This window comes from Schistocerca piceifrons, chromosome 7 (assembly GCF_021461385.2).
Source record: "Schistocerca piceifrons isolate TAMUIC-IGC-003096 chromosome 7, iqSchPice1.1, whole genome shotgun sequence".
Classification (NCBI taxonomy): Eukaryota; Metazoa; Arthropoda; class Insecta; order Orthoptera; family Acrididae; genus Schistocerca; species Schistocerca piceifrons.
Window position 1 is genome coordinate 593,542,477 of NC_060144.1, and position 144,179 is coordinate 593,686,655.

The 144,179-nt window shown below is 42.4% G+C and overlaps 2 protein-coding genes across 2 annotated transcripts; both read right to left on the bottom strand.

The window, feature by feature from the left end:
* Positions 1-3,286: 3,286 nt before the first annotated feature.
* Positions 3,287-56,751, bottom strand: LOC124709102 (myrosinase 1-like). Its single transcript, XM_047240751.1, has 11 exons — positions 56,589-56,751; positions 41,408-41,541; positions 33,343-33,477; positions 30,456-30,578; positions 24,643-24,823; positions 22,102-22,196; positions 21,847-21,994; positions 19,726-19,868; positions 15,931-16,068; positions 9,229-9,335; positions 3,287-3,437 (listed from the first exon to the last, which is right to left on the bottom strand). Exons 1-11 carry the CDS (start codon positions 56,749-56,751, stop codon positions 3,287-3,289), a joined length of 1,518 nt encoding a protein of 505 aa, XP_047096707.1.
* An 18,436-nt stretch (positions 56,752-75,187) lies between these two features.
* LOC124709103 (myrosinase 1-like) lies at positions 75,188-121,994 on the bottom strand. Its single transcript, XM_047240752.1, has 11 exons — positions 121,832-121,994; positions 113,021-113,154; positions 108,988-109,122; positions 106,122-106,244; positions 97,992-98,175; positions 91,571-91,665; positions 91,316-91,463; positions 89,353-89,495; positions 85,366-85,503; positions 77,562-77,668; positions 75,188-75,338 (listed from the first exon to the last, which is right to left on the bottom strand). Exons 1-11 carry the CDS (start codon positions 121,992-121,994, stop codon positions 75,188-75,190), a joined length of 1,521 nt encoding a protein of 506 aa, XP_047096708.1.
* Between the last annotated feature and the right edge of the window lie 22,185 nt (positions 121,995-144,179).

Sequence of the window (144,179 nt, forward strand, 5' to 3'; positions counted from 1 at the left end):
TGTTACTAGTGTTTCGAACGCACTGAGATTCATTTTCCATAGTTGCAGGCGGTTAGTGCCTAATTGACGTAATTTTGTATGTGGTCGCCAGGCTCGATGGTGGGTAGTAAGTGGCACGAACATGTAGTGACATCGGCATTTATTTTGTAATACTAAGGCTGTACACGTAGATGTTATTTCTGTTTTTTTTTTTTCGAACTATGTCTGCTATATTCTATATTGGCTGTACATACACGCAAGTTGATGCGTCCATGATCCCATCTGTTGGCCGTTTAGGTAGCTTCAACAACTTTCAATACATAAGTTCATGTTTCTGTAAATGGTCATCTTCAGATTTTGTTTTAAATGTATACGTGTAAAATTGTCATGGAAATGTAGCCAGCAATGGAAACGTTATAAATTATACGTTGTCGTGTTGTAAGTCAGATCTGGAAGCTGGAGAGATCTGTAAAGATTGATTAAGAGTCCCTAACCGTTCTTTTCACCAACCTGTCATCTTCTAAAGTTGTGTCCCCACCGCAGAAGACAGCTCGTCGGTCGTGGGATCTTATTCGGTGGAGGCTGTTACGCTATCATCTCGAAATTGAACCTGTGTTTGTGCTTTTTTTGTGGGATACCACCTGCCCAGGTTATTCTCTGTATCTACGGAGGGCAAGATCTGTAGTGCTGACAATGATGGTAGGTGACACCTCTCATTAATGTATTCTGTTTGTTTATATTTTAAAATATGACTTTTTACACTGTCTTCTACAACACTCGACATAGCTCTCTTAATAGTAGGGTAACTTTTCTGACAACTACCGACACAGAGTACGACATGTCCGCCCGAAACAGAGATACACGTCCGGCTCTGAAGAACTCCCGAAACAGACTGACTAGCGCAGCTCAAGTACTTTGTCTCCCAGGCGCGCCAAGGCGACCCGAAGGTGTCCGAAGCACTTCACTTGTAATATCATTACTTTTAAGTTTCTCAAAACTAGTGAAACTTAATAAACAAAAACGGTAGACTCGTAGGGTAATCATGAGACATTGTCATACTGAAAAATGGGTTAAATATAATGAAAAGTGTATTAATAATTAATAAGAGAAGTTAGGCGTTTTGGCGCCAATGTGCCGACCAATTAGAAGCAATTTCAGTACAATTGGTGGACTCTCGCTCGGGAGTGGTACGTGCTGTAGCATCTCCTGCTTGTACCTCACTCCACTTTTGTACTATATGCTACTTGTGTATCAAGCTGCATCAAGGCGAACTTCTAGTAAGATGAAATAGACGTTTACAATGGAAGATATCAGTAAACAACACATATTTTACAAATGATCAGTAGGGCACTGAATCACTTTGAAACAACTGTTTGCTCCGTGACGAACACACGAGAGCAGGAATGTGGTTAGCAAGGAATGTGAGCGGACACATGGCGGAGTGTAGAGGATTTGTAAATGGATAATATCAAGATTATGTGTGTGTGGAGAAGATGCCCATACCGGTAGTCGTGGACACGTATTATGATTAAACAAGTGTGAAATTTCTGTTTAATGAAGCCAAAGTTTCTGGTAAGCCGACGTTGCTGGTGACATTTTCCTACGTAACAACATCTGTGGCAGTGTGCCTCAGCCGAACCATTGTTGATTTTGTAATCAATAGCGTGACTATTTAGTCAAAAATCTATTTAAATAATTAATGGCTAAAAATTATACAAAAAGTAATGTTCCATTGTACCTAGCAACTTGCGCAGTGAAATAAGATATGGTTTCTGCCAATAAATTGCACTAACTTAGAGGGACTGCTATAATTTATTATAATCAGTGTTGGATAAATGGGAGCGTATGAATCCAGGGTGACTGTGCTGACACGAATGTAGAAGTGAATGTGTTTTTATTTTCTTTTTTCTGTCCTACAGCAGCAATGCATTTGGTGTTCAGTTACTGTGTTGAGAGTAATTTGGCGTTGTGAGTCGTCGTTTCAAAGAATTGTGCTCATTTAAATTGCATTTTTATGAAAAGTATTTTACAAAATTTGTTTGCTTCGTTTTTATAAATTTATGTGTTAAATATTTTGGAGGCTATACTTTTATATGATTTTTGTGCCTCGTAGTGTGATTACGGAATGTTGAAAGACAGGACCGCAACCGCTCCAAATATTAGCGTTTTATATTCCATATTTTACTTCTGGGTGAAAAACAGAAACAAATGTGTGTCGCTGCACGGCATCGATAGTCAGGTTCCATACGCAGGTGGTGGTAATAGAATGTGGTATTAAATTTTTGTGGTAGGGTGGTGATACTTTACCACAGTCATTCTTTGTTACGCTAACTGTCGTATCGAAGGAAATTTCAAAAATAATTTGTACGGTAGGCCCTGATTTCAACGTTGTTTGAGAATTGTTTCACTACAAACGCCAATCCTCCGTTCCATATATTTGCGTGTTCAACATCGGTTGCATACCAGGTGTGTAGTGAGGGAGAAATGATCACTCCACGTGCTACTCTCACTTTATGATTGAACATGTCAAACGCTGCATGGTTAGAAAATGTGCGAGAAGATTTATACTAGAAGATACTTGAAACTATCACGGTAAATCGAAGTGACAGACTGGCTTCTACAACTTGTAGTATAGACCCCTTCTACTATAGCTCCTTGTAGCGAAAGTCATGGTCGAATGGTGTAGCTGGACACTGAGAAACTTCTTCTCTTGAACTACAGCTCCTGCATTCCATCACAGACTTGTATATAGTATTTCGAAGAAAAATCCTGAAGCGCAAATCTGTGAGGACGAAGTAACGCAAACCCGTGATCTACTTGGAGGATAAGAATATTTCAGGAATACGTTTGTCACAACTTGAAACTGCCATCAAGAAGTATGCTGCTTAGCTGTTGCAAATGGAAAGTGTGAAGAATGTCGTGAGTACTCAGTTACGGGCTGGGAATCCAAATGCTACATTTCCAATCTTCTGAGTTCAGAAAGTGAAAAAAAAAATCCATCGTCAGGATTCGAAGTCAGTAATATATGACAGATACACTTGAACATGAATCAGGAAAATTTAAAGGGAAAGATGGCAGAATATTTAACTGCTTTAAGGCATTTTATCATTTTACTGCAGGCGGGAGTGTTGTATGTTGTAAAGTAGTTACAAGTAACCATGTAGAGGAAGTAGTGTTATTGCTTAGTACCTGTTGTTGTGCTGAATGTGGACGGGTTGTGGTGCATAAAACTACACAGCATGATGTCTGTCAGAATGCAAAATTTATTTGGCACTTGCGCTCCACTGATAACATATGCACATGGGAACTAAGATGGTGGCGTGGTGTCGGCATTCTGGAAGTCCTCCCACGGCACGGCCTTGTTCTTGTAGATGTCTGCGATGACTTTCGCCGAAGCCTTCTGCGTCCTGGGTCTCTCTGGATCGTCGTAGTCCACGGAGTGCAGTCCGAACTTCAGTCTGTGGAAAAGTGTTGCGCCTTATGCAGTGCTTATTGCGTACCTCAACTATAAACATGGTAGCGAATCACGGACCTTAAAAGTTGTAACCATCCAACAACAGCGGGATACACATGTTGGGAATTACTCACAGAACAGAAAATCAGTTTGGGAACAAACTGGAGGAGAAGATGTAATTACTGCCAGAATTAAAATTAAATTGAGCTAGATGGGAGAAGTAGCGAGGTGAAAGTGTGATAGGTGGACGACAGAAGTTCTGTGCGGGATTCTGTATCTACTTCATCTACATCTCCATTTACGTCTATACCGTCCACTGTAATTAGTCTGGTCGTATCTTCGTTGCCCCTACGCAAATGATATGTAGGCGTTTGTAGTATATTCCTAGATTCGTCACCTACGCCATTACTTGAAACTTTTTGGCTTTTTCAGGATAGCGGCTTCTATCTACAAGCGCCTTAGCTTCTTCAGCATCACTTTTTTGTATACGTTCAGCGCCCTCTGTTAGTCTTATATCGCACAAGTCCCATACACCTGATCAGTATTTTAGGATGGGTCGTACAAGTGTTAGAAACAAGCCACCTTAGTAGACTCATTGCGTTTTCCCGCTGCCCAGAGCGAACGAACTGAAGTTTACCCCCTGCTTTACCTACAACAGAGCCTATGCAAAAAAATGGTTCAAATGGCTCTGAGCACTATGGGACTTATCTTCTGAGGTCATCAGTCCACTATAACTTAGAACTACTTAAACCTAACTAACCTAAGGACATCACACACATCCATGCCCGAGGCAGGATTGGAACCTGCGACCGTAGCCGTCGCGCGGTTCCAGACTGTAGCGCCTAGAACCACTCGGCCACCCCGGCTGGCGAGCCTATGCAACCATTCTATTTCATGTCCCTACAAATTATTACACGCAAGTGTTTGTATAAGTTGACTGCTTCCAAATGAAGGTCAATAATATTTTTGTCAGAGGATACTACACGGTTTTGAATTTTGTGAAGTGCGAAATTTCACATTTCTGAACATTTAAAGACAGCTATAGATCTTCGCACCACTTTGAAATTTTATCAAAATCTATCTTATTATTTGTGCTGCCTCTTTTTTCAGATAGCGCTTAACTAAAGGTAACTGAAAACACGAGAAAATATAAAAACAAGTGGGGACCTGACAAGGAAAAATAACTACAAAGTTGATCCAGCAAGGAAGTACCGTTTCGAAATTTATAAATTTTATTACGAAACGATCTATACACCTTAAACTGCTTTTCGACATATTCACCATGCGAATTAAGGTGCGAGCGCTATCTTGGCAGCAATCGCTACCTACCCGCTTTGCAGAATTCGGGCGCCTAGGGCGTGAATCAGATTTGGACATTTACCTGGACATCATCATCACTTCCAAAGTGCTGGCTGGCAATAAATTTCTTGAGATGAGAAGACAAATGGAAGTCGGACAGAGCTGGGTCCCGACTGTAAAGAAGTCGACAGAATTGTTCCCAGCGAGAGGAATCAACCAGCGTCATCGTTACGAGGTGGGTATGCGGATTGTCCTTCACGAACACAATACCACAAATAGGTAAGTTGTCCATGTCCTCTGTTCCACCACGCGCCATAATTTTTTCAGTCCCTCACAGATAACTGCAGCGTTGATTGTTACGCTTCGTTCCATCCAGTCCACTAATGAAATTCCTTGACAGTCCCACAACATGGTGCACATGATTTTTCTTGAAGAAAAACTCGGCTTTGCTTCCTTGGGTTTCGGGGAACCGGTATACCGCCATTCCAGTGGCTCCAATTTCATTTCCGTTGTCTTGTGACAAATTCGTGTCTCATCAACTGTGACAATCCTTTTCAAAACATCATTTCCGTTTGTAGCGCAACGCTGCAAAAACTCCAAGGCTGCTCCGTTACCTTTTTGAACGTCAGTTTTCACTACCCATCGCAAAGACAAGATTTTGTAGTGCAAATGTTAAGTCACAGTGACGTGTAATAAAGCCAGTGAAATGTTTTGAAGATGCATTGACAAATCAGAAGTCTTAACCGTTATGTTGCAACGAACTTGCTTGTCGATGCAGCGAACCAATTCTTCTGTAATCAACGACGGGCATCCCACTACGTCACTCATCGTGGATATTCTTGGTTCTTTCGTTAAGCATCCTAACGAAAACTCGCACTATACTCGCTCTCAATTCACAGCTGGCGGGCCGATCTTTTCTTTCAAACATGATCACTGACAAATAATGATTTCAGGCGTTATTATAATAAAATAAAATACGAGAGTTGTCCAGAAAGTACCGAACGGTCGCTAAATGGAAACCACAGTCAAAATCAGAAACATTTTATTTGCAATAGTTAGCTACACTTGAAGAAATAAAAACTTTAATATTCGCCGATGACATTATAATTCTGTCAGAGACAGCAAAGGACTTGGAAGAGCAGCTGAACGGAATGGAAAGTGCCTTGAAAGGAGGATATAAGATGAACATCAACAAAAGCAAAACGAGGATAATTGAATGTAGTCAAATTAAGTCGGATGATGGTGAGGGAAATAGTTTAGGAAATGAGACACTTAAAGTAGTAAATGAGTTTTGCTATTTGGGGAGCAAAATAACTCACGATGGTCGAACTAGAGAGGATATAAAATGTAGACTAGCAATGGCAAGGGAAGCATTTCTGAAGAAGAGAAATTTGTTAACATCGAGTATAGATTTAAGTGCCAGGAAGTAGTTTCTGAAAGTATTTGTATCGAGTGTAGCCATGTATGGAAGTGAAACATGGACGATAGTTAGTTTGGACAAGAAGAGAATAGAAGCTTTCGAAATGTGGTGCTACAGAAGAATGCTGAAGATTAGATGGGTAGACCACATAACTAATGAGGAGGTATTGAACAGAATTGGAGAGAAGAAGCATCAAGGGATCACCAATTTAGTATTGGAGGGCAGCGTGGAGGGTAAAAATGGTAGAGGGAGACCAAGAAATGAATACACTAAGAAGATTCAGAAGGATGTAGGCAGCAGTACGTACTGGGAGATAAAGCAGCTTGCACAGGGTAGAGTAGCATGGAGAGCTGCATCAAACCAGTGTCAGGACTGAAGACCACAACAATAACAGCTACACTTTCCCTGTACTTCTCTACATAGTCGCCGCTCCGACTTAGACATTTCTCGGGCCGTTATACTAAATTTCCAACATCGTCGTAGAAGGCAGCTGTCTGTGCTTTCTGATAATTCTCTACACTTGTCTATAGCGCGCAGCCTGCTCCCAAGTATTGTCTTCGTATCCAGCGTTTCATGTGAACAGAGATAATACTCAGAACGAACCAATCAGGGCTGTGTTGTGGGTGATCGAACACTTCCCACCGGAAAGGCTGCAGAAGCGTCTTCACTGCCCCTGCAGAGTGCGGCTGAGAATCGCCATGAAGAAGGAAGTGCGTGGCAGTTGTGTTAGGCGGGCTGCATTCATTAAGGCGAAGCATCTCAGCAGACCCTCCTATACATAGTTGTTATAGGCACCTTTACTCGCTCACAGAGCGCTCACAACTGAAAAGAGCGTCTTGATGCGATCGACGGTCATACTAGAGACACTACCCAACACATCTGTGCAAAGCTTCGTCGGGTTTTCACTGTGGTGTCCATTTCGCGACGGATCGGAACTTATTTTCTGGACAACCCTCATTACTAAGCTACTTCGTTATCAAGTTCAAGGATGTAAATGCCCATTTGCGACAAACGTGAAGTCAGATGGGCGGGAGACATGCGCAAACACTATTTACTTTCTGGATCAGCTCTGTTATCTCGCAGGATCATAGTTGCGTATCGCCGCCAATCGTAATTCACAGAAATTTTCTAGCTGTGGGCGTTAAACGGCTCATGGTGTATGTAGGTAGTGCAACACAGAATAGTCATTGATTTCGGAGAAAAATTGCAGTAATACACACGACAGGGAAAAAAATCGCAACACCAAACAATAATTAATGTAGAGTAATGAAATTTAGGGAATACACTATTTAGGTAACATATGTAAGTGATTAATAGTGCAAGCTCACAGGTTAATGTAAGGGCGAGATATGACACAGCGAATGTAAAATGTTGGCACAGTAACAAGCTCTGTAGACGCCAGAATGTTGAATGTTAGCCAGCAAACGTGCATGCACTGTGTTGTACAGGTGCCGAATGTCAGTCAGTGCGATGTATTACCATGCATGTTGCATTCGGTCAGTCAATACAGGGACTGTTAATGCTGTTTGTGGATGATGCTGGAGTTCTTGTCCGTTGAAATCACATGTGTGCTCGATTTGAGACAGATCTAGTGATCGAGCAGCCAAGGAAACATGTTGACACTCTGTAGAGCATAATGGGTTACAACAGCGGTACGTGAACGAGCGTTATCCTGCTGGAAAACACCCCCGGTAATTCTATTCACGAATGGCAGCACAACAGGGCGAATCAGCAGACTGATCTACAGATTTGTTGTTAGAGTGTGTGGGATAGCCGGAGAGTGCTCCTGCTGCCATGCGAAATCGCACCCCAGACCATAACTCCAGGTGCAGGTCCGCTGTTTCTAGCATGCAGACAGGATGGTTCCAGGCACTCGACTGGCTCTCTCTAACCGACACACGGTCATCACTGTCATTGAGGCAGAGACAGCTTTCATCACAGAACACAACAGACTTTCCCCCTTCCCTCCAGTGGCCTTTCGCTTGACACCACTCATGTCGAAAATGACGGTGGTTTGGTGTCAGTGGTAAGCACGCTATAGGGCGTCTGGCTCGGAAATTTCCTTCAAATAATCGATTCACAATAGGTCGTTGTGTCACTGTGATACCAACTGCTAATCAAATTGCTGCTGCAGACGCAGTACGATGCGCCAGAACAATACGCCGAAAACGATTGTCTTCCCATTCGGTAGCGTCACTTGACCGTCCGGAGCCCAGTCTTCTTGCGACCGTACAGTTTCTTGACCACCGCTGCCAGCAATCGTGTACAGTGGCTACTTTCCTGCCAAGTCTCTCTATAGTATCGCAGAACGAACATGCATATTTTCGTAACCCTATTAAACGACATCGTCCAAAATCAGTACGGTATTAATAATGGCTTCTTTGTCGCCTTAAAGGCAACCTTGAATAACATGAACTCACTACATCCAATCTCAAAGGTAACTAACGCTCACGACCGTTACAGCAAACCTGATTTGCATTCTCAAGCTGGCGCTACTAACGCCACTCTTATGAGACTTTCGTGAAATCTGAACGAGACATCATCTTTCAGTTGAGGAAACACGCCTAGCAACGTTCGTTTATGTCGCTCAACTACTTCTTACTGCAGCGGTTTTCAACAGGTAATAATAGATTAAGAAATGAACATAATACCAATCCTGCCTTGGGCATGGATGTGTGCGATGTCCTTAGGTTAGACAGGTTTAAGTAGTTCTAAGTTCTAGGGGACTGATGACCTTAGAAGTTGAGTCCCATAGTGCTCAGAGCCATTTGAGCCAGTACGAGATCGAAGATTACACACATCAGTGCAAGAGCTTTTTGCAGAGATGCTCCTATAAGTTGCAAGTAGAAACAGGTATTGCAGTGGCAGTAACAGTGGAATTATGGTGAGGCAGTGCACTGGTATTAGTGTATCCATCACATCTGACAAGGGGAAAATAAAGGAGATAATGCCAGGAAAGTTTTACATGCACATTTCAGTGCTACGCAGAAATCTAAACAGACAAAGTGTTGCACTTATCTGCTATGAGGTTTCATCTAACTCTGCATTCTTCATCACTATTATCGACGATACTCACGAGTATCCACTCATCCACTCCAGGTTGTCGATCAGACTCCAGTGCGTGTAGCCAATCATTGGAACACCATCTTCGTTGATGGCGCGCAAGATAGCTGATATGTAGCCCTGCAACAAACAAGAGCGTCATTATGATGTCATAAAAACACTGTCTACATCACAAGTAAGTTATGGATGGATGTCATTCATTTTGTTCCAGCTGTCGTGCAGTATGGATATCCGAGCGACTGGCGTAACACTGGTAAAACATGTCTGGATATTGCCAGAAGTTACAACACTCCGAAAGTTTTTCATTCAAATGATCCCCATCAGCATTCGTCACTGTGTATTTAAGCGCTCAAACTATTTAATTTGGACACTGAGGGCATAGTTATGGAGAACTGGAACGTGATTGATTCCAGCCCTTAGGTATATTTGGTAGTTACCTGAAAACGAAATAGCTCCCCCTCATGAGTGATCTTACTGCTGAAGTACAAAATCAAATGCTCGATGGAGGATCAGTGGTTGGAAATGTGGGACAAGAACCGGCAATCAGTGAAGTCAATTATCCGGCCGAGGCATAGCTTCTCCTAGTCACTGACATGTGACAAATACTGTCTGTTTCGCTGCCCTTTGATAGTTGGGTACCATTCTTAATGCGAGACACAGATGATGTATAAACAGCAATAAGATCCATCTTGAAAGAGCGGTTGCATTGTTTGTGGTTGAGAGGGTAATTAATTTTTTGTCTGGCGACCCGCCCTCTGATTCTGTTAGACGATTATTTTCTACATTTTTCTTTGTCTAATCGACTGTGTTTTGTGATATTGGCAAAAAAATATTTAATATGTTTTTCAGTGTGGGATCAATTTTGAACATCATTTTGTGGAGCTTTCGTCTTGAAACATTTCTCTTGCTGTTCTCTTCCTTTTTCTTTTTCTTTTCGTCATTTGACAAATTCGTCATTTCGGACCAATTCATTTTCTTCTGGTTTTCATCCCTATCCGCCATTATTTCATTCTCATAGTTTGAAACTTTCTTCTCATTTGTGGCCATGTTGTTCCGGTTCTGTGTCTAATTGAGTTCTGAAAAATTAAGTCAATCTCGGTGTTTGATTTGAATGTCACCCTGTTGAAAAATTTCTGTTTCCTGTATTTCCCTTTTTTCCAAATACTTCTGAAAGCCTCGGATACAGAGTACTTTTATTCTCTCGTTCACAAGAAACTGTATTATCTGTTGTGTCAGTCTCCAGTGATCTGTTCTAAGGACGCATCCTTTTCCTGACAGTGTGCAAAACCCTCACTATCGTGCCACTCAGTCCTCGGTTTGCCTGTATTCTTTAGTTAACGTCCTCTGTTCTTCGAGGTCCCATCTTTCTCCTGAGAATCCTTCGTTCCACAAGATCTAGCTTCCTAAGGAGTCCTCTTCTTCCAAGGGTAAATCTTTCTCCTATGCACAAGCCTCAGGGTCATTCCCTCTCTGGTAACATCTTAATTTTGTGTTTATCGATATAGTCTTCTTCTTATGCTTAATTATCGCTCTTTTTAATAGTTTCAAGTTGTTACCAAACAATATTAACTAAATTTTTGTGTGTCTTAAGCCCAAAGAACCATTCAAATTGACAGACTATATTAACTGCCTCAAAAAAGAAGACGGCCCTACGTCTGTAATAAATAATGCCATACAGAGGAGCCTTAAACAATGGTTGGCTAGCAGGTTATTTCCTATAAACACGGCGCCACTATTGAGTTTACTGTAGTTTCTAGCACATCTTACCGATACCTGTACAGTCATTTAGAAAGTGGCAGACAGAAAAAAGTAACAGAATATGGCATAAAGTCACCCGAAATATTAACGTTTTCCGTTTTATTTCATAGCATATTAAACTATGTAGTCTCATCCGCTTCCATTTCTTATGGAAGCTGCTGATCATCCCAAAGATTCTCTGAGATCATACGTAACTTATATATTTCCTTGAAATACGTCAATTCAATGCAAATAATTTTCGTACTACACATTTGCTAGCTATATCTAATACTTTGCATTTGCAACTATCTCCTGCGTTCATTGTTTATCTATCACACGTACTTGCTGTACACAGCGTAGTCCTGCAGCGTCATATAAAATCCATGTTAAGTGCATTCGGTTCGCATATGGACTTTTTTTTTTTTGTCAGCAATCTTCTGACTGGTTTGATGCGGCTTGCAACGAATCCCTGGCCAGTTTCAACGATTCCATCTCAGAGTAGAAATTGCAACCAGCGTCCTCAGTTATTTGCTGGATGTATTCTAATATCTGTCTTCCTCTACAGTTTTTACCCATTGTATCCATTGACAAACACTTAAGAATTAAATTTTGGATTGAATTTACCGTTTTAAAAATATATCGTTGCAGAATCACGTTGTATGAACTTGAAATATCTTATTTATGAGATTTTATTCTACCTTTACTGCGGAACTTCTCAATAGAATCAATTTCTCGCTTACCATTGGTTACAACAGAAGTCTTCGTACTTTATCGTTTTCATTCTTTATCACATTTACATTTCAAAAGACCCCAACCTCTGGGATCTCTAGTTCCTCAGAAAATACGTAACTGAACAACGTAACAGAACACTACCTACAGAAAGTTGTATCAGTGATTTCCAAGCTCTACAATATCCCACTGTTGTCTGTAAATGACAGTTTTATCATTTATGGGTCTGTCTTTATATTTTCTGCGTGTCCATTCAATCTCTGTTCTTGTTGCTAGACATTTTTGGGCCTGAATATTCTGGTTTTTAACATTTTCAGCATTTATTCTCCTTCTGTATGCATAACTTTCGTTTCTCTTACACTATGTGTCTGTACACCCCCAAAAATATACGTTCTTCATATTAGGTTCATTGTGCTGCCACCTACTACCAGGTACTCCATGTCAGCGACCTCTGTAGTCATTAGACATCGTGAGAGAGCAAAATGGGACGCTCCGCGAAACTCACGGACTTCGAACGTGGTCAGGTGATTCGGTGTCACTTGTGTCATATGTCTGAACGCGAGATTTCCACACTCCTAGATATCCATAGGTCCACTGTTTCCAATGGGATAGTGAAGTGGAAAGTTTGAAGAGACACGTACAGCACAAAAGTATAGGCCAACCTCGTCTGTTGGCTGCCAGAGACCGCCGACAGTAGAAGAGGGTCGTAATGTGTAATAGGCAGACGTCTATACAAACCATCGCAAAGGAATTCCAAACTGCATCAGAGTTTACTCTAAGTAATATGACAGTCAGGCGAGAGGTGAGAAAACTTGGATTTCATAGTCTAGCGGTTGCTCATAAGCCACACATCGCGCCGGTAAATGCCAAACGTTGCCTGCTTTGCTGTAAAGAGCGTAAACATTGGACGATCGAACAGAGTAAAAACTTTGTGTGGAGTGACAACTCACGGTACACAGTTTGGCGATCCGCTGGCAGGATGTGGGTACGGCGAATGCCCGGTGAACGTCATCTGCCAGCTTGTGTAGTGCCAACAGTAAAATTCGGAGGCGGTGGTGTTATGGTGTGGTTGTGCTTTTCGTGGAGGGGCCTTGCGTCCCTTGTTGTTTTGCGTGACTCTATCACAGCACAGGCCTACACTGATGTTTAAGCACCTTCTTGCTTCCCACTGTTGAAGAGCAATTCGGAGATGGCGATTGCATCTTTCAACACGATCGAGCACCTCTTTATAATGCACGGCCTGTGGCGGAGTGGTTACACGGCAATAGCGTCCCTGCAATGGACTGGCCTGCACAGAGTCCTGACCTGAATCTTATAGAACACATGTAGAATATTTTGGAACATCGAACGTGTCAAGCTTCACCGACTGACATCGATATCTCTCCTCAGTGCAGCACTCCGTGAAAAATGGGCTGCCATTCCGCAAGCAACCTTCCAGCACGTGACTGAACGTATGCCTGAGAGAGTGGAAGCTGTCATCGAGGTGGACCAACGCCATATTGAATTCCAGCATTACCGATGGAGGGAGCGACGAACTTATAACTCATTTTCAGCCAGGTGTCCGGATACTTTTGATCACATAGTGTACATCGATTTTGATTCCATAAGCATCCCGGAATGCTGTATTTTTTCCATGATGGCTTCGAGCTTTTGTTCATTCTTCACTGAGGAGATTGTGGTGTCACCGCCAGACACCACACTTGCTAGGTGGTAGCCTTTAAATCGGCCGCGGTCCATTAGTATACGTCGGACCCGCGTGTCGCCACTGTCAGTGATTGCAGAACGAGCGCCACCACACGGCAGGTCTAGAGAGACTTCCTAGCACTCACCCCAGTTGTACAGCCGACTTAGCCAGAGATGGATCACTGACAACTACGCTCTCATTTGCCGAGACGATAGTTAGCATAGCCTTCAGTTACGTCATTTGCTACGACCTAGCAAGGCGCCGTAGCATTTGATATTGAGATTATAACATGTACCGTCAAGAGCGATGTACACCAATTGGGGATTAAAGTTAAGTATTATATCAACTACGTGCTTTATTTGCTACTATTAATTCCCTTAACTGTTCCAGACCTCGCGCCAGTCAGCGTGTAATTAAACGGGGTGCATTTCGGCCTCCTCTAGCAACACAATGTTGGCTCTTCTGCCAACACATCAGAGATCATGTTGTCTTCAAATATACAACATCAAACTAACTAACTTTCAGTTGTTATCCCTTTGTACATTATCATCAACTGCTTATCTTATATCATAAACACATTCTGAAAGGAGTAGGAAATAGGCTTCAGGTCTGTCTTACACCTTTTCCCAGTTCTACTAAACTGCTATCTTGCGCCTTCATTCTGACTACTGCCTTTTGTTCTAAGCACAGGGAACTACTCGTAATAAGTCTTCTGTCTTTCTAATCCACTCTAATATTTCTCATAATGTTTACAAGTTTCTCCCGTTCCATGTCTTCAAAATCAGTCAATAGCTTTATAAAACACAAAGAGAGCCTTCTCGTTCTCAGCAGGTACAGAGGGTGGCCACGAATGAGGAAACTCCACAAGCAAAACACATTATAATGCCTAATACGGTGTAGGAATCCCGTTTGAATTTAAAACACCTTCCAGTCGTCTCAGAATGGAGAATTATAGGTCATGTACTGTTTGCAAATGAAACCCTGCAAAATAGTGGCAAATTCAGATAACGATGATGGATCTGGATATATATTATGCACCATTGTCTCCGAACTAGACCATAAAAGCTCAATAATAGTGAGACCTGGTGACTGTTGTGGCCAGGGGAGATTTCTCATCATGCTTACAAAACCAGTCCTGGACGATGCGTACAGCGGCCCTTTCGCCTTGAAACACAGCAGCACAATCAGGGAACAATCGCTGTACTATGGAATGGACCTGATCAGCCAAATTGGTCACATTCCTTGGCAGTAATGCTACCTTGCAGAGTAACCACGGGGCCCATCGAATACCACATTAATCATCTCCGAACCTCTGCCATGTTTCTCTATTTGGGCCTAAATTCTTCCAGATTTTGAAAACAGTATGAAACAACACTCACCCGACTAAACGATTTTCTTGCCTTGTTCAACAGTCCAGTTTTAATGGCTTCGGCACGACGGTTTCCAATGGCAGGCATTTGCATCACTGATGACCGGTTTTAGAATTCCAACACGCTCTGCATTTCCCCGCCTGTGGAGCTGTCTTCGTGTTGTTTCGATGACGAGAGGCTTCGCGAAAGCAACATTTAGCTCTGCAGTGATTTTCGCAGCTGTCGTCCTCTTTATTTTTCGTCGCATCTCTTTTCAATGACCATCAGTCACTATCGTTTAACATACACTTTCTACCACGTTGTGATTGAGCGGACGACGTTGTTTCGTCCTATGATATTTACGATATTGCAGTGCCTGTGTTATTCCGAATTACAATGTAAAGTTTTCCCGCTTTCCCTATATAAATCTTCGATTCGGTGTGTCTTGAATCACCAAAGACATTGATCCCTTGGTTACTGAAGATCCCAGGATTCGTGCACAAACAATTTCCCCACGTTCGATTTCACTTAGCTACGACATAACGCACTAACAACTACACAGGACGCTGTTCTGACCACGACCGACTCTCTCGATGTATTGAGGACGCTGCACGTGTGACTCACGTGGCGGAATACAGCAGGGCAATCTGCAGGTCAGGCCAGCATCTCTGCTTACGTTCAGGCATGTCTTTTTCGCGGTGTTTCCATATTTTCTCCCATACTCGGTTTCTCATCTAGGTCTATGTCAATCCCATCGCATCTCTTGTCGCTCTCTTTCTCCTCACGAAAAGCCAGGGTAAGCTACATGGTTCAGAAACTATATTCTCCATTCTTCCTTTCCTTTGCCATAGGTGATATACTGTTATTTGTGCTATGGGTACCATATTTCCAAATCCTTTCTTTCATTTGAGTGTGATCATTACTGTTACCAAGAACTTCTCCTTGGGTCATTCAACTGCGCCAGATTTACTTTCATAGCATTATTACTTATTTTAGTAGTTATTCATATAGGGATTCAAGTGCTGCACACAACAAATAAATGTCAGTGGTCGGGACATGATTCTCCGTGGTACCGTGTCTGTCTTAGATGTTTCGCTGACAACTGTCCTTCTCACTTCTTACCTTCTTTTGTTTGTCAGAGCTGCCTAGTCTGAAACTGACGTCGAAAATAGGACGAGAATATTGATTGACTCCTGTGCTGAGCACCCTCACTCACCCTGAGGTAGTGGACGCGGGCAGTGTCGTTGAGTACGCCAGGAGGGTCCACCCAGCCGTTCTCCGTGACGAAGATGGGGTAACCAGGGTATGACTTATGCACCCAGTTAAGGAGCTTCCGGAGTCCCCATGGAACGTCCTGAAACAAAGGAGGCACCGCTCACTCACAGAGCCTTTATAGAGACGACAAACGAATTACTCCTGAAAGAAGTTTTTTTTTAATTTATTTAATTATTTACTTGCTTAGCCTGATCTGATTAGGGCCATCTGGCCCCCTCTGAAATAGGACCAGAGATTGACATATACAGTACCTATTTACATAATTGTTACCTAAGAATTAACTATTTTAACATGACAAATAGTATTAAAATCATTTGAGTGCCTGAAGTGGCAGAGTGAGTAAATTATACTATGAAATAATAAAGTTAATACCGACAGTATTTGCACTACTGCAGTTGCAGCCACTAACAGTGCTAATTATAGTAATAACAATAATATTAATAATAACAATAATGGTAGTGTTAGATATAAGAAGAATTTATGGGTGTGCAAAATAGACATTGACTGATATAGCAAGGTCTGGGAAAAGGAAATTTAAAAACAATTTTGGTAAACATTTTTGGAATACAGTGATCAATTAATTGTTATATTTAGATTAAAGTTCAGTCTTGATCACGTTATGTCTGTTTTCATGAGTTGTTTTTTTAATGGGTCTGATGATGGTTTTATAGAAAAAACCGAAACCGGTTAAAAAAAAACTCATTAAAACATACATAACGTGATCAAGACTGAACTTTAATCTAAATATAGAAATTTAAAAAGACTGCATCGGTTAGGAATACTGGGAAATGAGGAAGATCACGTTAGAAAGGTGGATGTATAAGAGTAATGCGTGCACACAGGGACAGTGGCAACCCTTATTGCCCCTTCAGTAGATATGTCATTCAGTGTCTTCTGAACCTGGAGACGTTATTTAGTTCTCTAATATAATGCCGGGAGTCATTCCTTCATCCTGCTGACAAGGAATTCAAGAAGGAGGCTGAACGATGGAGCGGCACAGAAAGGATTTTGCTCTGATCGGAACACGTGATTCTGTCGCGTTGTTCAGGCAAGAGCGTCAAGCTCGAGAAGATAGGCAAGGGAATGTATTCACTGGTAAGACAGTAAAGAAGACAGAGGATATGGAAATCTCCTCGACTGTCTGCACGTAGCCAGGAAAGCTGTGCAAATGTTGGTGTAAAATGAACAAATAGTGGAACATCACAGTTTAATGAACATAACCTATTCCAGGCGCCTTTGTCTTTACTAAGAAAGACATGGCAGGATAATATCAATAATGGGAAGTATAATTTTTTATACAAGTTTCTTCTTCAGGTCATGATGGAAGAGCTTTTTACATTTTTGTGGGGCATGGAGAGATGGTGATGCCTTCTAGCACGTTGCAGTTACGTGTTGAGTCCAATTTAGGTTTTCATCTATTATTATTTTTAGACTCTTGGCTGAAGGAAAGAAGATGATATTTTCCCCATTTAGTGTTAAAAATGGTAGGGATTCCAGATGCTTTGGGCTAATGAGCCTATAATTACCAACCAGTACCGATTGGTTTTTGCATGGGCTAAGTTTCAACTCTATAGGCGGCGCAAATTTTGATGGTTCACACAGGTTAGGATTGAGATTCTCGATATCTGTCTTCAGGTTTATTGGTTTTGCACTCAGAGGTCACCAATGTACAGGTCGTATTTGCAGTAGGACAAAACTGATGGCAAATTATTTAAGTACAATGAAAAGCGTGTAGGACCTAATACCGAGCCCTGGGGGACGCCTCATACTGCCTACTTCCATTGTGACTTTATAGGGCCGGACATGACGTATTTCTGGTGAGTCGTCAGGTGTGAACGAAACCATTACACCGCACTTAGCGAGAAATTCCGGCTGTTGAGTTTAGCAAGTAAAATATCCTAGTCTACAGCGTCAGGCTTTGCTGAAGACTAAGAAGCACATGATAGTTGCCTCCTCTGCATTCATGGCTACATTTACATCATCTGTTACCTTCATTAAGACATATGCTATGCTGCGATGTTTATGGAAATGTGATAGTTATTCGTCTAGTACTTTGTTTGTAGTTAGGTAGTTTCTTGGCTGGTCGTGGATTATACAAAGAGATCCAGCTACACCTACCTATGTCCTTTGTGCAACCTCTACAGAAAAAATGAAGAGGACTTTTTTGTAGGAAACCAATGAGGTCAAATTTTGTACTGGGATAAATTTTCGCTAGAGATCCGTATGTTCGAATTATTCAGGAAAATCGTTTTTCTTGAATAACTCGAAAACCGCGGATTCCAGCGAAAACGTACCTCATGACAAAATTTACCTACATTAAATTTCCTGCAGAATAGTCCTGTTAATTTTTCCTGTAGGACTAATTGTCTACTCATAGCGGAAGAGAGAATAAGAGAAGCTCGTGGGTGGGTGGTTTTTGAAGGCGCTGTGAGTTACATAAAACCCATACGCAGCTGAATCATCGTGGAAAGCCCATGTTCAGGACCTCGTTAGAAGATATAATGCTGCGTTTCACTATTAGAACAGTATCTGAAATACTTGACATTTCGATACGAAAAGTAGTGTACTTTGCTCATTTTCATTCTCTTATGACGTATGCTATTATGTTTTGGGGTAGCTCTTTCCATTCTGAAAAGGTATTTTTGACTCAGGAACGATCGGTTCGGGCAATAAGAGGTGTAAGTTCGCGAACCTCTTGTCGATCAATGTTCATTAGTCTCGGTATTCTGGCACTGACCTCTCACATATAATGTTGTTTCTTGTTAACAATATCAACCTATTCCTAAAAATTAGCTTCTTGATTGCACCTCCTTCATTCTTCTACAGAAAGACGATTTTTAATAAGTTACCACAAAAATTCAAAAATCTTAGCACGAATTTTCAAATCGAAAGTGAAAAGCGTACTCATGAGTCACTCCTGCTCTGATAAAGAGTTCCTAGAAAAATTAAGCTAATTCCTGTGTTACATTATTGACTGCGTTTATATAAACTTAAAGCTTGTTGTCTTTTTAAGATTCATAAATGTTTTATTTTATCTGTTGTTATATCTACATCTACAACTACTTCTCGTACGTAGATACTCCTCAAGTCATCGTTGTTATCACTTCTTCGAATGAAGCAATTGTATAACTATTGAATTCACGATACTCAGTGATTTATGGCGCTGTACGACAAGTTCGTTTATTTGTATAGATGCGTATGGGGTCTGCAGACGGCATAATGAATTGCTAAAGCTGGTAGCCCTACAATAAAATAAAACAATATTTTAAAGCATACGGCTGTTGGTGAATTTTACTGACACTGACAATTACATGACGTTCTCCGTTTATGTGGGAGAAAGTAATAGAAAACATCATTCAGTCTATTTCTTGCGCCTCAGTTGCAAGTTCAAATGAAATAATCCGTTTAAGGAACAGTATGTAGTGAGCTACAGTTTTTTTTCTGGAAAATTCTCGCGAGTTCGTCATGAAAATCATGTCATGGACGGACATCCCAGGTGCAAATATATGAGTAATGTGATTTACTTTGTTTGGGGATTTCTTTGCAGATATGTCTATGAGAGTGTGATTACTGTTCGTATGACGAGTAGGAACAAGATGAAGTAGCGACACATTTGAAGAAATTTCATACTGGATGGATTACTGTATAGAAAATTTACGTTTGTCACCAAGCATTATCTTTATAATGGAAACACCAACTTCTTGGGTTGCGAGAAACCCGGGGCTACGCTACTCACTGAGATCCAGTAGTTGGTATTGTAGCCTTCAATGGTGGAGGTGACGACACCGGCGTCATATGTCTTGGAAGGCACCACGCCGCTGCTTCCAGAAGTTATCAGAGATGTCGTGTAGTGGTTGAGTCCGAAGAAGTCGGATGTACCTGTGGAAAATAGAGGTATGCAGTTGATTATAGGTCTCCAGCAAGTAGGGAGGACCTAACTTTTCAGTGACATACCTTATAAGATCAGGCAGGCTGTCATAGAGTGAAACACGTGTCAGCGAGAATATTTTGTCCTGCTAGGACTAGGGATGGATGATATTCAAAACAACTAAACTGCCTGACAAAAATGGTGAAGCACTCAGAAGGGTAGGCGGAAATGGAATGGAAGTTCACGGGCTGAGAGGATGTATGATGGCCGGCCGCTATAGCCGAGCGGTTCTAGGCGCTTCAGCTACGGTCGCAGGTTCGAATCCTGCCTTGGGCATGGATGTGTGTGATGTCCTTAGGTTATTTAGCTTTAAGTAGTTCTAGGGGATTGATGACCTCAGATGTTAAGTCCCATAGTGCTCAGAGCCATTTGAACATTTGATATATGATGTTATTTCAGTGATTACAGACTCGAGTCAAATTTACTAAGCGCACTTATCAATCTCTGGCGCGAATGCATACGCTAAATGGGTTGGAAATGCTGCATACAACAGGTCTATCCTCATCTGAGGCAAACTGCCATGACTGCTGTAACCGGTCTTTGATATTCTGGACACTGACATTGGACAGGCATGACGTCCGAGCTGGTCTCACACTTGTTCCGTTGGGGAAAATTCTGATGGTCTTGCTGGCCACGTGATTATTTCAACTTCAAGCAGGGAGTTCACAGACACCTGACACATGTGGACGATTTCTGTGCTGTTGAGAAGTGGTACCGTGACATTGTCACCTGAATAGCACGATCTAAGGACGCAGGATGTCCTTGATGTACCGCTGCGACATCAGAGTGCCATCAGTCATGACCAGATGTGACCATGGTCATAGCTGATGGCTCCCCACACCGCGACTCTCCAAAATACTGGAAGAATGGGGCCTCTTCTGGGGTCACCACCATCCTCGCCAACGATAGTCAGCCGGAGTGATGCACAACCACATTTCATTGCTGATACAATGTGACACCATTCATCAGCAGCCCACGCTTCCTTGTCAAGGCTCCTCTCCATACGCAGCCGTTTGTGTTGGGGTGCTAACAGCAGCCTACACATGCGACGATAACTCCCTACTCCAGCTGCTCTTAATCTCCAACCAGTGGTGTGGCATGACAAAGGATGTTACAGGGCGGGGGAGTAGGGGCTACGATGTGTTTGGGGCACAACACGGTGACCCTACCTAGTGGTGGTCAGACGCGGTCGATTGGAACCTTGACGATGAGTAGTCCTGCTCTCATGCCCTCAGATATCCGGTCACTGTCACATCCGAATGCCCCACAGATCTGGATACTGCACTAGTCTACCAGCTGGCCAAACGTAGACTCAAAATGAAAACGCTACCAAACTCTGTCATGTGCTGATAAACGTGTCTCACACGAGTATGCGGCAGTTATGTATCCTTCACAGTCAACATCTGGCGCAGTTCACGTCCATTATATGCCCTACAAGACATGGTAACAACAGTAAAAGCGAACCACACTAAGGCACTCTGGTGGTCGTTTTACCTGTCACAGAGATTCTCAACTCCAATAATTTACAAACCACCGATGGTGTATACATATAGGAACCTCTACTGACATCGGATCATGTCCTCAGGCTACTTCACCTTTTTGTCAAGCAGTGCAATTAATAATCTTTGGCGACTTATTATATAGTTGGAGCAGGAACGTTGTAAACTAGTACTCAAAATTAATTGTTTAGATCATCCGTAGCTGCGACACTTTTTGTTTTATGCCATGTGATAGTTGTACTGCTAACATCTGCAATGATTCTTTCTAAGTTTCTTCTGCAATGCTGTTTCTCTTCTAGGTAACAATACCTATCACTCCCTTTCTGCAAGTGTCTTTTGGTAAGGTTGACATGTGAAGTACGCAAGTGTTCTGCTAGTGTAGACAGAAGCCTTGAGAAGTGTCCCGTGTCTCTGTGCGTCGCCTACTCACCCTTGATGAGGAGAATCTCGGCCAAGGAGAGCGAGGGCAGGCGAGACCTGGCTCTCCCCTCCTGCTTGCTGTTGGCTGCCACGCGCTGCCGCACCACCTTGGGGAAGTCGCCCAGCAGCGAGAAGATGGGATTCGCCCAGAGCCCGATCTGCGAGCAAGGCATTGCGTTATTGGAAAGTCTACAAAACTAGTGGCAGGACAACAAGAGACTGGACACGGAAGCAAACACAGACAGTTTATGGTGGCACTGCTGACCTCAAACTGCAGCTTACGTTCCGAAGCGTCGGCGTCCTCCGCGCTGTTGGTCAGCGGCTCGTACCAGCCTCCGTCCAGCGTGATCCCGACCTTGCCTGTAATGACAATCTACATCACTGGCTGCCACTACAGTGCTACCATTTTGTTATGTTGTGACTTTCCTGGCCACAAATAAGAGTCGTTGCTAGGCATTTAAACACACAATCTAATCTAATTGCATCGGGACTGTTTGCTTTAATTCCAGTACATTCCATTATCTTTCCGTTTTTTTTTTTTTGTGACTAGGACAGACTGCATAGCCACTCGCTTTATGTCCCAAGACCTCTTTATACCTTGTGCTGCGAAGAGGCACTTTTACGGATTCAGGAGGTGTAGGCCTGCAGTTTGAACACACTTCAGCACATTTGTTGGGTAGCTTGGATGTGCTTCAGTTGTCTTCGAATAAACGACAGTGTCTTCCAGACAGCAGAGCTACGTCGTACATTTGTTGTCCAAGCAGGTTGTCCATCAAATGTTAGAAAGTGGCTGAAGTGTTGGGCAGTCAAAGTGGCAAAGCTCTAAAGGCGTAGATGCATTCAGGAATTACGAAGGCAGTCTTTTCCCAGCCAACGTCAATTTGACAGTAACCTGTGCAAGTCAATAGCTGAAAAATACTTCGCCTTGAAACATCCCTTCAGAAAAATGAATGGTGACTGTGCTGATAAACCTCTTACGTTATTTGATTTTCAAACAGCTGAGCAGAACTGAACATACTCACACATTTCTCTCTTTACTTATTCTGATCAACACTAAACTGACACACAATATTTTTAGCGCAATCTGACTTTCAATCATCCCTACAAAAGAATGGCCCTGAGTAACAATAACCTGTACCTTTCACAAATCACCTCACAAAAATCTTCGTTACTCGAACTACTGCTATACAGCGAGCGCCACTGCTGCCAGCTACATAAAAGATTCAAACTACTGAACTCACTAACTACTGATAGGCATAGTTAGTAAGTGAAAGATTTTGATAGAGAAGAAACAATGTATTTACCGTAATAATGTTCAAAAGTCATCATATATATATATATATATGTTCATGATATCCAGTATTACAAATTTACTCTTTCTGATGGACACACGTCCAGATCGTCCGCTCTCAAAATTCTGCCATCTCTCTCCCCACATCCACCACTGCTGGCGGCTCACCTCCAACTGCGCAACGCTGCACGCTGTTCACATCCAACTGCCCAGCACTACAATAGCGAATATTCCAACAATGCCAATCAGCCACAGACTGCACACAGCACAGTCAGTGATTTTCATACAGAGCGCTACGTGGCGTTACCAACATAAAAACCTAAACAGCCTACTTACAGCCTCTTTCAAGTAGTCCAGGGTGGTCATCAATGTGTGGCAATAGATAGCCAACATCCTTGGTAACTTTGTTCGGTCTTCAGGAGCCGAACCACTAACGCCCTGTTCAGTCCTAGTCAAAGTATACTTTTGCGAAACTTATTATGTAATCCCATCTGTTGCGTTTGGCCACTCGATCGAATCCTTCCAGCCATTTTGTTGTATCCTGGCCAGCATCTCCAGAGACCATTGACAGACACCTGATGTGCAGCTGACTCACTGCTGGCTTGGAATCCATTGGTCTCTTGAATGTATGGACCATGAGATGATGTAATGCTTGTATTCCACTTGCTCTGTCGCCAACGGTTTATGACTTGCTAATTGAAACCACGGTGATGTAGATGTCTTGAAGTATGCAACGTCTCCACTACACAGTAGCAAGCTGTAACCAGAGTCAAGTCCAGATCGGAAAGCAGGATCGTCAACGATACATAACTCTTAGCACTGATGCATGTTTATTACTAATGCCAATTTACAGGTAGATCAGAGCTGAATTTATAAATGGAGTGTGCAGCTATTTATACAAACATTGAAAATTGTGTAATAGTGGTATTTATACGAAATATTGACTATTCTGTAACATACAAATATTAGAAACGTAAGATATTTCAAGAACTTTTCAGAAATGACGAATACTAAATATCAAATATTTGCTGATGGTCGGGTTCTAACACAGCACGCCATCGACTGATGCTGCCCAGTACGCCACTAAAGCTCTCTTGCTACCTCTGAGAGAATTACTCTGTCATCAGCTGACCTTAAAATTTTATATCTCTTCTTCATGAAGCCAGTCATTCAAATATCTAACTTCCTGAACTTACCTAATACATATCTTCCATAACATGGGACATACAACCTTGTCTTACTCCTGTCTCAATTAATTAATTTTCTAACAGGCTTGATTGTAATTATTTTTTCATGACCCAGTTGTTGAAGTTTATCTCTGAGCGCACTGAACGTATCTTTCATGTATAACACGGACCGAAGGATTTTCGTATTTACATTTATGTGGACATTTTCCTTTTTTATGACTGAGGAATCTCCACCCTCTCTTTCCACCTAAAAGTACTTCTCTAACTAATAAAGTTGAAAGATGTTATGTAAGAGAAGCCAGTAATAGTTAGTGGCTGTGGGGCTCACCCCTCTGCTTGAGGCGGAAGCTCAGGTCGTAGAGTCGGTAGACGCGCGCATGCGCCAGCAGGATCGTCTTGGCCATGAGGTAGTCTGCGATGCCCGAGGAGTTGGCAGCAGGAGCTGACGACGCTCCCGAGTAGCCCTTGGAGAACATGTTGGGCTCGTTGAAGGTCAGCCACAGCTTCACCTGTGGAAGAAAAGAACATCATTCCATCCAGTTCCGCACTATAGTTTGCCTAAAAAAACATATACGAACTTGCCACTGACGGACCGGACTGGATTCCAGACTTCCATGTAGATCTGTGGCTCCCAACCTTCCTCAGACGATGATCCCTGAGTGCAATCAGTTATTACCTATAACCCCCATCTCCGTCTTCTCCAGTATTAGCACCTAACTTTACTTAAGAATGAAAAAGAATTTTCTTTGAACACTTTCATTTTTAAAGTGATGAATCATAAACGGTATTTAGTTTTTTTAGGTGGTTTATCAATCTCAAACTAATGATTCAATGAGATAGAGCACCTAATTTCCAACAGCCTTCTTTTACAGAATAATGAAACAATTCTCAGTGGATTGTGAGTACTACCTACAACTACGCCTCAGGAAAGAAAGCTAATTATCTACATTGAGGGTAGACGCTTGTTACAAAACTTCCCTTCTCTACACCATTCCTGTTCCTAGCGACACTTTATTCACCCACACCCTTCATCCACATTTAAAAACAACCAAGTTAAAACGTGAGCACTATACCTCGCAAATCTCTTGGACTCCTTTCATCTGAAATGACAGAAATTGAAAGACTTCAGCATCCCAATCTTTTGTTAGATTTAATGACGCCCAATAATAATAATAATTATTATTATTATTAATACAATATTTTAGAAAGGGGATCGCAAAATTTGTTCAAAGTATCGAGGAATTTGTGTTACAAACACATTAATGAGAATTTTTGCGAAAGTAATGAAAAACAAATTGGAAAAAAATTTTAGAACTCAAGAAGAACAATGTGGATTCACGGCTGGGAGATCATGTGTAGACCATATTTTCACATTACGACAGATTTTGGAGAAACATGGGGAAAAATAAAAAAATATGGGATTAATTTTCATAGATCTAGAAAAAGAGTATGATACTGTTCCAAGAAAATTACTTTCGAGAGCACTACATATGGTAAACATAAACCATTTCTTGATTAAAATAATACAACAGATGTACAAAGATAACATTTGCCAAGTGAAAGTTGGTAATAAACTTTCACGGAAATTTAGAGCAAGCAAAGGCCTTTTACAGGGCTGTCCCATGTCACCGTCATTATTTAAAACCTATATAGATATTTGCCTTAGAACACAGTCTCGTAAATGTAATAGTATGTTATTAGAAATAAGAGATGGAGTTAACCTACATCATTTATTGTTTGTTGATGATCAAGTAGTCGTAGCGTGATATGGAGAAGATGCTAACTATATGTGCAATCAACTAGCAGTAGCATACAAAACTTGGGGTTTGAAGATGAATTACCAAAAAAGAGAATACTTAACTAATGACTCAGATGAGCTATACACTGAAGGAAAGAAAGTCAAAAAGATAAACACTTTATGTTATTTGAGATCCATTTTAGAAATCGAGGGAACAACAGAGTCAGAAATCAATAAAAGAATTAGTTTCGGACGGATGGTCATTGGGATGCTTAACTGAGTCTTACGGAGCAGGAATGTAATGAGCAGAACTAAAAAATTAATATAAAAATCCATATTAGAGAGAGTAGTTCTGTATGGAACGGAGACCTGGACAATTAACATGAAGCACATTAAAACATTACAAGTTCTAGAGATGGACTTCTGGAGAAGATGGGCAAGAATCTCCAGGAAAGAAAAGATAAGGAACACAGAAGTAATAAGGAGAATGGAAATAAAAGAAAGAATATATGACGTAATGGATAGGAAGAAATTACAGTGGTACGGGCATGTACGACGAATGGAGGAAGCCAGAATACCAAAATGGATACTGGAGTGGGAACCGAAGGGGAGAAGGAGAAGAGAACGACCTATGACAACCTGGCTCCAAAATGTAAAGCACATAATGAGGAGAATGTGCGCAGAGGAAGAGGACACACAATATCGAAACACCTGGAGAAATATTTTGAAAATATAGTTTAAGAACGTTTATTGTTTGTACTGTAATGTCCGAATAATTATTATGTTGGAGATAAGCCTCTGTAATGAGGAAAAGCTCAAAATAGTAATAAAATAATAATTATAATAATGTGTAGGTTCTACAGCAGTGTAATAGCCATAGTAGTGTAGTAGATACGCACTGATGTGTTGTACAGTCAATTTATTCGTTTATTATTGCGATGTGAATATTGAAGCAATTTCATATCTGTTTCAGGAACTACCTACAACTCCGAAAAGATATTTTCGAGAGACACTTAAGCATATGTGCTGTGCGAACGATGATGCTCATACATTCGTTTCATCTCATTGTGTCGTATGTTAATGCTAGTATTTGGAAAAAAGTAATTATTGGTAATTTATATGATCAGCTTTGCAGCCGTACAAAATAGTGATAATAGTAATGATCTTTTAAAAATAGGTTTGTTTTGCGACAAACACAACTAAACCCCTTTATTTCTATCCTTCAGAAAAATTACATTTAACCCCTCAGAGTGTAATTACCCCTATAGTGGGAACCACTAACATAGAGAGACCTCAACACAGAACAGAACGGATAGATACTAAAGAAACTTTAGAATTGTCCCAAGGCAGTTTTTCAGGGGTCAAAATATGTTCTCACTGTTTGTAGTTCAACAATTTCGAAACAAAATGACTTACTTACTCACCTCACGTGGCGTAACTACTGCATTCGTTGTGCAGCTCGAAACTCGCATCGTGCATGCGCTTGCGATAAAGTGGCACGGCGGACCAGTACCGTGGAAGACGATCGAGTAGGTATCATGGGCTCAGTAGGTTGTCATTAGTGAAATTCAAGGTTGTATTAAACTAGTACTGGAAGTAAGACATTCAGGAGCTATATTCGCGATAAGTCCGAAGCCAGTGGAACTACTAAAGATATGCAGAGGGCAAGATCTGCTCGACCACAAACCGCGACAACTCATGTGTCCATTGCTGTCATATTGTAAGGTTTCGTCCGATTACCGATCTGTGAACCAAGGATCATGTGAACGTGAGGTAAACCAGTCAAGTGTTAAGGCGCATTTTGAAGGGGGAAAAGTGGATGGTTACATTACACGCCTGCTAAAGGCGATAACAGAGGACGACTAAGAGTGAAGTACTGAATATCATGAGTGGCTTCAGGTCGAAGATCTATCCCATAGTTTGTAAGGTGCAACAAGGCGCGATTCACATTTTATGGTACTATGAATAGCAACAATTGTGTCCACTGGGTTCCTGGAAATCTTGACGCTGATATAGACAAGGCAGTGAATCTACTGCGCCACAATGTGCGGTGTGGTTTTGTCACTGCGTCATTTGATCAGACACTTCTTCTTCAAGTGTGATAAGTCGTCTGGTATATCTCGATATACTTCACACCAGGACTTTGCCTGCCACCCAAATCTAGTATGGTGATTAAATGTTTTACATGCAACGAGATGGATTCGATTAACCACCATCGAGATGTGAGGTTGTACTTGGGTGACACTACCCAAAATGTCGGTAGATGGAGGAGATCCTATTAATTGGGGCCTCACTCTCCTGATTTCACACCCACGGAAATCTAGCTGTGAGGGACCGTCAAAGATGACGACGAAAGCCACCTACAGTCAACGAGCTACGTGAACAAATTGTAGCGTCATGTGCTGCCATTGCGCCAAATATGCTGGCAGTCGTAGTTCGATCTGCTGTTTTTCGCTGTAGAAGTCGCTGGTGGCCATTTCGAATACGTAACTCTCTCACTGTCAAAAACCGTGACCGTAAGTCAAATTTTTAAGAGAATATATAAACTATCAAACAGTGAAAAATATTTCTGGTCCCCATGTGCGCAAATGATAAAACTCCAGAAACCCCGTGAGGTTGTTTGCTGATGACACTGTTGTCCCTAGGAAAGTTGCAACGCAAGAAAACTATAGCGAAGTGCAAAATCTATAAAATATCGAGGATTGCTACAAGGACCGCCAGTTGATCTTGAACGTAAATAAACTGGGAAAAGTAACAACGGTAAAACATCTAAGAGTGCGCGTCAGGGGCAATCTGTAGTGTAACTTCCTCATAAATATAGTTGTTGGAAAATCATATACTCGGCTGAGATTCGTTAGAAGGATCTAAAAAAAGTAGTTCATCGACATAGTAGGTAGCTTACAAACCTCTAAGCGGAGAAACGTATTTTAGAAGCTCGGCCTGACAACTGAATGTTAGGCAACACACATTGCATATGAAAGGTGCAGGGTGCCTATGCTCTGCCACCTCCAGGCGCAGAACTAATTATGTCTCTATGAAATGTTGTCCTCCAGAATGTGATTTTTCACGCTTAAACGTTTGATGCACTGACTTTGAAACATCCAGTACGTCGGCCATCTTCTCGTGGACTCCTCTCCTCCATCTAGCACAAACGTCGCACTCCAATCACATCTACATCTACGGTATACTCCGCAAGCCACCTAACGGTGTGTGACGGAGAGTATTTCTGGTACCACTAATTGATGCCCCCTTCCCTGTTCCACTCGCTAATGGAGCGTGGGAAGAATGATTCTCAGTAATCGTCTGTATTAGTTCTTATTTCTCTAATTTTCTCATATTGGTCATTTCGCGAGATGCATATTGGAGGAATAATATGTTGTCCGACCTTTTCCCCCAAAGTGCTCTGCCGAAATTTCAGTTGTAAACCTCTCCTTAATGTAAAACTCCTCTCTTGTTATGTCTGGCAACCGAGTTTGTTGAGAATGTCGGTATCGCCCTCGCGCCGACCAAACAATCCCCTGACGAAACGCGCCGCTCTTAGTTGGACCTTCTCTATCTCTTCTATACGTCCTATCTGGTAATAGTATTCATAAGAAACTGCTGAAAACAGTATCTACAGTAAAATATCTAGCAGTAACGGTCCAAAGTGACTTTTAGTGGACTGACCATATAATACTGTACAAACAGCTGAGAAGGCAGACACCAGACAGGTTCATAGGAAGACTCTTAAGGAAATATAACTCTTCCACGAAGGCAGTGGCTTATATGGCACCGGCTGTTGAGTGTTGTACGACAATAGGGGACTATTGACTTGTAATTACCTTTTGTTCAGTTAAGAATGAACGTGTTGAGTTCTGTCTGCGAGAAAGTCTTGTATCCAGTCACAAATCTGGTCCCATACTCTGCAAGCAGGTGTTTTTGTTTTTCAATAAACGGCAGTGGGGGACGGTGTCAATTGCCAGCTGAGGTCGAGGAATATGGCATAAACCTGGAGCGATGTTGCTACAGCGCAGTGGATCTCATGGAGGAACAGAGCGAGCTGAGTTTCGCAAAATTTCTCCGAAGACGACAATTCACAGACTCACGCTCGCCGTATGGCAAGAAAAAGTACACCGTTCGGGCTAAGCGTGAACTTACTTGGAACGTGTACGTGCTCATGGTATCAAGAAACCTGAATAAAACGTATTTTTTCAACACGAATTGCTGCCGAAATGAATAAGAATATGGTGACACAAAACGGAATAGGACACCAAAAATATTCAACATGGCAGTTCACCTGGTGCAAAGTGCATCTGTTAATGACATTCGTCAATTCTGTTCCACAGACTTACGCGGGAAATAGTAGTTTCTAAGATAACACTACTTCCGCGGTTGACGCAGGAAGGAGAGGGAAAGCAACTCACCCGATCTCCGAAGTTCTCGAAGGCGATGCGAGCGTACTCGACGAAGTAGTCTGCCAGTTCGATGTTGGGCCATCCGCCCAGTTTCTGCAGCTCCTGAGGCAGGTCCCAGTGGTATAGCGTGATCTGTGGACAGATGCGGCCACGTTTAATGTCCACTAATAAAGTTGGAGACCAAAAACACATGAGACTTGCGAGAACCACTGCCGCAGCTGGCCGAATGCGTGTCGTCAACTCAGAATATGAGATCAGAAAGATGTGCGACGCCAAATTCTGGCTAACATTTGTACAGTAGATGACCTAATTGATATAAGTGCCAAAAAAAATTTTTTTTTCAAGAGAGCGAAAAAACTGTGCAGCGGAAATAATTTAAGGAAATGCTTATTTATAACATTAACTGAATTTTCCGCCCTTTCCTGATGCAATATGATAATAATATTAAAAAGGAAAAGACTTCCTAATTTTCTCCAAATTATAATCCTCTGGTAGCGAACCTGGCCATCTTGCGGTGACAACTGAATGTCGCAAAAACAGATGATAAACATGATGTACTACTTACACTGACATTGTTTCTACAGAAGATAACAAACGACAAAGTGTTACATAGGAAAACATTATAATAATTATATTAACTCAAAAAGGTAGTAAACAAAGTTTTTCTGTGGAGATGATTAAAAATAAGGTGTATTTACAGTCTGAATCTAGTATTTGTAGCGAGTAAAATTGTTTTATTCGCTAAAAATTTCAAGTATAGACGAATGTCCTTTTCCCGTGATTCAGCCCATGGTAGTCCAGAAGGAAAGAACGGATAAATTCTGTTTATCTCCCGCTCTAGGCAGTCATCTCTCGTTTCGGAATAAACTGCTTCTCTCAGTCAAGGAGGTCACTACAGTAGCTTCTCTTCGGCTGCTGGATCTTTTTAATAACCGGCTGCTGGATTTTCTTTTGTGATCCGCAACGATGAAGCGTAGTTAAGAACAAGCCTTTGAATGTCCATGTTATTTTCTTGAGAAACTCTTAGCCTACGGTTTTGTTTCCGCCATTTTTCAAAATATGGTTGTAAGGGCAAATGGTGGTGCAGGTGGTGGGTCGTGTCACAGAACAAGCTTAGGCATTTGTAAACAGAACGCCATCAAAATATTGGTAGCTTTGTGATTGAATCATAAAGTTATTGTCGATTGACCATACGAGTTCAGTACTCGTCATTTTTAATTTTCTGCTTTATCATGAAGAAATCTGTGGCTGACACTCATAAAATGCAGGCTAAGACCGATGGTGAGGCACCTGCTTGTCAAAGAAAATGCAGAGAATGGTTTAAAAGCTTCAGTAACCGTGATTTTGACGTCGAATACTAGCATGGCAGTGGAAGAGAGAGGGTTTTCGAAGCTACTGCAACCGACCGAAAGAATCTCAGGAGATCATTGTGGAAAGCGTTTGAGCCGAACACTGAAAGACTAACGGCAGCAGTACAGCGATAGACATTAAAAGGTTATTCTTCAGCATGACAATGCTTGACATCATGTCGCAAAATCCGTCAAAATATACTTGGAAACATTGAAATGGAAGATCTACCCGCCCCCACCGTATTCTCCAGACTTTGCTTCCCCTATACCGCCTATTTCAGTCAATGGGACTTTGCCTGGCTGACCAGCACACTGTCATATGAACAAGTGCAAAATGTGATCTATTAATGGACCTCCTGAAAAAATGCCCAGTTCTTACGTAGCTGGATTCGTAAGCTGCCCGAAAGATGGTAGCAAGTAGTGCCCAGCGATGGCCCATACTTCAAATCGTTATTTCCTTTAATATTTTTTACAATAAAGCCTCGAACTTTGATAAAAAATGGCGGAAGTAAAGTTGTAGAAATAACATCAGAAACGAAAAAGCTTTGTCCTACCACATCTATAACCTTCTGAGATCAAGATGCCCTAAGAATAGTTAAGGTATTTTTGAACGTTCTGCACGTTTCTCGACCGAGGCGTAATCGCTGCCTGATGCAGAGAAGCTGTTTCCAGACAATAGAAACGTGTGCTACCGCTTAAAGGCACCATTAGCGACACGATAAACTCATAACAACCGGCTCACCCTATTCTTCATCTTGTCTGAACAGTTATGTGTCTATATACAAAGGTTACGTTTGTAAGTGGTGACTAGCTCCATACTGAGGAGCCCTTAAATCCGAGAAGCCATCTGGTTCCTACCTCTTGCAGATAGTAACAATTTTTTATCTAGTACACATCGTTAGTCGTATATTGTAAATATAAATAACAATTTTTTTATCTAGTAGACAACTCACGAAGTGTAGTAGACAAACAAAATACACAAATGTACAAAATATCACCCTGACGAAATGTATTAGATAAACAAAATTGTTATTTAGCACAAGGCATGCGCAGCACGCATACCGATACATAAGAAATTGCTGGTTGTTTTGTTTCTTTAATTTAATTAACAACTGCGGAGGTCTCCGACTACTAAAATGGATAAACTTATGGCAGTTCGTACGTCTCTCGTGCAGCTCCGAAACTTTTCAACTTTTCTTTCGAGCTTCGCTGACGGACAAAAGAATGTAGCAGTGATCTGACGCCAACCTCTTGAAACAGTGCACTGTTGATATCTGCTGATTAGAGTTTGTTGGGTGAGGAGGCGATAGATCGACACAGACGTCACGTGATCACCATTTGAGTTTGTAAAATAGTGGTCGCCGGCGTGTAGTACTCCCCATGGACTTTTCTTTCGGGATTCACTGAATGGAAAAGGTAGGTAATGCCTCCTGATTACGTGCTGTCAGCTGAATGGGTAAGAGTACGAGACATACTATAACTTACGTAAGTTACCATATCAGTTAGCTAACTAGTGTTCGCCGGTCTGTATCTGGTAGCCTACTCACCATAGGTTCGATTCCGTTGGCCAGCAGTTCGTTGATGAGGTTGTTGTAGTAGTCGATACCCGCCTGGTTGATGTTGTCCGTGTCCCCAGTGGGGAGGATGCGAGGCCAGCTCAGAGAGAACCGGTACACGTTCGCCTGCAGGTACAGAGAAATCACAGCTGCATAACCAATGAGTTAAATGCAGGCGAGCTTAAGTGAAGAAAAAGAGATAAAGGTGTGAAGCGGGAAATGATGAAAGTGCACTTATATGGTGTTTTGCATAATTACACTATCACTTGATAGGATTGAAAGGCGCCTTCCAAAATTTGGGGTGACTCGTTTCATTAGATGAAAGATTAATCCTCCAGCTGTTTCTTGAAGTTTGTACCAATAGAAGAAATGATCGATATCTATAAGCAGACGGCTTGTTTATTCCGTCCTTTTATGCCCATAATAAGCATCAGTTAATGGCCTTCAATTGCTGTCACTTTGCACTGGGCTTGAAACCGGAAGATCTTTGGTTCGGTGGGTAAGCATAGAGGTCGTAGTCCACAGAACTCCGTGGAGGTATTCCCGTAATACGGAGACGTGGAGCTACGGACTTACTCTGTACGTTGCTTTGAAACCGGCGCCGTCATATCAGTAGCCCATAAACATTAGGGACTACTGTTTACATTTGCTTATTATTCTCAATTTCTGTCGCGTTCACGTAACAGTTGTTTTAAATAGTAAATATTACATTGCCTTCGTGAATAATACAGAATAGGAGAGCATTTTCTGACATTTTTCTGGTCTTAAAGGGCATATTAGATACTGTTATATGACGCATTTCTCCTCGTTAATGTCAATTTCTTTTGTTGCATGTTTCAAATAAACAAGAAGCGAATTGTGTGAAATACAAAGGCTGCTTCCACAATCCAACATTTGCTTTAATACGGAATCACTAAACTAATGTTCCGTTTACGTCCTCTTCTGAAAGTGCTGAGAATGTATTTCGCTATGCCTGGACGGTTTGCTGAATTTCCTTCTGACAGCGTTCACTAAGAGCGCTCTTTTAGTTGTACTGACGAAAAATCTAATTTAGAATTACAGAAATGAAACCACTACAGTAAAACAAAAAAGCGGGCCAAAAATTCAAGTACATAAAAGAAAATATCACTTGAAAGAGTCCACTTATGAATGAAATGTGATTCCTATACACTTTATATTGTAAACAGAACGACTAGTTCATCTGAAAACGATGCAAGCTGGTATTTTTCAACATAACACTTCCACTATAAGCTGGGGCTATACCTTTATGGAGAAGTCGAAAGTTTTAAGTTGAGTAGGTTGTTGTTGTTGTTGTTGTGGTCTTCAGTCCTGAGACTGGTTTGATGCAGCTCTCCATGCTACTCTATCCTGTGCAAGCTTTTTCATCTCCCCGTACCTACTGCAACCTACATCCTTCTGAATCTGCATAGTGTATTCATCCCTTGGTCTCCCTCTACGATTTTTACCCTCCACGCTTCCCTCCAATACTAAATTGGTGATCCCTTGATGCCTCAGAACATGTCCTACCAATCGATCCCTTCTTCTGGTCAAGTTGTGCCACAAACTTCTCTTCTCCCCAATCCTATTCAATACTTCCTCATTAGTTATGTGATCTACCCATCTAATCTTCAGCATTCTTCTGCAGCACCACATTTCGAAAGCTTCTATTCTCTTCTTGTCCAAACTATTTATCGTCCATGTTTCACTTTCATACATGGCTACACTCCATACGAATACTTTCAGAAATGACTTCCTGACACTTAAATCAATACTGGATGTTAACAAATTTCTCTTCTTCAGAAACGCTTTCCTTGCCATTGCCAGCCTACATTTTATATCCTCTCTACTTCGACCATCATCAGTTATTTTGCTCCCCAAATAGCAAAACTCCTTTACTACTTTAAGTGCCTCATTTCCTAACCTAATTCCCTCAGCATCACCCGACTTAATTAGACTACATTCCATTATCCTTGTTTTTCTTTTGTTGATGTTCATCTTATATCCTTCTTTCAAGACACTGTCCATTCCATTCAACTGCTCTTCCAAGTCCTTTGCTGTCTCTGACAGAATTACAATGTCATTGGCGAACCTCAAAGTTTTTATTTCTTCTCCATGAATTTTAATACCTACTCCGAATTTTTCTTTTGTTTCCTTTACTGCTTGCTCAATATACAGATTGAACAACATCGGGGAGAGGCTACAACCCTGTCTTACTCCCTTCCCAACCACTGCTTCCCTTTCATGTCCCTCGACTCTTATAACTGCCATCTGGTTTCTGTACAAATTGTAAATAGCCTTTCGCTCCCTGTATTTTACCCCTGCCACCTTTAGAATTTGAAAGAGAGTATTCCAGTCAACATTGTCAAAAGCTTTCTCTAAGTCTACAAATGCTAGAAACGTAGGTTTGCCTTTCCTTAATCTTTCTTCTAAGATAAGTCGTAAGGTCAGTATTGCCTCACGTGTTCCAGTGTTTCTACGGAATCCAAACTGATCTTCCCCGAGGTTGGCTTCTACTAGTTTTTCCATTCGTCTGTAAAGAATTCGTGTTAGTATTTTGCAGCTGTGACTTATTAAGCTGATAGTTCGGTAATTTTCACATCTGTCAACACCTGCTTTCTTTGGGATTGGAATTATTATATTCTTCTTGAAGTCTGAGGGTATTTCGCCTGTCTCATACATCTTGCTCACCAGATGGTAGAGTTTTGTCAGGACTGGCTCTCCCACGGCTGTCAGTAGTTCCAATTATCATATCTCCCATTTCATCTTCATCTACATCCTCTTCCATTTCCACAATATTGTCCTCAAGTACATCGCCCTTGTATAGACCCTCTATATACTCCTTCCACCTTTCTGCTTTCCCTTCTTTGCTTAGAACTGGGTTTCCATCTGAGCTCTTGATATTCATACAAGTCGTTCTCTTATCTCCAAAGGTCTCTTTAATTTTCCTGTAGGCGGTATCTATCTTACCCCTAGTGAGATAGGCCTCTACATCCTTACATTTGTCCTCTAGCCATCCCTGCTTAGCCATTTTTAGGTATAGAGGTAAAATAAGAGGAACTGTAATGACATCCCAAACTTGAAGCCGACGTCCTCTGTGTTAGCTGCTGCAAATATTAGTCTCTCGCAGAAGTGTTTTTATCATAAATTCCTCATTGCACCTTTTACAGGTGTACTTATCATTCTAATTATAGGCTAAATTACAACGGAATCACATTTCATTCGTATGTGGGCTCGTTCAAGAGATATTTTCCTTTAGATAAAAGAATTTTGGTTGTGCTCTTCTGGTTTATTGTAGTGGTTTTATTTCTGCCATTTGACCTTATATTTCCATCAGACCAACTCGAAAAGTTCTCTGGGCGACCGCTGTGAGAAGCAAAGATTGGAAACTGCCCAAACAAACCAAAACATGTTCTAAGAGTTCTCAGGAAGAGGACATAGACGGAGTACCAGTTTCGTCCGTGCATGTTAATAAAAAAGCAGGTTTACAAAAGCAGTCTTTTCATATCACATAATTCTCTTGTTGGTTATTCGACACGTATAACAAAAAGAAAGTACTTTAATGGCACGAAATACGTCGTATTACTGATTAAGTGTGCATTTGGGACCAGAATGTTATTCACGAAAGCACTGTAACATTTGCTATTTAAAACAACTGTTGCATTCACACGACAGAACTTAAAGAAGCAGTCGTAATCAGTGGTCTGGTAACGTTTTGTGGTACCAACATGGCGGTGCTGGCTTCAAAGCATGGATGCTGGGAATTCAGGGTGTGAAGATGTGAGACTATGCATGTGCTGCTAAGGATTTCCTAGTCTGCCTCCAGTGAAGTTTGTCCAAAAAGTCTTATTAAGTTATTTTTGTCATCTTGCGATTTTTAACTTGTTGAATGGTACAATGAGTGATTTTGATTGCTGCCACATGTGCTTAGCTGATGTTTTTGTGATGTTTACAAATATCAGTCACGCTCGTACATTTTTTCCTTTCCGCTTAGTCGTTTGAATAACGTTTATATATTCTTTTCGATAATTCACGATCTTGAGTTTCGCATTTTAACCAATTTTTCTTTCGCGATTGTTTCCTTTAAATCAGTAATCTCCAAAGTGGGAATCTTGAACTCCTAGTAGCTCACAGTACTTTTTCGATAGATCCCGATAACGTTCAGCTTGGCTAACCTGGATCGCTCCATTTAGATCAGACCGCGCTAACGGCAACAGCTGCATGTTTCTCAGGCGCAGTTTCCATTGTCAGGAATACTGTATTATTGTCAGGAATACTATATTGTCAGCCTCACAGTTCAATGTACACGCTTGAGATTGCTTACATTGTATTTTCAAGTGAATATCAGATGTTTCTAACACGGATAGTTTGAATTACACATTCTAACGGCAGCATGTTCACACAAGACGCAAAAAACTGCTCATTGGAATTCGAAATGGGAAATCTATTCCTTCTTTACCCAGGTAAAGAACAGACGTGTGTGTGTGTGTGTGTTTAATGTAGTATGCAACTGTATCGGTTGCGATGAAAGGGAACGTCGAACGCACTTCAAATCAGTTGACTCAAGGATTTAAAAGGTTTTTTTGCTGGATTCTGCCCCAAGAAAGGAAGAGGTAAGGCAATCTTAATGCTCAACAGTCAAACTTTTCAAAACCATTGCACAAGAATAAAGCAGCAACTGAGACACTATTTCGAGTTTCAAAAATTATTGCCTAGAGTAAGAAACAATGCGAAGAAGGTGAATTAATCAATACTATAATCAACAGTCAAACTTTTCAAAACCATTGCACAAGAATAAAGCAGCAACTGAGGCACTATTTCAAGTTTCAAAAATTATTGCCTAGAGTAAGAAACAATGCGAAGATGGTGAATTAATCAATTCTCCATTTTTAGGAGCTGCAGTTCATTATTTGAAGGTTTCAAAAATAAGATTTAATTGTAACTCATTTCATATTTTACCAGAAAATGTAACGTTGTACACAATAAAAAAACGAATGATTTTATTGAAAAAGTTCTTATTTCTGTCCTACATTGTTTTGGTATCTCACTGGTACGATAGCTCAGAAGCTTTACAAATTTAGTGACTACTGTTTTAAACCAACCACCGTGTTTCCTCTTTCATTTCAGTTATTTAATGAAGTTCTTTAACGCTTCCAATGAGTTAGCGTGCGTAGTTTTTCATAATTACATTTTTTTTTTTTTTTTTTTTTTGAGACTGCAAACACGTAACAACAAACAGCGACACGTGTTGAACATGGTGCCTAGTATGCGCTCCATAGTGTTCTCTGATTGATTAAGAGGGGGTGGGACGTCAGACGGGTCGACTTAGAGCAGGAGAGGCACCATAGGACATTTTAATTTCCACTGTCTGTACTTTTACAAATAAATTCATAAAACTTCATCAGCATGACCAGAAAGGATTCGGGATTCACACTCATAGCAGTGGAAATTCAAAAACATAACAAAATAATTGTTTTTACATGTGTAGTTTCATCATTTTTTTCACTTACTATTGGCTGCATCTGTTGCTATAGGTATATTTTTCTTCGTAAGTAAGAGAGATTCTTCGATGAATTTGGCACAGCTACAAACCATACTTAAGGTGTATGAAACTCAAGAATTTTCCAAATCTATTAAAAACTGTAATAAAAATTGAGATAATTAACTATAAAATTTGAGTTTTTTTCTAAACATGAAGTTTAAAATGTAACAGTTCATTCATATTTTCATACATTAAATAAATTCAAAAGTTACATACACCTGTAAGTATGCTTTGTATGTTGTGCAAAATTAATCGAAGAATCTCTCTTACTTATGAAGAGAAGTGTACCTATAACAACAAATGCAGTCAATAGTAAGTGAAAAAACGATTAAATTTCATAAGGAAAAAAAATTATTTTCTTATGTTTTTGAACTTCCACTGCTATGAGTGTGAATCTTGAATCCTTTTTGGTCGTGCTGACAAAGTTTTATGAATTTATTTATAAAAGTATAGATAGTGAAAATTAAAATGTCCTGTGCTGCCCATTTGACGTCCTACCCCCCCCCCCCCCTTAAAGAATCAAACCCGCAATCTAAATTGCTCCCATTCTTGTTTACATCTAAATCTTTATCGACTTCAGAAAATTAGGCAACCGTGACTTTATTCTGATGAAGTACGAAATAGACTCATAATTATTTGGAACGAACGTCAGTTAAAATGATGTCGATCTTAGTCCTTTGCCATTGTCGCTTATTTTAATGGAGTCGGCATGTTAATTAACGGATTTGGGATTGTAAATGTTTGGCCAGATTTCCTTCCTGTCACCACCCCTTTATCCCTCGCGACGGAATTTGTGTACCCCAACTGCCTTCGTCATCCATGTAAAAATCTGTGAACGTTTGCAAATGTTCGCAAATTTGCAAATAGTGTAACTGAAGGGGGAGATGGGCACCCGCCCTCTATTGACCTAGTTGGACATAGCATACTAATCCTCAAACAATTAATGCATCCATTCTTGCACGAAATAAAAAATATAATACATTCCTACGTAAACACTCAGCATGTTATCATTTTTTCATCTTTTCTACAGATAAATATGTGTAAGCTGCACGTCATTTTATCTGCGTTTGTGACTTTGTCTCCTGACGTTGGCCTAAGAAGCTAACAATCGGATCGTGAGCAAATAAACATAAGTTTGCAGAAGCAACGTTAAGGAGTGCTTCCTAATTAATTTTCAGTTTTCTCATTGTTAACGAGAAACAAGGTACAAGGCGAAATTACGGTTTTTCCGGTGGTCAATCCCGTCCTTCCAAATATTTAACAGGGCGAATTGTGAAGCGCATTATTTGCTTAGTAGGTGCTACTTAGTAAAAGCTTTGTTGTAACAACTGCAACTAAATATCGTCCGCCCCCCGTGCAAACAAACTTGTAAGGCTCCTAATGTCTTATTATTTATAGTATACTAAATTTTTCAGCTATTGGACCATCGGGTTCTAGTACCCGGGCTTTACATAGAGATCACGCTTTGTTGCGAAATAAACCTGACCATTTGCCTAATACGAGCACGTGTCTCTTATACTTTTAAAATACTAGAATTTTGCCCCTTACAAAGCCTAAACTCATCCAGTCTCGTGTTAACAGCTACGCTCGTTTCACATTCAATATGAAGTAGCCATTGCTACATTTGCGTCTCCACGTTAATTAAATAAATAATCACTGATATTGGAAGACTTTTCATTTATGTATTAGTGTCAATATGCTCCTCTACGAAAATTATTGATTCATAACACGACACTGTTTCGAACACAAAGCTCATTACTAACACCGCGCGCCTTTCCCCGAACTAACTGAATTATTCAAACACTTTTCTCCTATGAAGTGACGTAACACTTTCAACTCTTAACTGTACTTTCCATCAGTATTTTCACACTGTGTATCCGAAGTGCTAATGCGCTCGAGTGCTCCATACGGAAGCCCAACAACCACTTTCTTGCACACACAAAGATGGAGCGTGTCCAATAGCGTCGGCGCATTGTTTCCATAGAATAGCAAAGCAATAGTATCTCCTCAGAGAAAAGGTAGGCTCATCTTTGAAAGTTCCAGAAGACAGCTATAAGTTAGGACTGCAATAAAGATGCATTAGAACATCAAAGATAGCAGTATTCCTTACAATTTGCTGCAGGAGGAATGGTCTACCAGCAGACTTTCGCCCCCGCACTTTGGGCGCTGCGTGGGCTACAATCCGAAATTAACCGTCAAGACGCGTTCTGCAACCCGTCCAAGTATGTCTACATCGTTTTTTTACACATTGTATAACTGAACACGTGCAATAAACTAGTACTGAGAACAATTGTCGAATTTCTTTTTTCCCTGTAGTCGAGGAGAAGATCAGAAACAGGAAACAGCAACGAGACGATATCAGCTAACAGAGCTATGTATGTGTTATGTTTCGTAGTTTTGAGAAATGTTTGGATAGGAACCGTCTCATTAAAGGCTCGTCACGAACCACCTGTCATCGAACATGAATTAGGTGCCACATGTTCACCAGTCAGAGGTGTTGCCAGCCTCGGTACTCACGTTGATTCCGACGAGCAGCTGCACGTCCTCCTTGTACTTGTGGTACGAGTCGGCCGCCACGTCACCGTTCTGGCCGTCTGACGTCGCGTTGGGCTTTGTGTGCAGCATGTGGTCCCAGATGCTCTCTCCCTTACCTGAAACACAACATGTCTACCGTCATCCAACCAGCATCCCTCCCCCCTCAAAAAAGCACATAAATTCGTCCATACATTTACTACATTCTTGAGAGACGTCCACCATCTCCCTGGGACTTTACTTTATCCACAGACCCAATCCCCTAATTACCATTTCTCTACTCGTACATCTAACCATGATTTAGGGCAAAATGGAGAAGACGCCATAGCCCAAGGACGCATCACCGTCATTACCACAGTAGCATAATCACAGTATACTGCCTTTAGATGCGACATTGTCTTTTCAGCATCTCCCCAAAAAATTACCCTACTGGCCATTAAAATTACTACACCACGAAGATGACGCGAAATTAAACCGACAGGAAGACGATGGTGTGATATGCAAATTATTAGTTTTTCAGAGCAGTCACACAAGGTTGGCGACGGTGGCGACACCTACAACATGCTGACATGAGGAAAGTTTCCAACCGATCTCTCATACACAAACAGCAGTTGACCGGCATTGCCTGGTGGAACGTTGTTGTGATGCCTCGTGTAAGGAGGAGAAATGCATACCATCACGTTTCCGACTTTGATAAAAGGGCGGATTGTAGCGTATCGCGATTGCGGTTTATCGTAACACGACATTGCTGCTCGCGTTGGTCGAGATCCAATGACTGTTAGCAGAATATGGAATCGGTGGGTTCAGGAGGGTAATACCGAACGCCGTGCTGGATCCCAACGGCCTCGTGTCAATAGCAGTCGAGATGACAGGCATCTTATCCGCATGACTATAACGGATCGTGCAGCCACCTCTCGATCCCTGAGTCAACAGATGGGGACGTTCGCAAGACAACAACCATCTGCACGAACAGATCGACGACGTTTGCAGCAACATGGACTATCAGCTCGGAGACCATGGCTGCGGTTACCCTTGACGCTGCATCACAGACAGGGGCGCCTGCGATGGTGTACTCAACGACGAACCTGGGTGCACGAATGGCAAAACGTCATTTTTTCGGATGAATCCAGGTTCTGTTTACAGCATCACGATGGTCGCATCCGTGTTTGGCGACATCGCGGTGAACGCACATTGGAAGCGTGTATTCGTCATCGCCATACTGCCGTATCACCCGGCGTGATGGTATGGGGTGCAATTAGTTACACGTATCGGTCACATCTTGTTCGCACTGACGGTACTTTGAACAGTGGACGTTACATTTCAGATGTGTTACGGCCCGTGGCTCTACCCTTCATTCGATCCCTGCGAACCCCTACATTTCAGCAGGATAACGCACGACCGTATGTTTCAGGTCCTGTACAAACCTTTCTGGATACAGAAAATGTTCGACTGCTGCCCTGGCCAGCACATTCTCCTGATCTCTCACCAATTGAAACGTCTGGTCAATGTTGGCCGAGCAACTGGCTCGTCACAATACGCCAGTCACTACTTTTGATGAACTGTTGTCTCGTGTTGAATCTGCATGGGCAGCCGTACGTGTACACGCCATCCAAGCTCTGTTTGACTTAATATCCAGGCGTATCAAGGCCGTTATTACGGCCAGAGGTGGTTGTTCTGGGTATTGATTTCTCATTATGTATGCACCCAAATTGCGTGAAAATGTAATCACATGTCAGTTCTAGTATAATTTATTTGTCCAATGAATACCCGTTTATGATCTGCATTTTTTCTTGGTGTAGCAATTTTAATGGCCAGTAGTGTACATGTACAGGGTGAGGCATAATATCGAGCGTTTTAAAAAACGCGCGAATCAAGTTGTTTCGGAGAGAGGTAGAGGGGATAGCGTCAGTTACGTTTGGCGGGAAATAGCATTTAGTCATAATGGAGCGCTGGACTCCACAGCATCGTGCGTACGCTGTCAAAGGATTTCATCAAAACGTTAGTTCGTACCAGCTAGCACGTTATGCGTGCCGCATCCACTTCAACGTTAATCGGAATAGGCTGCTACCATCTGCCCGAGCTATTAAAAAGTGGGTTGAGAGCTTTGAGGAGACGGCGTCAACGACAAAGAAGAAAACTGGGAGACCAAAGACTGTGCGCACACCTGAAGACATCGAACGTGTGTGAGCCATTGAGAGAAGCCCTCGTCGCTCAGCTCGCAGGCGCAGCGCTACACTTGGGATTTCAAACAGAACGGTAAGAAGAATTTCACACCAAGATTTTCCCTTTCACCCTTAGAAAATCCAAATGGTTGAGGCCCTTAAGCAAACGGATTATGTGAGCCGATGCCGGTTCTGTTTAGAATTTTTGGACAGGATTAATCAAGACGAGGACACCGTTTATGGATGAGTCACGAAGCTCACGTCCATCTCTCCGGTTATGTGAGCAAGCAGAACTTTCGATTTTGGAGTGACCTTAATTCTACAGAACTACATCAGCAGCCGTTGCAATCCGCAAAAAGTTACTGTGTGGTGCGGGATGTCTTCATTGGGGATCATAGGGCCATACTTTTTTGATCATGACCTTGGTAATGCTGTAACCGTGACTTCGCAGAGATACGCAGACATTTTGTAAAACTTTTTCATTCCATAACTGGCACACTACGAAGTGCACGATGAGACGTTTTTCCAGCAGCATGGAGCAACCTCCCACATTGCTCGAGTAAGCACGAACACTGTCAAGCGTGTGTTTCCAAATCATGTGATTACCATAAATGGGGATATTGCATGGCCCTCTGCCGGCCGAGGTGGCCGAGCGGTTCTAGACGCTACAGTCTGGAACCGCGCGACCGCTACGGTCGCAGGTTCGAATCCTACCTCGGGTATGGGTGTGTGTGATGTCCTTAGGTTAGTTAGGTTTAAGTAGTTCTAAGTTCTCCGGGACTGATGACCTCAGAAGTTAGTCCCATAGTGCTCAGAGCCATTTGAACCATTTTTTGCATGGCCCTCTCGTTCACCGGACCTCACACTACGTGACTTTTTCTTGTGCGGTTATCAGAGAAGCAAAGTTTACCAAAATAACTCTCCTAGAACGATTGAAACCCTGAAAGAGCGGGTCCGACAGGAGGTTGTTCAAATCCCACTGGCAACGCTGCCCAATGTGGTGAGACACTTCAACGTCCAGCTGGATGAATGTGTGCGTCTAAACGGACGCTATCTCACCGGAGTTGGCTTCAAAAAATAACCGATGTTTTACTACTGCAGAAAGTGCTTTTCCATATATTTTAAGATTGTGAAATAAATTTTTTTAAGGAAATGTTTTACTTAACCGCCTTTTAAAAATTGCTCTTCATTATGCCTCACCCTGTACAAGTGTCTAGTCTCTATCTAGCTAATCTAAAGTACCTGGACACCCATTATCGGATGTTAATATGAGTCCTGTCCACCCATCACCTTTAAGCAAGCTTCAACTTGTGACTTTACCGGCTCTGTGAGGTATAGCGTTTAGTCTCACACTTCACTCAGTAATTAGAAAGGTTGATTTTAGCTGATATCATGTAAGTGATAATGAGGTTTGGACGACTTTCAGTCATTAACGTTCTTTTATATCGAAACTATCTGACAAATGCAACGTTGCCTGTGTCTTCCTCTTACCAATATCTATTAGAAACAAAAACAAAAAATTGAGTTGCGCTTGTAGTGAAATACTGGAAAATTTTTATTTGTATGTATTCGTTAAGACATATCTGAAATTATGAAACAGTCTTACAAAGATAGATACATAGTGTACAAATGACTAAGTAAAGTGTCAAAATTAAGAAACATCATCCAAGACGGTTCATGTGAGCTGGTCGCACCTGCTTCGCGTCTCCACAACGTCATTTTGTGAAAGTCTCTACGGCAACACCTCTTGATAGCTCTATAGACGGCTATCGTTTTCGCCTACAGCTATTTGCGCTTCAAAGGGCAAAGCTGTCAAAAGCAGTGTGAGGTGTCAGGGATTTCCTTAAGTTGAGTCGGCTGTAAGGTTGTCTCAGTAGAAAAGAATAAACATGACCCGGAGTTTTTTTCACATCCCAGTGCTTCTGACACGTCATAACTCTTGAACTGTGTCTCTCACAAATGATATATTCATGTAGGTACGTTCAGCGCCACTTATGGATACTGGCATCTAAATATGTTGCGAATAGAGTTGGTAGTAAAGAAATAATAAATCTGAACGTCAAGCATGATGCGGCAGTTTTTCACACATCTCAGTCTTTATGATGTCATATATCCTTGAATATGTGTCATACAATGATACACTACTAGCCAATAAAATTGCTACACAACGAAGGTGACGTGCTACAGACGCGAAATTTAACCAACAGGAAGAAGATGCTGTGATATGCAAATGATTAGCTTTCCAGAGCATTAACACGAGGTTGGCGCCGGTGCGACATCTACAACGTGCTGACATGAGGAAAGTTTCCAACCGATTTCTCATACACAAACAGCAGCTGACCGGCGTTGCCTGGTGAAACGTTGTTGTGATGCCTCGTGTAAGGAGGAGAAATGCGTACCATCACCTTTCCGACTTTGATAAACGTCGGATTGTAGGCTATCGCGATTGCGGTTTATCGTATCGCGACATTGCTGCTCGCGTTGGATGAGATCCAATGACTGTTAGCAGAATATGGAATCTATGGGTTCAGGAGGGTAAGACGGGTCGCCGCGCTGGATCTCAAGGTCTCGTATCACTAGCAGTCGAGATGACAGGCATCTTATCCCCATGGCTGTAAGCGATCGTGCAGGGACATCTCGATCCCTGAGTCAACAGATGGGGAAGTTTGCAAAACAACAAACATCTGCACGAACAGTTCGACGACGTATACAGCAGCATCGACTATCAGTTCGGAGACCGTGGCTGCCGTTACCCTTGACGCTGCACCACAGCCAGGAGCGCCTGCGATGGTGAACTCAACGACGAACCTGGGTGCACGAATGGCTAAACGTCATTTTTTCGGATGAATCCAGGTTCTGTTTACAGCATCATGATGGTCGCATCCGTGTTTGGCGACATCGCGGTGAACGCAAACTGGAAGCGTGTATTCGTCATCGCCATACTGGCGTATCACCCGGCGTGACGGTATGGGGTGCCATTGGTTACACGTCTCGGTCACCTCTTGTTCGCATTGACGCCACTTTGAGCAGTGGACGTTACATTTCAGATGTGTTACGACCCGAGGCTCTACCCTTCATTCGAGCCCTGCGAAACCCTACATTTCAGCAGGATAATGCAATTACCGCATGTTGCAGGTCCTGTACAAACCGTTCTGGATACAGAAAATGTTCGACTGCTGCCTTGGCCAGCACATTCTCCACATCTCTTACCAACTGAAAACGTCTGGTCAATGGTGGCCGAGCAACTGGCTCGTCACAATACGCCGGTCACTACTCTTGATGAACTGTGGTATCGTGTTGAAGCTGCATGGGCAGCTGTACCTGTACACGCCATCCAAGCTCTGGTTGACTCAATGCCCAGGGGTATCCAGGCCGTTATTACGGCCAGAGGTGGTTGTCCTGGGAATTGATTTCTCAGGATCTATGCACCCAAATTGCGAGAAAATATAATCACATGTCAGTTGTAGTATAATATATTTGTCCAATGAATACCCGTTTATGATCTGCATTTCTTCTTAGTGTGACAATTTTAAAGACCTGTAGAGTACAATGTTGTAGGTACTTTCACAGCACACATGAATAGTATCTGAAAAATGTGTTACGAATAGAGTTGGTAGCGAAGAACTAACACATTTGAAGGTCTTTTACAATGCGGCAGTTCTTCTTGTTAATGACGTCATATCTCCTGAACTATCACAGGTAGAGACTTCTTATCCCCACAGAAATTGTTGCCTGGCAGTAATGGATATGTATACCAAATTTGGTTCAAAGCGGTCCAGTGACGTAGTAGGAAATATAGAACATACATACACACACATACAAACATCGATTTCTTGTAATATGTATGGATTATGATTTGATTCACAATAAATGTAGCGAACTTCAATAGCAAGAGATGATGTACAATATTCAAAATATTTTCATTACATTTTCTTGATAACAGTAGTGTTGTGGTGCAATGCAGAGGAAGTGATTCGTGCTCCAACATTGGGAGCCGAACGAAGTGATCCGGGCCGTGATACCTCGGGAGCAGAGCGTGAGATGTGAACGGGTGTGCGAGCGCTTCAGTGTAGGCAATGCCGCATGTATAAATCTTACTTGCTCACGAAGTGTGTAAATATTAATGGTCCGCAACTCTGCGCTCAAAGCATAGTAGACTGACTGTGTAGGAGTAATTTTTGTGATGTGCTGTACATAAAGTTTTTTTAGGTGCACGGGTATTGTTAATTACACTCGTCAACAAGAACATTATGACCGCCTTTGGCACAGATAACAGTGGCAACGTATCGTGGCATGGGAGCAGTGAGGTCTTGGTAGGTCGTTGGAGGTAGTAGGCACCACATACGCACACACAGGTCACCTTCTTCCCGTAAATTCTGGGGAGGTGGCGATACGCTCTGACGTCACGTTCATTCCCATCCCAGATCTTTTCGTTTTGAGGGGCCACCCCATCATCTGGAACTCGTCACTGTGTTTCTCGAATCACTCCATCACCCTCTAGGCCTTGTTACCTGGCGCATTATCTTACTGAAGAAAGGCACTGCCGTCGGGGAACATGTTCGTCTGAAGGTTGGTTCGTTGGCTGCAACCAGTGTACTAGACTCCTAGGCCATGATGGTGCCTTGTACGAGCTCCACTGGACCCATGGATGCGCACATGGTTGTTCCCAAGGCATCATGGAGCCGATGTCAGCTTGTCTCCGTCCCACAGTACAGGTGTCAAGGAGCTATTCCCCTGTAAGACCATGGATTCAGAATCGCCCTCCCATCGGTGTGATGAAGAAGATATCGGGGTTCATCAGACCATACAACGCTCTGCCACTGCGCCCACATCCAGTGCCGATGGTCTGGTGTCTACTTTAGTCGATGTCGTGTCGTAACGTTGGCACACGCATGGGTCGTCGGCTGCAGAGGCCTGTCATTAGGAGTGCTCCGCGGACTGTATGTTGAGACACACTTGTGCTCTGCCCAGCATTAAAGCCTGATAGTTCTACCACTTTCGCCGTCTGTCCTGACTTACGAGTCTGCCCAGCCTACGACGTCCCACATCTCCAATGAAGTGTGGCTGCCCAACTCCATGACGTCCGAACGAGGTTTCACCATGGCTTCGACACGTGTTGAAGACACTCACCACAGCACTCCTCGAACAACCGAGAAGTCGATCAGTTTCCGAGATGCTCGTGCCGAGCCTCTGGACCATCACATTCTGCCCTCGGTCAAAGTCAGACAGATTGCCCACCTTCCCCATTCTACACTACTGGCCATTAAAATTGCTACACCACGAAGATGACATGCTACAGACGCGAAATTTAACCGACAGGAAGAAGATGCTGTGATATGCAAATGATTAGCTTTTCACAGCATTCACACAAGGATGGCGCTGGTGGCGACACCTACAACTTGCTCATATAAGGAAAGTTTCCAACTAATTCCTCACACACAAACAACATTTGACCGACGTCTCCTGGTGAAACGTTGTTGTGATGCCTGGTGTAAGGAGGAGAAATGCGTACCATGACGTTTCCGACTTTGATAGAGGTCGGATTGTAGCCTATCGGGATTGCAGTCTATCGTATCGCGACGTTGCTGCTCGCGTTGGTCGAGATCCAATGACTGTTATGAATATGAATATGGAATCGGTAGGCTCAGCAGGGTAATACGGAACGCCGTGCTGGATCCCAACGGCCTCGTGTCACTAGCAGTCGAGATGACAGGCATTTTATCCGCATGGCTGTAATGGATAGTGCAGCCACCTCTCGATCCCTGAGTCAACAGATGGGGACGTTTGCAAGACAACAACCATCTGCACGAACAGTTCGATGACGTTTGCAACAGCATGCACTATCAGCTCGGAGACCATGGCTCCGGTTACGCTTGATGCTGCATCACAGGCGGGAGCGCCTGCGATGATGTACTCAGCGACGAACCTGGGTGCACGAATGGCAAAACGTCATTTTCTCGGATGAATCCAGGTTCTGTTTACAGCATCATGATGGTCGCATCCGTGTTTGGCGACATCGCGGTGAATACACATTAGAAGCGTGTATTCGTCATCGCCATACTGGCGTATCACCCGGCGTGATGGTATTGGGTGCCATTGGTTACGCGTCTCGGTCACCTCTTCTTCACATTGACGGCAATTTGAACAGTGGACGTTACATTCCAGATGTATTACGACCCGTTGCTCTACCCTTCATTTGATCCCTGCGAAACCCTATATTTCAACAGATAATGCACGACCGCATGTTGCAGGTCCTGCACGGGCCTTTCTGGATACAGAAAATGTTCGACTGCTGCCCTGGCCAGCACATTTTCCAGATCTATCACCAACTGGAAACGTCTGGTCAATGGTGGCCGAGCAACTGGCTCGTCACAATACACGTCACTACTCTTGATGAACTGTGGTATCGTGTTGAGGCTGCATGGGCAGCTGTATCTGTACACGCCATCCAAGCTCTGTTTGACACAATACCCAGGCGTATCAAGGCCGTTATTCCGTTATTACGGCCAGAGTTGGTTGTTCTGGGAACTGATTTCTCAGGATCTATGTACCCAAATTGCGTGATAATGTAATGACATGTCGGTTCTAGTATAATATATTTTTCCAATGAATACCCGTTTATCATCTGCATTTCTTCTTGGTGTAGCAATTTTAATGGCCAGTAGTGTACATTCGCATGGGCACTGCATGCGACGTCCATGTGTCTGACTAGCAGTCATTCCTCGTCATTTGCCGCTGCTGTTGCTTGCTCGGGTTTATATCGACAGTAGGTCCGTGCTAACAACGTTCTGGGTGATCAGTGAATACAAACACTATATCGCATGTCTTTGTAGTCGAACATCTATTACATCTTTTGTAAGCGGTTTGCAGCTTTGTCTGCTAATTCATTTCGTTTAACTAAACCTGTTGTCATCCTTGAACTTTAAACAGGACTTCTCATTCGATAGTTAGAGAGCCTTTTCCCAATCGCTACTAACTTTCTTTACAGCCTCACCTCATTAATATTAACAACAATCATGTATTTGAAAAATCAGTCGTACATCATCATTTAAACAAAAGAAATTCTTCAAATTGTCTGTGGAAGATTTAACTGAGTAGCTCAAGAGAACCGGACACCACACCGGATGCTGCTTCTGCACTGGGACATCATCATCACCAAGACATCAAGTTGATGGACATTGAGAATCTGTGTGTGTCCTTCATTGGTACTGGTGGATATAATTACGGCCCCTCTGCTCTGAATTCAAAGTGCAAATCTGGAAAGGCGCCTGTGATCTATGACATCGCAGGGGAGGGAATATGCAGGACCATAGAACGCTAGATGTGAAGACCAGTGACACTTGTTTCCAGCAGGATGAAGAGGTTTGCTCAGTTTCCGAAACAATTAATGTCCACCATAATAGTTACCTCTTGTCAGTATTGTTCTACTGTAAACTTTGCTGGTGACACTTTCAACGAAGTGTCTGAAAGGCTGCAAAGGAATGACAGTATATTCTTCCTCAAGAGCCATGGCCAAACAAGGTAGCGATGTTGGACGCTGGGGTCTGGAGCGAAGGTGATATTCTAACTCATCTGGACAGGCCAGTCCATTTCAGGAATGTTACTGCCCACAAATAATTGCCTCACTGGTGCTGCTGTATAACTGCGTGCATTGTCGTCATGCTCATATAAACAGTCACCATCGCCGAATAGTTCCTCTACCGTACGCACTGTGGAGTGTCATAAAATGTGTTCATATCCTTGCACATTTAGACTTTGCACAAAAGCAGTAAGGTAAGCACATCGTAACTATGACAAACAATCCCAAAACCGAAACACCACCTATTTTGTACATCACTATAGAAACTACACAAGATACTCTATGTGATCAAACGTATCCGGACACATCGCCGAAAATGACTTACGAGTTCGTGGCGCCCTCTATCGGTAATGTTGGAATTCAGTATGGTGTTGGCACCCCTTTGCCTTGATGACAGCTTCCACTTTCGCAGGCATACGTTCAATCAGGTGCTGGAAGGTTTCTTGAGGAACGGCAGCCCATTCTTCACGGAGTGCTGCACTGAGGAGAGATACCGATGCCGGTCGGTGAGGCCTGGCACGAAGTCGGCGTTCAAAAACATCCCAAAGGTGTTCTGTAGGATTCAGGTCAGGACTCTGTGCAGGCCAGTCCATTACACGGATGTTATTGTCGTGTAACCACTCCGCCACAGTCCGTGCATTATAAACAGGTGCTCGATCGTAAGACGAAATCGCCATCCCCCAATTGTTCTTCAACAGTGGGAAGCAAGAAAGTGCTTAAAACATCGATGTAGGCCTGTGCTGGGATAGTGCCACGCAGAACAACAAGGGGTACAAGCCCCCTCCATGAAAAACACGAGTACACCATAACACCACCGCCCCCGAATTTCACTGTTGGCACTACACACGCTGGCAGATGACGTTCACTGGGCATTCGCCATATCCACACCCTGCCATCGGATCGCCATATTGTGTACCGTTTTTTGTCACTCTACACAACGTTATTTCACTGTTCTATGTTTACGCTCCTTACACCAAGCGAGGCGTCGTTTGGCATTTGGGGCGTGATGTGTGGCTGATGAGCAGCCGCTCGACCATGAAATCCAACTTTTCTCATCTCCCACCCAACTTTCATAGTACTTGCAGTGGATCCTGGTGCAGTTTGGAATTCCTGTGTGATGGTCTGCATAATTGTCTGCCTATTAGGTATTACGACCCTCTTCAAATGTCGGCTCCCTCTGTCAATCAACAGAAGAGGTCGGCCTGTACACTTTCGTGCTGTACGTGTCCGTTCTCGTTTCCACCTCACTATCACATCGGAAACAGTGGACCTAGGGGTGTTTAGGAGTGTGGAAATCTCGCGTACAGGCGTGTGACACAAGTGGCACCCAATCACCTGAGCACGCTTGAAGTCCGTGAGTTCCGCGGAGCGCCCCATTCTGCTCTCGCACGATGGATAATGACTACTGAGGTCGCTGATATGGGGTACTTGGCAGCAGATGGCAGCGCAATGCACCTAATATGAAAAAACGTATGTTTTTGGTGTGTCCGGATACTTTTGATCACATAGTGTTGCACGTAGAGTAGTTGAAGCATTCACCAAAGCCTTGCCGTGCATAGTGCATAGTGCATAGTGTGATACACCCTTGCACAGCACTAGTTTCCAGTCATCCACTACCCAGTGGTGTAGATCTTTACATTACCTCAAGCGTCATTTATCACTGACTATAGAAATGTGTGACTTTCGATGAGCTGCTCAGGCAATCATTTTTAACTGCTTATGCAGTCTTGGGGCTGGCTGTTAGCTCTTTGGGACTCACCGGTGAGTGATTCCTCCCAACGCTCCTCGGCAATGCTCGACGGTCCCCGTCAGTCAGTATATGAGGCCTGCCTGCCCTTTGTTTAGCTGTGATGCTCGCTTCGCGTTTCCACTTCACAGTTCACATCACCAACAGCCGACTTAGGCAGCTTTAAGATTGGAATGTCCCTGATACATTTGTTACTCAGGAGACATCCAGTGACTAGACCACTTTCGAAGTCAATGAGCTTTCTTGGCCTACGATATCTGCTATTAATGCCTTCCTACTGACAACACACTACTCCACGCCTGCTCTTATACCGACGTGCCCCTTTAGTGACATCTACTGGTCAATTCCGCCTTACGTAGGGCCGTGCAGATAATACTGATCAGGCAATCTAATTGTCCGACTGGGACTCGAATGTCCTACCTTTGCTGCAACTCCTTTTACATCCTCACGACTCGACCGAATGTATAAATCCTCCAATACCTCTTCCATCTCTTCTAAACTCCGAAGTCAACGCCCTGCTATTTATAACGTGATTTAACGTAATTAATTAAGACCGAAAAGCTTCTAGCAAAGCACTGAAATTCTCAGTGGGGGAATACCGCCAGAGGTAGAGGGGAAATATGGTAGCGCTATTTACGTAACACTTCCACGAAACTGAAAACTATACTGAAACGTAACGTTATTCGAACAGACCTCTAAGTAAGGACTTGCTGTCGAGTCCCAGTCAGGCACTCAATTATATTCCGTCAGTGTATTAAAAAAAAAAAAAAAAAAAAAAAAAAAAAAAAAAACTCCACGCTTAGTACACTGAGAAGATTTACTGTTCGAACATCCTCCAGGCTGTGGATGAACCGTATCACTGCTATGTCTGTCCTTCCCTATGTGCTAAATGAGCAACACATGCAGGATAGGAGAGTGTAAATGCGAATGGTATCTGTATTTCGATGCTGAAAAAGACGTGCACCAGTCTTCTACTGTAGGACTATAGCAATAACGGACCGTCAATGGGCAATCGCGCTCGAGTTTCGTAAACATATCACGCCTATGTGCAGTAGCACGTGGAAACGAACTGTTGATGCAGTCAGTAGCTAGCGAAGGCGTGAATCATACATTCATGGGAGTTGCAACAACCCAACAACCCCCTCCCTCCAACCCCATGAAGATATCCGCTTCAGACGGAGATGAAACGTTGGTTTTCTTCAAGAAACACATTCGACCACGACATAATAACGCGAAATACTTTAACAATCACCACAGCGGCACTTGCAGTTCTTCACGATTAGCAGCCTCGACTAGGGATCGACGATAAGAAATGAACGAATCTTGCGCTGCACCATGAGCTTCCAAAGCCGTCTGACTTCACGTTATCTGGACTTTGTTGAGGAGATTTGCGGAAGATTCCATCCCTGTGCATCCCCTTCAAACAACACGGTTAATTTCCGATGCCACATATCAACAACGCTGAATGGTGTAACACCAAACATCCTCACAACAGTGTGGGATGAATTTGACTGTCCTCTCGATGTTGTCTTACGTCCATTGAAGCCCACATTGAACATTTGTGAACGGCAAATTAAAACTTTGATCGTAAACTTCATTATGTTTAGGTTCACCAAGGTTGTACATGGGGTGGTTCCTTAGAACTCGTAGCGATGATGGAGAAGGACAAATGAATCAGCTGAGCTAACGGACCCTGGTCTGGAAAAGACCGAGTTGAAATTTATAAGCGAAATTCGTTCTTATATATCTCACAGTGTAATACATACACCGGCATTACTGCTGCTAAAATTGCAGGCTGGACAATCTCGATGGGTGCTTAAGTGCACAGGTCCTTACCGCGTGTTGCGTTCAGCCAATGGTTCTTGCAGCTGCTTACAGCAGATCCTCTTTTCCCCATATGTGTACTGTTCACTCACCACAGACAGATTGCCAAATAGTAGCAGTAGTCGTGTTTGGGCCAGTGATAACGCCCATGCTAGAGCTGTGAAGAGGCAGCAGCAAAGATTACCAATCAATGTTTGAGCAAACAGTCAATGATTACGTATTAGGACCATTTCTTCTTCCTCTATGCTGAAATGCTCCGGTGTACACAGTGTTTATCAGAAACATACTACCCTCGTTTCTGGAACGTATTCCACTTATTATTCGTCAATGAACGTGATTTCTATGGTATCGTGCAGAGATCGTGTTGATGCACCAAATTTGGCAACGCAAATTGATACCGCGGACATTCGCTAGGGCTCTCTGCAATCTGCAAAGATGTGTCGGAGGCACTCCTCAAGACCGTGCCTACCCCATCAGCTCTGCAGTTCCCTCGTTCCAAGGTCACTATTGTGTCGCACTAGCAAGAGGCCTCCCCACTTCGAGATGTCGTCTTGAGCAGTCATCAACATCGAGTAGCACAATGTTTGTGAAGTTTGAATTGGACGTACATGTTTTTCAAGGGTATACATTACACTGCAGGAGAACAGGATGTTGCCGCGCGGGATTAGCCGAGCGGTCTGGGGCGCTGCAGTCGTGGACTGTGCGGCTGGTTCCGGCGGAGGTTCGAGTCCTCCCTCGGGCGTAGGTGTTTGTGTTTGTCCTTAGGATAATTTAGGTTAAGTAGTGTGTAAGCTTAGTGACTGATGACCTTAGCAGTTAAGTCCCATACGATTTCACACACACACACAGAACAGGATGTTAGTTAGTGCATCAAGTGATGCTTTGCTAATCCATGAATTATTCAGTACTAATGTGGTAAGGAAGTGTGTCTACACAAGTGAATCTTTTACTCATTTATGTAATAAAGTTAACTAATATTTCACGCGTTCTAGTTTGGTGCGCAACCTCACTGAGCAATCAAAGAATCAACAGCTGTGGCCAAACTAAAGCAGCCTCGCCTGGTCACAACAGTTACAACACGATGGAGCCCCACCTCACTTTGGATTGAGGGTCTGTGAACACTTTGATCAGAAATTACCCGATAAATGGGTATGCAGAGGATGTTTTGTGTTGCGGACAAGCCTGATCTCACCCCATTAGATTCCTTCTCGTGGGAACATGTGAGAAGTCCTGTGTAATAGACGACTTTCAAGACTGAAGAGGATCCCCTGGCAACAATTCTCAAGAATTACTATTACCTGCGACACTGCGCAAACTATTCCGTGGATAGTAGAATGTGTACAACAGAAGTTTGTGCGAAGCTTCCATACCTGCACGCTGGGGGACGGTATATTGAACAACTGTTGTAAATGCAGCAACTTTCTAAGCTTGTGCAGGAGAAATGAAATTCATTGTTACGGTACCATCTCTGACATAAAATTACGTGCACCATTGCTAACCCATCAACAGGGGAAATTAAAGGTATAGGGCAGTATTAAGCAAGAAATCTGTAAGTCATAATCCGAGTTCGGAAATTGGGCCACCATCAGTTTAAGCACTGTGTGAGGCTAAGATGGAACTTGAGTAGATTTTCACTTCTAGTTTTGCACTCGGTCGTTTCCGGACTAGCGTCCCATACCTGAAATTGCTACATTTACATTTCATCAATCCTGAAAGTTTGAAAAATCTTCACAGAATCAACCTCTCTATTCAGCATTTCATGAGGAACTACAGTGAGGTACGTGACTTATTCTGGGGCAACACCGATGGACATAACATGGCGTCACGATACGTGCTCCAATTGCAGCTACTCACCATCCTCGTTCCAAGCGCCCTCTATCTGGTATGCAGCGGTGGCGGCGCCCAGGTAGAAACCGTCTGGGAACTGGTTGGCGGGTCTGCCAGATGACTTCACAGGTACCCCCTGCGCCAGGCAGAGCAGGGTTGCCACCACCACAGGCACCAGAGTTCGCCTCATCTTCAGGTCTCTTCACCTGGATGACTGCGATAACAGTTCTCGCCAGCACCCGTGTTTATATACATGCGTGAGGTCAAATGATAGCAGAGACCAGGACCTAACAAATATCCCTGCTTATCCCTGTGTTGCAAATCTTAAGGGTAAGATCCAACGTAAGTTTTAAATTTATTACTGTAGATGACTAGTATGTTTTCAGCATCTCAGTTGAGAAAAACAGCACCCCACGTCGAAGTAACAAGCTAAGAAGTACTTAAGACTTTGATACGTTTTCTAAAGCTATTTAGAATGGGTGTGTCACAGTACGATGTAGATAACTGCTTGCATACGTAACGAAGGCACGGCTCAGATAATCTTCAGATAAGCCAAAGTCAGACAGATCCATCATAATCTCTGTCAGTCCACAATAACATGGCCATTTATTTGTTTTTTTCAGTCTAGCTCGGTATCGGTAAATGTCACACGATGTGAAAAGTTGAATGAATCATATAATTGACAGTAATTTCTTGGTTTTAGCATGTCAGCTACAAGTACCGAAAAGTCACACAAGCACGTGAGGTCTGCTGCATGCGTGACATACACGACAGGTCATAATCGAGCTCCTGTGTGATTTAAGAGTAACTGGACGCTGGGCTTTTACACAAACTGGAATGAATCACTTAGATGTGCATTTCGTTTCCACGTTTGATGCATTTTCAACCTTATTGCTTGAAAGCTCACAGTGATTTTGCCTGATTGGCATACCGATTCTGGACCGCACAGCCTTCGAATGGAAACTATTTGGGTGCCCCTTATTCCATAAACTGGTACTCTTCGTTGGTGCTATGGCATCCAGTGTACGTGACACTCTGCAACGACACCCAACAACAAACCCATCCTGTCCCATAAAAACACTGGCTGTCTGCCCACGCAGGGGCATCAGACAGGCGAGTCGTCTGCTATGGCGTGGGCTTCCGCACTGAGGTCGCCAGATCTGTCATCTTGAGAGGCCCCCTGTCTGGAGACACAGCTGCAGTACTGGCAGAAGAGGGTCTGAGGTCCTTGCAGTCACCAAGCCACTCGGTGTACACTAGCGCCAGACACTGCCACCTAGACGCAGGTTCAGGGTTTGTACCCAGACACCTGTCAAAACTCAAGTGGGGGACACTTGAGCACCCACCCAGTAGCCCTGATCTCTCCCATGACATTAATACACCTTTGGTCCCTTAAAAAAGGATTTAGAGTGGTCGACAATTCCTGTCGGATGAGAGCGTACAGCAGACAATTATCAACTCGTATCCTCAGCAGGACATGTTGTTTTACCAAACAGGCAGCTTCAAGATGGTGTATCAGTGGGATGATTGAAACAGTGGTCATGGAGATTTTACCTCATTGGCACGCCGATTCTGTATGGTGCAGCTATCGGTCATATACTTTTTGGTTGCCCCTTATAACTTAAACTAGAATTTTTGGACGGTTCATGTGGTACATGTGGCAAGATCGGCGACCACTCAACAACGAATCCACTCTGTCGCGTATAAACACTGGCTTTCTGGACAGACAGGGGCATTAGATTGGCGAATCATCGAGTCGGTGTCCGCAACAGAGTAGGCTTCTGTTTGAGGCTGTCATCATTCAACCGTCATCATGACAGAACCACTGTCTGGGGGTACAGCCACAGCTGTGATAGGTGATATTCGAACTGAGGACCTCGCAGTCACCAAGCCACTGAGGGTCCACTAGCGCCAGACACTGCCAGCCAAACACTGGTGCAGGGCTCGCACCCAGATACCTCTGCCACCAAACGCTGGGGCCATCGACCAGCCTCTTCTTGCCTGAGCCGCCTTGCCTGTAGAAGCGCTAGCACATGTCGCGCTGAGTCCGACATGGCGACTGCCACCTATGTGTTATCCTCCCTCGAACAGTGAGCTTGTAACCTCCCCCTTCCTAATTGAGCTACTGGATTGCCATATAACTCACTGTGATCGCAATACCTAATGAAATTTTACACTGAACAAGGCTATTGTTACCGGAGGAAAGTAACACCGGTTAGTTGGAGGAAAGTGTACAGCAGACTCTTCTGAATGAAGAATCTATTCTAAATTTAAGCTAAATTTCGATGATAATTTTGAAATAGGTGAAATATAGTGCAATCGCTCACGAACTGAACAGGTGGGAAAAGAGTACCACATAATATTTACTACAAAAATCACTGATAACACAAAGAAAACACTGATTAGCTAAAAAAGGGATAATTAAACAGTCTACAGCCCGCAAGGGCAATGAATCTCCAGAATCTTGAGAAAGGTAATGGCAAAGAAATTGAAGCAAATATTCACTGGCGTGGCAACAGAAGGTTGTCACGCTTTCCCACTGCACAACAGTTTATGAGAAATTAACTGAGTCAGAAAGCACTGAGTTTGCAGTTACTTATTCTGAAATACTAAATTCTGAAAGTAAAGCTAAATGAAATTACTGGTTAAATAAATGACTGGCTTAACTTGAACTTTGTTACGTAAAAAATTGACTACTAGTAACCTCAGTGTAACGTAAAACAAAATTTAGAAAAAGGCAAGCAATTTACTTTTGATTATTGAAATATTGAATATTCAAGCAAATGAGCAACTGGTTTTACTTTTAAAATAACAACAATAAAATACATTCCAAGCCAGCAGAGGTCACTCGCTAACCTAAATACAGAATAAACGAAATTACGCACTCTTCATTTGTGCTGTATCTTTAGTTATTAGTTTTCCCAGTGAAATTTTTCTTTACTTTAAGTAGCCTCTGTTATGCAGTACAAGAAGGAACAGTTACTGTGGCAGAAAGTTCAGACTGAAACTGGACTTTAGAAAACATACTAACTGGCAGTAAATAGTTAATCACTCCTCATATTCTTACGACACACGGTGACTGCATGGAAAGGAAAAGGACGCTCCTTGGTAATAATGTGTCAGGACAATGACAACACAGCTGCCCTCCAAGTTTTAAAAAAAAATGGTTCAAATGGTTCTAAGCACTATGGGACTTAAGATCTGAGATCATTAGTCCCCTAGTACTTAGAACTACTTAAACCTAACTAACCTAAGGACATCACACACATCCATGCCCGAGGCAGGATTCGAACCTGCGACCGTACCAGCAGCGCGGTTCCGGACTGAAGTGCCTAAAGCCGCTCGGCTACACGGTTGGCTACAAGTTTTAACTACTGCAAGTTGTTATTCAAGTTATTCATACTTTGTGAAAGAAATGTTGCTGGACGCTGGCGGCGTAAGTTTACAGTTTTTCACTTAACAGTCTTACTGATGCTGTAGCTGTGCGGACGATGAAGAATGTGGCCGACGACAATGCTGAGCTGCCATTGTTGCTGCCGCTGCTGTTCTATGAGAACCCCGAGTCGTCTCCAGAGACATGGATAATTATGGGACAGGAAACAGTTGGAATTGCAGCTTCCTCCGCCTTTCCACTCCTACGGTGCGCTTAATACTCGCGGGTTAACGAATCACGTGCGTCCACATAGGCACGAGCTTAGCTGCACACCGCGGCGGCGGGAGCGCCGAACAAACACCTCCGCACCCTTTCATGGCTCAAGCTGCTCTGCTTCCTCCCCGCTCGCAACACAGCAGATTCTCTCCATTCACGAAGATAAACAGCGACACAGTTACCATCAATTTGTCGTTGTTATCGACACATTTCAATAAGGCTCTCTTGGCTATTACCCTGAAATATGCAATATTTTCATTATAATTACAATCAATTATATACAGTCAAAAATAAATACACTATTACATCGATTACGTATTAAATATAATATCCGTAATACAGCTTACAGCTTCAGAATCAAAAGTACAGTGCAAGTCATCAACGGATATTGTACGCCGAAAATTTTGGATGGTGCAGAAAGAATTTTATCTGCATTTTCGCTGTTACAAGCTGACCATCCCTCACCTAGCTGACTCGGGCCCAATTCTACTATTACAGATCGTTGACAAATAAATAAAACTTTCAACTGTCTCAGAGCTGTTTTTGAAATATCCTGCTCAGCCACCTCCATCAGAGACCACCTGCATCATCTGAAGGGTTAACTCAGCTTCCAACAAATAAGTTACGTGGATATTCGTGCCAGGAGTACAGTTGGTTTCTGTCTGTCGTAGTACATAATGTGGGGAAACCGCTATGTAAAACTGCCCCTGTCGCTTTGGAGACTTTCTGGAAACTTTTTTTTTAGCCATAGTCTTCCGACTGGCTTTACGTGGCTCCCGTGTTAACCTTTTCATCTCATCTCAGAGTACCAATTGCACCCTACTTTCTCAATTATTTGCTCGATCTCCAGTCTCTGTCTCCCCAAAGTACCATGGAACTTATTCCCTGAGGTCTTCACAGACGTCCTATCTTCCTGTCCCTTCTTCTTGTCAGTGTTCTCCATATATTCCTTTCCTCGCATATTCTTCGGAGAACCTCCTCATGCCTTACCTTGTCAGTCCATCTAATTTTCAAACTTCGTCTGTAGCACCAAATCTCAAATGCTTAAAATAGATTTTTCTCTTCCGGTTTTCCCACAGTCCATTTCACTACAGACATTCTCAGAAATTTCTTCCTCAAATTAAAACCTATTTTTGATACTAGCAGATATCTCTTGGCCAGAAACGCTCTTTCTTCCAGTGCTAGGTTGCTTTTTAAGTCCGTCATTGGTTATTTTAATTCGTAGGTAAGTAGAAGATATCCTTAACTTCATCAATTTGTGATCACCATTTCTGATGTTAAGTTTCTCGGTATTCTCATTTCTGCTGCTTCTCAGTATTTTCGTCTTTCTTAGATTTACTCTCAATTTATATTCTTTACTGATTAGACTGTTCGTTCCAGTCAACAAATCCTGTAATTCTTTCTCACTTTCACTGAGCTCAGCAATGTCATTAGTTATTCTTATCATTGATATCCTTTCATCTTGAATTTTAATCCAAGTCTTGATCCTTTCTTTTATTTCCGTCGTTGCTTATGTGATTTATACATTGAACAGTGGAGGTTGCTCCTAACAATGAAGTAATGGTTCAAAGTTTCAGTTCCGTGAGATAACACTGAAACATCGCAAATTGCTGCAAACGGTGTCGATATCTACCTGCAGTGTTCTTTTAAGACGTGTGTTAGAGTATCTTTGAAGCCTGTAAGTGTAGAAAGTGCTCTTTTTTTCTTTTGTACGCTTTCATTGTTTGTGTATTGTTGACTGCGGCTTAACAGGAGAAAAAATTTTAATGTGTACGTGATGTCGTCTGTTAAGTAAAGTTATAGCCAGAAAATTTGTAGGTAAAGTATTCCTATCAGTGAATTTTGTTTCCGAAAGTGGATAATAAAGAACTTATGTAAAATACTGAAACTTAAACCCCTGAAAACACAGCGATCTAAATCTATGAAATTGTGCTGAAAAGTAATGCCTCCAAATTTTCCATCCTGTTCTCAGAATCGCTTGAACTTTACACTTCGACTTTCCTGACACAAGTTGTAGCTCGGAATTGTAGCTTGTAACATGGCGGCGAGTGACGTAACTATGTGGTGCCTGGAAAACAGCCCGCGGTAACCGAGTTTCTAACTGCAGAAGAGTTCGTGCATACACGGAGTATTCTCTCCTTCAGCATGACAATGCCCTGCGACAATCACAACCATTAGACGCCTTGGTTCACTGCCAGCGTACCTTGGCCCCGTCAGATTTTCATCTGTTACCAAAACTTAAAGGACACCATCGACGGATTCACATTTCACGTTTCTAGCATTTGTAGACTTAGAGAAAGCTTTTGACAATGTTAACTGGAATACTCTCTTTCAAATTCTGAAGGTGGCAGGGGTAAAATACAGGGAGCGAAAGGCTATTTACAATTTGTACAGAGACCAGATGGCAGTTATAAGAGTGGAGGGGCATGAAAGGGAAGCAGTGGTTGGGAAAGGAGTGAGACAGGGTTGTAGCCTCTCCCCGATGTTATCCTGCTGTATGTTGAGCAAGCAGTAAAGGAAACAAAAGAAAAATTCGGAGTAGGAATTAAAATTCATGGAGAAGAAGTAAAAACTTTGAGGTTCGCCGATGACATTGTAATTCTGTCAGAAACAGCAAAGGACTTGGAAGAGCAGTTGAACGGAATGGACAGTGTCTTGAAAGGAGGATATAAGATGAACATCAACAAAAGAAAAACGAGGATAATGGAATGTAGTCAAATTAAGTCGGGTGATGCTGAGGGAATTAGATTAGGAAATGAGACACTTAAAGTAGTAAAGGAGTTTTGCTATTTAGGGAGTAAAATAACTGATGATGGTCGAAGTAGAGAGGATATAAAATGTAGACTGGCAAAGGCAAGGAAAGCGTTTCTAAAGAAGAGAAATTTGTTAACATCGAGTACAGATTTATGTGTCAGGAAGTCGTTTCTGAAAGTATTTGTATGGAGTGTAGCCATGTATGGAAGTGAAACATAGACGATAACTAGTTTGGACAAGAAGAGAATGGAAGCTTTCGAAATGTGGTGCTACAGAAGAATGTTGAAGATAAGGTGGGTAGATCACGTAACTAATGAGGAGGTATTGAATAGGATTGGGGAGAAGAGAAGTTTGTGGCACAACTTGACTAGAAGAAGGGATCGGTTGGTAGGACATGTTTTGAGGCATGAAGGGATCACAAATTTAGAACTGGAGGGCACAGTGGAGGGAAAAAATCGTAGAGGGAGACCAAGAGATGAATACACTACGCAGATTCAGAAGGATGTAGGTTGCAGTAGGTACTGGGAGATGAAGAAGCTTGCACAGGATAGAGTAGCATGGAGAGCTGCATCAAACCAGTCTCAGGACTGAAGACCACAACAACAACAACAGTGGTGAAGTGGTGTGAGCAGAGGCAAGGTTGTGATTCCGTTAACAAAAGCCGAACATCGCACACTGGCGCTATCAACGAACTGGTCTCTGCCTGGAAGAAATGTGTTCGTCGCCATGGTAATCTGTTGAGTAATAAATGTTTAGACACGAAGAATGAAGATGTAGAATACTAATAAAATTTGTTAATTTTTAAAAATTGAGGGTTTTCATATAAAAAAAATCGTGGGCATTGGTTTCAAGCACACCGCCGTTATTTTAATAACGGAGTCAGTCTTGCAGAATAAAATTTTCAGTCTGCAGCGGAGTGTGAGCTGATATGAAACTTCTTGGTAGATTAAAACAGCCGGCCGGAGTGGCCGAGCGGTTCTAGGGGCTACAGTCTGGAATCGCGCGACTGCTACGGTCGCAGGTTCGAATCCTGCCTCGGGCATGGATGTGTGTGATGTCCTTAGGTTAGTTAATTTAAGTAGTTCTTAGTTCTAAGGGACTGATGACCTCAGAAGTTAAGTCCCATAGTGCTCAGAGCCATTTGAACCAAGATTAAAACTGTGTGCTGGACCGAGACTCGAACTCGGGACTTTCGCGGGTAAGTGCTATCCCAGCACGACCCACAACCCTCCTCACAGCTTGGAAGGTGGGAGACAGATACTGGCGCAATTAAAGCTGTAAGGGCGGGTCGTTAGTCGCGCTTGGGTAGCTCAGATGACAGACCACTTGCTGGAGAAAAGCAAAGGTTTCGAGTTCGAGTTTTAGTCCGGCACACGGTTTTCATCTGCCAGGAAGTTTCACAGTCAGTCTTGATCCCAAAAAAGAAGTTTTATTTACGGTTAAGGCACAAAACATGTTTTGTGCGAGCAAGACTGGTTATTATATTATGATTGGTGAATGAATACGTGCCAGAAATGTGAAAAGCACTTTAAACTGTAAAAATTCATCACTACTGAACAATTAAATTGTTAATTTGAACGATTAAAAGCAGAAGAACGAACACGAGCATTCGATTTTCTGGCAATAGTAAAATGAGACAATTGTTACAGTTATTTTTGAAAGCACCCTAGCCCAAAATCTTAAGTTTTTAGGAACGAAGTGAAGCGTCCTGTGGATGAGCGTATCGAGTATAAAAGGATGGGCTTTCGAAAGTTTAAAGAGGAGAGTAAAATATATTTTGCCTTACTGCGGTTGCTGTGTCTGCAATCTCTTTTAAAAAAGAAATCTCGAAATAACATCCTTTTCTTGAGAAGTAATTCGCATGCATTGCCAAGTTAGAGGTCGGTATTGTTTCAAGTTGTCCCTCTTTTTTTGTGACATATTTTAACAGTACTGTATGTATGCACAAAATGTTCTCGTTGATCATGTTGTGCATCAGTAGCAGCAGCAGGGTGACGTAAGGCCCCTTTCATCAAATCTTCATAGGAATACGTATATTCAAGTGGAAAATAACCAAGAAAACATTGGCGGTGTTTCATCCTGTTGCTGTTAATAGACACTGATCCATCATAAGCATTCCCAAAATTAAAAACTACGGAAATAAAAGATTAAATTATGCTTCTGTAAGCCTGCTATGTATGCTAGAGCCACAACACCTATCGGTTACTTGTTGTTGTCGTGGTCTTCAGTCCAAGGAGTGGTTCGATGCAACTCTGGACACTGCTCTATCCTGAGCAAGCCTCTTCATCTCTGAGTAGCTACTGCACCCTACATCTTTCTGAATCTGCTTACTGTATTCATCGATTGGCATCCCTCTACGGTTTTTACCTCCGTCACTTCAGTCCAATACTAAAATGAGGATCCCTTGACGCCTCAGAATATATCCTACCAACCGCTGATTTCTTTTAGTCAGGTTGTGCCACAGATTTCTCTTCTCCCCAGTTCTATTCAGTACCTCGTCATTAGTTACGTGATCTACCCGTCTAATCTTCACCTTTCTTCTGTAGCACCACATTTCAAAGGCTTCTCTTCTCTTCTTGTCTAAACTGTTTATTGGCCATGTCTCTTTTCCAAATATAGCTACACTATCTACAAACACTTTCAGAAAGGACCTCCTGGTACTTATATCTATACTCGATGTTAACAAACTTCTCTTCTTCAGAAACGCTTTTCTTGCCATTTCCAGTCTAAATTTTATATCCTTCCTAATTCGGCCATCATCAGTTTTTTTTCCCAAATAGCAAAACTCATCTACTACTTTATGTGTCTCGTTTCCTAATCTAATTCCCTCAGCATCATCTGACTTAGTTCGACTACATTCCATTATCCTCGTTTTGCTTTTGTTGATATTCATCTTATATCTTTTTTCCAATACACTGTCCATTCCGTTCAGTTGCTCTTCCAAGTCCTTTGTCTGACAGAATTACAATATCATCGACAAATCTCAAAGTTTTTATTTCTTCTCCTTAGACTTTAATTCCTACTCCGAATTTTTCTTTTGTTTCTTTTACTGCTTGCTCAGAATACAGATTGAATAACGTCAGGAATAGGCGACAACCCTGTCTCACTACCTTGCCAACCACTGCTTCCTTTTTGTGCTCCTCGACCCTTACAACTGCCACCTGGTTTCTCTACAAATTGTAAATAGCCCTTCGCTCCCTGTATTATACTCCTGCCACCTTTAGAATTTGAAAGAGAGAATCCCAGTGAACATTGTCAAAAGCTTTCTCCAAGCCTTCAAATGCCTTTCCTTAACCTATTTTCTAGAAGAAGGCGTAGGGTCCGTAGTGCCTCGCGGTTTCCTACACTTCTCTTGAATACAATATGTTTTGCCATTCTTCTGTAAGGGATTCGTGTCAGTATTTTGCAACCAAGACTTATTAAACAGATAGATTGCTAATTTTCACGTTTGTAGGCACCTGCTTTCCTTAGAATTGTTATATCCTTCTTGAAGTCTGAGGGTATTTCGCCTGTCTCATACATCTTGCTCACCAGATGGAAGAGTTTTGTCATTGCTGCCTAACTGAGTGTTGTCCACTTCCCCGGCCTTTTTTCGAAGTAAATGCCTCAGTGTTCCACAAAATTCTTTAGAAAGTACCATATCTCTATACTAATCTTCTTCTACGTCTTCTTCCATTTCAACAATCCTGCCTTCATGCACATCTCCCTTATATTGACCCTCGACATACTCATTCCATCTTCCAGCATTCCCTTCTCTGCTTAGGACTGGTTTTCCATCTGAGCTCTTTATATTCATACAGGTGGTTCTCTTTCCCTCAAAGGTCTCTTTAATTTTCCTATACGCTATCTCACCCTTAGTGATATATGATTATACATCCTTACATTTCTCCTCTAGCCATTCCTGCTTAGCCATTTTGCACTTCCTGTCGGTCTAGTTTTTTAGGCGTTTGTATTCGCTTTCGTCTCATTTACTGCATTTTTATATTTTCTCCTTTCATCGTTCCATTCAATATCTCTTGTCTTACCCAAGGATTTCTACTAGTCCTCGTCTTCTTACCTACTTGATCCTTTGCTGCCTTCACTTTTTCATCTCTCAAAGCTACCCGTTCTTCTTCTACTGTATTCCTTTCCCCTGTTCTTGTCAATCGTTCCCCAATGCTCTCTCTGAAACTCTCTACAACCTCTGGTTCTTTCAGTATATCCAGGTCCCATCTCCTTAAATTGCTACCTTTTTGCTGTTTCTTCAGTTTTAATGTGCAGTAGATAACCAATAAATTGTGGTCAGAATCCACATCTGCCCCTGGGAACGTCTTACAATTTAAAACCTGGTTCCTAAATCTCTGTCTTACCATTATACAATCTATGTGAAACCTTCGAATATCTCCAGGTCTCTTCCACCTATAAAACCTTCTTTCATGATTCTTAAACCAGGTGTTAGCTATGATTAAGTTATGCTCTGTGCAAAATTCTACCAGGCGGCTTCCTCTTTCATTCCTTACCCCTAATCTATATTCACCTACCACTTCCTTTTCCTACTATCGAATTCTAGTCCCCGATTACTATTAAATTTTCGCCTCTCTTAACTATCTGAATAATTTCTTTTATCGCATCCTACCCATATACTTCGTCATCTGCGGAGTTAGCTGGGGTATAAACTTGTACTATTGTGGTAGGTGTGAGCTTCGTGTCTATCTCGGCTACAATAATGCGTTCACTATGCTATTCATAGTAGCTTATCCGCGTTCCTATTTTTTACTCATTATTAAACCATCCCCTGCATTACCTTTATTTGATTTTGTATTTATAACCCTTTATTCGCCTGACCAGAAGTCTTGTTCCTCCCGCCACCGAACTTCACTAATCTCAATGTATCTTTCCCTTTCTAAGTTTTCTAACGTACCTGCCCGGTTAAGGGATCTGACATTCCAAGCTCCGTTCTGTTGAACTCCAGTTTTGTTTCTCCTGATAATGACGCGCTCGTGCGTAGTCCCCGCCCGGAGATCCGAATGGGTAACTATTTCACCTTCAGAATGTTTTATCCAAGAGGATTCCATCATCATTTAACCATACAGAAGCGCTGCATGCCCTCAGGAAAAATTACGGCTGCAGTTTCCGATTGCTTTCAGCGGTTCGCAGTACCAGCACAGCAAGGCCGTTTTGAATGAAGTTACAAAGCCAGATCAGTCAACCATCCAGAATGTTCCCCTGTAACTACTGAAAAGGCTGCTGCCCCTCTTCAGGAACCACACGTTTGTCTGACCTCTCAACAGATACCCCTCCGTTGTGGTTGCATCTACGATACAACTCTCTGTACCACTGAAGCACGTAAGCCTTCCCATCAGTGGCAAGGTCCACGGTTCAAGAGGGAGGAGGATGGGTGACTTAGTATGTTCAAAATGCATAAATCAACGTGGTTGAAACCTAACTTTTTCGTATTTTGGACCATGTGTATGTTTTGATTTGTTCGACAAGAGCCTTTCCTCTAGTATGTTGCCACCATTTAGAGAATCTGTAGACATCTTCATCTTCTAATAACTTTATGGTGAGCTTACGATGTTAGGAAGCAGTTACAGTGATTTCACAATATTCTTTTACCGTATACGCTCTATGAGCTATTCTGGTTACCCTTTTCACCATTTAACATTTCTTGTCACATACTTGGTAAGGATCTCTACGAATGTCAAAATGTTTAGTGTTCACCACAGATGCGCGTATTGGAATCTTAAAAAGGACCTTCTTTTACCCAGCGCCATCATCGGTAAACCAACCTAGCTCTTTGACTGGTCCGTATTCTTTCCTATAATCACATCAGAAGGGGCATACCTCATTTGTTCCATTGTCCGCCTCCGTAGCTCAGCGGTAACGTTACCACCTACCACGCAAGGGGCCCAAGGTTCGATTCCCGGCGTGGGACTGGGTGTTGTGTGTCCTTCATCATCATTGACACGCAAGTCGCCGAAGTGGCATCGACTAAAAAAAAAAAAGACTTGCGATACGACGGCAGAATCCCGAAAGGGATATCCCGACCAATAAATGCCATACTATCATTTCATTTGTTCCATTGTTCGCAGTGCCTTCATCTCAAAGATGCATTACATATTCATTATTCTCCATGTTATGCATGCAGTTTAGCAGTATCGTTCGACATATGACTTGGGTTACAAAACGTGAAACGAACCACATAGTGAATTAGGTATTCGGACGGACAGTACACGAAGATGAGCACCATTGAAAGGGCATTATTCCAGGAATAAAGTCCTTTAAAAATGCTGTCTCTGTAACGAAGTTGCAAAAACATAAAATTTGGAGGAAGGCCCTTCCAAACACGACTACAACGACTATAAAAGTGAGGTCAGAAAGGTTTAGTAATACTTATCCAGATAGCAATGTCTGATTGTTGTTGCCGAGAATGAGCACTTAGTTTGGTAGTCGAGTAGAGTTGAGTCAGTGCTGGCCAAGCACTGAAATTGGTAATTTGTTTGTAATGTGATTATTCAGTCTACATGGTGCACTTGAGACTTTCAGTGTGGAAAAATCGGTGTTGTATGGCGGCATGCAGAATATTGATTAACTGTGCATATTGAAAAGTGTCTGCTATGTGTTGTGCTTTCCATAATTAATTGTAAAGTTTGTGACCTGCCAACAACAACTTTTCTTCATGGAACCCACCATTATCTACTTCCTTACATTATCAGTCACCGGGTTAATTATCCTTTAACTGATGGATCAGTGGGAGGTAGCACCATCGTCGTAAAATAGCTCGCACCTACCGGTAGTGTTTTGTGCTGAGATACCTGTACACAGTTCAGAGCAGGGACGGTCAGGATTTCTCCACTCACACAGCACTCTGGCTCGCGTGCCATAGCTCTCTCACCTGGCTGCACGCTTTCTCCACTGCCATGCCATGCTTCTGAGCGTGAGAAGAAGATAGAGGGGGAAAATGTGAACTACATTTAAATGGCAATGCAGTAGCACTACATCTGACGTGATTTCATACTTCATTTTTCTCATCAACACGGATCACAAACAAAACGAATTTTGAGTATTATTCAATTATTAACGGTGAACTCAAGACGTAATATAATCTTTGTCCGGCACAGGCTGTCGGCTCACAGACAGACACTCAGAGTGCCACGTAATGGCCACTTATTTTGTTTCATAATCGAGAAAAGGACTTGGCACTCATACGCTGATCGAAATATTTTATCATGATTAGAGCCTCATTACGCAGACGTGTAAACGTTTCTAGAGCAAAACAACTTAGATCTCCTATATAGTTTCAACATAAAGTAAGTTTCGTTTTAAATGGGACTCACACTGCATTTCTGTCACTCCTATCTAGATAAGCACAATGGCGCTTTAAGCTAAAATGGCAAAAAGTCTTGAAAACTGCTCGAGAACAAAATTTTAGGAAACTCTCCTCGCAGTTTTTTGAAGGCTACAATGATTTTTTTCAAACATGGCAATCTCAGAGATCGTGTTTATTTTTTTTTTTTTTTTTTTTTTGTAATTTGACCCTGTGCGATTTTTCTAAACTGCACACCCATAATATCAGAAATAAGTTGTTTCTCACCTTGCACTATCTTACTGTGGTCAGCCTAAAGTCAAATGTACTTAAAATGCGACGTCTGCAATCGATACTCGACGTATTAATTTTAGTATTTGCTCTAATCTTCCTTCATAAGGTTACGAACAGTTGGTCTTAAAACGAAAAGTAGTTCTAGGTATGCCCCTTGATTTACTAATGTACTTCACAGGCATACATGAAGTCTCCATACTCTTCCTTCAGTTCCATCGAAAATTGTTGCAACTGACAATGGCCATTTCTGAAATGCCTTCACGCTTGGCCCGAAAGCGAATGATCATGCACTTCTACTGTAACTTTCCTCCATCATATCCCGCTCACTTTCGTAGATTCACGTCTCAGTAACTTCAGACAGATTATAAATGACCCTACAGCTCTTTAAATGACACTTGACTCTGTTTTTATCCATACAGAATACTTTATCCAGATCTGAAATATGTTCCTCTGTCCTAAATTATGAGCCTTAATAATGAACTATTGCTGCTTCCGTAATTAACAGTGTGAAGAAATTCTAAAAAATCTACTTATATAATTACTGGCTAAAAACTATATAAAAAATAATGTTCCATTGTACCTAGCCACTTGCACAGTGAAATAAGAATATAGTTTCTGCCACAAAATTGCCTTTATGTAGAAGGAATTGTTCTAAGTTGTTATAATCAGTGTTGAACGAGTGGGAGCATATGGATCGTCGGTGACTGTGCTGACCTGAGTGTAAAAGTGAATGTGTTTTTATTCTTCTGGTCGTACAGCTACATTACATTTGGTTTTCAGTTACTGTGTTGAGAGTAATTCGGCGTTGTGGTTCATCGTTGCAAAGACTTGTGTTCATTTAAATAACATTTTTATGAAAAGGTTTTAACATAATTTGTTTGCTTCGTTTTTATAAATTTATGTGTGAAATATTTTGGAGGGGATAATTTCATATGTTTTTTGTGCCTCATTGTGTTACTACGTAATGGTGAAAGACAGGGAAACAACTACTCCCAATATCAGCATTATTACGTTCCATACTTGTGGGTGGGAAATTGAAACAAATGTGTGTCGCTGTACAGCAGTACTTTTCGGTTTCCACACACAGGTGTAGCATATGATATTAAACTTTTGTGTTAGATTAGCGTTACTTTAACACAGTCATTCTTTTGTTACGTCAGCTGATCGTTTCAGTGGAAATTTCAAAATTAATTCGTATGGTAATTCGTGCTGATTTAAACGTTGTTCGAGAGATGTTTCACTACAAGCGCCAGTCTTTCGTTTCATGTCTTTGGGTGTACAACATCGGCTACATGCAATGTGTGTAGTGAGGGAGAAATGATTGCTCCACTTGCCACGCATGCTTATGCTGGAACATGTCAGACGCTATATCATTAACAAATATACGAGAAACTTTATGCTCGAAGTTGCTTGAAATTAACGTGGTAAACTGAGGTGGTAGACATTTTTAGCAACTTGTAGTATATCCCCTTGTGAACACTAAAGTCAACGTGTAAATTCGTCGCTGGTCATTGAGAAACTTCTTCTCTTGAACTATAGCTCCCATACTCCCTAGCAGATTTGTACGTACAGTATTTGGAGGTGAAATACTGGAGCTTAAATCCGAGAGAATGAAGCAATGAGACACTTCTGATCGACTTGTTGAAAATGAATATTTCAGACATGCCTCATGTCTGCATTCGAAACTGCCACCATGAAATATGCAGGTTAGCTGTTCCACACGGAGAGTGAAAATGTCGTGAAAACTTGGCTACGGACCTGGAACCAGATGGTAAACCTGTAATGTTCAGAAAAAAAGCTGTCGTCAGGATTCTGTATGACAGACATTCAGGGTGACAATTATTGAACTACATGAAATAAAATCGTCATAACTTCTGAACGGATTGCCTTAGGGCGTTAAACTGCACGGTTAGCCGCTTGACGTGATGGGAATTAGTGTGTGCCTGCATAGTTTGGTTTAGCGACGAAACTCACTTTTATTTGGATGGGTTCGTCAATAAGTAAAATTGGAGCACTGGGGGGGACTGAGAATCCGCATTTCGCGATCGAGAAGTCTCTTCACCCTCAATCGCGGACTGTGTGGTGTTCAGTGTTCAGTCAGGAAATAACCGGTGCAATATTCCTTGACTGAACAGTGACTAGCTAACGTTATGTGAAGATTTTGGAAGATGTTTTCATCCCCATTATCCAAAGTGACCCTGATTTCGACAAGGTGTGACCAATGCAAGATAGAGTTCGACCCAATCGAAGTAGCAGAGTGTTTGATGTCCTGGAGGAGCACTTTGAGATGGCATTGTGGCTCTGGGGTACGCAGGGGCCACTGGCATGAGCCTCGATTGGTCGTCATATTCTCCTGATTTGAACACATGCGACTCCTTTTTCTGGTGCTATATTAAAGACAAGGGATACAGCAATAACCCCAAAACCATTTCTGAGATGAAAACAGCCATTCTGGAGGTCATCGACGGCATCGATGTTCTGATACTTTCGCTACTGGGCTGCGCTACATCGTCGCCACTGATGGCGGGCATATCAAACATGTAATAACCTAAATCCGAATATATTTAATATTTACATTGCGGGCTTTCAAAAAAATAATGTGGTGGTGTGGCCCTCAACTACGTACCCATTGACTCAGAGTTGAAATATTGAAAGTTTTGACTGGTTTCGTTGTCTAGGTGCTGGGATACATAGCTGTCGCATTACACACCAAATACTGCTGAGTCTTCAATATACAGTATGAATATACACATGAATCGAATGGTCGAAGGTCCCTATCACTCGGCAATTGAGAATTTTGAATGTGACAGAAATTTATAAATGACAGATTGCAATTAAATTAAATCTGCAGGTACTATTTTTAACGACTTTAAATGACGAGTACGATAGCAGAAGTACCTTTAAGAATGCCCTTTATTACTGCAAAACACTTATTGGTATCGATGGTCCTGCAACTAAATAAAATATAAGTTTAGTAACATGGAAACAATGGATTCCTACATCACCTAGTTAGTTATGAACAGCAACATAGGTGGCGAGATATTCACTTCTAAATGCATACTACGTCTTCACTGCAGAAGCCACAGCAATCTCACAAGCGCACAGGTTGGCACTACGAAATATTTCTATCTCCCACGACCATGGGCAAACAGCTCAACACTCTCCAAGTATTTCCCACGACCGCCTGTCGCGCCTTCGCTTCCAGCACCCCTTGTCCTGCCCAGCACCCCTCCCCCACTTCCATCCCGCCTCCCCATTAACGAGTGCTGTGATTGGCTAGAAAGCTTGTGCCATTTCTTCAAGCCAACGCACACTCACAAACATCTTGAAACACATACGAAATACTGGATTTACATTTAAATAACTTGAAATTAAATAAATATTCCTCTGGCTGGATCATAAACAAGTTCTAACGCACGTTATTAAATACATAAACAAATCAAATAAACATATATCAAAGGAATAGAAGCGAAAGATAGGCCAGTAGTGTAATGTCTCCGTCTTTTCTAAAACACAGTAAATATTTAACCAATTTCTTCATGAATAGTATATATCGGATATAAACAAACACATAGATGAATAAATATATTTAGAAGCATGCTGCTACCGTTTTTTCGTTTAACCGTGGAATACTTATGGCCTGATGCGATCAATAGTAATTGGCCACCTTGGCGTCCGGTAACTCATGTACTATTCAAGTTACATGCCTGCAATTCATACCAATTTAGGTTTACACTAATAGCTTTCTAAAGACACGTCGATCGACAAAATCGGACGAACCATTTAGATTTTGGAAATTCGTTGCTGGGTGTTACTTGTATAATTTACAGTCAGATACAGAACTTTAAACTAATGAAGATATTGGAAATCTGATTGCACCATCAGAATCGGCGTGCAAATAAAGGTACTCTACATGTTTCTTTTTAAGGTATCATGATTCCTCTGGCTATTATTAATTTCTACATGAACTGTGAAATGTCTGCCATCATTTTTTTCACGAGGTCCGCCATCTTTGGCACTCCCGGCATACACACCTCCTTCATCGAAACAGAACCCATTCCTCGTCACAGCGCCAACATGGAATTGCCAGCCACGCGGTCGGCCTGGACCACGTGCTGGGGCCACCCACGCCTCCTGCTCCTGCCCATGGTCGGCACCACGTGCTGTTGACCAGCCGCACCTGCCTAGAGTCCCCAGCGCAGCCACACCAACTCAGAACTTACAATATTTTCAGGGCGCCGCAACTCGTCCGTTACCTCACAACATGTTGAATAAAGTGTGTGCACCCGTAGTCTGTAACTAATTTACGTTTTTTTTTTTTTCCATATACCTCAATAACTCTGACGCTGTGCTTGCAAGTGGATCAGGAAAATTATGTATACATTCCATGTTTAAGAGAAGCGTGGCAGAATAATCAACTGCTTCAAGGCATTTTATCATTTTACTGCAAGTGGGAGTGTTGAATGTTCCAAAGTAATTATAAATAATCTTGTAGAGAAAGTAGTGTTAGTGTTCAGTACCTGGGGTTGTGACTGAGTGTGGACGGGGTTGTGGTGCAACAAACTACACAGCATGGTGTCTTTCAGAATGCAAAATGTATTAGGTACTTGTGCTCAACTGTTTACATATATATATATGTTCAAATTAAGATGGTGGCGTGGTGTCGGCGTTCTCGAAATCCTCCCACGGCACGGCCATGTTCTTGTAGATGTCTGCGATGACTTTCGCCGAAGCCTTCTGCGTCCTGGGTCTCTCTGGATCGTCGTAGTCCACGGAGTGCAGCCCGAACTTCAGTCTGTGGAAAAGTGCTGAGCGTTATGATTACCCCTACAAAGAGCGTGCGGCGTGAATCACGGAATTTAAAAAGGAAACCATCCAAAAACTGAGGGTTACACATTTGGAAATTACAAATTACAGGAAAAGACATAATTATTGCTGGAATGAGAATTAAATGGAGGTGGATGGGAGAAGTAGCGCATTGGAAGTGTGATAGATGGACCACAGAGGTTCTGTAAAGAATTCTGAACCTACTACATCTACATCTGCATCTATACTGATGAAATTATCCTGACCATGTCTTCACTGTCCCTGCACAACTTATACATAAGGGTTTGTAGTGTATCCCTACATTCCTCACTTGATAATATTATTTGAAAATTGTTCAGGTTCTTCGGCCGCTTGGTGAAGCCAATCGACGCGGCTTCAAACCCAAATATGTTTTACTAATGAAATTCACCGTGAAAGTACGCATTCGTACAAGATTTGGACGTTTACTTTGATCTTATTATCGCTTACAAACCGCTGGCCGACAAGAAACTTCTTGAGATGAAAAACAAGGTGAATACTGGATTTATCATTGTTCCCAGCAAAAGGAATCAGGAAGCGTTATCGTTACGCTTGAGGTGAACGGTCGTGCGTTGTCATTCACGAAAAGGATACTACAAGTCAGTAATCCATGTCATTTTTTCTGTCACGTGCCGCAACTTTTTCAAAGGGTCACGGTTAGCTGTAGCGTTTATTGTTGTATCTCGTTCCATCCAGTCCACTAGTTAAATTGCTTGAAAGGCTCGAAACACAGTGCAATGATTTTTCTTGAAGAAAGACGTGGCTTTGCTTTCTTGGATGCCCTTCATCCATAGTTCACAGTATATCATGTGAGAAAAGCGCAAGCTTAGTTTCGCATGAGCGATGCATTCTAAGGCCATGCTGATTCGTCCACATAAGCTTCTCAACCTCTAGTAAGTTTATTATATTCGAACTGAGAGAATGTTCAAGGTTTCTGCAGCAAACAGAAGTTAGGGATATTGGTCTGTAACTTTGCGGGTCCGATCTCTTACCTTTCTTAGATACTGGCGCATAGCGCTGTAAAAACTCCAAGGCTGCTCCAATGCGTTTCTGTTTTAGAACGTCAGTAGTTTTTCGTACCCATCGTGCACACAGTTTTGTGGTGCAAATGTTGAGCCACAGTCACGTTTACTAAAGACAGTGAAATGTTTTGAAAATGCATTGACAAAACGGAATTCGTTACCCGCCTACTGGAACGAACTTGTTTGTCGATGCAGCGCACCACTCATACGGTGATCAACGACGGGCATCCACTGCTTTCCTCCGCGTGGTTATTTCCCTTCCTTCCTTAACCATCCTAATCCACTTTCGCGCCACAGCTTCACTTCTCACGTTGTCCTCGAAAGTTTCACTTGCCTGACGATAAATTTCACAAGATCGAACATTTGTCGCACTCAAAAACTTGATAATGTCTCTAAGTTCAAGCTGGCGGCCCGGACCATTGTTTTAAGCATAATCACCGACAAATAATGAGTGTAGACGTTAACTTAATGAAAGAATATGGCTAAGCTACCTCTTTCTCGAGTTTAAGGATGTGACTGAACATGTGTAACTATGGTGCAGTCAGATGTGCGCGAGATACGCGCAAACGTTACATGCTTTCCGGATCAGCTCTATACGAGACAGCATCATGGTTGCCTACGATAAGGCAAAGAAAAATGACCTTTGTCTAGCTGTGTACGTTAAATGGGTCATGGTGTCTATAGACCGGGCAACAAAGAACACTTACCGATTTCTGGGAAAAATCGTAGTAATATATTAGAACAATAGCAGGGAAAGAGTAGCTGAAATTTCCTCCGTGGGTTCTACGGTAATAAGAGCTTAAGAAATGGTACAATATACCAACGGATCGGAAGAGCTCTATTATCTAATGAACCCGACAGAAATTGGAGATCGATGATGATACATATCAGCGCAGAGATGCTCCTACAAGATGCGTGTGGAAGCAGGTAGTACAGGGATAGCAACGGTGGAATGATGGTGAGACAGTACACTGGCATTAGTGTATCCAGCACATCTGGCTGGTGGGAATGAAAGAGATAATTCCAGGAAATATTTACAAGACACATGTCAGGGCCATACAGTGATCGAAATACCCGAAGTGTTGCACATATCTGCTATGTGGTTTCATCTTGCTCTGCATTCTTAGGTCACTAGTACCGGCGATACTCACGAGTATCCATTCATCCACTCCAGGTTGTCGATCAGACTCCAGTGCGTGTAGCCAATCATTGGTACACCATCTTCGTTGATGGCGCGCAAGATAGCTGACACGTAGCCCTGCAATAAACAAGAGTTTCATCATAATATCATTAAAATATATCAATGGCTACACTGCAATTAAGTGAGGTTTGGATGCTATTCATTTTTATTAAACTGTGGTGTGGTGTGAAAAACTGAGTGATTGGCATAGCGCTTGTTAAACATGTTTGGATATTACCAGAAATTACAATATGGCGAAAGTATTACGTTCAAAGATCCCCATCAACATTTATCACTGTGTACTTAAGCGGTGAGACTAATTTGTGCATTGAAGGCGTAATTATTGACAAATGGAACGTGATTGTCACTGCTGAGGTGCGGAATCATAATCTCGATGAAGGATCAGTGGTTCGAAATGTGGGACAAGAGGACGCAATCAGTGAAGTCAGTTGCCTGGCCAAGGCGTGACTGCTCCCAGTCACTGACACGTGACAAAAGCTATCTATTTCGCTTCCCTTCGATTGATCGGTATCGTATTTCACGGAAGAGACATGTGCTGTGTAAACACCAGTAAGATCCATCTTGAAAGAGCGCACCTTTTTGTCATTGAGAGGGTAGTTAATTTATTGACTGGGTACTCGTCCACTGTTTGAGTCAGATGACCATTTTTTTAAATTTTTCTTTGGGTAATCAGCTGTTTTTTGCGATACTAGCACGAAATAGTTAATAAAAATAGTTAACAGTCACGTTGAAAGTAAATAATGCTGTAGTCATTTGCACAATTTTGGACACCATTTTGTGGAGCTATCGACTTAAAACATTTCTTTTGCTGTTTTTCTTCTTTTACTTTTCGTTTTGGGCATTTGAGAACCACATCACTTCGGATGAGCTCATTTTCTGTAATTCTTTTTTATCCCTAAGTTCCATTATTTCACTCACATACTCTGAAACTTTCTTCAGCCTTGTGGTCATTCTGTTTTGGTTCTGGGTCTAATTGAGTTCTGGAAACCGATACCAATCTCAGTTTTTGGTTTGAAAGTCACCCTGTCGAAAATCTGTTTCCCGTATTCCCTTTTCTCCAAATCCCTCTGTACTTTTGTTCTCTTGTTCTCGAGAAACAGCATTCTGATGTATCAATCTCTCGTAGTCTGTTCTAAGGACATGTGCGAAATCCTCACTCCTTGGTCCACAGATCTTGTATTCTGTATTGAACGTCCTCTGTTTTTCGAGCTCCCAACATCCTCCTGAGAATCCTTCGTTCCGCAGGTTCAGCCCTCCTACGCAGTCCTCTTCATACAAGGGCCAGACTTTCTCCTTTGTAAAAGGCTCTTGGATCATTCACTGCCTGGCTGTGTCTTAATTTTGCATTTATCGAAATATTCTTCTTCTTTTGCTCATTGATCGCCCTTTCTTATAGTCTGAAGTTGTTTCCAAATAATACCGTAAAATTATTATGTGTCTTAGGTCCAAAGAACCATTAAAATAAACAGATGTGTTAATCGCCACAAAAAGGAAGAGTTGGTCCCACGTTTCTAATTCTGCCATACAGTGAACCCTTAAATAATGGTTGGCTAGCAGATTATTTCCTATAAAGATGATGGCATCATGGAATTTACTGTAGTTGCTAGCACTTGTTGGCGATAGCAGAGGATTTAGAATGTGTGCAATCATTCAGAAGGCAGCAGAGGAAAAAAGTAACAGAATATGTCGTCAAGCGAGCCAAAATATTAACGTTTTCCGATTACTTCATACATATTAAACTGTGTAATCTGATACTACCTCCATTCCTTATGATTTCGGTTGATCATCTCAATAGTCCTCAGAGTTCACACGTAACTTACATATTTGTTTTGCGTCACGAGTGTGGTCAGTTCTATTTAAGTGATTTATCCATTTCGTTCTATACATCTGCTAGCTATATCCTGTACTTTTCATTTGTAATTGTGTAGTCCTACAGGATCAAATAAAAGTTATTTAACTAATTTTCTTGCCTCCTCTAGTGTTGCCTGCTGCTCGTCTCACGAACCTTATTTTTGTTGTCTAGCATGTTCTTTCTCTCTCTTATATCGAGCTAAATGTCGCAGTTGTTAAGCAACTGGACTTTCATTCGAGAGGATGACTGTTCGTTTCCCATTACAGCAAGACAGGTTTCTTCAAGCCGTTTAAGATAAATGCTTGGATGAGTGCTTTCTATAGGACTCGACCGATTTCCCATAGTTCCCCAAATCTAGCTTAACCTCCATCTCTGATGATCACACCATTAACGGGATGTTAAACTCTAATCTTCCACCTTTCTCTATCTTTTGCGACAACCCACACTCCACTTACATGAGCAGAACAGGATTAAGTCGTTGAGTTACGATATTTCGACGTAATGAAATAAAAGTGCATTTCCGTTTCTAAGAATCCATGACTTACTCTCGCAATGTGCTATATTTGTAAACTTGTTTCCGGTCAGAAAGGGGTGCGTCCTTTGTCTTGCGAATTTTATTTCATCCTTACATTACTTTAAAGAACTAGTTTTATCATTTTTCCGTACGTCGTACACCATCAAGTTTTTATTTCTTAGCCGGACTTTGGTGGCCGAGGGGTTCTAGGCGCTACAGTCTGGAACCGCGCGACCGCTACGGTCGCAGGTTCGAATCCTGCATCGGGCATGGATTTGTGTGATGTCCTTAGGTTAGTTAGGTTTAAGTAGTTCTAAGTTCTAGAGGACTGATGACCTCATCAGTTAAGTCCCATAGTAGTCAGAGCCATTTTTTATTTCTTATTCTGATTATTTCTTCATTTCTCACAGTCTACACACGAAGACCAAGGCTGTAAAGAGAGGTAAGGCACAGTTGATGAGAAACAGAATTATCGCATGTAACACGTGGGAACTAATGTGCTTTATTCGTATTAGTTGACAGACTTACGATGAGAGATGAAAGCTCTATCTCAGATTTCAGATTCTCGTTAATGAAAACTTTTTCAGAATTTGTACTTATAAACAACGGTAAGCGCCAAAAATATGGCTTCCAGTAACAGTAACTAATGCGTGATGTGCCAGAAAACTGCTTTTTAGGGACCATTTGTTCGAATCTGAGGACGATGTGGATACGTACAACCCATTTAAAGATCCTAAATACTCGTATATTCTTGGACGCAAATGCACATCAGAAGTTGTTGCTATTCTGGTAAATATGATATTCATTTAAGCACGTAAACAATGATAAGGTGTGTCGGTTACCACAGATTACATGAATTTTTGTGGCAGGATGATGATAAAAACTTTAATGGTCATACTTAACGTTGTTTACGAGCTCGAGTATGGTGCTTGCTAAAATTTATTTTATATCGTGCTGAATTGTAGGTTAATCTCTGAGGTTGTCATACTTTATTACTAGAAAAATTATGAATGCAAATCACAGTGCCAAATACTGTACTAGAAAAATTATGAATGCAAATCACAGTGCCAAATACTGTACCTATTCCGAACTTCTAATTTTTTGTTGTTGAGAGCTTTCTCAGTAAAGCTTCGTTAATTCTCCCAGAAAATAAACAGTGGGAAGTCAATGCTAACCCATGTTAAGTGAACTCGATTTGCATGGGGACAATGTTTTTTGGTCATCAGTCATCTGACTGGTTTGATGCGGCCCTCCGAAATTCCTCTCCTGTTCCAAACTTCATGCAGCCCGCCAAGAAGTCCTCTCATGTTCCAAAATATTCGTCTCAGAGAAGCAGCTGCAACGTACGTCCTCAACAATTTGCTTGATGTACTTCAATGTCTGTCTTCCTCTACAGTTTTTACCTATTGTTGAAAAGCTTTTAAGAATGAGATGTTGGGTTGAATCTACCAGTTATAACATATATCGGTAAGGTACATACATTTGAAATTATGATTCATATGGATAGACAGAAACACATTTTATGAAATTGAAATACACTCCTGGAAATGGAAAAAAGAATACATTGACACCGGTGTGTCAGACCCACCATACTTGCTCCGGACACTGCGAGAGGGCTGTACAAGCAATGATCACACGCACGGCACAGCGGACACACCAGGAACCTCGGTGTTGGCCGTCGAATGGCGCTAGCTGCGCAGCATTTGTGCACCGCCGCCGTCAGTGTCAGCCAGTTTGCCGTGGCATACGGAGCTCCATCGCAGTCTTTAACACTGGTAGCATGCCGCGACAGCGTGGACGTGAACCGTATGTGCAGTTGACGGACTTTGAGCGAGGGCGTATAGTGGGCATGCGGGAGGCCGGGTGGACGTACCGCCGAATTGCTCAACACGTGGGGCGTGAGGTCTCCACAGTACATCGATGTTGTCGCCAGTGGTCGGCGGAAGGTGCACGTGCCCGTCGACCTGGGACCGGACCGCAGCGACGCACGGATGCACCCCAAGACCGTAGGATCCTACGCAGTGCCGTAGGGGACCGCACCGCCACTTCCCAGCAAATTAGGGACACTGTTGCTCCTGGGGTATCGGCGAGGACCATTCGCAACCGTCTCCATGAAGCTGGGCTACGGTCCCGCACACCGTTAGGCCGTCTTCCGCTCACGCCCCAACATCGTGCAGCCCGCCTCCAGTGGTGTCGCGACAGGCGTGAATGGAGGGACGAATGGAGACGTGTCGTCTTCAACGATGAGAGTCGCTTCTGCCTTGGTGCCAATGATGGTCGTATGCGTGTTTGGCGCCGTGCAGGTGAGCGCCACAATCAGGACTGCATACGACCGAGGCACACAGGGCCAACACCCGGCATCTTGGTGTGGGGAGCGATCTCCTACACTGGCCGTACACCACTGGTGATCGTCGAGGGGACACTGAATAGTGCACGGTACATCCAAACCGTCATCGAACCCATCGTTCTACCATTCCTAGACCGGCAAGGGAACTTGCTGTTCTAACAGGACAATGCACGTCCGCATGTATCCCGTGCCACCCAACGTACTCTAGAAGGTGTAAGTCAACTACCCTGGCCAGCAAGATCTCCGGATCTGTCCCCCATTGAGCATGTTTGGGACTGGATGAAGCGTCGTCTCACGCGGTCTGCACGTCCAGCACGAACGCTGGTCTAACTGAGGCGCCAGGTGGAAATGGCATGGCAAGCCGTTCCACAGGACTACATCCAGCATCTCTACGATCGTCTCCATGGGAGAATAGCAGCCTGCATTGCTGCGAAAGGTGGATATACACTGTACCAGTGCCGACATTGTGCATGCCCTGTTGCCTGTGTATATGTGCCTGTGGTTCTGTCAGTGTGATCATGTGATGTATCTGACCCCAGGAATGTGTCAATAAAGTTGCCCCTTCCTGGGACAATGAATTCACGGTGTTCTTATTTCAATTTCCAGGAGTGTAATTATGAAATTTTATTGAAACTTCACTGCGCAGTTTCTCAAAATAATCAACTTGTCTCTTACCGCTGCTTACAGCTGAGGTCTTCCTATTTCATCGTTTTCGTTCTTCATCACATTCGCAATTCAAAAGGCTCCATCCTCTTGGAGCCCTCGTCCGTAAGAAAACATATAACTGACCTACGTAACAGCACATTAACAACAAAATGTCTTATAAGCTGATTTACACGCTCCACAACATCTTACTGCTGTCTGCAAATGATAATTTTAACATTTATAGGCCTTCAAGTCCATTCAGTCTCTATTTTTGTTCCTAGATATTTTTATGCCTGAACATTCTCGTCTTCATATTTTCTGTATTTTCCTCCTTTTGCTTGCATAACTTTCATTTGTCTTTCATCGACTTTTATACCATAAGCATCCCAAAATGCTGCATTGCTCAAATCATTCCTTGGAGTTCTTCTTAATTTTTCGCTGAGGGGCTCATGTTGCCTTCAGATCTGTAACATCTTCATCAATAACCTACAAATTTTATCCCTTTGTCCCTTACCAGTAGCTGAGTATCTTATACTATTAGCATATTACAAGAGGAGTGGGAAATAGGTTCCAACTTTGTCTTACGCCTTTCTCCAATTGTACTGTATTGCAGTCCGCCTTCACTCTGAATACTACTTTTTGTTGTAAGCACAGAGGACTACTTGTAATAAGTCTTCTGGCTTTCTAACTCACTCTCACTTTCCTCAAATGCTTGAAAGTTTCTCCCATGTCACGCTTTCAAAATCAAATCGCTCTCTATCTTTAAAAAACACAATTAGGGCCTTCTCGGTCTCAGCAGGTACAGGTGGTGGACACAAATAAGGAAACATCAAAAGCGCAACAGATTATAATACCTAACACGGCGTAGGAGTCCCGTTGGAATTCAGAACAGCTTATACTCGTCTAGGAATGGAGAAATACAGGCCCTGTGCTGTTTGGAAGCGAAACTTACACCATTTTTCCTGCAAAACTGTGGAAAATTTAAGTAACTATGATAGATGTGGATATCGATTATCCACCATTGTATCCAAACCAGACCAAAAAGCCTCAATAATAGTGAGATCAGGTGGCCAGGGAATATGCCAGGGGATATGCTTAGGAAACCAGTCATGGACCACGCGAATGGTATCAACAGGGACCCTGTTATCTCAGAACGTCACACCACAATTGGGAAACATTTTACCGCGGAATGAGCCTGATCAGACGAAATGGTCACATATTCCTTGTCTGTAATTCCACCTTGTACAGTAACCATGGGGTCCATGGCTGCCCAGATCATCACCGAATCTCCGTCATGTTTCATCCTTGGGACATAAACTCGGCCTTGAAGTTGGGAACAGGATGAAACAACACTCATCCGACCAAACGACTTTCTTGCTTTTGCTCCACAGTACAGGTTTTATGGCTTCGGCACCATGTTTTTCTTGTATTGGCGTTTTCATCATTGTAGATTTCGGTGCAGTATGTCGGAGCAAAGTGAACTCGAATGTGGGCAGATTGTTGGTGCCCATCTGGTAGTCGCTCCGTAAACAAGAGAGACAAAGTGTTTGGTGTTTCAAGAGGAACCTTACTGGAGAGTTACACCACATACATGGGAAAAGGAGAGTCACAACTCGGACTAAAGTGTGTGTTGAGTGATCGTGACAGACGGTCAGTGAAGAGGATTGTGGGGAAAAATAAGTACGACCGTAAAAGTCACCGCAGAAATGAATGTCGCGCTCGCGAATCCTGTCAGCACCAAAACAACGTGAAGGGAGCTGCATAAGCAGGGAATAGCTGAGCGAGGTGGAGTTCTAAAGTCAGCGAGGTGCTGTTCGTGGTTAAATACAAAAGTGCAAACTGCAGGCTTGGCCAGCATCGGCATCTATGTTCATACATGCGATTGCCCCGGTGTTCCCAAGGTTTTGCCCAACGCCTTTGTCTCTCTTAAGCGGCATGACATTCCTAATCGCATCTCTTGTCCCTCTGTTTCTTCTGAAGACAAGTTACACGATTCAGACACTAGATTCTGCCTCGCAGTCTTCTTCTCCATTCTTTCGCTTAAGATTCCTTTGCCATATTTGACATAATGTTACTTGTGCTATGGGTACCAGATATCCTAGTCCTTCCTTTTATTTGAGTACTGGACATTACTGTTCCCAGGAATTTTGTGGGCCTTTCATCTGCGTCAGACTTAATTTCATAGCATTCTTACTTCTTTTAGTACTTCTCCATATAAGCATCCAACTGCCCCACACGACGAATAAATTTCAGTGGTCGGGACATCATTGTCCGTGGTAGCGAATCTGTCTAGGAAGTTTCGTTGACACTGAATTTCTCACTTCTTTAAATTTTTTTATGTCTGAGCTGCCTGGTCTGAAACTGACGTCGAAAACAGGACGAGAATGTTGACTCACCCTGAGGTAGTGGACGCGGCCCGTGTCGTTGAGTATGCCAGGAGGGTCCACCCAGCCGTTCTCCGTGACGAATATGGGGTAACCCGGGTAGGAGTCGTGCACCCAGTTGAGGAGCTTCCGGAGCCCCCATGGAACGTCCTGAAACAATCGAGGCACCACTCACATACAGGGCCTACATACAGGTGACAAACGTATTACTCCTGAAAGAACATTTATCTACTTGCTTAACCTGATCCGATTAGGATCACAGGGCCCTCTCTTACATCAGACCAGGATTTCACGTGTACAGTATCTATTAAAGCACAGTTACCTAAAAATAACAATTTTAAAATGACAAAGAGTATTAAAATGATTTGAGTGACTGAAGTTTGAGTAAATTATACTGATTACGAACTAATAAAGTTATACTGCCAGTACTTGTACTATTAATAATAATAGTAATAATAATAATAATAATAATAATAATAGGTCTACAACTCTGCTTCCGCCGTTTTGCAATAGACGGTGGTAGCGGCATGGTAGCGGCAAGTGGGGTTCAGGTGGTTGGTCATAGGTGTACTACAATAAGCTTAGGCATTTGTAAACATAATGCCCTAAAAATACTAGTCGATTTGTGATTGCATCATAAGGTTATTCCCGATTAAGTACGTCAACTTACGTACCCATTTCTCGCCATTTTCTGCTGTAACATGAAGAAATCTGCGGCTGTGGCTCTTAAAATGCTGGGTTAGACCAATGGTGAGGGAACTGCTAGTGGAAGAACGTGCAGAGAATGTTTTCAACGCCTTCAGAGCGGTGATTTTGATGTCGGAGACCGGCGTGGCGGGGGAAGACAGAACGTTTTCGTAGCTGCTCAAACAGACGAACAGAGTCACAGGATATCATTATCGAAAACAATTGATGCGTTCGAGCCCAGTACTGAAACACAAACGGCCGCAATACAGCGATAGACGCGTAAGGGTAATTTTGCAGCAGGTCAGTGCTCGACCCCATCTCGCAAAACCCGCCAAAACATACATGGAAACCTTGAAATGAGAAGTCCTATGCCTCCCGCCGTATTCTCCATACGTTGCTCTCTCTGACTGCCACTTTTTTTCTATCAGTGGCATACAGTCCGGCTGACCAACACTTCCGATCATATGAACAACTGCAAAATTGAATCGATTCATGGATCCCCACAAAAGACGCCCATTTCTTCCGCCACAAGATTCACATGCTATCCGAAAGATGGGAGAATGTAGTGGACAGCGATGGGCAATACTGTGAATCATAATTTTTTTGTAAGTTTTTCACAATAAAGCCCCGAACGTCGAGAAAAAACGGCGGAAGCAAAGTTGTAGACCTAGTAATAATGACAATTATAACAAAAACGATAGTGTTAATATATAAGAAGAATTTATAGGTGTACAAAATCGATTTTTTTTTAATTGCAAGTTCTGGGAAAAGGAAACTCAAAGAGACTGCATCGGGCAGGATTACTGGGAAATGAGGAATGTTGGGATGGAAAGAGCGATGTACAATGGTAAAGAGTACGCACCGGGACAACGATAATCCTTATTGTTGCTTTGGTAGATATGTCATTCGCTGTATTCTGGAGACTTTATTTATTTCACTAATATAATGCCGGAAGTTTTTGCAGAGTCGGGTTCCTGCTACTGAGGACGACTTCGAGAAGGTGGCTGAACGACGCAGGGGGACAGAAAGGATTTTGATCATCCAATTTAAATTTTCGTCTATTATTGCTTCTAGACTCCTCGCTGAAGGAAATAAGATTATATATATGTCCCATTTAGGGTTAAAGATGATAGGGACTCTCGGCGTTTCAGGAGGCGAATTATCAACCAGTATTGCTTGGTTTTTGCATGGGTTGAGATTTAGCCCTATATCCTGCGCTCGTTGTGACAGCGCACAGAGGTCGGTGCTGAGATTCTCGCCAGATGTCTTCAGATTTATTGTTTTTGCACTGAGATACAACTGGAGATCATCAACATAAATGTGGTATTTGCAGTAGGACAAAGCCGACGACACATTTTTTCATACAATGAATAAAGTATAGGACTTAATACCGAACGCTGGGGGGGGGGGGGGGGGGGGGGAGCCATATGCTACCTACCTCCATTAAGATTTTATGGAACTGGAGATGAGGACGTCAGGTACGAACTATCCATTGCACTGCCCTTGGCGACAGATTTCGGCTGCTATGTTTGGCAAGTAAAACGTCATAGTCGACTTTGCCGAAGTCTAAGACGCACGTGATAGATGTCTCTTGTGCATCCATGGCAAACTTGAGGTCATCTGTTACCTTTCTTAAGGCAAAAGTTGTGCTGCGATGTTTGTGGAAGCCTGATATTTATTACTCTAGTCGGCTGTTTGTAGTTAGGTAGTCTGTTAGCTGGCCTTGAGCTATTTTGGGTATTCAGCTGCACCTACTTAATGCTTCATGCAGCCCGCAACTCCTTCAAATACCACGCGCGATATTTTCACATCTCACTCTTGCTATGTACAAACATAGGTCCTCTCTGCAGGAAATCGATGAAGTCAAATTTTGTGCTGGGATACGTTTTAGCTAGACGCTCTAATGTTCGAATTATTCAATAAAAACGAACAAAAGCGACCTTCAATTCGTTTTACTCGTATAACTTGAAAAACGCGGCTTCCAGCAAGAACATATACTACGACAAAATTTAACTATGTTAAATTTCCAACAAAAATGTCATATTCATTTCCTGTAGAACTTATGGTGTCCTCGCAGCGAGCGAGAGAATACGATATTCTCGCCGCTGGATTCTGAAGGCGCTGTGGGTTGCATAACACCTATATGCCGCTGGATCACCCTGTATATTCTAAGGTCTTGGACAGTGCACGAAGGTTCCAAATAGAGCGGTAACCATAGGCTGCTGTGGCGGCATCCTTTTTAGGTAAAGGCTTAACTAGTCCCTGTTTCCAGGCTTCAGGGGAAACACTTGTGGTTAACGAGTAATTGAAGACAGCTATTGCAGTAGGCAGTAATAGGACAATAATAACCTCTACCATTTGCACTGTGATGCCATCGTTCAAATTAGATGATGATCTGATACGCATAATGCCTTTTTGATGGTGTTGCTCCCGACTTGTTCTAGACAGAATTTTTCGTGGTTTATTCCCGTGATGTAATCAGTGAGTCTCTGTTTCCTTTGTGTTTCAGCTGGCTTTGAAGATAAAAGTGAAGTATCATTTCAGTAGTTCGTCGACTGGGACAATGGGATGTGCGCAGCTTTTACTTTGCCTACACCAAGACAAAACACGTTTTTCCATAGGATTGCTGGTCTATATCCGGTTTAGGTTAATGCGTGGGTACGCCTGAGTTTTACATTTCTCGCAGCTTCACTGACTCTGCTCCACTTCTGCTTGTACGTAATATGATTTGCAGGCGTGGGGCACTTCTTGTATGCCGGGTATGCAGCGTCTCTGAGATTCATGAGCTGTTTAAGTTCTTAGGTTAGACAGCGTGCAGGTTTCCTTCCTACTTTTCCCATCTTCAAGAGGACACATTTGTCATAAAGTTGAGTAAGATTGTTAGCAAACACATGAATTTTTTGGTTTATATGCGAGAAAGGAACAGAATGCGTCCTCTAAGCTATTTCTGGGCCTCAGTTACAGTTTCAGGTAAGTTAATGCCTTTGAAGCCTTGGTTTGTAGTCAGCGGCTGTTTCTTTCTGGATTTTAGCTAGTACGCGATGAAAATAATTGCATGGGCAGACATGCCAAGTACAAATATTTGAGAAGTACAGTTTGGGGATTTCCTTGCAAATATGTCTATGAGAGTATGTACGTATGACGAATAGGAGCAAGATGAAGTAGCGACACGTTTGAAGAAAAAAGATTCGGCTTGAACTTCATACTAGATAGATCACTGTATAAAAAATTTATGTATGTCACCAGTCATTATCTAGATAATGGAAACACCTGCTTGGTGGGTTGCGAGAAACCCTGGGCTACGGTACTCACCGAGATCCAGTAGTTGGTATTGTAGCCTTGAATGGTGGAGGTGACGACACCGGCGTCATATGTCTTGGAAGGCTCCTGGCCGCTGCTTCCAGAAGTTATCAGAGACGTCGTGTAGTGGTTGAGTCCGAAGAAGTCGGCCGTACCTGTGGACAATAGAGGTATGCAGCTGATTAAAGCTCCACAGCAGGTAGGGTGGTGCTTTATTTTTTTAATTTTTCAGTCACTTTTCCTATTGGGGCAGGCACGGTGTCGTAGAGTGAAACTCTCTTCAACGAGAATATCTTGTCCTTCTAGGACTAGAAATGGAAGTCATTTAAAACAACCACCCTGTGTGACAAAAAGGCTGAAGCAACTAGAACGGATGGAGGAAATGTAACGGGAGTTTGTGGGATGAGAGAGTGTGTTATGTTATTTCAGTGATGACAACATCGAGTCAAAATTAGAAAGATCTTGGCAGTGAGTACGCTTATCAGTATAACATTGCATCCCCTCTCAGCCTAATGCATCCTCTGAGCTGCTTGGGAAGGGTCTCATACAGCGGTTGTATACTCTCCTGGTGTTAGCCGCTACAACTGTTGTAAGCACTCCTTTATATCCTGGACACTGACACAGGGTCAGACATGATGTCTATCCTGGTTCCACGCATGTTCTGTTGGGGAAAAATCTGGTGATTTGCTGGCCACATGATCCCTAAACTTCAAGCAGGAAGTTTATAGACACATGTCATGTGCGGGCGATCTCTGTGATGTCGAGAAAGGACGCAAGATGTCCGTGACGTAACGTTGTGCCTTCGGAGTTCCATAAATCACGACCAGCCGTGTCCCACGTCATAACCGATGGCTACCCATATCATTACACCAGGAGTAAGTAGACTGTGACTCTCCAAAATATTGGCAGAATGGGACCTCTCCCGAGGTCACCACCATACTCCCTGAAGACAGTCAGCTGGGCTAACGTGCAACCACATTCCATTGCTGAACACAGCATGACGCCAACCGTCGGCAGTCCACGACATCACTCCAAATGCTGCCGTTTGTGTTGGAGTTCTAGCGGCAGCCTACAAATGCGACGATATCTCCCTAGTCTGGCCGCTGTAAGACTCCAGGATGACGCAGAATGCTGCAGGAAGAGCATTACTTGCTGTCGGATGGCGGGCGCAGATGTGAAGGAGTTACAACGAGCTTTGTGCACAACATAGCGATCATCCCTTTTAGTGGTCAAGCATGGTCCAAAAGATCATTGACGATGAGTATGTCTGACCTCATGTTCCCATGCAGCCCAACGTCCAGCCATTATCACACCCAAATGGCCCAGAAATTAGGATATTGCACTATTCGATCAATTGACCAAATGGAGACCCACAAGGAGAGGTCTTTCCAACTCTGTCAGGTGCTGACAACGCTATGTAACAAGAGTATGAGTGACTGTGACCAGTCAACATGTAACGCAGTTCACGTTACTTGCATGCCCTACTAGGCATGGTAGCAACACTAGACGTGAGCCACACCAGGGCACTCACGTGGTCTTTCTACCTGGCACAGATACTTTCAACCCTAATAATTTATAAGGCACCAATGGTGTATACATGTAAGAACTTATACTGACACCCTCTGGCTACTACAATTTTTTTATCAAGCAGTGTGATTAATATTTTTTGGGAACTTATTATTTGGTTGGAACACAAACATTGTAACATAATACTCGAAGTTAGCCATGTAGTTCATCCCTAGTTGCGACACTTTTTATTTAACTTCATGTGACAGTTATAGTGCTGACATCTTCACCGATTCTCTCGCAGTTGGTCCTGCAATGCCGTTTCTCTGGTAGGCAGCAATATCCGTCACCTTCTGAAACTGCGTTTTGGTAAGGCTGACACGTGGAAAATACCAATATCCTGCGGGACGTGCTAGTGTAGACAGAAGCCTTGAGAAGTGTCCTGTGTCTCTGTGCATCGCCTACTCACCCCTGATGAGGAGAATCTCGGCCAAGGAGAGCGAGGGCAGGCGAGACCTGGTGCGCCCCTCCTCCTTGCTGTTGGCTGCCACGCGCTGCCGCACCACCTTGGGGAAGTCGCCCAGCAGCGAGAAGATGGGATTCGCCCAGAGCCCGATCTGCGAGCAAGGCATTGCGTTATTGAAAAGTCTACAAAACTAGTGACAGGACAATAAGAGACTGGACACGGAAGCAAACATAGACAGTTTATGGTGGCACCGCTGACCTCAAACTGCAGCTGACGTTCCGAAGCATCGGCGTCCTCCGCGCTGTTGGTCAGCGGCTCGTACCAGCCTCCGTCCAGCGTGATGCCGACCTTGCCTGTAATGACAATCTACATTACTGGGTGTCTTTGTACTACTAGTATTTTCGTTTGTAGTGACTTTCATGAATGCAAACTAGAATTCATTGGTATGTTCTTAAAGACACTCCAAGACAAAAAATATTCGACGCACCGTCAAGCGTTTTTAGATTGGGATGGAAATGGGTAGTTGCGATGTACATGTATAGACAAACAAACCGTTAACTTTTCAATAGAAAAAACTTCGCAAATAGAGCAAGTCAATGTCGAGTTGGTCCACCTCTGAACCTTATGTAAACCGTTATTGTGGCGTTGACTGACAGAATTGTTGTATGTCCTCCTGATGGATATTATGCCAAATTCAGTCCAGTTCGTGCTTTACATCGTCAAATTCCCGAGCTAGTTGGAGGGTCCTGCCCATAATTCTTCAAACATTCTCAGTTGAGAAGAGATACAGCGACTCTGCTGCCCAAAATATGGTTTGACAAGCATGAAGACAAGCAGTAGGATCTGTCGCCGTGTGCGAGCGAGCGTTATCTTGCTGAATTTTAAGGATAGCCTGCCAGGAAGGGGAAACATTATGGGGTGTAGAATATCGTCGAAGTACCACTGTGCTATAAGGATGCCGTGGATGACGACTGAATGGGTTTTGCTGTGAAGAAAAAATGGCACACCAGACCAGCACTTCCGACTATGGGACTGTATTGCGGACGACAGGTTGGTAGGCCACCACTGTCCAAGGCGTCTCGAAATAAGTTTTCGCGCTGGAATCTCATTGACTGGAGTAGAATTGTCTTCAGTGATGAGTCCCGCCTGGAACTGAGGCCCGGTGACACCCCAGACAGTGCTGAGACAGTAACCTGACTGTCACCCACCAGCCTACCTTCGTCTGCAGGGTCGTCATATCTCTCCCCAAGTGAGAACATTTGGAACATTGCGCGCAGCGCCCTACATCCAGCTCGGGATTTGACTGTCTAACGCACTAATTGGACAGAATTTGGCTCGATACCCCTCAGGAGTTCATCCAAGAACTCTATTGATCAGTGCCGAGTCGAATAATTGCTTGCGAAAGGGCCACATGTGGACCAACACGTTACTGACTTGCTCTATTTGTGAAGTTGCTTTTCTTGAATAAATCATCCAATTTTTCTGTAACTGTAATTTTTTGTTTTCCTGTACATGTACATCGCATCTATTTCCGTATTTTTCCGATAATTCCTTCGTCGTGCGTCGCTTTTTATGTTTTAAAGTGTATGTTTCAACTATTTTCTAAATTATTTACAAGAGGATTGATGTATGGGGCCATCTGCTTGTTGAAATGCGATGTCTTTCTTGAAAAAATATTTGTCACTTATTACCGACAATACGCTGCTAATGTTAAAAGTCACATGTACTTTCCACTGTCGCAATTGAGGGAGTAACATAGTTACAGGGTATTGATAGCTGTCCATCAGCTAACCGGTTTGGTGAAATATGCCGAAGAATGAAATAATCAAAAGAATTTTAGACCAGTTGCAGTATTATGTCAAATTTAAAAATTGCTGAAAACATTGATTGTAAATCGTCTATCACCCTTATCTGACCCCTTGTTTAACGTCAGTAATCTGGATTTCGACCAGCCAAAAGCTATACAGATTTGACACTCGTAGGGTGACGCGAGTGGCATTTGCAAGACTTAACAGCCGCGTATGACATTGTCTATCACCAACTACCATTAGCCAAGGTCTGCAACCGACCACGGATTTTAGCCTAACCACACTCATCGCCACTCTTCTGCAGAACAGTAGGTTATTCCTGATCTTCCAGGATTACAGAGAAACTACACCACGCAACGAAGTATTTTGGCTTTGAGTCTGTCCAATATATACACAAACGACCAACCCATAGCGCCCAATAGCGGGAGCTTCTTCTATGCTAATGCCCGTTCTCTGACCACCAGAGCACAGATCTGGAAACAGTAGAGAAGACCCTCACGAATGCCCTTAAATAAATATCCAGATACTACAGCCAGCCCGTCGAATATACAAGTGTGCTCTTTTCATTGAAGCTAGTAGCAAATTACACAGGGTGGACATTAATAAAACCGACAAACTGAATGGACGGATTCCTGACTGAAATTGGAGGTGAGAAGGTCCTATGAACATATGTCAGGAAATGCGTCGTTGCCAGGGTAGACGGCACTGACGAATGGCACGTCATCTGACCACGTGCCACGTGTTCATTGTGTGGAAATGCGTCGTAGCCATGGTAGACGGCACTGACGAATGGCACGTCATCTGACCACGTGCCACGTGTTCATTGTGTGGTGATTGACGCAGCGTACTGTAAGCAGCAAAATAGTCGGAAACAAGCCGAGATGATGTTTGTGTGTGGCCACGCAGATGGAAACGGCCGAGAAGCAGTATGGCTATGCCAAAGCAAGTACCGTCATAGACATTAACTACATCGCACAACATTTGAAGACGTTTTTGGAACGTTTGTACAATCATGGCTCCTTCCACACAGACGAACGTGTTGGGAAGTTGCGGACTGTGCGTGCAGCAGTTTCGAAGGATCCGATTCTACAGTCTATTAAGACAAACCCTAGTACAAGCTCCAGTGAAGTAGCCTGGCAACGTTGTTTAGGCCACAGAACGGTTACGCATACCTTGTTTGGCTAACCGCAACTGCCCCCTCTCACCTGATGTAGGCCACTGAACACCGCTGTGATGTGGATGCAGTGCACCTCTGTACTGTGTTCTGGGATGAATTTTTTGTCGTTGCAGGCACACAGACCATTTCCAGACACATGTTCATAGCACCTTTTCTCTTCCATTTCCAGTCACTAATCCATTTCTGCACTTTGTTAGTTTTATTAATGCTCACCCTGTAGTACGATCAGGTGTTCAACTAGAACACTGTGAGACCCAAAATATCTAGGTGTCACACTTGATAGATATCTTACTTTCAAGAAACACTGCAGGTCAAAAGTTTCCACCAGAAACAATGTTCTGCAGAAACTGGTCGGATTACTGTGGGTTAGTCAAACTCAAACTATATGAACTTATGCAAGTTCAGTACGCTATTCTGCGGAAGAATATACATGTCATGTTTCGTTTAATTCAGCAGAGGCCAAAGAGGTAGACATAGTTGTCAATGACACGTACATAACCATAACAGATCGCTTTAAATCCACTCCAATCGAATGGTTTTACCATATCGCAGGAATAGCACAACCTCCCGTTCCAAGAGAAACAGCTGCAAGTGTTGAAAGAAGGACTTGGATCAGGAGAGAACCCATTCTCTGTATTGACATGAACTGCCCCTGCAACGACTGAACTCAAGAAAGAGTTTCCTTTGAACATCGATTGCACTCAGATCCACTGCCAAAACAAGTAGGTTGCAGCTTTGGAGAGCTACGACGTTCCTTTCCCCAGACTAGAGGACAATTTGAGAAACTTCGCCTCCTGGCTGTGGTGAGGAATGGAAGACTTAAGAAGTCCCTGAACAGACTGAGATCTGGAGTTGGTAGATCCAATGTTAGTTTGGCTAGATGGGGCTACACTGATCAAGATGGTATGCAGTGAGACTGTGGAGAAGACATGGCTATTCATGAAATCCTTCAATGCCGACTGTGTCGAGTCCCCTGCATGGAAACTGAACCTGACCAACGAACAGAAAATGCACTGGAAGTGACATACTTTTGGGAAAAAGTAATGCAGTCATAACTTTGTATAGTACATATGTTCATGGTATGTAAAACAAAATCAGCATGTTTAAATAACATGGTATACACAATCACTTTTAGTAAAAATATTATTTTTATTGTGGGTTATGTGAATGACATGGAGTGAGAGTAACTGCACCCGAAATAAGTTTTATTAAAGGTGATGGTGTTGCGGTCGTCAGTGGAAGGAGTGGTTTGATGCAGGTTTCCAACCTAGTGGAACTTGCTCAAGCCTCTAAACCTCTGCATAACCATTGCAACCCACATCCATACAACTTGCTTACTGAAGTCAAGTTCTGGTCTCCCTCTACGATTATTGTGTCCCACACTTCCTTCTGCAATCAAACTGACTGTCCCTTCTTTTAGTCAAGTTACGTCATAAATTTCTTTTTCTCTCCAATTTGTTTCAATACATCCTCATGAGTTATCCAATCAATCCATACTCAGTATTTTCACGGAGCACCACATTTTGGGAACTTCTGATCTGTCCTTGTCTGGACTGTTTATCGTATATATTCCTTTTGGCTATAGTCCATATAAATAACTTTAGAAAAGATTTCCTGCCTCTTAACTCTACATACGATGTTAACAAGTTTGAGTTTTCCAGGAAAGCTTTCTTACTATTGGCAATCTTCATTTTTTATCGTGCCTACTTCAATTGCCGTCACTTATTTCGCTGCCAAAATTGCTTAACTCATCTACTACCTTAAGTTTCTCATTCTCTTCTATAATTCCCTCAACACCGTCTGCTTTAATTCGAGTACATTCCATTACCTTTCGCTTTACTTTGTAGGAAAATCTGTAACTGCTCTTTTTTTTTTTTTTTTTTGACTGGGACGAACTCCACAACCATTCGCTAGATGTCCCAAGATTTCTTATTTCTTGCGGAGCGAAGAGGCACTTTTCGAATTCAGGAGGTGGAGGCCTGCAATTTGAACACACTTCAGCACTGTTATCAGGTGGCTTGGATGTTCTTCAGATGTCTTCGAAAAGACGACAGTATCATTCAGATAGCAAAGAACGTCTTCCACTCGAGTCGTCTAGGCAGGTTCTCCATTAAACTTTCGAAAGTGGCTGAAGTGCTACACAGTCCAAGCGGCGTAGCTTTAAAGGCACAGAGGAGGTCAGGAGTTATGAAGGCAATCTTTTCCTGGTAAACCATTACTTCCCAGTAGCATGACTGCATGTCCTTAGATGAAAATTACTTTTCCCCTTTCAGGCAATCTACAGTGGTCATCAATGTACGGCAAAGGAAAGCCATCCGTCTTCGTAATTTGGTCAGTCGTCAGTAGTCGACGCAGAAGTATGCTGTACCGTCATAATAAAAGCATACTTTTCCCAGACACATCATGTCTTCCCGCCTGTTTTACTGGATGACTCGAACGAATACTTTCAATCTTTTCATCGTACCCTGACCAACACCTCCAGAGAACACTTATGGACTGCTGATGTACAGCCGATTTACTGTTGGCCTGGAATCCATTGACGTCTTGAATATATGGACCATAGGAATGAAGTACTGCTTGTAGTCCTGTTCCTTTTGCTTTGCCTAATTGTAACCACAGTGATGTAGATGCTATGAAATACCCGGGGCCTCCACCAAACACTGTCACGTTGAAACCACACTCAAGTCCAAATCCGAAAGTAGGATCGTCAACGAAATACAATCCTTAGAGCTGAATGCAAGTTTGTTAGGAACACCAAAATGTAGCCAGAACAGAAATCAATTCCTGGACAGACAGTTCAGTTATTCATAAGGACATCGAATATTCTACAATCAGCTGTTTGTATGGGAACTGAAAATTCTAGAAAACACAAACATAAGATATTTCAAGAACCTTTCAGAAATGATGAATACTGAATAACAAATAATTGCTGATGGTCAGATTCGAGATGGCAATACACAGCACTGCAACTGATTCTGGTCTGTACGCCAAACTGCGTGGACCACAGTTCGCGCCAAAATTCATCTTACGACATCCTTTCAATATTCATTTTAACATAAATGGTTCAAATGGCTCTGAGCATTATGGGACTTAACATCTGAGGTCATCAGTCCCCTAGAACTTATAACTACTTAAACCTAACTAACCTAAGGACATCACACACATCCATGCCCGAGACAGGATTCGAACCTGCGAACGTAGTGGTCGCACGGTTCCAACTGAAGCGCCTAGAACCGCTCGGCCACTCCGGCCGGCCCTTTTAACATATTATCCATTCCATTCAACTGATCTTCCAAGTTGCCTACTGTCTCTGACAGAGTTGCACTGTCATCGGCTGACAGAAAAATTTTATATTTCTTCTTCGTTAACTACCGGTCTGATCTCCAAATATATTCATAACTTCCTCAGCATCCTCAATGATCGGATGGATACTATAGGACACATACACCTGTCTTACTCCTTTCTCAGTTAGTTGACTTCCTAACACGCTTTCAGAGCCCACTTGTTGGAGGTTACGTCTGAGCGCAGTGAACGTAATCTTTCATTAATAATCCAGACACGGATATTCTTATCTCCGCCCCCATTCTCCTTCAAAACAAGTTTTTATAGTACTTCTGTAGCTAAGAGTGTTGAAAGATTTCGAGCCACATAAGAGAAGCCAGCAGTTGATGTAGACAATAGCTGTCGGGCTCACCCTTCTGCTTGAGACGGAAGTTCAGGTCGTAGAGTCGGTAGACGCGCGCATGCGCCAGCAGGATCGTCTTGGCCATCAGGTAGTCTGCGATGCCCGAGGAGTTGGCGCCGGGAGCGAACGACGTGGCGGACGAGTAACCGTTGGAGAACATGTTGGGCTCGTTGAAGGTCAGCCACAGCTTCACCTGTGGACGAAAGGACATCATTTCGTACAGTTCCGCATTGTCGTTTGCCCAACAAAATGTGTACGAGCTTGCCCCTGACAGACCGACTGGATCCAAGACTTCGATGTAGGTCGCAGCGAGGCCTCAACACGGGACAAAACGTGTAGATACGAAAGAAAATTTAGAAGTGTCCCAAGAGAGTGTTGTAGGACCATTATTGTTTGCAATATACAGGGGTCAAAACATGTTCTCACTGTTTGTAGTTCAACAGATTCGAAACAAAATGACTTAGTTACTCACCTCATCATTGCGTAACTGCTAAATTCGTTGTGGAACTGGAGAATTGTGTCGCGCATGATCGTGTGATAAGGTAAGGCGGACCAGTACATTGGAAGAAAATCGACTAGATGTCAAGAACTGAGTGGGCTGTTTTTACTGAAATTCAAGGTTGTATAAAACTGACGCTGGAAGTACCAGAACATTCAGGAACTACGTCTGTGATAAGTTCATCCGGCCGATCACAAACAGGGGCAACTCAAGCGTCCATTGCCGTGGATCACCACAAAAATCTGTGAATCCCGGAACATGCGAATGTAGGTAAACCAGTGAAGTGTTAAGATGGATTCTGAAGGCTGAAAAGTAGATGGAGTGCATTCCAGGACTGCTATAAGTGATGAATGAAGTACTGAATACAGCGAATGGTTTGAGAACGAAGAATTTGTATGGAAAGTTGTGCAGTCCGACGAGGCTCAATTCAGATTTAACGGTACTGTGAACAGCCACAGTTGTGTCTTCTGGGCTCCTGGAAGTCTTAACGTTGATGTGAACGAGGCAGTGAATCTACCAGGGCACAATTTGTGGTGTGCATTGTCCTGCGTGGTTTGATGCGATTCTTCTTCTTCGAGGGTACGATAACTGGTCGCCCATGTCTCGAAATACTTCGGCGAGGACTTTACCTGCCACCCGAATCCTGTATGGAGATGCTGTGACCGCCCACTTCGCACATCGTAGCGCCTACTGCATCGGCATCGGCACGTCCAACCAACACGCCTGCATCACAGGGTGTATTTTCACCAGTAAAACCTACATAGTCTGTGCTGTCAACACAAATATTTACCGGCGGCCACAACACAACACAACACCTGGTCTCCACCAACGACCGCCAGGGACCATTACCCGTTCGCGGAGCCTGTAGAACAGCTTCACCAGAGGTCGCAGCTAGCCAGGAACTACTTTGATACGCCAGGCACGTGATCGCAAATAGTTCCGGCAGATACTTCCGCCAAACGGGTTTTTTAGAGCGGCGCACTGGCGGCAAAGGACAGTTCGACGCACCGCTTGGAAGTACACACAGCTGCCACTCCGGTAGCCACGGCCAGACGCCTCTTCTAGTTGGCCTATCTTTTGCCGATGGACTTGGTATAGTCGCCGAACATCTTGACGTTGTAGAACTGTTTTATTGTGATCCCTCCCCGTGCAGAGTAAGGTTTTTTCTATTATTTTTTTATTTGTTACGATGCGCAGTTTGGATCGATTCTGCTGTTCTTTGGGAGATTGTATTACTGTTACGTTTTGATGAGTCCAATAAATTGTTTTCGGGCTTGTGTTTTCCGCATTTCTATTCTGCTAGCACAGATACTTCAGGAGATATCTTTTACATGCAACAAGATGGAGGTTCGAGTCCCTACCGTCGAAGTCTGGTTGTACCAGCACGGCGCTGCATGGAAGGCGGGTAGATGAGATCCTTTTTATTTATTTATTTATTTACACGTCAAGTTCGTAGGACCAAATTGAGGAGCAAATCTCCAAGGTCATGGAACGTGTCAGTACCTGAAATTACACCATAAAAGTAATAACAGATAAAAATAAAATGTTCATGAACCTGAAAAAAGTCAGTCCATAAGTTTAAGTAAACGATATCACCAATACAATAAAAATCAGGTTAATTTTTCAACGAACTGCTCGACAGAATAGAAGGAGTGGCCCATGAGGAAACTCTTCAGTTTCGATTTGAAAGCATGTGGATTACTGCTAAGATTTTTGAATTCTAGTGGCAACTTATTGAAAATGGATGAAGCAGTATACTGCACACCTCTTTGCACAAGAGTTAAGGAAGTCCGATCCAAATGCAGGTTTGATTTCTGGCGAGTATTAACCGAGTGAAAGCTGCTTATTCTCGGGAATAAACTAATATTGGTACCAAGAAACGACAATAAGGAACATACATATTGAGAGGCCAACGTCAAAATACCCAGACTCGTGAACAGAGGTCGAAAACACGTTCGTGAACTCACACCACTTATTGCCCGAACCGCCCGTTTTTGACTCAAAAATATCCTTTTAGAATGGGAACAGTTACCCCAAAATATAATACCATACGACATAAGCGAATGAAAATAAGCAAAGTAGACTAATTTTCGTGTCGAAGAATCACTCACTTCTGATACCGTTCGAATAGTAAAAATGGCAGTATTAAGTCTTTGAACAAGATTCTGAACGTGGGCTTTCCACGACAGCTTACTATCTATCTGAACATCTAGAAATTTGAACTGCTCAGTTTCACTAATCATATGCCCGTTATGTGGAATTAATACGTCAGGTTTTGTTCAATTGTGTGTTAGAAACTGTAAAAACTGAGTCTTACTGTGATTTAATGTTTGTTTATTTTCTACAAGCCATGAACTGAGGTCATGTACTGCACTATTTGAAACCGAGCCAATGTTGCACACAACATCCTTTACTACCAAGCTAGTATCGTCAGCAAACAGAAATATTTCAGAGTTACCCGTAATACTAGAAGGCATATCATTTATATAAATAAGGAAAAGTAGTGGCCCCAACACTGATCCCCCACTTGACAGTACCCCACTCAGATACCACATCACAGCCTTTATCAACATTGTGAATAATGACCTTTCGCTGCCTGTTGCTAAAGTAAGAGGTGAACTAGTTGTGACCTACTCCCCGTATTCCGTAATGGTCCAACTTCTGGAGCAATACTTTGTGATCAACACAATCAAATGCCTTAGCTAAATCAAAAAATACGTTGTGGACGTGTACTTGTGGAGGAGCGTCAAAGATGGCGTGTGTCGACAAAAACACCCTACAATCAACGAGCTAGTGGACAAACCATTGCGTCATGTCTTGCCATTACGCCAGATACACTGAAGAGTCACGGTTCGATCTGCACTTTGTCGCCGTAGTCTTAGTTTAGAAACTGCTGGTGGTCATTTCGAACATATATTATAACTCCCTCAATGCCAAAAATTGTGACAATGAATAAAAAATCAAAGAGTGAGAAGATATTTGGACCCCCTATAAATAAATGATACAGTTCCAGAAGCCTAGTGAGGCCGTTCGCAGATGGTGCTGTAGCAGAGTGACAACGCAAGAAGTGCGTAGCGAGGTGCAAGAAAATCTGCAACAGGTCGAGGATTGTTACAGCCACTGAAAACTGATCTTGACGTAAGTAAACTGGAAAAGTATGTATCGTAAAAGTGTACCTCTAGAGCGATGCATAGTGGAACGACCTCATAAAGCTAGGAATAGGAAGGTCGCATAAAAAGCGTCAGTGAAACCGCCCCTCTCCTTGTTGTGTTGATTCCGATACATTTGGCGGTCGAAAACGACAGTTGGTAGTGCCGTGAGCAATAGGAAGCCTTTGACACCGCCGACACACCTGGACGTTTCAACTCCTCCGTGAGGACATTGTGGAGCTGTGTTCGCATTGGGTGATCGCACCCATTTGGAGTGCAGCGCGACCGCTGATTTTACTCTCTTGTACGGGTTGGAGCCACTTGGGGCCGTTCATAACCATCCGACGAAATCTGAAGATAACCCGAAACAGTAAAGTGTATTTATGCTTTTTCACTCTTCCCGTTTTCCTCCCACATTTGGCGTGATCGCGTGGGAGTGCAACATGAACATGTGCGTGGATAAAACGGCAAACACTCCACCTAAGACCTTCCAGTTCGGTTGTTGAACGCGTTATAAATGTATCTTTAGAAATTTCGGCACCAGAACAGCCTGACGACTTCTCTAGCGCTTGTGAGCTAAACAACCCTTTCGACACTTCTTGGGAGTGGTTTTCCTAGATTCAGACGTCAGAGCAGCTGCTAGGCTAAAGTTGTGTCAGGGTTTTTGACAGATGCATTTGTAACGTGCACAAAAATTTTGCATGAGTGCCACCGAAGGTGTTGTCGAACTTGGTCATCTTTGAATATTGCACTCTCGCATGATCTCGCCAGAAGAGAGCGCTGAACAGAAGGGCTGAAAAAGCATAACTATCCTTCGCTGTTTCGGATCACGTTATAATTTCGTTTAACGGTTATCAACGGTCCGTAGTGCTCCAAACCGTACACGGGAGCAAAACGTGCTGTCGCCCTGCACATCAAGTGGGTGGAGTCACGTTCCATGTGGATGTTGCCGCACAATGTCCGTAAAGAAGGGTTGGAACGTCTGAGGGTGTGAACAGTGTCCAAGTTCGTCACGAGTATCGTCCTGTTTCTCGTCGTACATGGGAATCAGTGACCCAGGAAAATGGGTGGTTTCATTGTCGCTCTCCATGCGAGCTCTTGAGGGCTTTTTGTGCCGATTGTGAGCAGCGGTGTGTTGAAATGTTTCCTCGGCCACCTATAAGAAAACCGAGCGATTTCAATGATGGGTGTCATGGTTCTGCCCTCCACTGTAGAGAATCAAAAGAGGGGTGAAATGTAGATGAGAAGAGCTCGTGTGACACGATCACGGTGGTGGTCGGCAGAATCGAGGAGAACTTTGGTGCCAATGTGGCATCATTATCCCACCTTACAGCTCACATGACTTTCTGCACAGTTGCCTTTTCTCCGCATGTGTCGACACGTGGCTGTTGGAAGCGTCGCCGAACCCGAGGGTGATATCGCAGGGCGGCATGCTTTTACACCATTCGAGACGAACGTTGCAGGCAACTTTGAGCCAGTTCGAGAAACTAATGCAACGCAGTGGGAGGCAGTTACAGGGTTTCGAAGAGGTGATCCTTTGTTGTGCAGTGTAGAAGCTCGGCCTTCACCGTTTCACACAGAGCAGAAGACTGGATGACAGGCAACACACATTACATAGTAAAGTGGCAGGGTGCCTATGCTCTGCTACCTCCAAGAGCATAATCAATTATGAAAGACGATTAGTGTCACTGGGAAGCATAAGCCAACATTTTGTATTTAACAGATGTTGTAGTCCAGGAAATGATTCGTGCGTGGGAATAAGGGTTGTCGGTAAGTCTCTGTATTAGCGCTAATTTCTCGAATGTTCTCTCACGAGATCTATGTGGAAAGATATGCTGCCCGACTCTCTCGGAAAGTGCTCTCTCGAAATTTCAATAGTGATCCTCTCAGTGATGCACAGCGCCTCTCTTTTAACGTCTAGCAATCGAGTTTGTTGAGCATATCGGTAAGACTTTCTCGCCAACCAAACGATCACGTAACGAAACGCCCCGCTCTTCGTTGGATCTTCTCTGTGTGTTCTGTCAGTTCTGCCTGGCGAGGAGCTCCTATTAATCAACAGAATCGATAGAAGAAGCACCTTATAAGCCATTTCGTTCATGGATGTTTCATATTTTCTCAAGATCCTTCCTTTGAATCTCTGTGCGGCGTCTGTTTTTTTCCTACTGTTTGCTTTGTGTTATTCCTCTTAAGGTCGGTGTGGATAGTTACTACTAGATATTTTACAATAGATACTGTTTGCAACAATTTGTCTTCAGTAGTGTAACTGTACAGTATTGGTTTTTTTTACCTAAGTACGTAGGTTGGAACTTAAATAGTGGCAACTCTGCTGTGGAGACACTATGCAATGGAATCTACTATTGTCACTGATAGCAGACATTGTTGACATACCTACCTTACCTCCGAGCAAATGGACTCGCCCGTCCCACGTCACCGGCGTGCGCACAATCGAGGAAAACACAGTCACTTATGAGCGAGCGGTCTAACGTAACTGTCTCACTATGTTTTCGAAGCAGTTACAACGGAGCTGGATCAAGATTGAATGTGTCAGAGGTCGTACAACACGACAGTGTCACCAAGGTCTTCGAGAGGCGTGCGGGGAATCGGCACTGCCGTACAGAACAGTTGCACGTTGGGTAAAAGCCTTCAACGAAGGTCGGCAAACTGTGGCAGACACGCATCGGGCAGGTTGTCCTAGCGTCTCTCAAGAAGAAGTGCATGCGGTTTCCGCCTTAGTGGACAGTGATCTGCGCCATACGAGTCGTGAGTTCACCCACGAAATCGGATTAGCACATACGACTGTGCTTTGCGTACTGAAAGAACGCCTGGGAATGCCAAAAATTTCACCGCGATGGATTCCGCATGACTTGACGGAAATGCAGAAATGGATGCGTTACGACGCTGTTCAGACGCACTTGGGGCGCTATGAGGGCGCAGGAGTGGCTTTCTTATGCCGTATCGTAACACTGGATGAGACATGGCCCATATCGTGCGAGCCAAAACTGAAACGCAAATCCAACGAATGGCGTCATTATGGATCGGCAGGAAAGTCGAAAGTGCATCAGAGCGCCAGTATGGTGAAAGTTATGGTGGTTCTCGTTTACGATTGTGATGGTGTTATCCTAAGGCATTACATTCCTCCACGGCAGACCGTAAACGCACAGTATTACTGTTCGTTTTTGAATCATCACCTGCGACCAGCTTTGCGAAAGAATCGGTGACATTTTCTGCGCAACCCACCCATCATTTTTCACGACAATGCACGGGTGCATACGGCGCAAGCTGTGGCTGCTCTGTTCGGTCGATGGGACTGGGAAGTTCTGTACCATCCACCATACTGACCGGACTTAAGTCCTTGTGACTTTGATTTGATTCCTAAGATGAAGGAACCACTTCGTGGCATTCGCTTCAGAACTGTTCCAGAGATTCGACAGACAGTACACCGCTGCATTCGCACCATCAACAGAACAGACTCTGCTATAACGATATGCTACGCCTTCCACATCAGTGGCAACGGGTTCTACACAACGCTGGTGACTACTTTGAAGGACAGTAACAGGTGCAAACATGTAACTCTTTTGTATCGGTTGTGAATAGATAGTCGCCGTTATTTAAGTTCCAAACCTCGTATAAGTAGTTTATTACATTTATTTCCGTTCAGGGTCAACAGCCAGTCCATGTACCACTCATCAACCCTGTTTTTGTCGTTTTGCAAGTCGATACTGTCTTCTGGTGTTGCTATTTTCTTACAGACACCCGCGTCATCTCTGATCAATCTTAAATAACTTCCCACGCTTTCTACTAACTCATTTACGTACATTGTAAAGTGCGGGGGTCCTTCCACCCTTCCTTGGAACACTCTGGATATTACTTTACATTTGTCGATTTTGTTTCGTTAAGAGCGACGCGCTGAGTTCTATCTACAGTGAAGTACTGTACCCAGTCGCAAATCTGGTCCGATCCGATACTCGGTAATTTCGTTTTTTTTTTTTTTTTTTTTTTTTCACTAGACGGCAGTGCAGGACGGTGTCAAATGCCTTCCCGAGCCTCGTTGTTTACAGAGTTATGTATCTGAGGGATGAGCAGAGCGAGCTGGGTTTTGCAAAATATCTTCGGAGATGTCAATGCCCAAGCGAACGCGAGACGTGTGGCGGCTGAAAGATAATCACTAGTGGAAGAAAAAGTACACCTTCCCGGCTAAGCATGAATGTTCTCGATACGTTTAAGTGATCATCGTATCTAAAAATCCAAATGAAACGTTGTTTTCCACTATGAGAGTCATCGTCTTGTGAATTTGATGCCGAAAAGAATAAGATTATGCCAATACAAAACTGCATAAGAGGACAGAAATATTCTGCTTGGCAGTTTACCTAGTGCCAAGTGGTATTGTTGATGACTTCATTTTTTGTTGTTTCTCAGGCATAGGTAGGAGGAGGAGTTTTCAGATAACAGTACTTCTGCGACCGACGCAGAAAGGGAGGGAAAGCAACTCACCCGGTCTCCGAAGTTCTCGAAGGCGATGCGAGCGTACTCGACGAAGTAGTCGGCAATTTCGATGTTGGGCCATCCGCCCAGTTTCTGCAGCTCCTGAGGCAGGTCCCAGTGGTACAGCGTGATCTGTGGACAGATGCGGCCACGTTTAATGTCCAATAGTAAAGTTGGAGAGAAAAAAAATACACGAGACGAGAGGGAACCACTGCCGCAGCTGATGCAGTGCGTGTCATCAACACAGAGTGGGGTCAGAGAGAGATATGCTACACCGAATTCTGATTAACATCTGTAGAGCGGAAAAGTTAACTGTGTTAAGTGCCAAAAACATTCCTTTTTTTCCTTCAACAGAGCGGAGAAGTTGTGTAGTGGTAATAATTTAACGAAAATTTTTATTTATTCTTTGGTTACCAGCTCTCAGTTATGAAACCGTTCAGGTACATCAACAGTTTCTAGAAAACCATATCAGAATTTTTTAAAGAAATAAAAGACCTCTTCCCACGTTGAGTTGTACTGTATGATCCAGTCAGTCCTTACATAAGTCATTAGGCACTGAAAATACTGCTATAAAATTCTCTGTTTTGTTCACTAAAAATATCCAAGCATACACGGATGTTCTTTTCCTCTGATTCAGCCAATGGTAGTTCAGAAGTTGAGTGCGGAATAAATTCTGCTTATCTCACACTCTGGACAGTTATTCCTCGTTTCGGATAAAACTGCTTCTCTCAGTCAAGATGGCACCTAAAGTAGCTTTTCTTTTAGTAACCGGCTGCTGGAGCTTCGTTCGCGATCTACAACGATGCCTAGCTGAGAGCAAGCCTCTAAGAATTTATGTTATTTTATGAGAAACTGTAACGTCTACAAATTTGCTTCCTACGTTTTACAATAGATTGCAGTAACGGCAAGTGGGGTTCCAGATGGTCGGTCGTAAGTCTCGTACAATAAGCTTCGTCATTTTTAAATACAACGCCACCTTAATATTAGTCGATTTGTGATTCCTTCAGAAAGTTGCTCCCGATTGAACATGTCAACAAACGAGCTTAATTGTCGTCATATCTACTTTAACACGAAGAACTCTGCGGATGAGGCTCATAAAGTGCTGTGTATGATTTATGGTAAGCACCTGTTAATGAAAGAATGTGCGCAGAATTATTTCTAAACTTCAAGAACAGTGATTCTGAAGTCGAATATCGGTGTGGCATTGGAAGAGGGAGGATTTAAGAAGCTACTGAAACCGACGGAAACAATCACAGGAGATGGTTATCGAAAACGTTTGAACCGAGCACTGAAAGACAAACGACCGCAATACACCGATGGACATGAAAGGTGGTTTTAAAGCTTGAAAATACTGGACACCATGTCTCAAAATCCGTCAAGACGTTTAGCTGGTAATTACTATCCCGCACATCGTATTCTCCAGACATTGCTCTCCCTCATTACCTCTTTCGATCAATCCACACGTCCTAGCTGACCAGCAGTGCCAGTCATATGGACAAGTTCAAAATTGAATCAATTCATGAATCTCCTGAAAAGAAACCTGGTTCTTGAGCCACAGGGTTCATATGGTGCCCGAAAGATGGTGGAAAGGAGTACCCAACGATGGCCGGTAGTTTGAATCGTAAATTCGTTGTGCGTTTTGTACAAAAAAGCTACGAATTTTGAGAAAGAATGACAGTAGCAAAGTTGTAGACCTAGTATCAAAAACTAAAAATCTTAGACCTGCCATATCTTAAGACCTTGCGAGATCGAGATACCCTAAGAACAGTTAAGGTATTTTTAAACATTCTGCACGTTTCCCGATCGGGGTATAATCGCGACCTGGTGCAGGGACAATAAAACCTTAATGATACCATTAGCGAGGAGATGAACGTATAAAAACTGGATCTTCCTGTTCTTCATTTTGTCTGAAAGGTTATTTGTGTACTCAGCGACCGCACCTGAAGATGGCAGCCAGACGGACCGCCGTGTAACGCAAGTCGGGTGTCGAAAGGGGTTGTCTACCAGCAGGCACCTTGGAATCTGTCAAGGGTTGTTATGTCTCTGCCGAGGAACAATTTTAAAGTGCTAACAAAATAAACGAACATGAGTGGCATGGAGAGTATTTCCACACAGGTTACGTTTCTAAGTGGTGACCACCTCCACATTCAGGATCCCAAAATGCAAGAAGCCAGCTTCTTCCAGACTGTAACAATTTTATCTAGTACACTTCATGAGTTGTGAACTGTAAATAGAAATAATAGTTTTGTTTACCTAGTACACTTTGTAATTGTAAGCTCTCAATTCGCGAAGTGTAGTAGATAAACAAAATATACAAAATAAACAAAATATCCACCTCACGAAGGGTAGTAGATAAACGAAATTGTTATTTAGCACAAGGCATTTGCAGCACACATATTGATATAGAAGAAATTTCTTGTTGTTGTGTTTCTTTAATATAATCCACAATCACGGAGGTCTCCGTCCAGTAAAATGGATAAATTATTGTAGTTCGTCCGTCTCTCGTGTAGGTACGAACCGTCCAGTTTTTCTTTCGCGATTCACCGACGGACAAAAGAATGTAGCAGTGTTCTGACGCGAAGCTCTTGAAACAGTATATTGTTGATGTCTGCTGATTACACTCTGTTGGATGAAGAGGCGAGATATCGACGCGGACGTTACGTGATCACCATTTGTGTTTGAAAAATAGTGGTCGCCGGAGTGCAGCACTTACAACGGACTTTTCTTTCGGAATTCACTGAACGAAGAAGGACGTTGTTGTCTCTTGATTAAACGCTGTTTGTTAGAAGGCGACAGTACGAGATATGATGTACGTAAGTTATCACATGAGTTTGCAAAGTGGTGCCCGCCGGTCTGTATCTGGCAGCCTACTCACCATAGGTTCGATCCCATTGGCCAGCAGCTCGTTGATGAGGTTGTTGTAGTAGTCGATACCCGCCTGGTTGATGTTGTCCGTGTCTCCAGTGGGGAGGATGCGAGGCCAGCTCAGAGAGAACCGGTAGCAGTTCGCCTGTAGGTACACAGAAATCACAGCTGTAGCACACAGCTAGTTGCACACGTCAAGCATTGGGCGAAATGGATGCGAAATCGAAGAAAGTAATAGATACCAAATGAAAAGAAGAAGATCAAAGTGCGCTTATTTGGTGTTGTGCGTAGTTAGGGCCCCTTTTGGTAGGATTGAAACGCGTCTGGCAAGATTTGGACAGACTTGTTTCATAAAATGAAATATTAATCCTCCAGTTGTTTCTAAAAGTCTGTATGAATAGAAGAATTTCTTGGTATCTCTAAGCACGTTTCTCCCGCACTTTTATGCCTTTAATAAGTAGCAGTAGTATATCAGTCAGTTAACGGCCTTCAGATTCCCTCCACTTTGCGCTGGGCTTCAAAAACGGAAGATCTTTGGTTCCGTGGGTAGGCAGAGAGGTCGTAGGCCAGAGAAGTCCATAGAGGTATATCTGTAATAAGGAGAGGAGGCGCTACAGACTTTCGTTATACGTTGCTTTGAAACCGGCGCCGCCATATTAGTAGCCCCTCAACATTAGTAGTCTACTGTTAACATGTACTTATTGTTCTTAATTTCTGTCTTGTCCACGTAAAAGTTGGTATAAATACTAAACATTACATTACTTTCGAGAATAATACCGTGTCAGAAAGGTATTCTCAGACGTTTTTCTCGTCTTAAAGGTATATTTGATCCAGTTATACTACGCATCCCTCCTCATTAAGGTAAGTTTATTTTGTTGCGTTTTTGGATGACGAAGAAAAGAAGCATGTGACATGAAAAGGCTGCTTCTGCAATCCACTGTTCCGCCCATATCCTCTTCCCGAAAATGCAGAGAACGTATATTGCCATGCTTGGACAGTTTGCAGTATTTCCTTCTCACAGCGTTCAACTAGAGTGCTCTTTGAGTTGAAGTGACAGAAAATCTAAAGTCAAACTACAGAAATAAAACCACTACAATAAAAGAAAACAGTAGAACCAACATTCGAATATATAAAAGAAAATATCGCTTGAAGGAGTCTACTTACGAATGAACTGTGATTCCTTTATACTTTAGACTACAGTCAGAACGGCTATTTCGTAACAGGCTGGTATTTTTTATCAAAACACTTTCACCGAAACGTGTTTGGGGCTGTATCTCCATGGAAGTCAAAAATTTTTAGTTGAATAGGCATGGAAGTAAAATAAGAGGAGTTGGCATGACGTCACAAACTAGAATCCGACGTCCTTTATGATAGTTGCCATAAACATTAGCTTCTCGTGGAAGTGTTTTGTTCAAAAATGCCATATTGCGTCATTTACGGGGGTACTTAGTATTTTGATTACAGGCTAAAGTGTAAATGACTCACAGTTCATTCTTAAGTGGACTCGTTCAAAAGATGCTTTCATTGATATACATTAATTTCGGTATTTCTCTTCACCTTTAATTGCAGTGGTTTTATTTGTGCCATTTGACGTTATATTTTCTATCTGTCCAACACGAAGAGTTCTCTGGATGAACGTTTTGAGAAGGAAAGAGTGGAAACCGTCCAAACGTAGCAAGCGTTTTCGTCAAGAGGACATAGACCGACTAACAGTTTCGTCTGTTCAAATTAAGAAAAATTCTGGATTTCAAAAGCAGACTTTTTACATCACATACTTCTCTTCTTGGTTATTCGAAACGTACAGCAAAATGACCGTACTTCAATAGGACGAAAAGGGTCATACTACAGGAACAAGTTTGTGTTTGCGACCAGAGATACGTCTGAAAATAGAATCATAATTTTTCGTAAATGAACATTAGGTAAAACGATGTCGAGATTAGTCTTTTGCGTTTATCGCATATTTACATGGGGTTGGCGTGTCAATTAACCCATCTGGCATTTTTAAATGTTCGGACATAATCCTTTCCTGTCACCACCCCTTTACTCCTCTGAACGGAATTTGTGTACCTCAGCTGTCTGCAGTTAGTGCCATCCATGTAAAAATGTATGAACGTTTCCAAACGCTTGCAAATAGTGTAACTGAAGGTGGACATGGACATCAGCCTAGAATTCGTCTATTCGGCTGTGAAAAACTAGTCCTCAAATAGCTAATGTAACCACTTCTGTGTGATATAGAAAACACAATACATTTCTATGTAAGCACTCTACATGTCCTCATTTTAGTGTGTATTGTATAAATGATATCTGCACGAATCGCACGTCATTTATCCGTGTTTGCGACATTCAGTTGTTTCCTGATGATGACCTAAAGAGCCGAAAGCCACACTGCGACCAAATAAATATAATTTTGCTTAACATTAGGAAGTGTTTTCCTATTTAATGCTATTAATAATTTAATATATTCCACATTATTAAATAAAAACGCACGTTGCTAATGGTCAGTCCTAACCTACCAAAATTTTAATAAGGTGCTGTGTGGAGCGTATTATTTGCTTAATAGATACGGCTTGCAACACTTGCGTTAAATACTGTCCATCCCCAGTGCAAACAAACATTTTTTTAAACTCCTAAAGTCTTTTAACCTATTTTTCAGTAATCTTCGCAGCTATCGGACTATTGTACTCGAGTGCGGTAGCTTTACATTAGATCACGTTAAGTTACGAAATAAATCTGACCATGTGCCTGTTTCGAACGCATCTGTCTTATACGCTCCAAATATTAGTGTTACTCATTAAAAAAATGGAAAATGTCACTACAAAACAATAATAGTACAAGTGAAATTACTTCGGTTTGTGCCAAAAAATGCATAAAATCATCCTGTCTTGTGTTAACAGTTAAGCTGGTTCCGCATTCATTCTGAAGTAGCCTTTGTTACGTTGCGTTTCCACAGTAGTTAAACAGTTGATCACTGATCACAGAAGCTTTTCCACAAACGTCCTACCATCAATATGCTCCTCGACGAAAATTACTGATTCACAAAACGACATAGTTTCAAGTACAAAGCTCGTAATTAATCCCGCGCACCTTTCCACGAAATAACTGAATCACTCAATCACTTTTCTCCTACGAAGCGACGCACTACTTTCAACTCATAACTATACTTGCTGTCAGTATTTTCACTCTGTTAATGTGAGGTGGGGATGCGATAGACTGCTCCATAACGAAGCCCAACGACGACTTTCTTGCGCACACAATGATGGCGCGTGGCCATTAGCACCAGGGCATTGTTGCCATACACCAGCAAGACAATAATGCGCCCTCAGAGAAAAGGTAGGCTCTGCGTCGAAAGTTCCAGAAGCCAGCTACAAGTGACGACTACAATAATGATTCGTTAGAACATAAAGGTAGCAGTATTCCTCACAATTTGCTGTAGAAGGAATGGTCTACCTGCAGACGTTCGCCCCTGCCCAAAAATGGCCCTAAGCACTATGGGACTTAACATCTGAGGTCATCAGTCGCCTAGAACTTAGAACTACTTAAACCTAACTAACCTAAGGACACCACACACATCCATCCCGAGGCAGGATTCGAACCTGCGACCGTAGCAGGTGAGCGGTTCCGGACTGAAGCGCCTAGAACCTCTCGGCCACAGCGGCTGTTCGCCCATGTAACTTGAACGTTGCGTTTGGTCGCTGAATCACGTTATGCATGGGCTACAATCCTGAAATTGTTCATCAAGACAAGCTCTGCAATTCGTCCAACTTTTCCACATCGTTTTTTTACACGCTCTATAACTGAACACCTGTGATCAGCTAGTACTGAAAATAACTCTCCTATTTCTTTTTGTCGAAAGTCTGAGGATAAGAGAAGAAAAATGGAACAGCAACATGACGATATTAGGTAACAGAGCAATGTGTGTTTTATGCTTCGTAATTCTGACAAATGTTTAGTTATGCAGCGTCCCATCAAAGGCCCATCTCATATCACCTGTCACCGAACATGAGTTAGATGCCACATGTTCACCAGTCAGCCTCGATACTCACGTTGATGCCGACGAGCAGCTGCACGTCCTCCTTGTACTTGTGGTACGAGTCGGCCGCCACGTCGCCGTTCTGACCATCCGCTGTCAGGTTGGGCTGTGCGTGCAGCATGTGGTCCCAGATGCTCTCACCCTTGCCTGAAACACAACACGTCTACCGTCATCCAACCAGCATGACCGTTGCCCTTTAAAAATACCTCACTTGCCCCATCCGTATACCATATAGTCGACCGGTTTCCACCAGCTCTCTCTGCCTTTACTGTATCCACAGTCCCAAACCACTAACTCACTGTTGTCTGTATGTAAGCATGATTTAGGGCACAATGGGATAGATACAGTAGCCCAAGCGATTCATCATTGTTATTATGGTAGTAACACAGTCACAATATACCAACTTTAGAAGCGGCGTGTTCTTTTCAGTGTGTCCCACAAATAACATTGGCAAATGTCTAGTCTGCATTTCGCTCTGCAGTGGTGGCCCTACTGCAGCGACTGTTTCTGACAGATCGTAACTGCACTATTTGATCTAAATTATCCGGGCACATACTAGCAGACACTAATGTGGGATGTGTGCCCACTCTTCACCTTTAAGACAGCTCAAACTTGTGTTACCTGCTCTGTGAGCCATATCGTTTACTCTCATAACTGGCTTAGTGATTATAAAGGTTATTTTTAGCTGATATGACGTGAGTGATGGAGTGAGGTATGGACGACTTTCATTTATTAACATTCTTTCACAGCTAAATTCTAATCTGGTTGACAACCATCATAGCGACACTCAGTGTTAAGAGATAATACACAATATTCAAAATCTTTTCATTACATTATTTTAACATTAGTAGATCGTGATGGAATACAGACGAAGCACTTCGTGCGCCTCTGGCGCGCGAACATCGAGAGTCGAATGAAGTGTTTCGGGATGTGATAGTTGGAGTCGAGCGTGGGAGTTTTAATTAAACTTGTTCTCATCCCTGGACTTGAAGTTCGACTCCTCATTCGATTGTCAGGGAGCCTTAGCCCTAAATAACTAACACAAGAGAGGCGGACACTATGTCTACCATGCTGCTTCTACACTGGGAAATCATCATCAAGAAACCAAGTTGTTGGACATTGAGAACTTTTGTGCATACTGCATTGGCACGGTAGGATACAACTGTGACCCCTCGCTCGCTCTGCGTTCAGAGTACAAATTTGGACAAGGGCTGCAATCTGTGACAACGCAGACCATCGAATACGCAGGACACTTGGACGACACGTGTGAATAACAATGACACCTGTTTCGGTCAGGTTGCAAAGGTTAATCAGTTCCCATAACAGTTAATGCCCACTACAACAGGTACTACTTGTCAGTATTGCTCCACCGCAAACTCTTTTAGGAACCCTTTCAATGAAGTGTCTGAATGTCTGTCGAGGAACGGCAGAGTATTTTTCCTCAACAATCCGAGCAAGAGTGGGTACTGATGATGGACGCTGGGGCTGGAGCAAAGTCGCCATTCAAACTCATCTGGACAGGCCAGTCCATTTCAGCAATATTATTGTCCACAAACCATTATCTCATTAGTGCTACTTTATAGCTGCCTGCATTTACATTCTGATGCAAATAATCATCACAGCCGAAATGTACCTCTACTGTATACGGTAACGAGTGTCATAAAATATATCTATATCCTTCCGAATTTAGAATTTCCTTACACGCTATTCGGCAACCCCCACCCTAACCAGGAAAAATAACCCCATACTGAAACCCCACCAATTGTGTACTTCACTGTTGTCACTACGTAAGATAGCAAGTGTACTTCAGGCATTGACCAGAACCCAGAAACTTCGATGGGATTGCCACAGTTCATAGTGTGACACACCACTCCACGCCACTTGTTCCCAGTCATCCACTGCCCAGTGTCGTGTCTCATTACACCACTTCAAGCATTTATTACAGAAATGTGTGGCTGACGAGGAGCTGCACAGACAATTTACCCCATCATTTTCAACCGCTTATGCACTGTCATTGGGCGAGCTGGACCGCTGCTACTTCTTTGGGACTCACCAGTGATTCCTCCCCGTGATTTTTCACAGTCATCCCCCACAACTCTCGACAGTCCCTGTCCTTCGGTACATGATGACTGCCTGGTCTTGGTTTAGCTGCAGCTGTTCTTTTGCGCGTTTCCACTTCACAGTCACATCACCAACAGCAGACGTAGGCACCTTTAGAAGGGTTGAAATATCATTGATGGATTTGTTGCTCAGGTGACATTCACTGCTGATACTGCTCCTCTACTGACAACACAACACTGCTCGCCACCTGTTGTACTGATTGATCCCTTCTCGTGACATTTAGTGATCAATTCCACATTACATAGCGGCGTACAGGTACACAACTGGCCATTAAAATTGCTACACCAAGAACAAATGCAGATGATAAACGGGTATTCATTGGCTCGTATATTATACTAGAACTGACATGTGATTACACTTTCACGCAATTTGGGTGCATAGATCCTAAGAAATCAGTACCCAGAACAACCACCTCTGGCCGCAATAACGGCCTTGATACGCGTGGGCATTGAGTCAAACAGAGCTTGGATGGCGTGTACAGGTATAGCTGCCCATGCAGCTTCAACACGATACCAGAGTTCATCACGAGTAGTGACGGGCGTATTGTAATTCATCAATAGTAGCGACTGGCTTATTGTGACGAGCCAGTTGCTCGGCCACCATCGAACAAACGTTTTCAATTGGTGAGAGATCTAGAGAGTGTGCTGGCCAGGGCAGCAGTCGAACATTTTCTGTATCCAGAAAGGCCCGTACGGACCTGCAATATGCGCTCCTGCATTATCCTGCTGAAATGTAGGGTTTTGCAGCGATCGAATCAGGGGTAGAGCCACGGGTCGTAACACATCTTAAATGTAGCGTCCAATTTCCAAAGTGCCGTCAATGCGAACAAGAGGTGACCGAACGTGTAACCATTGGCACCCCATACCATCACGCCGAGTGATACGCCAGTATGGCGATGACGAACACACGCTTCCAATGTGCGTTCACCGCGATGTCGCCAAACACGGATGCGACCATCATCATACTGTAAACAGAATCTGGATTCATCCGAAAACATGTTGTTTTGCCATTCGTGAACTCAGGTTAGTCGTTGAGTACACCATCGGAGGCGCTCCTATCTGTGATGCAGCGTCAAGAGTAAACGCAGCCATGTTCTCCGAGCTGATAGTCCATGCTGCTGCAAACGTCGTCGAACGGTTCGTGCAGATGGTTGTTGTCTTGCAAACGTCCCCATCTGTTGACTCAGGGATCGAGACTTGGCTGCACGATCCGTAACAGCCACGCGGATAAGATGCCTGTCATCTCGACTGCTAGTGATACGAGGCCATTGGGATCTAGCACGACGTTCCGTATTACCCTCCTGAACCCACCGATTCCATATTCTGCTAACAGTCATTCGATCTCGGCCAACGCGAGCAGCAGTGTCCCGATACGATAAACCGCAATCGCGATAGGCTACAATCCGACCGTTATCAAAGTCGGAAACGTGATGGTACGCATTTCTCCTCCTTACACGAGGCATCACAACAACGTTTCACCAGGCAACGTCGGTCGACTACTGTTTGTGTATGAGAAATCGGTTGGAAAATTTCCTCATGTCAACACGTTGTAGGTGTCGCCACCGGCGCCAACCTTGTGTGAATGGTCTGAAAAGCTAATCATTTGCATATCACAGCATCTTCTTCCTGTCGGTTAAATTTCGCGTCTGTAGCACGCCATCTTCGTGGTGTAGAGATTTTAATGGGCAGTAGTGTAATTTTGATCAGATTGTCTATCTGTCCGACTGGGCGTCGAATACCCTACGTTTGCTGATACAGTAGTAGCAACCCAGAAACTCCTTTTCGATCCTCGCAACTGAAAGTTTCAATCTTCCAGTACGTCTTCCCACTCTTCCAAACTCTGCAGACGACACTCTGCTATTTAGAAAGTGTGTTTAAGGAAATTAATCAAAGCTGAAGGATTTGCAGTATGGAAATATGACAGCACCGTTAATACGAAACTTTTAGGGCTGTAAAAACTGTACAGAATCAGCGTTTGAACTGACCCCTAAGCAAGGACTTGGTTTCGAGTCCCAGTCTGGCACACAATTTAATTCCGTCAGGAAGTTCATACGTACTACATTGTAAAGAAAACTAACTGTCCTAACATCCTGTATGCTATGGATAAGCCATTTCCCTGCAGTATCCGTCCTTCCAGGAGTGCTAATTCAGCAAGGCATACAGGAAAGGAGTGCGTAAAACCGAATGGTATTTGTGTTTCGCTGCTGAAGGAGACCTGCACCCGTCTTCCTCTGTGGACTGAGGCAATAAAAGAAGACAGCAAGCGCCTATGGATAATCGAGCTCGAGTTTTGTAAACGTGCCACGCCTCTGTGCGGAGCGCGCAGAAACAAACTGTTACTACAGACAATAGCCAGCCAGGCCGTGAACCAGACATTCATGAAAGGTATAACCCACCTCACATGAAGATGTCCTCCGCAGATTCTGCAAGAAATATATTACACCACGGCGATAATGGCACGCAATATTTTAACAACTGCGATGCTGAGGTTTTTCAATCACTTCAGTGGCACTTGCGTGTGAGAGCAGTTCTTCACGGTGAGCTTCCTCGAGTAGGGATCGATCTTAAGGAGTGAGGAGTGTACGGATCTTGCATTGCACCAGTAGCCGCCAAAGTCGTCTTAGCTTGTCGTATGTGTTTTCTCTCTCTCTTCTCTCTCTTTTTTTTCTTTTTTTTTGGGGGGGGGGGGAGGGGGACTTGCGAAAGATTCCATTCATGTACACCCCATTGAAACAAGCTAGATTAATTGCGATACGCCATAGCAGCAGCGGTGAATGGTGTAGCTCCACACACACTCGCAACGAATCTGACTGTACTCTGGATGTTATCCTACGTCCAGCAGCAGTTTCCTTTTCATCTGTTGTGTCCCGATCTGCCAGTCCACACCCCCACGTGTGCTGCGCCTCGCTGACTGCGTCGCTTGTGCACCTGTCACCACTCCCTGCCCACATTCCTAGCCTACACATCTGCTGCCTCTCTGTGAGCCGCTAGTTTTGTTGTCTTACGTGAACGTTTGTGAAGGGTGAATTAAAATACTGATACTAAACGTAATGATGTTTATGTATCCCAAGGTAGTTCTACGGTGATTTCTTTTTGTTACAAACTTTTAGCGATGATGGAGATGGGAAAATGTTTGAATTTGAGCTAAGGGGCCCTGGTTTCGTAGCAACCGAGTTGAAATTTAGAAGCGAAAAATCGTTCTTACAACTCTGACAGAGTAATACATGTACCGGCACATTGGCTCCTGACAAAGGAAACTCCCCATCGCCCCCCCCCCCCCCCCTCAGATTTAGTGACAAAACAGTCAAGTAGACTGAATACAGATCAAGCAATCAACAGTCCAAGATCAAGATATGAAACATCGAGCCAATACCAAGAAACATAGCATCGTGGTTGTGTTGTCACGATGTTGGATTGCAAAGCGGGAGGTTCGTGTTCAAATCTCAGTGTCACCGCACGTACATATTCTTCTTCACAAAATTATAAACTTTCTGTCCGGTCATTGACGTGTGTGTTTTCCTTCTGTAGCCTTCGTGACTGTCATACTATGCACTGGTTTTGAATATGAGTCATGCGGTAAGAATATATTGTATTGTATTGTATTGTGTGTTAACCGGGGACCTAGAAACGACGGAGAGGCTCCGTCCCCACCGCAGCCGCAGTGGTCCACAACCCCACGACGACTACCGCAGTCCACTTCACCCATCCGCCGCCCCACACCGAACCCAGGATTATTGTGCGGTTCGGCCCCCCGTGGACCTCCCCAGGGAACGTCTCACGCCAGACGAGTGTAGCCCCTATGTTTGCGTGGTAGGGTAATGGTGGTGTACGCGTACGTGGAGAACTTGTTGGCGCAGCACTCGCCGACATAGTGTAACTGAGGCGGAATAAGGGGAACCAGCCCGCATTCGCCGAGGCAGATGGAAAACCACCTGAAAACCGTCCACAGACTGACCGGTTCACCAGACCTGGACACAAATCCGCCGGGCGGATTCGTGCCGGGGACCAGGCGCTCCTTCCCACCCGGAAAGCCGTGCGTTAGACCGCACGGCCAACCGGGCCGGCTGTAACAATATATTACCATCGCTAGTAAATCAGATGAATAGTAACAGCTGGCGAGATGCCGCATAGACCTCTCACAGGAATGAAAACAACAAATAAATGTGTGACTACGTTACAACGAAGGAATTCAAGAGTCGACACTTCAAAACTGGAACGCAGGAATCATAACTCGCTGTACTTGTGTAGAACAAACAGGAGGTAAGTATGCCTGGAGACCCCTCCCTTACAGCTCGCTCTTGCAAACGGACTTTACACCACGGCACAGACAAAGATCTGAATACAGCGAACGGGGACGTCAGTGACCGGAAGATAGTTTATGATTTTCTGAAAAAAAAATATGAGGCACATGGTGGATTTGAACACAGACCTCCCCCTTCGCCGCCCAACACAGTCACTACATAAAAACTGAGCTACGTTTGATGTTGGACATCTTGAGCTTAGATCGATCACTGTTTCGATTTTGCTTCTTTTTCTCATTTCAGTACACCTTCTTCCTGTTTTCATGCCCGATCTGTGTTCAGTTTTTGACGAGCTATCCATCGGGCTATCTTACCACTAAATCTGAGGGGAGTGCAATGAGGAGTTTCCCTTGTAAGATTGTGGGGCAGACAATCTCGACGAGTACTTAGGTGAAGAGGACCTTACTACCTTTTGTGTATCAGTTAACGTGTGGGCACACACAGTCAATGATTACATACTATGACCATTTCTTCTTCCTCTATGTTCAAATGTACCAGCGTACACAGTTTTTATCAGAGACATACCACCCAGGCTCGTGGAACATACCTCACTTATTTATTCGTCAATGGATGTGATTCCTGTGGCATTGTATAGAGATCGCGTTGCCACAACAGGAATCGATACCATAGACATTACCGAGAGTTCGCTGCAATTCGCATCGAGATATGGGAGGGACTTCAGAAGATCATGCCTCAGCTATCAGCTATGCGGCAACTCCTACGAGGTCAATATAGCATCGCGCTAGCAAGAAGCCTCCCAGTTCGAGACCTCAGCTTCAGCAGTCATCAAGGTCGATTAGGACAATGTGAAGTTTCAGATGGATGAATCCTAAGGAAATGCAATCCGAAAACTAAGGAAGTAGGTTACAGTACGCTTCTTCGCGCACTGCTTGAATACTGCTCAGCAGTGTGGGATCCGTACCAGATAGGGTTGACAGAAGAGATAGAGAAGATCCAACGGAGAGCAGCGCGCTTCGTTACAGGATCATTTAGTAATCGCGAAAGCGTTACGGAGATAGATAAACTCCAGTGGAAGACTCTGCAGGAGCGACGCTCAGTAGCTCGCTACGGGCTTTTGTTAAAGTTTCGAGAACATACCTTCACCGAAGAGTCAAGCAGTATATTGCTCCCTCCTACGTATATCTCGCGAAGAGACCATGAGGATAAAATCAGAGAGATTAGAGCCCACACAGAAGCATACCGACAATCCTTCTTCCCACGAACAATACGAGACTGGAATAGAAAGGAGAACCGATAGAGGTACTCAAGGTACCCTCCGCAACACAACGTCAGTTGGCTTGCGGAGTATGGATGTAGATGTAGATGTAGATGGACATTCACTTTTCTCAAGATTATACATTATATTTCAGGAAAACAGTTTCGTTAATTAGTGCATCAAGTGACGCTCTGCTAGACTATGGCAGTCGTAAGCTATTCAGTACTCGTGTGGCGAAGAAGTGTGGCAAAGTTAAGTAAATCTTCTGCTCATTTATGTAATGAAGTTAATCAATATTTCACATGTTCTAGTTTGATGCGCCCCCTCGCCGAGCAATCAAATAATCAATAGTTGTGGCCAAACGAATGAAGTTACACCTGGTCACAACAGTTCCAAAATAATTGTGCCACACATCAAGTTGAGAGTTTGTGAACACTTAGGCTAGACCTTCCACGAAAAGTAGATATGCAGAGGAAGTTTTGTATTGTGGGCAGGCCTGATCTCACCCATAAGATTTCTTCTCGTGGGGTCACGTGAGAGGTGCTGTATATGAGACACCTCTTGAGTCCAAAGAGTATCTCCTGGGAAAAATTCTCAAGAATTCTCGCTGCCTGTGACACTGTCCAGACTATACTGGGAGTATTAGAAGGACTACAACAGAACTTCGTGCGACGATTCCACACCTGCATTGACGCTGGGGGACCCTATTTCGAACAACTGTTATAAATGCAGCAGCTTTCTAAACTTGTGCAGGTAGATGAAATTCGTTGTTATTGTACCATAGGATTTTCGGTCTCTGTGACATCAAGTAACGTGAATCGTTACTAACCCATCAACAGGGGAATTTAACTGAAGGTATTGGCAGTATTAAGCGAGAATTCTGTAAGTCATATTCAGAGTTCGAAAGTTGGGCCACCCTCAGTTACAACACTGCGAGAGGCTAAGATGGAACTTGAGTAGAGTTTCGCTTGTACTTTTCCACTCGGTCGTTTCCGGACTAGCATCCCATACCTGAAATTGCTACATTTACATTTCATCAATCCTGAAAGTTTGAAAAATCTTCACAGATTCAACATCTCTATTCAGCATTTCATGAGGAACTACAGTCAGGTACGTGAGTTATTCTGGGGCAACACCGATGGACATAACATGGCGTCACGATACGTGCTCCAATTGCAGCTACTCACCATCCTCATTCCACGCGCCCTCTATCTGGTATGCAGCGGTGGCGGCGCCCAGGTAGAAACCGTCTGGGAACTGGTTGGCGGGTCTGCCGGATGACTTCACGGGCACCCCCTGCGCCAGGCAGAGCAGGGTTGCCACCACCACAGGTACCAGAGTTCGCCTCATCTTCAGGTCTCTTCACCTGGATGACTGCGATAACAGTTCTACACAGCACCTGTGTTTATATACATGCGTGAGCTCAAATGATAACAGACACCAGGACCTAGCTGAAAATCTCCCTGCTTATCCCTACAATGCGAATCTCAAGGAAAATTTCCAACAGAGGATTAAAATTTATTACTCTAGATGACTAGTATGTTTTCAGCACCTTGTTTGAGAAAAACAGTACCCCACATGAAAGCAACAATAAAAATTAAGACTTTGATAAGATTTCTAAACCTGTTTTGAATGGGTGTGTCCCAGTATGATGATAACTGCGTGCATACATAAGGAAGGCGCGGCTCAGTTAATCTTCAGATAAGTCGTAAGTCAGACAGATCTGTTAATCCCTAATGAGACTGTAATATATTAGTACTGTCTGTGGTGGTATGTAATGTGCGAAAGCTACTGCCATCATGTAAAACTGCCCTTGCCCTTCCAAAGACGTTCTGCAAAGATTCCTTTTCTTTTTTAGTCATCAGTCATTCGACTGGTTTCATGTGGTTCGTGTGTCAACCTTTCCATCTCAGTGTAGCTGCTGCAAAATAAGTCCTCAATTATTTGCTCGACGTATTCCAGTCTCTTTCGTCCTCTACAGCTCCCCACGCAAGTTATTCCCTGATGTTTTCACTGATGTCCTATCTTCCTGTCCCTTCTTCTTGTCAATGTTTTCCATGTATGGCTTTCCTCAACGATTCTGAGGAGAACCTAATTTCTTTCTTTGTCAGTCCACCTAATTTTTAAAATTCGTCTCTAGCACCAAACGTCAAATGTTTTGATTCTTATCTCTACCAGTTTTCCCTCAGTCCGTGTTTCGCTATGTACATTCTCAGAAATTCCATCCTCAAATTAAGGCCTACGTTTGATACTAGTAGACTTGGCCAGCAATGCTCTTTCCGCTAGTATTAGTCTGCTTTTGATGTTATCCTTGCTCCGTCCGTCATGTGTTATTTTGATGCCTAGGCAGCAGAATTCCTTTCATTTCTTGAGCACAATTCTAATGTTGTTTATCGGTATTCTTATTTCTGCTACTTCTCGTTATTTTCGTCTTTCTTCGATTTATTTTCAATGTATATTCGTTGCTCATTAGATTGTTCATTCCTTCATCCTTGTCACAGTCAAGTTTTTGATAATTATTCTATTGATGGATCTGAGTTAATTTACTGTACCATGCAAGTTATTAGATTAAATGAATTTTCATATTAGAGGCTATAATAGTTCTTTTTGATAAGTTCCTTCATAACTAAAATTTCAGTACTTAAATGTTGAGTCATGTGTTTCATTGGCATTCTATGTCACGATTCTCAAACCAATTAGTCTTTAACAGTACTTTTTTAGCCATTACGGAGTCTTGCCGTGTTGCTGTTTCTGCCAGTACATCATATAGAGTTACGTTTTCTTCAAGTAGTTCGCACTGACCAAGTCTATTGAGCGTGAAATTATTGACTTGCTTATTTATTTGCTTATGAATGAGATCGGTTTTTCACATACACAGAATTCTTTTCAGTTTCGTGAGGTGGCTTTGAGCTCAGTAACACATTGTTGTTGTTGTTGTAGCCTTCAGTCCTGAGACTGGTTTGATGCAGCTCTCCATGCTACTCTATCCTGTGCAAGCTGCTTCATCTCCCAGTACGTACTGCAACCTACATCCTTCTGAATCCGCTTAGTGCATTCATCTCTTGGCCTGCCTCTACGATTTATACCCTCCACGCTGCCCTTTAATACTAAATTGGTGATCCCTTGATGCCTCAGAACATTTCCTACCAACCGATCCCTTTTTCTAGTCAAGTTGTGCCACGAACTCCTCTTCTACCCACTTCTATTCAATACGTCATCATTAGTTATGTGATGTACCCATCTAATCTTCAGTATTATTCTGTAGCACCACATTTCGAAAGCTTCTATTAACTTCTTGTCCAAACTATTTATCGTCCATGTTTCATATCCATACATGGCTACACTCCATACAAATACTTTCAGAAACGACTTCCTGACACTTAAATCTATACTCGATGTTAACAAATTTCTCTTCTTCAGAAACGCTTTCCTTGCCATTGCCAGTCTACATTTTATATCCTCTCTACTTCGACCATCATCCTTTATTACTTTAAGTGTCTCATTTCCTAATCTAATTCCCTCAGCATCACCCGAGTTAACTCGACTACATTCCATTATCCTCGATTTGCTTTTGTTGATGTTCATCTTATATCCTCCTTTCATGACACTGTCCATTCCGTTCAACTGCTCTTCGAAGTCCCTTGCAGTCTCTGACACAATTACAACGTCATCGGCGAACCTTAAAGTTTTTATTTCTTCTCCATGGATTTTAATACCTACTCCGAATTTTTCTTTTGTTTCCTTTACTGCTTGCTCAATATACAAATTGAATAACATCGGGGAGAGGATACAACCCCGTCTCACTACCTTCCCAACCACTGCTTCCCTTTCATGGCCCTCGACTCTTATAACTGCCATCTGGTTTCTGTACAAATTGTAAATAGACTTTCGCTCCCTGTATTTTACCCCTGCCACCTTCAGAATTTGAAAGAGAGTATTCCAGTCAACATTGTCAAAAGCCTTCTCTAAGTCTACAAATGCTAGAAACGTAGCTTTGCCTTTTCTTAATCTAGCTTCTAAGATAAGTCGTAGGGTCAGTATTGCCTCACGTGTTCCAACATTTCTACGGAATCCAAACTGATCTTCCCCAAGGTTGGCTTCGACCAGTTTTTCCATTCGTCTGTAAAGAATTCGCGTTAGTATTTTGCGGCCGTGACTTATTAAACTGATAGTTAGGTAATTTTCACATCTGTCAACAACAGCTTTCTTTGGGATTGGAGTTATTATATTCTTCTTGAATTCTGAGCGTATTTCGCATGTCACATACATCTTGCTCACCACGTGGTAGAGTTTTGTCAGGGCTGGCTCTCCCAAGGCTGTCAGTAATGCTAATGGAATGTTGTCTACTCCCGGGGCCTTGTTTTGACTCAGGTGTCTCAGTGCTCTGTCAAACTCTTCACGCAGTATCATATCTCCCATTTCATCTTCATCTACATCCTCTTCCATTTCCATAATATTGCCCTCAAGTACATCGCCCTTGTATAGACCCTCTATATACTCCTTCCACCTTTCTGCTTTCCCTTCTTTGGTTAGAACTGGGTTTCCATCTGATGTCTTGATATTCAAACAGTTGGTTCTCTTTTCTCCAAAGGTCCCTTTAATTTTTCTGTAGGCAGTATCTATCTCACCCCTAGTGAGATAAGCCTCTTCATCCTTACGTTTCTCTTCTAGCCATTCCTACTTACGCATTTTGCACTTCCTGTCGATCTCATTTTGAAACGTTTGTATTCCTTTTTCCCTGCTTCATTTACTGCATTTCTATATTTTCTTCTTTCATCAATTAAATTCAATATTTATTCTGTTACCCAAGGATTTCTACTAGCCCTCGTCTTTTTACCTACTTGATCCTCTGCTGCCTTCGCTACTTCATTCCTCAAAGCTACCCATTCTTCTTCTACTGTATTTCTTTCCCACATTCTTGTCAACTGTTCCATTTTGCTCTCCCTGAAACTCTGTACAACCTCTGGTTTAGTCAGATTATCCAGGTCCCATCTCCTTAAATTTCCACCTTTTTGCAGTTTCTTCAGTTTTATCTACAGTTCATACCCCATAGATTGTCGTCAGAGTCCACATCCGCCCCTGGAAATGTCTTACAATTTAAAACCTGGTTCCTACATCTCTGTCTTACCATTATATAATCTATCTGAAACCTGTCAGTATCTCCAGGCTTATTCCATGTATACAACCTTCTTTCATGATTCTTGAACCAAGTGTTAGCTATGATTCAGTTATGCTCTGCGCAAAATTCTACCAGGCGGCTTCCTCTTTCATTTCTTTCCCCCAATCCATATTCACCTACTACTTCTCTTCCTTTTCCTACAGCCCGCATCTCGTGGTCGTGCGGTAGCGTTCTCGCTTCCCACGCCCGGGTTCCCGGGTTCGATTCCCGGCGGGGTCAGGGATTTTCTCTGCCTCGTGATGGCTGGGTGTTGTGTGATGTCCTTAGGTTAGTTAGGTTTAAGTAGTTCTAAGTTCTAGGGGACTGATGACCATAGATGTTAAGTCCCATAGTGCTCAGAGCCATTTTTAGCCTTTTCCTACTATCGAATTCCAGTCCCCCAAGACTATTAAATTTTCGTCTCCCTTCACTATCTGAATAATTTCTTTTATCTGATCATACATTTCTTCAATTTCTTCGTCATCTGCAGAGCTAGTTGGCACATAAACTTGTACTACTGTAGTAGGCGTGGGCTTCGTGTCTATCTTGGCCACAATAAGGCGTTCACTATGCTGTTTGTAGTAGCTTACCCGCACTCCTATTTTTTTTATTCATTATTAAACCTACTGCTGCGTTACCCCTATTTGATTTTGTATTTATAACTCTGTATTCACCTGACCAGAAGTCTTCTTCCTCCTGCCACCGAACTTCACTAATTCCTACCATATCAAACTTTAACCTATCCATTTCCCTTTTTAAATTTTCTAACCTACCTGCCCGATTAACGGATCTCACAATCCACTCTCCGATCCGTAGAACGCCGGTTTTCTTTCTCCTGATAACGACGTCCTCTTGAGTAGTCCCCGCCCGGAGATCCGAATGGGGACTATTTTACCTCCGGAATATTTTACCCAAGAGGACGCCATCATCATTTAACCATACAGTAAAGCTGCATGCCCTCGGGAAACATTACGGCTGTAGTTTCCCCTTGCTTTCAGCCGTTCGCAGTAGCAGCACAGCAATGCCGTTTTGGTTAGTGTTACAAGGCCAGATCAGATAATCATCCAGACTGTTGCCCCTGCAACTACTGTAAAGGCTGCTGCCCCTCTTCAGGAACCACACGTTTGTCTGGCCTCTCAACAGATACCCCTCCTTTGTATTTGTGCAGTAGCACATGTAGATTGTGAATTCACATTCCCAGGTTTGTATTACGATAAGACACACACGAGTAAAGACTACTCATTTACACTTGGCTACACCTTGGTTTTCTTTCAAGCAGTGAGAATATTAAATTATATTTTTTGGCAGAAGACAACAGCGACAGCTAGTAGTTAGTACAATGTTAGTGTAATTCCTTGTCAGGTTGTGATTTAAGTTATGTATGTTCTGTTTGTGTAATATGTGTGTCTATTACATAGAAAAAGTTATCTTTGTTGGTCATAGTAGAAACTGTATGCTTCCTTAGATACGTTTCTGTGTTTGCGTAATTACGGTTTCCGGTGGAATGTATTTTCGGTTTTTGTTTCGTAAGTATTGAGATTCACTTTCCGATACATCTAATAACTGTCAAATTTTCTTTGGATATATTTTTTGAGCAACAGTACTGCCTGACAGTCTTTAAACCTCAACAATGGACGCCAGAAACGCAAAGCACAGCAAGACTTCACCGAACGTGCTTGCCCAACAATGTGACACTATGACCGCGGAAAAAGCTAATATCATTCTGAAATCTCCCGTTTATTTCACGACTTGTGAATCAGGTGATAACAGTAGAATGGGTTTACCTGTAAATGCAACCGCATGTAATGTAAATCAATTTTCTGACGCAACAAACAGTGATGGAATCGATAGAGAATTAAGTAATATCGAACTACAGGTATCCAATGCAAACACCGTTAGCAACATGGGATTCGGGATGTGTAACGGGAACCATTACGGGTAGAAACCGTGACACAAATTTAGTAAAGGCGGATGGTAGTCCAGGTATAATGGCGTTGTTTCAGAGGATGTTCTCACAGCTCCAGTGAAAATTTGAGATATTACATGAAATTAGGGAAGAAACTAACACACACGGTTCGAAACATTAGATGAACGGTTTAAACAATCCCCAGAGAAGTAAGAAACATGTAATCGATTGCGTGCAGATATTAGAGACGGAAATCGAGCAAATTAAAAACAGGCAACAGAGCGAATACCATGAGATTCTTGGCAAATTACAAGCGTTGTACCTCATGAAATGGTAAAACAAGTACAACAACGCATCATAGATTTGTAGGAGTAGGTCGACTAGGTAACTGCCCAAGTAGAAAGTCTGCTAACCTTGACACATACGCACACTAAACATTATATTGAAATAACAGGCCAAATAGAAGAGATTAGCAATAAAATGGCAAATTTTGTCCACCAGCTCTGACAATGATTCACAACACCAGTGCATTTTTCGGATATGGCAGAATATCAGTCACTGAAATACTTCAAAGAAGAACAAGATAAGGTTAGCGTACAGCTGAAGGATGACAAAAGGCAGCTCAGACGCATGAATGACAAATTGAACGGAAATGATCGCGAGTAGGAAATTTCTCCTTCTTTCACTAGTCCAGCAATCGAGAATACAGGAAACTCTCACCATATCTGGCATCTTAGGGAACAGCAGTTCATCTCAAACAATACGCCTCAGCGACGAGGTGAGCGTAGCGCTTGACGGAGTCAAAATTTCGGCGCGCTAAGACGCAAGGAAACTTTTGACTATAAATAATTTTTATCAGTAAGCAAATTTAAACATTCCGTAATTGTAATAACGAAATACACTCCCAAGCGTGGTTGAACCACATTTATTATGCTATTCCACCTACATTACCTGACGTTGAACACATTGTGAGAAACAGGTTTGATTTTAAAAATAATCTGTAAGCAAATTTTTATAACTTAAAAAAGGAATTTTAAATGTAGGTATTTCTTTCTATTTTTTTCTATACTTGTTTAGGTAGGGTCAGTCAACATGAAGGGCACTAGTAAAAGAATAAAAGAATAATCTGTGTAAAAGCATAAAATGAAAGAGAAACATGTATTCCTGTAACTCATGAAAGTATAACTTCCATATAGCAGACAGAAATGAAAGGATTATCTGTCAGCAAACTCACTTTGACGTATAGTTTCGTCGGAAAGCTTTTGTTTTCTGCTTTCGTGGGTTTGAATCCGCATTTCTCGTGGGCTGCTGTAAAACTGAACTAGGTAAAATTCGCGAAGTTTTCTATAGAGTAATATTCCAGCTTCGGTCTCCACTCATGGTTAGTGTATCATAGAAAACAAAGAGGCAAGCTTAATGAACTGCAAGTACCGTAAAGTCTCCAAGCTCAAGCCAAGGTTAATAAATAAATGTATGGTGCCAGAGTCAAAAGAAAAGGTACAGTCATGAGTAAAACCACTGTTTGTACTATCCATGTGCGTCATTAAGTGCCGTATTTGTCTCTAGAATAACTGAGATGTAAAAACTGTGATAAAATTATGCATACGAGTAGCGCTTAAATGACAGATATGTATAATATCACAGTGAAGTGACTAACGAACCAGAGGATAAAAAAAAGTTAGTGCTTCCGATTGTGTACTTTAAATTAGTGGACGCTCGTTCGAGTGTAGATTTTTATGGACGCTCCGACGAGTGCATACGGTATTTCCATCACAAAGGGAGTAACAATAACAAATTTACTGACTGTTTAAAAGTGTGGCTCAACTATTTTGAGAAAAAGGGTTTAATACATCGCGAACTTGAGAACTCTCTAGTAAGCCTCTTGACAACGCACAAAACAGCACTGTTTGCAAAATTTTGTGTTGGTAACACGCTTTAAGCGTAGCACACGAAGCGTTTCGGCGCAACAATGCAAGTGACACAGAAAAACAATATTTTTCAAGAACACTGAAACGTGCATGCAACTGAAATGGCAATGTATGAAACCCGAACTTGCAGACGGCAGGGTAACTTACAACAAACATAAACGAATTTACTGAAATTTTATTTTTTATACAAATAAAATACGAACACAATAAAAGACCCATACATTGATAAAAATAACAAATACAATAACACAGTTATTCTTTCATATCATTAACACTTTTTCTGTACAATGGGATGCGAGAAAGGAGAACTGATACAGCCGTTTTGATTTCATCTCGCACTGGGACGAGCTTAATGTCAACCAGATTCTGATTGCACATAACTTTGAGCCAACAGCAGACGAGAAGGAATCCGCTGTCGGCATCAGCTGATCGCTCACCGTTCATCATCACTTGCTCCGGTGACGTCATGACGCCGTCCCAGTTCGACGACCAACGGCAGTGATCCGACGGAGAAGAATTTGCCATGCATAGATTCAAAATTTATTCAAAAAACATAAATTGTAACTACTATAATTTCAACCAAAAACTATACATATATTCGCGAACTTTTATCTATGCAAACACTTAACTGCTGTCAACCTATTTGCAATCCTGTGTAATGCAAAAATCACCAAGCGAATGCAAAATTAATTCATTGCTGTATGAAGCTATCTTAGGAAACCAAATTGTATGAAAGTCCTTGTAATCAAATGTTAAGAATAATGTTGACAGCTTGACCGGGTTATTCTCAGCTTTTCTTTGGACATACCCAAATGGGAGAGCTGAAGCTTTAATTTCCTGGGTTAGTTAGTAAAAGTTCTTCTTGACACTCTCCTTCCAGTGCAGTAGCACTAAGTGTAGCACAAGTAGCATGTAACCTAAGGCTATTTCAAACTTTTCTTGTACTAGTCAAAGTAATTCCAAATAGTTAACACTTAAACAGATAATAACTGAATTAAATGAACATAGTGTGAATGTGTAATAAAAAAAGGAATGAACTAAAATGACAATACTTGAAAATACTTTATCGGCACACATGAACTTGCTCTGCAAATATGTAAAAGTGGTTTTAAAAACTGTAATATACTGAAGACGAAATAATACTCTCGTATAAAGAAAATGATATTTGATATAGTCAGAGTGAACAGAATTCCTTTTGGAAAGATAAGACTCTACGCAGTCTGTATTAACAAGAGCTTGTTGTCAGTGGAAACCTCAAGGTAAGATGACTCCATACGTGTCTTCAGCCTTCCATGGGGCTGAAAGACGCCTCTAATTAGTAGTAAAAGTAATTACAGTGTTATAAATTAACAAACAATATTTATCACAAGTAGTGTATTGAAACTTTAGATTTCTGTGCGAATATGAGGAGGCCATGAAGTGTTATATAAAGGGATTCTTATACATTGTTTTTGATCTCGTTGCTTAGCTCTTGTCTTGTGCTCGCGGCTCTGTATGCAGTTCGATGTATAGAGGCTTGCTGCCTATTCATGTAAGTTGAATTAGCGTTAAACAATAATTATCAGTGATGAATTTTAAAAATTTGTTATTCCTCTGAGACTGAAATATTTTACTCACCTACGTACGCTTTAAGTAAATGTGGCCAATGTTTTGCACAAGTGGATGCTTGTGTGGTATTTTAATTTAATTCCACACTAGTTTAAAACTAGTTTTCTTTCATTTGTCACACTACATTTTGACAACCTGCATTTTTAAGTAATTTACAAAGTCCGACTATCAGTTAAGATAGCACATTTAACTTTGATTGTTGAAAATTTATCTTAACGTAAAACCACAACATCAGAAGTTTGCGTTAATTTTGCCATGAACCTTACGAAATAATGTTTCAGAACCAAACGAATTTTCAAATTTTTTACTGGTCAGAAAGAAAAATATTTAATATCCATACCAGGGATAACTTTTCGTACCAGTAAAATGTATGTATGATCTCAAAATAATATTTCTACCATCACGATATTTTCACTTTACTTAAAGGATGTATTTGCGCTGCAAATTTTCATTATGAAATGTAGGGAGATAAGTGCTTAATAATAGAAGGGTGTAAGATGTCAGGCAAATCCAACACCTTCCATGAAAACCCTGACATGATAAGCAAATCCAGTAGTATGTCACATAGCTCCGAATAAATCGTGACATTGAATTAACCAAAGTAATACGAGTAACGAGTGAGCAAATGGAATATCACAGACTAACATGAGAATGCCTAAATGCATGTCATACCTCCCCACTGTGGGACAGATGCAGTTCCGAGGGGAGAAACGAGAGCAGAAGCCGAGAGCAGAACCGTGTTAAGCTAGAAGGCCCTACGATAAGGGACGGACACCCACGTCGCCAGCTAACCGCTAGGACCACCCCCCGGCCCATGTCAAAAGATAGAGCCCTCCAGAAGAACAGTATAGATCTTATGATAACACTAAAAGGACCACACCAGCTGCAAGTTTTAGCGTGAGACTTTTTCGCGTCTCTGTTACGTTGCAAACTTTAAAAACATTGCCCACCACGAAAAGTATAGCGTTTCTCATTGGATAGACAGAATTTTTGTAGGCGGAGCTTAAGGTTAACATTGAGACCCTGATTGGTCAGATGAAAACACAGCCAGATAGTTTTTTTTTTAACCAAGTTCGGTAAATTATAGTAAGGAGCAGTTAGGAGAGAGTTGCCTCCGAGACGGCGAGGTGAGCGGAGCTGTGCTGGCCGCCGCCCCCTGACGAACACCGGCAGGGTAATGAACGCACGCGATGCCGCATAACAGTGCATAAAGCTTCACTCAGAACTGCAGAAGTCTCATCTGTCACACCCCGTTTTTGCGTAATACTAGTGTCGATTGTCAATTAAAGCTCATGGTGTTCACATTTGCCACTTGAAGTAAAAATCTGAAACGCGATGATTTTTCTGTTATATAGTTATTTAGAAGCCACATCAGCCACTGTAATTTACGACAAGTTAGACAAGTAATTAAAGATAATTGAGGGTCACTGTAGACCATTTTGATAGTTTTCTCTCTTGTGAAACTTAATTTAAACCTAGATTATAGATGTGATATGGAATAGGTCATCCTTCGATCCATTGTAGAACTTGGAAACCCACTCAGGGAATATTCGTTCACATTTTTGTTGAACACAGTTGGTTTTTATCATCCTGTATTAAAACATTTCCTTTTATCAATAGTGCAATTTATAAACAATGTTTTGTGAGTAGAATAAAATTTCAAATGGTGAACTTAACTGCTTTTTCGACCTTATTTTACCAGCTAACTAAAAATAGGAAAGCCTTGAACCCCTTCCACTAAATTTAGTAAGTATTAAGATTCTTTTACAGGGAGTGCAGTGGTGCTGATGCTGAAATCATTAAGTATTTGGTTATATCATCGCTAGTCTCACTGAACTCTTCTGAACTCTATATGTCATGTGTGGTCTGGCGTCTCCTTACCAATACCAGGTCCCAGGTTCAAACTAGTCAATTCGCTAAAAAAACACGCTCAGAGCATCGTTGCACGAAAGTGGTAGGGAGGCACAATATAGAACAAACAGACACCATGCAGAATGTTAGAGAATGGCGACCCTGCCAGGATGGTAAAATACAATGATTGAAGGTCGACCACATGCCTAACTAGGTCAGAAAAATATCCTATTAAAAAATTCTCGAAATGAAAAAAAAAGTTTTTTGAAAGGCATAAATTGTTGAAAACAGTAGCTGCAGCGATAGTTAGTGAGACATTCTAGCAGAGACAATAGCATAATTATGTTATGAATTTTAAAAATTGTTAGAATTAAGTTTTCTCCTCAATGCTAGCGCACAGGTGGTGGATACATCGTTGACAAGTTGGTTCTGACCCAACAAGTAAGTGAATGGATTGTCAGTCTTGGGTATACTAAGTGTGAAGTCGTGTGAACAAAAAGTTTATGAAACGCGTGAGATCGTATGAGCGCATGTTGACTCGAAGTAGGGCGCATGAATTGCTTTTAAAACAGAAAATAAGGGATTCGGAAAGACTAGCAATGGCAAATCGAGACCTTGACCGAATTGAGGTGGAGACCCAGCATGAAAATGGACAGATAATAGAGGACAGTACAACAGACGATGCAGTATCGCGAGAAATAGGACATATAACGCACCATAACGAGTATAATGTACGTCAAGGCATAGAAAACGTAAGTCAGCATACGACAGAGGAGCAGGAAAGTAGAGAGACAGTCGATGAGGATTCTAACTTGCGTCTTGAATACGTAGAACCCATAGTACAAGTAATCAGAGCCCCCTCACCACAGAGTACAAGGAATGCAAGCAGAAACGTGTCACAGCACAGTTCAATGCAATCGGTTGCGAACCAACACTTGGGCGAAAACACAGAGCGTAGGACCTCAGAAGAAGACGCAATAGGACCCACCAATCTGGCAGAATTATTACAACAAATTACGGAAACCATGACAAGGCAAAATAAAGACATAGAAACCAAATTCAAATTCAGAATGCAGAAACCACCAGACAAATGCGTGCGATTAAAGAAAAAAATTCAGTTACACCTAAGTCATATTGAAGACGAGGCAAAAGAATCTCGAGAAGTGATAGGAAACTTAATAACAGGTCACAATCTAGAGAAACAGATAAACGAAATTACTAGACAAGCAGCAGGTACAGCGCGTGAAGTTGTTTAAAACAGTGTGTTACACAAACGTATCACAAAAGCAGCGCTGAAAAGATATGATAACCGCGTAGTCAAAATAGATGCACAAACGAAGCGACAGATTCAGAAATTGCGAACAGAGTTGTTGCAAACCATTGAAGAGCGTAGTGAACAGGATCGAACAAGCACAGAGTCTGCAACCACATCCGTATCTGTAACAGCACCGGAAAAACAAGCAATTAACGAAGATATCATGCATTTTCGATTCCAATCACAGGCGGAAAGTAACATACGTGAAATCAGACAGCCTGCACAGCAACAAACACGTTTCGAAATTCTTGATGAACAAACGTCATCACAAACACATGCGGAACCACAAATGTATGTTTCAAGACAGTTTGGATCGTGCAATGAAGCAGCAAGGTTAGCCAGACAAGATACCGAACCAATACCTCACAATGGAAAGCGAGGTCGCGAAGAGTACAGTGCAATGCATTCAGCTACACGTTCACAACCGATGAAAGTTACAGTGGACAATATCCAATGGATCTACCACAACCGGAAAGAACGACGGGAGAAATGATCAGAAACAAAAGTGGCGAAGAATCGCGAATTTCATATGGAACTATGACGAAGTACGACAACGATCATGTGCCGTTCTAGGCGCTGCAGTCTGGAACCGCGAGACCGCTACGGTCGCAGGTTCGAATCCTGCCTCAGGCATGGATGTGTGTGATGTCCTTAGGTTAGTTAGGTTTAACAAGTTCTAAGTTCTAGGGGACTAATGACCTCAGAAGTTGAGTCCCATAGTCCTCAGAGCCATTTGAACCATTTGACAACGATCATTTCCTCACAGTCAGAAAATTTCAACACTTTCGAGAAGGAAACTCATTACATCCACGAACTTTTGTTGATCAATTCCGAATAGGATTACCAGAACACTGGACGCTAGCACACAAATTAGACTTTATATGTGCACACATGACAGGAACAATCACAGAAACCATGCAGAATGTGGCAGCGACATGCCGATCGTACGAAGATTTCAGAGAGAAGTTTCCCTCACGATGTTGGAGGAGAGAAGAGTCCCGTGAAATTTTTCGAATTAATGGCAAAGAAAAATCAATGCTTAGCTGTACCATACAGTGACGGAGAGTTGATTAAATTATGCGCGATGAAGCTACCATTGAAATACCAGCAATCATTAGTAGTTCGCGGAGGCAATGACGTCGAAGCATTTAAAGGTATTCTAAGGGAACTGGAGTTCATATTTTCGGAAGATGACGCGAGAAAAAGACGAAGCGCACGTGAAAACGAAAGCAAAAAGCAGTGGAATGCACAAGACACAGTACGAAGAAACAATAATTACGAACCATGTGATAACTTCGCACCAAGAAACGACAATAGATTTCAACATAGATCCGTTTATGGATTTAGAAGAGAATACGGCAATAACTATAATTCACCCAGGAACGGTAACAACTATTACAGAGGGAATAACGACAACCAGAACGGGTACTGTAGAACCAATAGACCGACAAATTATCAACAAAGAAACCACTATCAACAAGCTGAACAAGAAAAGAGAATACAGATAGAAGAGGTGGAGGTAAGAGCACCAAACCCCGATAAACGTTCGAATTGACAGCTGAGCGCCCATGCCAAAGAGAATGACGCACCGACCCAGAACAATTGCAGCACCTTGAACAGAGAAGTAAATACCTTATCACGAGATGAGAAGAAGGAAGAAACAAAACCGCAGGGACCAGACGAAAACGAAGACAGGAAAATAACAGTATCGTGTTGGGACGAAATTAATTGGCGGAATACTGACGAGGAAGATGAATTACCAGAGGCATGCACAACGAATGTAGGAGGAAAGGACGAATTAATGAGTATTGCAGAGCTATTTGAGATGGAAACCAGGGAAAGCGAATTCAATGAGGATAATGCGCAGCCGGCATTAGTTGAAAATAAGTTACGAGTGGTCACATAACTCAACGTATATAATGAAGGAAGTTATGAAGCGATAATTAGAGCATTTAGATGCGATTATGTGGAAGTAGCGACGAAGAAGGAGAAGATAGATGAGGATGAGGAAAAAGTAGAGGATGTTGAAGAAAGCGTAAATGAAGGAAGAAATAGAGAAGAGGATATAAAAGAGAGAGAAGTAGCAGTCGAAGCTTATCCTACAGAAAGTTCGAATTCACAAGGGAAATTCCTGAGTAGACTCATGTATGATTCATTGTAGGATTCGTTGATACAAGAAGAAGAAGAACAGAACCAACCCTTTCAAATTCAACCAATTGTGAAGGCCATGGTAAAACATATCCCAGTCAATATTGTAATTGATAGCGGAAGTGAACTGACTGCGATCTCAGAAAATTTATTCATGCAGTGTAATGCCAATGAGGAATTGCCAGTTCTGAAAACACGTAAGATTAAAGTAAGAGGTCCTATTAGAAACAATGCTGCGGAAGTTACGAGACAAACAAGGTTAACTCTTTCGTGTCAAGGTCGAAAGATCGAAGCCAACCTCGTGATTATACCTAAACTAACTGTAGATTTGATTATAGGTGCAGATTTTTTAAATGAGAGACGAGCGATGATAGATATGGGGAAAGGTAGCGTAACATTCGGGAATGTCACACTTCTCTTTGAGCAAAAGCTAAAATTAGAAGAAATACCAGTTATAAACAAACAATTAAGAATGACGCGAGATAAAGAGGATGAAGAATTAGAATGGTATGCACAAAAGGGGGAATCGCCTCAACTCATGTTAGAAGACCATAAAGAAATCGACGAAAAATTGCAAGAAGTTCAAGGTACTTCGGAACACAGTAAAAGAGAATTAGAGGGTATTCTACGAGATAAAGCAGAGGTTTTTTTACCTAAGACTGGCAGTATTAAACACTTTCAGTACAAGTTTGAAGTAATACAGCACAAACCATTTTGAGTGCCACCCTATACGATCCCTTTAAGCTACACGAATAAAGTATTCCAGGAGATATCTAAAATGTTAGATGACGATATTCTTGTACCAGTTACCTCTACATATAACAGCCCTCTCCATATTGTACAAAAACGAGATGGGAGCATCAGGTTAGTGCTTGATTCCAGACAGATCAACACAATCATAACCACTGAGACAGATCGCCCAGAAAAATTAGAGGAATTGATACAAAACTTCCACGGTGCTAAGATATTTTCATCAATGGATTTATGGAGTAGTTTCTTGCAAATACAACTGGCCCCAGAATGTAAAAAATTTACAGCATTTATCGTATTCGGTAAATGTTACCAGTTTAAACGATTGCCATTTGGTTTAAACATATCATCAGCAGCGTTTGTTAGGGGATTTAATACTATACTCAGTCCTGAAATTTTACAAAAAATTACTTGTTATGTTGATGTGATTATAGCAGAACCCTCTTGGGAACATCACAACGACACATTAAATCAGTTTTTAGAGATCATGAAATAGAATGGGGTCACAGTAAATATAACAAAATCCAAATTTGGAAGGCGAGAGGTCAAATTTCTAGGACACATAATTTCCGAGAAAGGGGTAATGCCCGACCCAGAAAAACTAATGGCAATCAAAGAATTCTGTACTCCATATAATAAGAAAACTCTCAGAAGATTTCTAGGTCTCACCGGATTCTATAAAAAATTTATTTGGATCGACTCTCTCGCAACACCACGCCTATGTGCATTGACTGGAAAATAACACGCCATGGGTATGGGATCAACAAGCCAATGAAGAATTTTTAAAAGTGAAAAACGCACTAACAACAGCACCGATTTTGGCACATCCTGATCTAACACAAAATTTCTGTATGGCCACTGATAGCGCGAAAACAGGTTTAGGAGTTGTTTTATTCCAAGAATACGAACAGGCAGGGCTAAGATCATATAGAACAATTGCATTTGCCAGTATGGCACTCACAAAAGGCGAGAAAAACTATTCAGTCACGGAGCTGGAAGCATTGGCCATTGTATGGGGCTTCCAACGTTTTCGATACTTCCTATTCGGAAGAAAAACAAAAGTATACACTGACCACAAAGCAATAGAATTTCTGTTATCTGCCAAACTAACTCATGGGAGGTTAGCCAGATGGATGTTAATACTACAAGAATTTGACTTCACTATTACACACATACCAGGACCAGCGAATGTATTAGCAGCTGCTTTATCACGATGTCCACAGGGTGCATCCAATAACATAGGTTTGGGAGCAGCAGAAGACCAGTTTACAATGTACTATATGAAACAAGTACCTTTCGTAAACTACATTACGACAGCATTGAAAAACATAGGCAAAGAACAGGACAAGGATCCCGAAATACTAGGAATCAAACACAAGTGAGGAAGTAAGGATTTTCCAGACATTCGACAGCACTATCTCGTAAAAAACAATGTATCATTTTTTAGACGAAATGTTGCAACGAATGAATGGTTAATTTATATCCCAGTTGAACTAATTAATAAGTACATATGGTATACACATTTAAGTAATGGCCACTTTGGACCAAAGAAATGCTTTTTAAAAATAAAACAAACAAGCCATTTTCCTAATATGGAAAGACGAATTAGAACAGTATTAGTCAAATGCAAAAAATGTATGAGGGCTAAACACGTCACTTTCCAAACCAAGCCACCTATGTTTCCAATAATCTCTAAAAGATTAACACAAATAGCTGCAACAGATTTGATGCCCCCCCCCCCCCCCCCCCAACGCACAAAAAACGGATATATTTTCATATTTGTCGTTTTGTAACTTACTTCTAAATATGTTGCCTTGACACCATTAAAACGGGCAACAGGTCTTACTATAAGTAAAGCATTTACACAAGATTTTCTCAGACAAGTAAGTCGAGTGGAACGAATAACTTCGGATAATGGCCCACAATACAAATCAGTGCAATGGCAGAACATGTTAAAACAACACAACATAAAACCCATCTACGTATCTAAGTACAAACCTAGCGTAAATCCAGCAGAACGATCTATGAAGGACATAGGCACTTTATGCCGATTATATGCAGGCAAAAGACACAACACTTGGGATATATACCTTAAAGATTTTCGAGAAGTAATAAATGAAATGCCACATTGCACTACATTACTACCTCCAGTTACTGTACTTAAAAATATTGAACCCCCAAACATAACCAGAGAAAATGTTAGATCTCCTATCGTACCACGTAGACAGCACAAACAAGTCATAGCAACAGCACTCTCCAACATCAGAAAGGCAGCCATTAAAAGAAAAGAAAGAGGAGATAGAACAGCAATTAAAAGAACATTTTCAGTAGGCCAGAAAATATTTGTAAAAACACACCATCTCTCCAGCAAACAGAAACACAAAATACAGAAGTTTTATGCTGCATACAAAGGACCTGTCATAATTAGCTGAATTGCTCATGATAATGCTGTGGAACTAATGAACCCAAAAACAGGCAAAACCTTAGGACTTCACCATGTGAGCCATATCAAAAAGTTTGAAGATTAATTTTATTACTAGTAAATAATCAGCACAATATTTCAAGATTATGTTGCAGATAAGATCGTCAGGAGAAAGAAGAATGAAGAGAGAGGAAGGTGGGAAAAAGAAAGTAGTTTCAATAAAAACAAAAACAAAAATAACATGAATAGTACCATAGATTAAGGTGAAGGGATAAAGCGTAGACAGTCTAACAGTATGAAATACTAAAAAGCTATACACCACGACACTACACAAAAATAAAAAACGAATTTGAGGATTCTTGTAGACGTTAAGACTCAAAATATCTTAGAATTGTAATATGGAAAGGGCGCCGAAATTTGTAAAGCTTTTAAGAAGGTGTAAAACAACGTTGGTACTAGACATATGTTAGATGATTATAAGTAAAACTTTTTGTAAGAACCATTGTAAAAACTCCAGCAAGGATGAGATGCAATGACCCACAAGTTGCAACATGAGAAGTATCAAGAAAGGAGAGGACATAATTAGCAAGACACGATTCCTACAAGGCAGAAGCATCGAGGGAAAGGAAAGGACAGCGAGACCAACAGAAGGCCCTTGTAGCCGAAGTGGGCAGTAAATACATCTGCTGCCAAGCTGAACCACAGGGTGGCGGAACCCTGCTGGGACAGAACATGGAACCACACAGTGGCGGAACCCTACAGAGACACAACAGGACACCGAACGCCAGAAGGGTCTCCGAACGCCCTGACTCAATGGAGCGAGCAAAAAACGGCCCAACAAGAAGACCGCTTGAGCAAGCCATCACTGGCAAAAAAATATGTGTAAAAGTCACACTACTGCTACTAAACAGCACGCTGGTGCACGAAACTGAAGAAAACTTCCACAAAGTAAAAATGACATGCCCAAACAATTTATGAAACTGTTACTAAGAGTAGAACTTCAAAGCGACTAGTTATCAATAAATATTTCCATATCCTGCCCAGAGAAGAACCAAGAAGCAAGTAAGAAGCAGAGAAAAAGCAGAAAGAACAGAAGTTGAAGACTCGCAAGATTGAAACCAAGAAAGAAGATGGGTGAAGAATAGACGACATGCCTTCCCAAAACCCTATCCTATTGTAAACTAGTCGTCTGTGAAGTATTACAACGAAAGACGTCCGCTTTCAGTGACACATAACAATGACTTTCACGCATACAAAGCCAGTAAACCACGAGATTCTGCACTCACAGCTCCATTCTATTATGGGACCTCCACAACAGCAACACACACTTGCAAAGCCAACAAGGAATGACGAATGAAGCTGTACATCAAATACTTGCCCACATCCATCTCGCTCAAGTCCATCACCTTCGCGCAAAAACATTTGCCAACCTCATGCTTAAACATTCATTGGATTGTGTGAATGTGTGAAATCAAATTATGTGATGTAGGAATTGTACAAATGAAATGTGTAAAAAAACTAAATAAGTTAAGCACACCAGACAGCTAATAAACTACAAAATATCAGTCATTGTCTATGGACTTAAGTAAAAAAATAGTCTATCGATAAAAATAAGTCATTAGTTCTGAAATGGACAGTACATAAAGAACAAAAGTAAGCCATAATAAACACTAAAATGCCACTTATTTTCTCCTTATAAAAACAAAGAATAAAAAATTATCTTTTTGGATGTTTTCCCTTTATTTAAACGTTTGTACCATTTGTTAGGATAATATCTCAATATTTGTGTATGTATATTTCTTAGTCAAAGCAATTCTTGGAAATAATTCTTATTTGTTAGTGTAAGAATGTTGAAATGAGTGTCTAGAAACAAAAACATTTTACTTGTACATGATATTTACTTGTACATGACATTTATAAAAACAATAGTTCTAAGAAAATCGATGGGAAAGACTTCTCACTTTCGATAACAAACTTCTTAAAAAACAAACTTCAAAATTAAATGAATAAAGAAAATAATTAAAAAACAATTATTATAATAGAATAAAAATATTCTTACCTTGTCAATATAAACATATTTTTGATAATAATGTGGAAGAATATAAAAATATAAATTAGTAATACAAACTAGCATAGAACAGAATAACGTGGCTGAACAGTAGGCAACATAATTTAGATAATGGAATAATTTTTGACTGACTTAGACAACGATTCAATCATTGCCTAACTTCAGTGCAAAAATTAAGTTCGAAGGGTGGTGATATGTAAGGTGTCAGGCAAATAAAACACCTTCCATGAAAACCCTGACATGATAAGCAAATCCAGTAGTATGTCACATAGCTCCGAATAAATCGTGACATTAAATTAACCAAAGTAATACGAGTAACGAGTGAGAAAATGGAATACCACAGACTAACACAAGAATGCCTAAATGCATGTCATACCCTCCCACCGTGAGACAGGCGCAGTTCCGAGGGGAGAAACGAGAACAGAAGCCGAGAGCAGAACCGTGTTAAGCTGGAAGGCCCTACGATAAGGGACGGACAGACACCCACGTCGCCAGCTAACCGCTAGGACCACCCCCCCGTTTTAGCGTGAGACTTTTTCGTGTCTCTGTTACGTTGCAAATTTTAAAAACATTGCCCACCACGAAAAGTATAGCGTTTCTCATTGGATAGACAGAATTTTTGTAGGCGGAGCTTAAGGTTAACATTGGGACCCTAATTGGCCAGATGAAAACTCAGCCAGATAGTTTTTCTTAAAACTAACTTTAGTAAATTGTAGTAAGGAGAAGTTAGGAGAGAGTTGCTTCCGAGACAACGAGGTGAGCGGAGCTGTGATGCCCGCCGCCCCCTGACGAACACCGACAAGGTAATGAACGCACGCGATGCCGCATAACAGTGCATAAAGCTTCACTCAGAACTGCAGAAGTCTCATCTGTCACACCCCGTTTTTGCGTAATACTAGTGTCGATCGTCAATTAAAGCTCATGGTGTTCACATTTGCCACTTGAAGTAAAAATCTGAAACGCGATGATTTTTCTGTTATATAGTTATTTAGAAGCCACATCAGCCACTGTAATTTACGACAAGTTGGATAAGTAATTAAAGATAATTGAGGGTCACTGTAGACCATTTTGATAGTTTTCTCTCTTGTGAAACTTAATTTAAACCTAGATTATAGATGTGATATGGAATAGGTCATCCTTCGATACATTGTAGAACTTGGAAACCCACTCAGGGAATATTCGTTCACATTTTTGTTGAACGCAGTTGGTTTTTATCATCCTGTACTAAAACAATTCCTTTTATCAATAGTGCAATTTATAAACCATGTTTTGTGAGTAGAATAAAATTTCAAATGGTGAACTTAACTGTTTTTTCGACGTTATTTTACCAGCTAACTAAAAATAGGAAAGCCTTGAACCCCTTCCACTAAATTTAGTTAGTATTAAGATTCTTTTACAGGGAGTGCAGTGGAGCTGACGCTGAAATCATTAAGTTTGGTTATATCATCGCTAGTCTGACTGAACTCTTCTAAATTCTACATGTCGTGTGTGGTCTGGCGTCTCCTTACCAGCAACAGGTCCCAGGCTCAAACTAGCCAATTCCCTAAAAAACACGCTCAGAGCGTCGTTGCGCGAAAGTGGTAGGGAGACACGATATATAACAAACAGACACCACGCAGAATGTTAGAAGGGATTTAGTCTTACTTCCCCATTATTTGTTTAGTTTGCTGCTGTCTCAGTTTCCGTAATAAAAATCAGGTAGGGCCTAGTTTAGTTTCACACAATCTCTGTTTTCGGAATACATGCTGGCTGGCATGAAGGAAGCTATTCTGTTCGAAGTATCTTATTACTTTGAGATCAGAATATGCTTTGAGGTTCCATAAATTGTGGATGACTTCTGCTACCATTCTTGTAGACAGGAGTGGCATGTGCTTTCTCCAACTACGGGGTATCGGTTTTTGTTCGACAGATCTACGGTAGATTTCACTTGGAAGAGGGGCTAGCCCAGCCACAGGATCAGTATAGAATCTAATGGGGACTACGGCTGTCCCTGGAGCTTTGTTCAGTTTTAACGACTTCATTTTTTTCTCAACACCAATCACACTAATATCTGTTTCACTCACCTTTTCAGTGGTACGAAAATTAAATTGGGAGAATACTCCCGCTGCTCTCAAAAGGAACATTTGAAAAAGGAGTTAAGCAGTTTTGCTTTTTGCTTTGCTATCCAGAATTTCAGTTCGTCTCCTGTGTCGATCGTTGCGTACAGGTGCGAACCGAGATGTTAGCAGATACGGTAATACTGTCCGTAGCCCAAGCCGTACACTTTTATAACTGACATTTTCTACTTACATTCTCAGTGTACTTCTTATGTCCAACACAGGTACTATTAGTAGCTGTATAGTGACGGGAGGAGATTAGGTGTCGACCATTGCATTCAGCCA

Excerpts from the sequence above, each read along its gene's own strand:
- LOC124709102 (XM_047240751.1), bottom strand. The coding sequence starts at position 56,751 with ATGAGGCGAACTCTGGTGCCTGTGGTGGTGGCAACCCTGCTCTGCCTG. Across the intron at positions 30,579-33,342 it reads CCAACGGAATCGAACCTATG|ATCACGCTATACCACTGGGA; the intron begins GTGAGTAGGCTA and ends ATCTGTCCACAG. Across the intron at positions 3,438-9,228 it reads GAGTGGATGAGTGGATACTC|ACTGAAGTTCGGACTGCACT; the intron begins GTGAGTATCGTC and ends ACTTTTCCACAG.
- LOC124709103 (XM_047240752.1), bottom strand. The coding sequence starts at position 121,994 with ATGAGGCGAACTCTGGTACCTGTGGTGGTGGCAACCCTGCTCTGCCTG. Across the intron at positions 109,123-113,020 it reads AGCTGCTCGTCGGCATCAAC|GCGAACTGCTACCGGTTCTC; the intron begins GTGAGTATCGAG and ends GTGTACCTACAG. Across the intron at positions 98,176-106,121 it reads TCGAGAACTTCGGAGACCGG|GTGAAGCTGTGGCTGACCTT; the intron begins GTGAGTTGCTTT and ends TTTCGTCCACAG.